Here is a 144,179-nt window from a genome sequence, read left to right as displayed (position 1 = left end):
AGCACTGAGAACAGTGACTAGCCCTGGTAAGAATTCTGTCAATGCCATTGTCCTATTAAGATAATTGTTACTGGTATTGTTATCTTAACTGTGATTTTGTGTTAAATGTGACTTCATCTTTTCTCACTGTCTCATTAATCCCAGTTACTCAAAGATTTGGATTCAGTTCATCTGAACAATCAATCAATAGGAGAAAACTCGTAAATTTGCAAAATAGTTCTCACCTAGGCTGTCTTTTTGGAGCCCCAATACCCTCTTGTTAACATATACAATCCTTTTGGCATTTAGCATTATTTACACTTATTAATACTGAATTAAGTGTCTGAACGGGAAAGACAGTTTAGTTTCTTTTTTTTTTTTATTTTTTTTTTTTTATTTTTTTTGTCCACATTTATTTATTTTTGGGACAGAGAGAGACAGAGCATGAACGGGGGAGGGGCAGAGAGAGAGGGAGTCACAGAATCGGAAACAGGCTCCAGGCTCTGAGCCATCAGCCCAGAGCCCGACGCGGGGCTCGAACTCACGGACCGCGAGATCGTGACCTGGCTGAAGTCGGATGCTTAACCGACTGCGCCACCCAGGCGCCCCGACAGTTTAGTTTCTATATGAGAAAGAGTATGTTATTAGCATAACAATGCTAGTAACCTCTCCGCGACCAAATAGCTACTATAAATGTGAAGTTTGAAATAACCCCCAAAATGGGGGTAAACATTTGAAATAACTGGAATTCAGATTCATAATCTACTTCCAGTTAAGAGTAGGTATACTTAATAGAAAGAGAGTAAATAAACAAGAATGGATCTACCAAATAATGAAATATTCTGAAATTCAAGGTTAACAAAATTACCCAAGAGAATGACAGATCAGTTGTTGACATAACATTATTGCTGATTGCTGTAAATGGAAATTGAATCTATGTCTTAACAACGTTTTTCAGCACAAACTTTGACATTTCGACAAAGGGCTACTGTTAATTTTTCCTATTTTTCTTATTAGTTATATAGTTTTTATTTACTGCTAAAAGCCCGAATCGGTTTCTGGTCTTTATACACAAACACTGCATAAGTGATATTTTCCTTTCCATTCTTGTTGTTTTTAGTTTTGCCAAAAATATGATTTCTCTCTCCTTTGACAATTCATTTTTCTATAGTCTGCTAGCCCTCAGTCACGGTCATGATAATTTAGTTTTAAGATGTTTTCAGTGCAGTATCTTGACCAAAACATTGACAAGGAACTCCCTCTGTAGTCCCCTTTGTCGCTCTGCTGAGATGACATTGTATTTGCTTCTTTCTCTGGGTTACCATGGAAATAATTTATTATTGTTGTCAAAGATGGACGGTCCACGTACATTTTAAATAAGGGTAATGTGGAAACTTTTTATATAAAAAGACTGGTTCTGTCATTGTCTCTGAGTACCTAGCTCGAAGAAGCAGCCCATGACAGTGCGGTTCAATTATGGACACTGTTAGCATAACATTTTCATAAATGTTTTCAAGAATATTTTAAAATATAATCCATCTTTTTGAAACTTTCTGGTTTTCTAGGACTTCTCTAAACAATCTAATATTGCAAAAAAAAAAAACCCAACTGGATTGCACTTATTTATATCTCATTTTCATTATACATTATAGATTAAACCATAACTAAACACACACACACACATATCCAAACACGTTTAAATTAGGTAAACAGTCAATTTCTCTTTTAAATAATATCTGCTTAGTAAATAGTAAAGTAGTATTAGACAGAAGACGACCATTTGTCTTCCAAATGGCAAACAAATAAGTGTATTAAATATTGTGTACTTTCCCCCCCGCATCCCCCCCCCCCCCCGAGTATGTATGAGTGATCACAAATGATCACAAGTTTTCTAAGTGCGTTTGGCAACTTAAAAATTTTTATACGCCCTTTTTGGGGTCAAAATGACTCGTCCTCATACTTAAAGGTGTCATTATAATTGTGTTTCAGGTAGACAGAATCTGAATAATTTGCCAAGTGTGGCAAACTTAAAACACATGGCAAGGATGAATTTCTTGGCATTACAGCTTTCTTGTTTAAACTGTGGAAACCAAATGCTGCACAGGACAATTTCATGCTCACTTAGAAAGTTGTTCTCATCTGTAGTAAAAAGTAGATAAATTCTTCCTTAATGATAGTCCAGTGCCTTCCCCTGCAACGTGGCTACCGTCATTAACAGAAATTGCATTTAAGGGGCATCTGGGTGGCTCAGCCGGTTAAGTGTCAGACTCTCAGTCTAGGCTCAGGTCATGATCTCATGGGTTCATGAGATCGAGCCCTGTGTTGGGCTATGCGCTGACAGTGAGGAGCTTCTTGGGATTCTCTTTCTCTCTCTCTCCCTCTCTCAAAATAAATAAATAAAACTAAAAAACTTGCATTTAAAAACATTACCTTCTTGGAAAGCTGATAACATTGGCAGGATGACCAAATGACCAACTCAACATGGTTTGCCAGGACTATCCTATTTTTAAAACAGGATGCCATATTCTAGGGACCCCTCAACCCTGGTAAATGAAGATGACTGATCACCCACCGCAGCAGAGTTGCAAGTTTTATTTTCTATCAGCCTGCCTGTCTATATATCTGTCTGTCATCTATCTATCTAATCTTTACTGTGTATAGGCATGATTGCCCTAAGACTTTTTTATTTTTATTTATTCATTTTTTTAATACTGGCACATATGACATTATTTATGCTGTGTTTCAATCAAGACTGCTTGTTGGCATAGAGACACCATTAAAAAGTGACTGTGAATTTAGTGTGCCTCTTTTCAGAGTTCCGGGCAGGCACTCTGAGTGCCCAGCCGAAAGACGAAATGCACAGTGGATGGTATATGCGGCTGGAAGCCAGCCTGCTGTCTTTCTGCCCTGGGAACCCTGTAGGTGGAGCCCTGTGCTAATTCCTAGGGTCTCTCCACACAGATTGACTTTCTTTGGGTTGATGATGATTGATTATGGTGGTTTCTTCATTACTTTAAACCTAATCAGTGCTTGGAGTAATTTGAGTAATGATTGCTCATTATTGGCAATTGTGAAGTTTGAGTCTTTCTTTGTTTTGCTTCACGAGGCAGCCAGTCGGGAAATACGGGGAGGCATCCTCGTTCACACACATTCTCACAGAGAGGGGGAACACATGATTCACCGAGCTCGGTGATAGACAGGAAGTCACGGAGGTTTTGCGGAAGTTATATTACATATTTTGTTGGCAGGCAACAGTGACAGTTCCCACTAGATCAAATGTGATCAGCAAAGAGACGGTTCTTACTGGATTTGAAAGCCATTCGGCCTTTTACTGAAATTCCCAGGTTCAATAAATCATGCTATTTCATATAATATTGTTATACCACTCTGTCTTATAAATGAAGATCTATGATTCTCCTACCAATTTGCTATTGTTAAAAAAAGATAATTAATGATACCAGCATATAAACTAATGCCATTTTACATTACAACTTATTAGAAGGTGCATTTGTAAGGTGCTTTTCCCACCCCCCTCAGTTAAATCAAGTTTAAAAGTAAGTTTGCTTATATTAGTTGATTGATTTACAGCCTTAAAATTGGCTACACAAGAGGGAGACGTTTCAGGCTATTCAGCAAATAAATAATTAGCAAAGTCATTAGATACCTGAGAATATTTCATATGGTGGGTATATTAAATTACATGTCAATACTGCTTAAAGGCCCAGGAATTCACAAAACAACAGGTTTTGTTTGTTTGTGTGTTTGTTTGTTTGTTTGGAGAGAGAGAGAGGGAGAGAGAGAGAATCTCAAGCAGTCTCCACACTGTCAGTATGGAGACCAGTGTGGGGCTCAAGCTCACAAACCATGAGACCATGACCCGAGCTGAAACCAAGAGCTAGACGCTCTACTGAGTGAACCACCCAGGTGCCCCAAAACAACACAATTTTAAGAAACTGCACTTACGATCTAAAAGTGCAGATAACATGGCCTGTTTAGTGTGTGTGTGTGCGTGCGTGCGTGTGTGTGTGTGTGTGTGTGTGTGAGAAGAGGCTAATCTTGTGACAGTTATAAAGGCATTTATGGTTTACATCACCATACATAAAGCTATTATCCATTAGAAACATGTCCAACATGATTATTGAATTTAAAGCATTTTTGTTTTTATGTCCAAGATCTACATTAGGGACAGTTTCAAACTTCCTTTAAAGATATAAAAGCATATCTATAATTTTATTTTGTTTGCAAGAACACTTAACATGAGACCTTCCCTCTTAACAAACTTTCAAGTGTCCGAGTACTTCATTGTTGACCATAGTTGCAATGTTGTAGAGCAGGTCTCTAGAGGTTGTTCATCTTGCTTAACTGAAATTTTAGATAAAATATTTAACTGCCTATTACATAGGATATTCATAAGGATGTCAGTTGTTTAATCTGACCTCGACTAAACATGTCAAAATTTGATTCTAATGATAGATTTGTTGTAAATTTTATGTTAAAGATAGACAAGCAGAAAAACAAAAAAAGAAAGAAAAGAAAAAAGAAAGAGAGGCATTCCTTCCCAGGCATCAAAATATGCTATAAACCTTTTGTAAATAGAACAGTATGGGCTTGCTGCCTCATAGACAACCAAAGAAAGAGAGTAGAAAATTAAAACAGAAATAATTGCATCTGGAAATTTATGCATAATAAAATGTGGCATCAAACCGAGGGGAAAAAGCAGATTTTTAATAAGATGTCTCGGAATATGTGGAGAAGCTTTTGAATTGTATTTTTTCCTCAGAATTATGCCAGGATAAATTCTCCATGCATAATGTACTAGAGGAAATCCTGGGTAAATTACTTTATAAGATGAAAGAGGGAGAATTTTTTATGACTGACTTTAAATCCTGAAGCAATGAGGAAAACATATTGATGAATTTAATTTTTAATATATGTATATGATTATATGTACATGCAAATATGTATATAATGTATATACAATATGTATTATATATCATGTATCATAACATATATATTATATACATAAACATCAATATTTATTTTATATATATATATGCACTATAAAACATGCCATAACCAAAGTAAAATGACAAAAACAGGAAAAATTATCAATTTTATCTCAAGTAGAATTCATCTTCCTATCAATAACTCATAAAAATGAAGAGAAAATGACCAATGATTCATAAAAATGTACTAGAAATATAAACAGAAAGTTTACAGAATAAGAAATTCAAGTCGTCCTTACCAAATGAGAAGAAACCAAAATTAAATGTAAATTAAATCTATATTGAGATATTATTTTTCACCCATAAGACAGGCAAAAATTCAGAAGTTTGACAGTATGTTCTGTTGGAGAGGCTCTCAGTAAATGGTCATTCTCATCCTTTGAGGGTGGGAATGTAAAGTATATTGCCCAGAGTGAAAATGCTAAACCAAAACGCTAAATTCAGTGTTTAAAAAAAAAAAACTTTCCTAATTCAGTAGGTGAGTGGGCATTTCAGGAAATGCTGAGGCCTCTACCTTAATTCTGATCAGTGTCATAATTTTAAATGTAAGTACAGTCTAGTTCATGTGTTATGTAGTTTTCCTGAATTTTCTTGAGCAGCATCTTTGGACTTTTTGAAACCAGAAAAGTAAGTGAAAAAGTTAAATTTACTTTTATTTTTCGTAATGAAGTTGAATATTTATCATACATTTATTTATTTGTAGTTCCTTCAATAAAAATGACTTCCAACGGGGGGAGAGTTATTCCGTTTAAAATTTATCTACAAGGGGCACCTGGGTGACTCAGTCAGTTAAGCAGTTGAGTGTCCGACTTCAGCTCAGGTCATGATCTCTCAGTTCGTGGGTTCAAGCCCCGCATCAGCCTCTGTGCTGACAGCTCGGAGCCTGGAGCCTGCTTCAGATTCTGTGTCTCCCTCTCTCTCTGCCCCTCTCCTGTTTGCACTCTGTCTGCTGTCTCTCTCTCTCTCTCTCAAAAATAAACATTAAAAAGTTTTTTTTTGAATAAAAAATAAAATGTCTACGATCAGGATTTAAATATATAAGACAGGCTGATGAAGTAGAGTGAGGAAAGCCTACTTTATAGGTAAAGGCAATGAGCTCCCCAGGGAGAAAAATCAGGGGTATCAAAAGACAGTGTTGCACAACATAACCCATCACAGCCTATCCTCTGCTCACAAGTGCAGACAAGTGAATGCAAACACACACACACACACACACACACACACACACACAAGTTACACTAAAAAACCAAACACTGTTACATCAATAGAGAAGATGAAGAACTCTTCCTGGGAGATAGTGGATAAAGCAGGGGAAAGAGAGAGAGAGAGAGAGAGAGAGAGAGAGAGAGAGAGAGAGAGGCATTTTTAGGGGCACCAGAGATCAAGGTCAGGTCAACATCACTGTGGGCAGCTTAAATAGAACAGCTTTGTTGGTGGGATTGAAGCATCAAGTGGCCTAAAGGAAGAATGCATGGAAAAGAAGACCAGAGAACAGCAGTGCCGCAAACACATACCTGGGAACATCAGAGGTGAAGGGAAGGCTCAGCACTTCCAAGGTGTGCATGTGCACTTCATGGCAGTGGAAGCAAAGGGCATCAGCTAGAGCAAAGAAAAGTGGAAGCAGAGAAGGTGATACATATATCCTCCTGCTCTTCGTTGGAGACTCCTAGAGACGCCAGTGGTCCTGCCACCTGGTGGATGAGAGCTATTGTTCCGCTGAAGACAGGACCCAGTGAGGCTTAGCGCACCTCTGCACCTTCCTATTTAAAATACGCATAAATTTATTCACCCACTTATTAGGTTTCATTTGTTTCATCAGTCAATATATATTGTACAGTGATTACCTACCAGGCAGTGTTCTAAGTCCCAGTAATGACATACTGATGGATCAATGGGACACAACAGAGATTAGAAACAAGGTCGCATATATGAGCAGTTGGTTTTTGAGAAAGATGCCAAGGTAATTTCATGGCGAAAGAATAATATTTTTTTTAATTTTTAAAATGTTTATTTATTTTTGAGAGACAGAGACAGAGTGTGAGTGGGGGAGGGAAAGAGAGAGAGGGAGACAGAATCTGAAGCAGGTTCCAGGCTTGAGCTGTCAGCACAGAGCTCGACACCGGGCTCGAACTCATGAGCCGTGGGCCTGAGCCGAAGTTGGACCCTTAACTGACTGATCCATCCAGGTACCTCAAGAATAGTCTTTTTTAGCAATGGTGCTAGAACAACCAGGTAGCCATCAGGAAAAACAATTCACCTTGACCGTTGCCTCACACCATATTAAAAAATGAACTCCAAATGGATCATGGACCTAAATTCAAATGCTAAAACGATCAAACTTCTAGAAGAAAACCTGACTACCTGACACATGGGCAGAAAAGACATAAACCATAAGAGAACAAATGATAATTACAGTTCTTTCAAACAAAACGATTTGTGGTTTGAAATACACTATTAAAGAAAGGAAGATGTAAGCCACACCGTGACTGGAAGAAAATAATCGCAAGTCATATAAGTGAGAATCACACGTGTCTAGAATATCTACTTCTGTAACTAAAAACCAAGGAAACAATCCAAAAAATGAAGAATATATTGAAGAGACACTTCAGAAGATGTAAGTTGCTAATAAAGACATGGAAAGATGCTCAGCATTGTTAGTCATCAGGTAGCGCACAGTAAGACCACAGTGAGTTACAACTATGTGGAGCTCAAATGACTCACATTAAAGAGACTGACAAGTGTCGAGTGGTGCTGAGGATGCGGAGAGGTCAGAACACCTATGGATGTCTCGGGGGTATGTAAAATGCTAAGACCACTTGAAGAAGAACAGGCTGGTTGGGGCGCCTGCGTGGCTCAGTTGGCTAAGCGTCTGACTTCAGCTCAGGTCATGATCCCGCGGTTGGTGGGTTCAAGCCCTGCGTCAGGCTCTGTGCTGACAGCTCAGAGCCTGGATTCTGCTTTGGATTCTGTGTCTCCCTCTCTCTATCTGCCCCTCCCTCACTCACACTCTGTCTCTGTCTCTCTCTCTCTCTCTCAAAAGTAAATAAACATTAAAAAAAAAAACCAGGTTGGCAACTTGTGAAGAAAGTGAAACGTGAACGTATCACAGGGCCCACCAATTCCACTCCTATCTATTCGAGAGAAGTGAAATGTGTGTGCACACGAAGACTTGCACGTCAACATTCACTGCAGCCTTTGTTTGTAATACCTCCAAAAATGGAAACAACCCCCAAGTCCATCAACACATGGAAAGGTACATATCCAGAAAATGGAATATTCAGTAATAAAAAGAAATGAGTGACTACTGCGTGGGAGAATCTCAATCGTGGGAGAATCTCAAGTACACATGCTGAGCAAAAGACATTCGCACAAAGGAATACATACTGCATGATTCCAATTATGTGATACTTTGTTAAAAAGAAAACCTAATCCGTAGAAGCAGATACCAGACCAGGGTTATCTAGGCCTTATGATTTTGAAGAAAAGGATGACAAAAGGACCCAAGAAAAACTTTTTAGATGAATGGAAATATTATATAACTTGATTAGGTGGTTATCATGTACGAGTATATCTTTATCAATACTCATTGAACAGTATATTTTAAATGGCTGCATTTTCCTACATGCAAATTATCTTCAAAAATGTTTACTAGCAAGAACACATTCTTACACTTTAGAAAATGCTGGTAATAATGCTCATTAAGTTAAGTTCTGTCTCCCAATGCCCGAAACTAAATAGTTACATTTTACGTACACAGCAAAAAATCATTTTGGCCAAAATGTAGTAAACAGGTTTTAGCATTTTGAAATTTTTAAGCCATTGGCCTCTCTTGCTAAACTGAAATGTGTGTATGTAGCCCATGGATTATAGATCAAAGAACTATGTTTTGCCATTGGTTGGAGATGCTATTATCCTAGGTTTTAAAAAATTAAGTTATAACTTTGGGGTTTAGAAAACATTCATAAATCAAATGTTCAAAATAGGAAAAAAATGTTATCTAAGTGTTGTTTTAAAGGAATTTTTGTAAGTCATTTATACTTATCTGCCAATAATTTAACCAGTTATAGTCAAGTAAGTCACACATTTTTACATGGTATCCTGTGATAATAAACTTACGATGAAAGTTTCTGTGTATTTTTATATTATTTTATGTTATATATTTATGTTTGTTATCTAATGTCCAACAATAAATGACTGGTTGCATAAATTCATTAATAAACTTATTTTTGGGACACCTAGGGGGCTCAGTCCGTTCAGCAAGCATCAGACTCTTGATTTCGGTTCAGGTCAAGATCTTGCAGTTGGTGAGTTCGAGCGTGGGGCCTGCTTGCAATTCTCTCTTTCCCTCTCTCTCTGTCCCTCCCTCGCCTGTTCTCTCTCTCTCTCTATCAAAATAGATACATAAATAACTTAAAAAAAACCTTGTTTTTACCTTTTACAAATAATAACGACCATGTCACCACAACAAATGTTTTATAGTATGACACTGAGTGAAGAAAAAGCAAAATACAAAATAATATGAGTCTAATAATGATTGTATGAATCGATATATATATTAATAAAGACTATATATATATTAGTGAAGACCTTTAAGAAATGGCCTTTAAGAAAGACCTTTAAGAAGTGATTAGGTCACCAGGGTGCTGCCTCCATGTATGGAATTAGTGCCCTTTTATAGAAAAGACTCCCAGAGAGCTCCTTTCTTCATTTCTCCATGTGAGGACACAGGGAGAAGACAGCCATCTATGCACTAGAACAGGTTCTCCCCAGGACAAGGCATGTGCCTGTGCCTTGATCTTCGACTTCTCAGCCTCCCAGATTGGGAGAGAAATTTCTGGTGTTCATAAACCACCCAGCCTCTGATAATTTTGTGACAGTAGCCTGAATGGGCTGAGACAGTGTTATGCCATTTTTATCCAGGAAATGACACTGAATGTAAAATTCCTGCTAGATAGTAGCACTCGAGGAATGTTGGTTTCTTTCAACTTCCAAAAGCTTGGAAACATGAAGTCAAGTTTGATAGTAATGAATCAGGGTTCGATTCATCTGGAGCAGATTAATGGCTCTACAGTCTTGGGTATGTTCTCTCAACCATCTGAACTTCAGTTTCCTAAGCCATGGATTGAGGCTAAAAATAGCATTGACTACAGAATGCCATTGTGAGGATTAGATGAAACAAGGTACTTAGTAAGGTGCATAGCACACAGCACTCAATAAATGCTATTTAAGAGCAATAATAATAATAATAATAATAGCAATGGTAATAATGACTGGGAAAGAGTTTTTCAATGCTATCTCACCATGTGCTTGAAATTAAATAGGGATGAGGGATATCATAATCATAATTTCCCTCAAAGGTTAACATTTCATTGGTGTTTAGGAAGAACCATCTGGTGGTTTCAGTTCAATACTTTATTAGATGTAGCATAATAAGAGGCCTACATGTTGAACCAAATTCAATAACATGTCCCCTTGTCTTTTGATTGGGAAGTTATTAGAAGCTATCTCTGATAAAATACTTCATGTAATATGTCATGTAATGGCATGATTATCATTTGCCTTATACACGATTCTGGGCAATCCTATAGGGATAATTTGCATTTTGGGGCAGACTACTTTGACATTTTTTGACATTTTTAGACCATAAGGATGTAAATTTCCAAATGTTAAGTAGCTGTGTTTTTAAAATTTATTTCTATGTTCCCAACTTAGAGCTCTTTGTTGAATTGAGGCCTCTTCTCGCAGCCAATGATCCATATGTTCCTATCTGCCTCTTTGTTCTTTGAAAGTTTTGTGTGATCTTGGGGCACTAGGGTGGCTCAGTCAGTTAAACATCCAACACCCGATTTTGGCTCAGGTCATGATCTCATTCATGGCTCTTGAGTTTGAGCCCACATTGGGCTCCATGCTGACAGCTTGGAACCTGCTTGGGATTCTCTTTCACACTCTCTCTCTGCCCCTCCCTTGCTCAGACTCTCTCTCTCTCTCTTATTTTATTTTATTTTATTTTATTTTATTTTATTTTATTTATTTTATTTATTTTGAGAGAGAATAAACTTTAAATAAATAAACTTAAAAAAAAAAACTTTAAAAGTGTTGTGTGATCTTGACCAAATTTGGTGATTGAGTAGAATAACAGAACCCTAGGGGCACCTGGGTGGCTCAATCCATTGAGCATCCGACTGTAGATTTAGGCTCAGGTCGTGATCCCAGGGTTGTGGGGTCCAGTCCTATGTTGGGCTCCATGCTGCGATTCTCTCTGTCCCTCTTCCCCTCTCCTGCTGGCCCCGCTCTCTAAAAAAAAAAATAATAATAAAGAACCCTAAAAGAAGAAATTATGTAAGAGATCCTATATTGTCACCATCCCAGTTTACAGATGAGGAAAATGAGCCTCCGAAATGTTTCATAATAGTTCCTGATCATACCAAAAGTTCTGGCTCATGATGGTGTACTACATATGGAAAGAAAGGCAACGTAAACTCACTGTGGTTGAGCTCTTGACCATGAACCCGGAAAGATAAGCAGCAGCCTAAGCTTCCCAGTGGGTTTATGTCTTGTGATTTGCAATGCATTTTAATGAAATTTTGCAGGAGTTAAGGACCAAAATGCATCATATTAAAAAGTGGCTACCTATTATGTTCAGACAAAAAAAAACTTATACATAAAATTAGTGGATGTGCTCTGGGTGTTAGTCAAAGTGATTTTATAAATTTTTATGGCACTTGAACAAATGCACTTGCATATTCACTACATCAGCATATTTCAATCTGCAGCATACCCCTGGCCAGGAGGCTTCATCATCCCCACTCGGGCTTCAAGAAACCAATGTTCATGATGTCTAATCTCAGAGTTCCAGAGCTCGCAATTTTCGGGAGGCTCAGAGTCCTCCTGTCTTTACAGACTAAAGAAAACTCATCAAAACCATAGGAATGATTCTTAGCTTTCATTGTCATCGTTATCAGTTTATTACGATCATCCCTGGAGGTGAAGAGGTAATGCTGCCTTAAACACAAGATTTCTCCCGCAATGAGCATTCTGATGGGACAACTAAAATTTAAAAAGCAATTTATTGCAACCACAACTGTGGCTCTTGGTCTCATTGAGCACTACCACCTAAGGAAGGTTCTGGAGAGAGAAGATATTTCTTACTATGCATAAGGCAGAATTTATATCCATTTTTCTCTCTTGGCTCTTAAAAAAAGAAAAACCTGAGAGAGAGAAAGAGAATCCCAAGCAGGCTCCATGCTGTTGGTGCAGAACATGACATGGGGCTCGAACTCACAAACCGTGAGTTCATTGCTTGACCTGATATCCAGTTGAAAGCTTAACCGATTGAGTCACCCAGGCATCCCAAACCTTTCACCGCTATAAAGTCATCCTAAAAGCAGAAAGTCCTTTGAATTTGGCAGCCATGTTGGTTTTCCCAGGGTGCATGTATATGTGTGGTGGGGGTGGGGGCATGCTGTGTGCGAATTCAGGCATTCCTGAAGAAGCAGAGGAGAGATTGAAGGGAAAATTGGGTCCTAGCCATGTGATCTGAGCCCCAAATCGAGGTTTATGTTCCTTCTTTCCCCATTTTCTTTCTCCTCAGGCAGGGGCAGGGAGCATGTAAGTCAGTATCAGTTAGTGATGGCTTTTCTGATATTTGAAAGAAACAAAGTCTAACAGAAATGTGCACAGGAGAAAGGTGCACACTGAAAGGTAATATACCAGCCTGATCCCCAAAGTTACTTACAGATGGTATTTTTATATTTTGCCTTAGCTATTCAATCTCGTACTTCAGGAATATTTTATGTCATTATAATTATTTCTTTTAATATTAGTAATAACCAATATAATCACTAGGGCATAATTACTCAACGTTATTATCGACTTCCTTTTGTGTCACAACCTCAAGAACTTTGTTTCTGATGCCCCTGTCCAGGGCCTCAGTATTACCCAGTGGACCCTTCCCCAGTTTTCGGGTCTGATCTGCCCAAGCAGGGATTGTATAGATAATGTCATTAGGAAAAAGGCAAACCTTGGATCTAAATTAAAGTTAGTTTACATTGATCTTCTTTTCCCTTTAAACTAGCATTTCCTCTCCCCTCTATAACTACACTCCTTTGTTTCTTTGCTTCCATGAAATACAGAAAATATTGAGCCACAATTAACAAATGGTTACTCATATATAACGACTTGGAAAATTAATTAATGCTAAATAAATACATGTGCTGAATACAACATGATATGGTCACAATATTTCCATTGCAGCCTACATATCCAGGCAATTTGAATATTTTCTTCTCCCCCTACCTTCTCATCCCAGCCCCACAAGTAAACAACCAAGTAAATAAATAACCTGCGCAGAACTTGCCAAGTTTTGATTCCTGCTTTAAACAAATTAAACCTTCAGACTGTTTGACATTTGTCTATCTCCCATCTTGATAAGGATAAGCCGTGGGAAACCAGCTTTTTTTTTACCGCAGGATTTGACGACAGTGATTCAAACCATTTGTAGAACTATCTTTATCAGCTTTAGCTGAAATTAACTATTACTGCTTGCTGTGAAGTCAAGGCAATCAGCCTCTGCGAATGACACAATATTACACAGTATGCCATAAAATTCTACACGAGAACTAGGGTGCGGTGATAGCAAATGGCAGCAAAACTCTGCCATGTTCAAAAATTGTTCAGATTAGTAAAACTGTTATCCAGTCTTCTTTTTGATTCCTGGTTGATTGACGTGGAGATCAGGTTTAAGCCTTGAAGCACTCAGAAACCACAAGGCAAGCAGACTGCCTCCCGAGAGAATTGAGGCATTTTTGCAAACTATTTCCAAATGGTGCACCTCAGTTAACCCTGCTTAAAATGCAACCTATTTTAGCAGGTGGAAGCGGTTTAGTCCCGCATACCTTCTCTGTCAAGTGTCCGCAAAATGATTTTGAATCACAAGTGCCACAAAGCACAGTAAACGTCACCAATTAGGGATTAAAATATCACATTTAGCAGATGTTTGAGTGTTTGCCCAACAAGGGCCCAGAATTTTACCTGAGATTAAACTTCAATTTAATCTCATCACTCCGGTGAAATGAAATCAGTGCCCGCCCCCCCTCCCCCCGGCCGATGAGTGATGTGGATTTCTACCTGTTGCAAAGGTATTGCTTATCCCAAATTTGCCAGATCATGAGATTTACCTGGAGCGTCTGTTAATAAAAATAATCTCTCTGGATTACCCATGTAAGAATCTCCAAGAGATGTGCCAGGGAATTAGTAGCTTTTCCAAGGGACCCAGGAGACATATTTAGGACAACCCACCCCAGAAAATCAAAACACGTGTCGTCTAAGGATTCCTCATTAAAAGACAGAGAATGACTAAATTCTTATCCAACCCCAGCACAAAGAAAGAGCTTTAAATTGCAGCATGCAAAATGAAGGTTCATGACTTCTTTTTAAATGGGTAAGATAATTATTCAGATGTGACCACTTTACATACGTTTCAGATCTTGAAGCTCTAAGCTCATCAAACACAACGATAGTTATCATAAAATAATTATTAATTTCAAACGGAATAGTTCAGCAAGTCGCAAACTTCCCATGCTGTCTGCAAAAACTGGCAGAAACCAGAATAAGGACTAAGCCAAACACTAAACATGGGTTAAAAAAATGTATATAGCATGTGTAGAAAAGAAGAAAATAATTCAACAAGCGGAAGAACTTACATTTAAGAGAATAGAGTTTCAGAAAAGCAGGTGAAATAGACTTTACAGGAGAAACTGTACCACTAAATAACAACATATGTACCACTAAAATAACAACAATAGATCTCAGAAATGAAAATGTGAACCTTGAAATAATCACAGCAACTAATCTCAGGATTAACTTGTACTTTCAATACAGAGCTGAGCTAATTTGCCGTATTTTTTTCTCCAAGTTTTTTATTTAAATTTCAGTTCTTTAACATACAGTGTAATATTAGTTTCAGGTATAGAATTTAGTGATTCATTGCTTATATACAACACCTGGTACTCATCACAGCACGTGCCGTCAATAACCATCACCCATTTACCCCATCCCTCTCCCCCACCCCCACCATCTTCCCTCTGGTAACCATCAGTTTGTTCTCAAGAGTTAAGAGTCTGTTTCTTGGTTTCCCTCTCTTTCCCACCCCTTTTTGCTCATTTTTTTGTGTCTTAAATTCCACATATGAGTGAAATCGTATGGTATTTGTCTTTCTCTGACTGATTTATTTTGCTTGGCATAATACTTTCTAGCTCTGTCCACATCATTGCAAAAGGCAAGATTTCATTCTTTTATGGTTGAATAATATTCCATTGTGTATATATACCACATCTTCTTTATCCATTCTTCCATTCGATGGACATTTGGGCTCTTTCCATAATTTGGCTATTGTTAATAATGCTGCTATAAATATTGGGGTGCATGTATCCCTTTGAATCTCTTTAAAAGCAGCCAATACAAAAGACAACATAAAAGTTATAGAGAATAGTTCTAGTATATCTGACATCCATCCAATAGGAATTGCAGTAAGAGAACTAGGGAGAATTAAAATAAGGAGATGGTAAAATAATGATAGAAAAATTGATCCAGAATAGAAGCACTACATGAATCTCCAGTTTGAAAAGGGGCATTGAGTGCCAAGCCAAATGAATAAGTAATTCTCTCCCAAACAAACAAAAATACATAACAAAAATATATAAAACCTAAATAAATTTGGGTGAAGTTTCAGAGTACTAATCAATCAAACAAACAAAAAACAAAGCTAAACATTTCACTAAGTCAAACACACAAATACAAAACAAAGGGTCTTAAAGTGAAATAGGAATTTGCTTGACATCATACTTTTGGCACTACTAAAAACTGTAATAGAATTGATAAGTATCTTCAAAGTCTTTAAGGATTATAGTTTGGAGCTTATTATTCTATGCTCTGCCAGATAATTTCTCAGATACGCCTGCAATGTAAAATGAGACAATACCAGGAATATGGGTGTCCAGGATAATATATCTGTAGTCTTTCTTTGAAAGGAATACTGGAAGGCATAATCAATAAGAACTTACATGGCACATGGTGAGAATAGAGAATATATAGAAAGCCATGGATATAAAAAAAAAATCTAAGTGCAAGTAAATATTGATTTTTTGAAGAGAAAGTGATTATAATCTGAAAGAACCTCAGGAGAGCAGAAATAGTAATTCAGCATAGAAAATTAGGCCGAGTCCTGATTGACTCAGGAAGAAGATTTTGCTAGACTAACTCTAAAGTTTGTGTAGAAATATATTTATTTCTTAAATTTCCGGGTAATAATTAAAAATAGAAAAAATCATTCTAAATCAGTCCTTATAAATTGAGAGAATGGGCTAAATTTGCCTATTTGGAAGCAGGGTTTAAGGTTTGGTGATGAAAAAAATCCAGCCCTACACCAAACAGCTATTTACAGTCACCTAAACAAAGCAATGGGGGAGAGAGGAGGGATATATACCTAGCAAATAAACAGCATAGGAGTAGCAATATTTACTTCATAAAAAAAATAGAATTCATGGTTTTGAAAGAGAAAAGAAGCAATATTTTGAGCTGATGGAAGGAACAATGTGCCAAGAAAAATAAGGTATTGATCAACCAAAAGGAGAAAGAAGGGAGTGTAAAACCCATTTATTAAAAGATATTCAATTTTTTAAATTTATTTTTAATGTTTTTATTTATTTTGGAGAGAGAAAGAGAGAGAGAGAAAGAGAGAGAGAGACAGAGAGAAAGAGAGAGAGGGACCAAATCCAAAGGAGTCTTCAGGCTCTGAGCTGTCAGTGAAGAGCCTGACAGCAGGGTGAACTGCAAGATCATGATCTGAGCCAAAGTCGGTTGCTTTATCTACTTAGCCACCCAGGTTCCCCACAGATATTTGATTCTAAGTGATAATTGGATTAATAATGATATATGAAACATAGTTTAGAACTGTGTTATAAAGAACGTGAACATTACCTGACATGAACCTTTGGAATGGGGCCAAAGTGGTACTCAGAGGAAAAGTCATAGTCTTAAAATTAGCTAAAACCATACAGCAATGAAAATGCGTGATTGGAAATTATGAACATGGATGAATCTCACAAACAAAATGTTGAGCAGAAAAAGTTGGACACATTACATGTGCTATGATTCCATTCTTGTAAAGAATAAACCCAACAAAACAATAACAATAACCTAAGCTATTAGAAGTCACAATACTGGATTTTCTTTGTGCTGTGCGTGTGGGAAGAAGGACCTGGGGGTGGGAATCTCTGGTAATATTCTATTTCTCCATCTGTGGGTTCGTTTCACAGGCATGTTCAATTTGTGGAGCAAAATAAAGCCATGCTCTTAAGACATCCATGCTCATTTTTATATACAAATATCACTAAAAAAGCAATTAAAAAGTAAATTTAACTAGCTTTCACCTCTTGAGTCTGGGAAAACTACAACAAAAGTATCACCGATGTCAATTTAGGGGAACAGAAGGCAAAAATTATGAAAATTAATGTAAAGGGTATCCATTAACATTTTCCTAGCCATCCTAATTCTTGATATCTAGTCTAAAATGCACTTGCACATCTGCATACAAAATAAAGTTTCTGGATAAGATACAGGGTGCTCATTAAATATGAATTTCAGATAAACAATGTTTTTTTTTTTCTTTTGGATACATATGTTCCTTTTTTTTTTTGAGTTGATAAATCTGGTAACCGTAAGGATAGTATCTATGGGCATTCATGGCAGCATTATTGGTAATAATGGAAAGAATTGATTACCAATCTAAATGTTTGTTGGTAGCCAGATAATTACATGGCATACATAGATGGTGTATCCATACCAAGAAATATTATGAAGCAATCAAGGTCATAGGCATGAAGAAATTGAAGTTGTGCTACAGGTACAGCCACAGACAAAATCACCAAAGATATTTTAAGTTCTATTTATTTAAGTGACTTCTACACCCAACATGGGGCTCGGAGCCACCACCCTGAGATCAAGAGTCACGTGCTCTTCTGACTGAGCCAGCCAGGTGTCCTCCAAAATATTTTTAAAGAAAAAACAAATGAAAGATAAAACCCAGCCACAAAACAGTATTACGTAGTTTGCGTGAATCCAGATGGGTTGTGTGCATGCACACGGAAAAAGACCTGAGGCCTACCCAAACTCCATTAATGTGAGTGTTTGTTTCTCTTGAGGAAAAAGTGGCGATTGGTGGCCTGGAGGAAAGTGGTCCTGGCGATTATGTAAAGGGCACTTGGGTGTTATTTGTAATTGTTTTGTTTGTTTATTTTTACAAAGAGACCATATTCACATATTATTTGTGGGGAGAAATAAATTACATATTATTCTTACCAGAAATACAAATAAACCCAAACAATGGGATTAATAAACCGCTTATTTTTTAACAGGAAGCCAGGTAGTATTATAAAAGCTTGTAATAACAAAATGGCACTTCAAATAAAGGACAGCTTTAAATAAACCAGCACTGACTCCTTGAGAATAAAACTATGACTGTCCATACACTATTCCTGGCCAGGGTGTTCTTATTTGCACTTCACCTTTTGGGGTGAGAAAACAAAGATACGGCTAATCAAAGAAATTAGCTACTTTGAATGTGACCCGGGAAGCTCATCAGAGAGAGTTCTGTCTAGTAAATTACCTTGTGTCTTTTTCCACGTATTTGGGAAGCTATAACTGTTAGATCAGAAGCCTGATGGGAATGAATTATCACCACTCCAAAGTAAAACATCAAATGGAAAGAAGATTTACGCAGCAGTTCAACTATAGGAAACAAGATAAATGCAAATTATTTATTGATAAACTATCTTGACTCAGTGCCAATGTTGTAAATAAGCAGGGAGAAGAAGTCTCAAGATTTGAAGGCACAAACTCGAAGGTTCAGAGAATCATCATTTCCATGTGGAGCTCAGAGCCTTTTACAGGATTCGGTTGTGAATTTTTTCTTTCAGGAACATTTTATTGACGGTTCACAGCTAAGTACTGAGAACTGTCTCTGTGTTGTGGATTTAGCAGTGAACAAATCAGGAATAAACATGTTCCTCATCTTCTTGAAATGACTAGTGATGATGTCTTTCAAGTAAATATTAATCATATTAATAATGATGTTTTTGAAAAGTCTCACCACCTGTCAGGCTGATCTGTTCCTACAAAGGGAATAACCACACCCCATATTGAAAATAGTATTCATGCTTGAGTTGCCAGAGTGAGAGAGGAGAGCCAGGATATCAGAAGGGTTAAGCAGAAAGATCTTTTTGATCCAAACCGCTGTTCATATGGGCATGGCTCAGTGCTATGCTATGCTAAGCAAGCAGTGGTCTTAAAGCCACAAGATTAGATGCCGTCTGAAATAAGTACCTGTCAATTTACCTCTCTTGCCTTATTACCCGGTAAAGTACTATCAGATTTGAAGGGTTTTTGTGAATCCTGACATTATATAATGCATATCAAATTACCTTGAAACATTCAAAAGAGTATACAAAGAGATTACGTTATTTTGAATCTATGGGCTTTCTTCCTAAGTCCTTTTCCTATTGAAATCTGCTACTTTAACAGAGCTATGGATTGTGCATATAAATGCACCCATTAGAAGAAAGATTTGTAAAAGGAAACAGTTCTTTAATTTTTTTTTTTAACTTACTGGCTATAGCAAGCAAGAACCTTCTTAAGATGGGGTATCTTTTTAACTCCAGCTGTGCGTTTATATTGAAAAGGAATCTGCCCTGAGGATCGTAGTTGCATACACACATAGCACGTTAATGTTTATTTATGGGGTCTTGGCGAATTCTCGTAGAACCATTTTAACGCCAAGTCAAAATTGTTGAACCAAACATTCTTTTACTTAGACAAATAGCATAATTCACTAGCATGAACAAGAAAATATCCTTTCCAAATTCAATCTCCTTAGGACGAAGTATATATTTTAAACCCCTAAAGCACTCAACCGGTTTTATACCCCTCACAAAACATTACCAAGCACATCACCCACCAATTTAGGGTCCTAAAATCCCATTTACAAGAATAAGTACCTAGACCAGAGCAATTACAAGGCGATGGAGGTATTCAATAGGCTACATTTTGCCACTTTTAGTCACTCTTTCTCCCTCTTCCTCTTGCCCGTGAATGCCTGCGAATTGGGAATTAAAGCAGGTAAGTGTTCCTTCTGGGGCACAGCGCAGGTGTTTCCCTGCCAGGCCACGGTGCCATGTGACCACTCAAGTTTTGTAATAGCTAGTCCAGAATTACAGCGTTTCTCGGGCAATACACTGGCACCCTTGAAAATGACTTTTCGACAGAAAGCTCAGGCTTTACACAGGCCGAACTGGAATGAAAGACTGGGGATATGTTTGAAAACTTGGTACCCTCACAATAAATGACATAATCAAATGTAAAAGGGGTTCTTCCTGAACCGCTCCAGCACCTGCTACATCAAGGGCAAGGTTATTTACGATGCAAACAAATGCACTTAGGGACTTGCTGGTTTATTTATGTGCTTGGGGTACCTACTAAGCACTACTGGGTAGGTCTTGAGGGACTGAAATGTAAACAGAAACGATAAAGTCTAGATCAGCGTTCCTAACCAAGAGTGTCATTAATAAAACTTGTGGCACTGCAATGGAACACCACCGAATCCAATTTAACTATGACGTGGAATGACCTTCAAGGTGTTGTTTGCTTCTAAGGCCATATATTCCTACCCAAGGAAATCTGCAAAGTATGATATTTATGTTCCAGAAAGACGTGGCAGACCTCGCACAAATCAACCTCCAACGACACACTTGGTGTCTTTCTAACACTGCACAGGAAATCCTAATTCGTTTGAAACTTCAACTAATATTTGTCTGGGTGAGTATTTGACGTACTATTACTTAAACTAATTCCCCTGCCAGGTCTTTGGGAGAATTCTACTCGGTGCCAGACAGTCTGCTAAAATCTTGCTTGACAAGCCTGTGCCTTCCAAACTGGAGAATGCAAGCCGCTGCTTCCCGTGACCGAGGAGAAAGAGCGCTGAGATTTTGTGTCGCCTGCCTGGACCCCCAAACCCTCTCATCAAACCTGCCTACTTGTCATTTTCACAAGCCCTACCGGATCTAGAACGTTACCAGTGTTCTAATCATGGCCAGGTAAATTATGTCCTCGGAGACCTCCAGCGGCCCAGCAAAAGTAAGTACAACAGACATTTTTATCTCCATTTAAGAGCTGAAAACACTGAGGTTCACGGGCATTGACAGTCTTGCCCATTAAAGCTGAGCTAAAACCCAAGCTATGATATTGGGATCCGAACCCTGAACCATTCTGTTACACCATACTGCCACTGACTTTAAAGTCAAATTAGTTGGTATATGATACCTTGAGATCTGGGATGGATTGGGATCACTGACATATCAGAAAAATGTCCAGATCTCATTTTATATGATAGCAAACTTTACATAATATATGTAGCAAACTTTACATTTATATATATGTGTGTATATATGTACACACATAAATATATGTATATATCAAATATATATATAAAATTATATGATAATTATGGTGTTAGTGGTGATGATAATTACTATGTTTCTGTTTTGTCTGTTTCCTCTTCTCCTCTTGTATGTGTCGGTGATTTTGAGAAAATGAAACAAAAAAAAAGCATCCTAATAAGCCCAGGAATGGAGAGACATCACCTTGAAATTATCACTCCTAAAATGGCCACCCTGCTATGGGTTAGGCCGCTCAAAATTAATTGAAATTTTGAGATCCTTTTTGATCTGGTTGCTGATTTGTTGCTCACGAATCACATTTTATCAGACTTTTACTATCTCCTATTGAAAATCACAGGCATGGGGCGCCTGGGTGGCGCAGTCGGTTAAGCGTCCGACTTCAGCCAGGTCACGATCTCGCGGTCCGTGAGTTCCAGCCCCGCGTCAGGCTCTGGGCTGATGGCTCGGAGCCTGGAGCCTGTTTCCGATTCTGTGTCTCCCTCTCTCTCTCTGCCCCTCCCCTGTTCATGCTCTCTCTCTGTCCCAAAAATAAAATAAAACGTTGAAAAAAAAAAAATTAAAAAAAAAAAAAAAAAGAAAATCACAGGCATACACATTTCAACAATTGAAATTAAACCGTTAGAAACCCCTTGTCCCAGGTCTGTATTGTGTGGCCTGTCCCTTGAGTTTCTTACCAGCAGAAGGGAAAAAAAAAATGGCGACTGCTAAGGTCTCTGTAAACTTTCCATGTCTGTAAGTTTTGTTTGACAGCATTGCTCTCTCGTAGAGTAACCATGGCTAACTATTTCATAGACTAGCACACTGAATATATATCAACTCACCCGATGCCAAGGGTTAGTCATTCAGGGAATCTTGTTTAAGGGAGGACATCTAACACCTATGTGATTTGAAAGAACATAATCAGCTCTATTTATGTCACCACAAATAAGTTTCCAATAAATTCTAACCTGCATATAGATATTTATACAGCCATTATCATCTACTGCAATTTAGATTCTGACAAGCTAAATAGCTGGGTGTTAACTAAGTAGCCTCTGACTATCAAAAATGTTATCGATTCAGGGTTAAAAATTGCGTTTCTGTTAAAACATTTATGATATATAGATTCAATGTATGTGAATCTATTCTATTATTTATATACTTTGGGCTGTCATGGATTTTTATAAATATATATTTTTTATTTTGCTCATGATCTCTGAAGACCTGGTCAGTGGACTGTCAGGCTTTCCAATCTTCCAAAGAAGGAGCCATATTTACTATGGTTATTTTTCTATATTATGCTACAAGTGAGTCCTGTCCAATGGGGGGGGGGGCATGCTCTTTATGCCATTATACAAAGAATAAATCTTAACTTGGAAAATAATACCATAACCAATGTTACATAGCATATGGTGTTATAATCTCAGCTCATCATCAACAAAAACATCCTAGCATAATGTACTGATTTGGGGCACAGCAAAATTCATGGGTAGTGAGGTAGATAGGTAGATAGATACATAGATAGCTAGTACAGGGTCATAACTTTTTTTTGTCCCTTTTGTTTTTTTCTTGGATAAAAGTATGTAACCTATGATACAAGGTAAGAGCATATTACCTGTAAAAATGATTTCCAATGTAGTATCTAGAAAGAGTTGTGGTTAAAATAGGAGAACGAAAAGAGACATTAAAAAAAATTGTAATGTTTATTTTTGATAGAGAGAGAGAGAGAGGCAGAGAAAGAGCTGGGAAGGGGCAGAGAGAGAGAGGGAGACCCAGGATCTGAAGCAGGCTCCAGGTTCTGAGCTGTCAGCACCGAACCTGATGCGGGGCTCAAACTCGTGAACCGTGAAATCATGACCTGAGCTGAAGTCAGATGATTAATCTACCGAGCCACCCAGGAGCCCCAGGAGACATTTTATTGTATGATTATCATAAGTATTAAATAATGAGGTTATATACGAAAGGAACTACTCGAAGTGGATTGCAGATAAAAAGATACATCAAGAAAATGCACTGCTTTTGAAATATAACTGTGCAAGTATTCCGAAAATGCATGCCAATATTAGATTTTCTATTCAAGGTTTACACTTCCGTGTAAGCGTGACTTGAAACGATTGGCCAACGCTACCAACCAGGACTTGAAATATGGAAGATGGCTTCACCACGAATTAGCCAAGAACGATTTCAGTAATTCATGTAACTCTTTGGGAGGTAGAATTGGAAGTGTCTGACGTGTATTTATACCACCAGGCTTCTCACTAATATTGTTAGAAATTCAGCATAGTGGTATTTTTTTTTCTTTTTTTCCCCTAATTCACCACATTTATAATGCGTAGTGCATTTTTGTGCCAGGTGTGAGGGAATTCCAACTCTTAAGATCCAAGTTGGATTTTTTTTTTTTTTTCTGGCCAGGCCAAGAAACTAAATAAACCTAATCATCCAGGAAGCCGATCTTTTGGATCCGTTTCCTTTAAGAGTGCAGTATATATGATAATGACTTCATTGTCACCAAATAGAATACAATTAATTTTATTTTTTAGTATGTTATCAGCAAGCAAACCACCGGTATTAGCTTGACACCATCTGGGACTGACAGTTTCCTTATTACAAAATATGTAAAAATATGGATTCCCTTAAGGAATCTGTTGCGTTGCATCTGTTCAGATTTTTGTTATATGCTAATGGTTTTAACCCAGCATATGAAGCATGCACACACACACAAAAAAATAACTGAAAATTTTCAGCTGAATTACTTGTTTCACATTTAAAGTATCTCCAAGATGGAGAAAGCTGTGGAGGCAATGCTAGCGACAGGGGACTGAGCAGAGACAAAGGAGGAAGGAGCAAGCATCTCTTCTTAACCTGATGTTTCGTCATCTCCAGATTTGTCTCCAGAGAGTGTCTGACTGCCCACGTAATTAAGGCCACTTGATATGTGAGGGAAGTGGACGGGGAAGAGGGAGCTGTGTGGTGCTAAATCCCAAATGAGCACTGGCTATAACAAAGAGATTGTGACTGATAAGACAATTATTATCCTTAAAGCTCTGTGTTCATGATATATTAAACAATCACAGTGATTAAAATGAGCTATTATAATTATGAGACCATTCTCTGGGATAGAGTTTCTTTTATTTCAATCCCTGGCCTTTCTGTATTTTCTCACCTTTACTTTACTTGGATGCAGAAAATTCATTTGAACGAATTCTGCCTATTGACTAAGAGAGGACTTGGGTTTGAGCCAAAAACATGTAGCAGATTTCAAATGCTGGCCTCGGAGCATCAACCGTTTAGGGGAAGGGCCCGTTTGTGATGGAGAGCATTGTAACACACGGGATTGGGCTTCCAGAGGGATGCGGGGTGCAAGTTTTATGTTGGGGTGCTGCTTCTGCTCTGTGATTGCGAAGAGCTCTTGCTCGAGGCTAGCCGAATATTCACACTTGGATAACGATTTGGTATGAATTGCGTTTCCATGTATATATGTCCTCAGGCTCCAGAATGTGGAACATACTAGGCATTACTTGTTCGCTACTTTTTATCCCAGGATGTATCTATGTATTAAGTTCTAAAATTATTATCAATGCTTTGTAATTTATATTTATTCATCGCAAGTAGGAATTTTCTTTTCTGTTAATAAGAATGGCCTCTTTGTAAGAAACATAATGGAGCCTCTATAGCCCATGGTAACTCTCCAATTTCCTGCTAATGTTAGCCGTGTTGGTTTCTTATATACAAAATATTCCCCCAAAAGGTGAAGTATTTGAAAACCAGGTGGATACCACTAAACAGGTTAATTATTCATTGAAGAAAGTATCATGGTTTGCATGAAATGCATCTTTTGAGATCCTTCTATGCCCCATGGAATGTCTTTTGGGGATGGCACTGGTGAAAAAGTCTGAAGCATATTGAGAACGTTAATATCTCCAGCCAGAAAACACTCCCGTAAGGTCTATTGATTCAGTTTCATACATTAAAAAACAAACAAAACAAAACAAAACAAAAAAAACACATACTAGCATAAAACAAAGCAAGTGCATTTTTTCTTTAGCTGCTGATCACAGAACTTTTTAAAATTTTTTAAAAATGTTTATTCATTATTGAGAGACAGAGAGAGGCAGAGCATGAGCAGGGGAAGGGCAGTGAGAGGGGGAGACACAGATTCCAAAGCAGGCTCCAGGCTCTGAGCCGTCAGCACAGAGCCCAATGTGGGGCTTGAACTCACGAACAGCGAGATCATGACCTGAGCCGAAGTTGAATGCTTAAGCAACTGAGCCACCCCAGGCACCCCTATTTTTTTTAATTCCTCATTGACCATAGTTCCTTATCCTCTTGCCTGGTGTTTTCAGTCTTGTTTATGTGGGTTACATATATTGACCCATTTTAATCAATACTTTTTTATGCACAGAGTGGTCACAATGAGAAATAATGCCTTACAGTATAATTCATAGCGTACTCACTGCCAATACTCTCCTCCCAATAAGAGGGGGGCTCTAGTTTTTGTACAGAGGAAAAATAGGGATGGCATTTAGTTGTGATTGAAATGAAAAGAATTTACAGACCTTCAGATAAAATAGCACATAATTGCCTTGGGGCATCTGGGCGGCGCAGTCGGTTGAGCCTTCGACTTCGGCTCCCGGTCATGATCTCGCGGTTTGCTAGTTCAAGCCCCACATCCAGCTCTGTGCAGACAGCTCAGGGCCTGGAACCTGCTTCGGATTCTGTGTCTCCCTCTCTCTCTGCTCTTTCCCTGCTCACGCTCTGTCTCTCTCTCAAAAATAAATAAAGATTAAAAAAATTAAAAAAAAAATAGGACTTAATTGCCCAGAAGTAGCTCGGGGAGGGGGTGGGGGGAGGGGATACTTAACAAAATAAGACAGACACCAAAAAGACATACACTGGCTGTGTCTGAGTTAGCAGACACCAAGGGGTGAGATTACCTTTCTCCTAAATAGGCAGCCATTAAACTACAAATTTCCTAAGGAAGAATGATCACCTGCAAACATTTCATGTGTAACTATCTTGTAACATTTGTTCACTCTTAAATCTCTTTTTTCTTTCATATCACTTTGGTTTCTTGAGCACTTGAGCGACGTGGGGCTGGGTGATGAATGCTTTCATTACAGTTTATCATTCAATTCTTGCGGTGAGCCTTTGGGATGGTATCATTTTAATCCCATTCTGCTGGGCAAAACTGAGATCTGGAGAGCTGAAAAAAAAGCTCCCCCGTTGAGCTGGAATTTGAAGCCAAGCATCTACCTGACCAGAGCTCAAGCTCGTAACCATGGCAGGGCCCAGGGGACTAATTGGTAGGTTTTGCTCACTATGTCTGCTGCAAAGAATTAAGTATATTAGACTGTTTGCTACAAAGTAGGGACGGACTCAAGATCTGTGGGGGAACATGAAAATTTTCATGGGGAGGAGTTTTCTTACAAATCTTCATTTTTTACTCAACCTGAAGGAGTTACCACTTAGATACTTAAATCTTTCCTTAAACTGACCTCATACCAAATAATCCTTTAATGTTTACATGCTCTTACTGGAACATTCTGGTCTAAAAGTCCCCTTGGATTTCCTTGAGTCATGTCTTGCACACTCATGTGAAGGATCTAGGGAGATTCAGCTTTAAACTGTGGCCTTACAGAAGTTAATATTCTGTTGATTTTAGATTTGAATGCTAATTGATGAGGGTCAGAAAGAAGGATCGCCATTCATCATCTTAAAAGCTAGGGATTTTTCATGTTACGGTTAGGCATCTGTGTGAAAATTGGGCCAACGGGAGTTTGTAATGGATCACGATGAAGTCAGAGTTGGAGTATTTTTCCAGTATATTCCTGATGAGGTATTCAGTAACAGATTTAAGTGGTACTTAATGTTTCCCCACTGCATGCTGTCGGTAGACTTTAAATAAAATCGACCTAGAGTGTAGCTTTGAACTTGGTGAGCCAGGAGAGCTCTGTAGAACTTTACTGATGAGTTTGCAAAAGATAGTTTAAGTTCGTGAAGATATAATTAAAAACATAGCAGCATGATGCTCGATAAAGTCCACCTGTTAAATAATTCAAGAGATGAAACGTTACTTTTTTGTCTCCCTCTTGATGGTATGTTCCTATAGATACTAAAACCATTTGTATTCACAATTTATTACTGTCCTTGGAAATAAAATGTATTTATATGCTAATATAATGTTAAAAAATGGTACTAGGAAGAATGAGCAGAATGAGTTACCAAGACAGTTAAAAAGTCCAAAAAATATTTTTTTTTTTTGGTTACTGCGTAGAGTGGACATTTGAGAGTTTGGAAAAGTAATGTCTTTGATGGTCAGTTAGTGGGAAAAGCACTTCCCATTTTGTTTGAAGAACTATCACAGCTCCTCAGTCTGGTGGTTCTGGGGGAAACAGGGACGCTGGTCTTATGCCTCATCTGCCCCGGCTCTTGGGGTTTGACTCCGGCCTGGCCACGTGATGATTAATGATGGGGGCACTGTCCATTGTTGGTCCAATGAAAATTATTCCTCACACTCCTGAGTAAACCATTGGTAAGGACCAAAGGACAGACTGTCTGCGAGGTTACAGACGGCACGGATGACCAGCGTGATGCTGTTGGCCTGACGCCATGGAAGGATCCCTTGATCTAGACTGAAGCCAGCTAGGGAGAGAGATGGAAGGAATCTTTAATGCCTCGATCACTTGAAAACAGCCACGCCTGAGATATTTCTTAGGATGTTTTAGTCACATGATTCAAAACAAAAAATCTCTTTTGGCCTGAGCCAGGTCGGTTTCTGTTGATTGCAACCAAATTCGTCTTCAGTACCAAAGGGGGCCATTCCCTTTCTATCCTTGTAGCTCCGAGTGCAGAGTAAGCCCCAACCCACCGCCCCAATTTGTGTCGTTCTGCCAAGCTCTTGCTCTGTCCTACCCAGAACATTCTCATGCAGCGTGGGCTCTTGCAGGTGACACAACCCACTTAACCGTTGGCGATGGGTATCTCCCTATCTGATAGTCCTTCCGTGGCAGATTCATCATTTGGGGACTCACGGGAAATTCTACCTCTTCTGGAGTGCCTTCTCTGTGACTCTAGTCAAAGTTTATTCCTTCCTTCCCTTCGCTAAAGTGTTTCATGCTCATCAGTTCACGTAACTACCACCTAAGCACCTACTGTCGTTCTTTAATCCAATGTTTGCGTTACTATCATTGCTGTTGTCCACATTTTATTGATAATGTTCACAAATTGGAGCTTTTATTATATTCGACTTATACTATATGTGGGTTTCAGCTCGCCTACTCACCAGACTGGCTCTGCTTATGTCAAGTTCGTGTACGAAGGTCATGCGTAAATAGCGCTTGAGTACAAATTTGAGAAGTTCTACGAGGAAGGGAAAAGCAGGTAATCCGTAGCTCTGATTGTGTGCTTTTTGTGCTCACAGTTCTGTATTCTGGCATCTTTATGACCTGAAGTCCTTAGCACAGCAGGAGACACATAGGAGCTACCTGACACTATTTTTTCTTTATTCTTCTCATTTCCCCACTATTAACATAATTTCAGAATATAAGTCAAAGTCTTCATTATGGCCCACAAGGCCCCCGTCTTCCTCACCCATTATTTTTTTGCTCTCTCCTCCTGCTGGGGAAAGTCATCGGAAGGATGCGTTAGCCAGTTAACCCATGAGCTGGAGCTGGGCGATCAGGGGCTCTGCACCCTTTCCCTGTCTTTGGAGTATGGGTTCTGCTTGATGTGTCCACTCCCAGAGGTTGTGCCAAGGACGTAGCCATGATAGAGGGGTATAGTGTTGAGAGCACCTGCACGGTATACACGACTGAATCCAGTTAAGGCCTCCATATAAACTTAAAATCTGGCAGAGTAGTGTGGGGATCCAATCTGTCCCGCTGCTGCCCAAGACAAGTATCTTATGTAAGTTCCCATTGCTTGTTTAAACTCTCACCTACCAATACGGAGGTCTTTCCCCATGCTGTCAGCATAGGGGTTGGTTTTGGATTACACTCGGGAAGCTCCTAGAGGGTTGCTCTGTCCTCCTGTTCTCTCCATATCCAGTCTACTGAGCTGTTCTGGCCTCTTTGCTGCAGTGGGAACATGCCAGCCGTGCTGTCACCTTAGGGCCTTTGCACATACTAGTCCTTCTGCTGGACATGCTTCCCATGTGTCTGTCCGTGTTTTCGAACCTGTGCTCCAAAGTCTCTTTCCACCCTACTCAAATAGCACACCACCTCCCTACCTAAAAGCTTCTTTCATGCCCCCTAAACTGTTCTGTTTTCCCTATGGCACCTGTCACCTTTTTTTTTTTATTTAAAAAAATTTTTTTAACGTTTTATTTATTTTTGAGACAGGGAGAGACAGATCATGAACAGGGGAGGGTCAGAGAGAGGGAGACACAGAATCTGAAACAGGCTCCTGGCTCTGAGCTGTCAGCACAGAGCCCGACGCGGGGCTCGAACTCACGGACCACGAGATCATGACCTGAGCCGAAGTCGGCCGCTCAACTGACTGAGCCACCCAGGCGCCCCAAGCACCTGTCACCTTTAACAGACCATATGATTTGCCATAGTTGTGCTGGCCCCAAACCTACAAAAGTGTGCCTGGCACATAGGCTGTACTCAGGAATTTCTATTAATTGACTAAAGGAATTGCTAATATCCCCAATCTAGGTTTTAAAGCGTGTATCCTTACTTCCACTTACCTTACAGTTAGCCTGGCTCTCTCCCGTTCTTTTACATCCTAAGTATTCTGCGTCCATGGTACCACTCATACAGTTCCTCTTACTCAGGACGTCCTGCTACTCGTCTTCACTGAACTGTATTAGATGTCACGATCCGTCACTTTCTGAAGGCCTTTTCCCTCCTCTGAGCTGCACCACCTGTTTAGAGGTCTATGTAGCCTTGTGATGCAGAGTAATTCTGTATGTTACCTTCTTTTGCCCTCAGTGTGTATGTTTCATTCCAGAGCGTCACAAAGGACCACCAGTCTTTTATTTCTTACAGTCTCCCTGTAATTACATTGCGGTCATTTAGGCATTCGCTGATTTATTCAGCAGATGATTGGTGAGGACCTGTTAGAAAGTAACCACTGTGCTTAGACCACGGGAATACACATCCTTGTCCTGGATGAGTTTATAGATTGGTAGGAAGGGGAGACAGAAAAGCAGACAATTATAAAATATTGAGGTAAGAACAGGGAAAAAGAAACAGAGAAAGGAAAGAAGAACTATATATATATATTCAATGTGTATATATGTATATACACACGTGCGTGTGTGTGTGTATATATATATATATATATATATCTACACACATTTAATACACACAAGCAATAACTGTTGCTGTTCCAAACATCACATTGACTTTTTTTTTAAAAGACGCCTTTTTTAAAAGTTTATTTATTGATTTTGAGAAAGAGAGAGACAGAGGCAGAGAGAGAAGGAGAGAGACAGAGAATCCCAAGCAGGCTCCTCGCTGTCAGCGCAGAGCCCCATGCCCTGCTCTGTCTCATAAACCGCGAGATCAGGACCTTAGCCGAAGTCAAGAGTGGAATGCAAACAGAGTGAGCCACCCAAGCACCCCTCTTTCCACGTTCTGAAATCCTATTGGCCAGTACGGTGTCACATGTCCATTCTAAACCGATTGCAGGCAAAGAGAAATAGGATTCTCTGTGCTTCCAGTTAGAGTTAGACAAAAGGTTAAAGTCTGATGAAAAGATAAATGACTACTAGTTAGGTAAAAAAAGTGTCTGCCACAAATATATTCTAGATTCTCTGAGGGATAACAGTTGGTCTTCTCCACTTGGGAGCAACTTAGTCTGCAAGAAGAATGAGCTCAAAAGATATCCATTTAACTTTTCCCTGGTGGCACCTTTTCAGAGAAGCCAATTTATGGCATCATCATCTCCTTAGTAAGACAGCAATGGGAATAGCAGACTAGTGATCACGGGGTGTTTGCAAACCCAGATTTAAAAGCACAGCCCACAGAACAAGTAATTCTAGGCTAGTTACTCATTCTCCTTGAAAATTATTTTTCGCACCACTAAAAGTGAGATGAGAATAACTTTCAGATTAATTTTTTTTTTTACAGTTTATTTATTTATTTTGACAGAGAGTGTGGGCAGGGGAGGGGCAGAGAGAGAAGAAGAGAGAAGATTCCAAACAGGCTCTGACTGGCCATCACAGAACCCGGCATGGGGCTCAGACTCATGAACCATGAGATCATGACCTGAGCTAAAATCACGAATCACTGCTTAACCCGGCTGAGCCACCCAGGTGCCGCCCAGATCAATTTCAAGAGTACCTGGCATAGGTGATCAATTTAGAACCTATTATTGTTATAAATATCATTATTTTATTATTATTATTTGTCAGAGGATTTGGGACTAACCCAAGTCCTAAGACTAAATAGAAATAATCGGTTACATAGACAGAATTCACTACATCAAAGACCTAGAAAGGGCAGGGTCGGTTTGTGCATTTACGTGCATGAAATTTGCAACTAGCACTGTCTGCTTCATCAGCAGGAAATTGAGAAACTACAGTCTCACTGCAGTGTTCCCATGCTTTCTTCTGTGGGGCCAAACATTGTTCATTTCCTTCAGGCTTGTTCTTTTGTTTTATTATGTGCTTATCTACCTTATTTTTTTTTTAACATTTGATTATCTTGTATCTACTTCGGCCAAAGCCCTGTGCATCTGTCACCTGCAACAACCTTCACACATCTTCGCTGCAATGCAAAACCTCTTCTGTGTTGAGCATGCTTTCACCTCCAGTTTCTGCAAGTAGTTAAAAATAGTGCAGTCCAGATTGGTTCTTTACCTGTATCTCAAAACCAGAGCGATTCTGTGTGCTCTTTTCACAGGGGTTGGTGCCGGCACTCTTACTCTAGCCATTATCTCCCTCAGCCACTGGGAATATCCACTGTGAGCCCTAGGGTATGCAAGGAGACTCTAAGTAGGGGAAAAAGGAGAAGGCAAACTGGAAAAAGAGGGTGACTTCTCTTAGATGTCAGTGTAACAAATTGCCCCAAGGAAAAGGAAAGGCATTTTTGCTTCAGGGAAGGTAACTTTGATAAGGGGTCAAAGCAGGTGAAGATATCTTAGTAGATCCAAGATACTCAGTAGAGAGGGTGAGGGAGTTTTGTGAATCCAGACTGATTCCTGCAAGCCTTAATTTGCTTAAAGTTCAAAATCAAGCCAGAAACAAGCTTTTCCTCACCTCCATCATAGACTTCTGGCTTTCATTAGCAGAAATGATTCTTGGTTTTCTTTTATGTAGGGTTGTTTATTTTGAAATAAAGAGAGACAGTGTGTGTAAGAGAGGCAGAGAGAGAAGGTGAGAGAAATTCTTAAGCAAGTTCTGAGCTGTCAGCACAGAGCCCAACATGGGACTCCATCCCACCAACTGTGAGATAATGACCTGAGCCAAAATTGAGAGTCAAGTCTGATGCTTGACTGAGCCATTCAGGCGCCCTCCCCTCGCTTAGCTCTTATTTTTATTTATCTATTTTACAGGTTTGGAAGTTCAATGGCCAAAAGTGCTTCCTGTTGACTCAAAGCTTTTGTAAGCACTCCTCATGATGGGAAGAAATCATGCAATGTTTGTTTTAGAAATGCGAACGTCTGTTAGTTACTTTTTTGTTGTTGTTGTTAATTACTTTTTAAAAGAAAAGGGGGAACAGTGCACATTTCAGATAGTTGTGAAAAACATGTAGGAGCATTAACATGCTGCAGAATTCAGGTTGCTAATATAACTGATGTGGCATATAAAATAAAGCATCTACCAAGTACCGTGGACCCCTCTTACCTTGGTTTAGCTTTCCATGGTTTCAGTTACCTGCGGTCGACTGTGGTCCAGAAGCAGATGCTAATCCACCTGATGTACTGTCTGGTCAATGCTACATTACGGTGCCTACATCATTCATCGCGCTTCGTCTCATCATGTGGGCATTTATCAGCTCACATCATCCCAAGAAGAAAGATGAGTGTAGTAACAATCACATATTTTGAGAGAGAAATAAAGACCACATGCACACAACTTTTATTACAGTGTATTGCTATAATTGTTCTCTCTTATTATTAGTTATTGTTAAGCTCTTATGGTGCCTGATTTATAAATTAAACTTTGTCATAGATATGTATGCATCGGAAAAAAACACAGGGCACATAAGGCTGGGTTTCAGGCATTCCCTGGGGGTCTTGGAATGAATCCCCTACAGGTAAGGGGCAACACTATAGCAGAATATTAACGTTTAAACAGTTAGTACAGCAAGCATTTGGTTTTGCATATGTAGGGTCTTCGTTAATTATTTTGTTTTAGAAAAGTTAAAATTGAATCTAAAAGATATTGTCTCCCTATTTCCCAGATTAACCAAAATTAACAAATTTAAACACAGTTTTGACCACAGAACTCTCTATAAATATTTATTGAAAACTTACCTTATTTTTTTTGTATTTCTGATACCAAGCACGTTATACAAAGTCAATAATTCAATCTGTTAAAGAAATCGGTTAATAAGGACCTTAATGAAGTCGTCATATCAGAGAAGCTGAGGCAAACAGCTTCTAGAAATGTAGAGGGGTGCAGAGCAGGGTAGAAGTAAATTTAGGAGACCAGACTCCACCTTTGCTGTCTACATGATCACAGACACGTCCGTTAGCATCTCTGTGGTTCAGGTAAACCCACCTTTTCACTATTACTATTCCATTCCTGGTCAGATCGGTTTTACTTTCAATTCATGATCAAAGGTCACTCAACACTGCATGGAAATTCTACGGTTTCCTGGGCTGCTTCAGGTTTTATGTCTTTATCCAGAGTTAAGGGAAGCCCTCGAAGAGGTTTTAGCAGGGCAAGGACCTGATCAGGTTGCATTTGGGGAAGGATTTTCGTACAGTTCCTCATTTTATCCTTGTAATAACGGTGCATGGGGGACGGGGGGTGCTATTATTCTTTTCAGCTCTAAAAAACCCTGAGGCACAGTGAGGTGAAGTAATGTGCAGAGACCCACAGCTGGCAAGTTGTGGATTGAGGATTGGAATCCAGGCAATTTGTTCTAGATTCTGTTGTTTTGAATGTGTCGAAAACATCTAAGTGTAGACATTGATGGCTCATAGATAATTGGGACTAGGGTTTAGCAAGAGGCCTAAACCATGTCTTAGATTTATTAGTCACCCATACATAGAGGCCTGGGTGGCTCAGTTGGTTAAACATCTGACTCTTGATCTCAGCAGCTCAGGTCTTGATTTCAGGGTCAAGTTCAAGCTCCAAATTGGGTTCCACGCTAGGCGTGGAGGCTACTTAAAAAATACAGCTGATGATAGATAGATAGATAGATAGATAGATATTGAAAATTATGTTCACATGTGACAATATCTAGATTGAGGGTACAAAGGGGTAGGACAGAGTTCTACGCCAAAGCCAGGAGGGATGCCACCATTTGGTGATTAGGAGGGTTATATATGCCATTCTTCTGGAGAAGAGTGGTCAGAGTTAGCCAGAAAAATGGGAGGGGATGGGGCCACAGAGTCTAAGATGATAAAGGGCACATCTTAACAATCTTGAGCGCTTCTGAGAGGTAAAATACCAGGGGGGCAAAAATGTCCATTGGATTTGATAATATGGACTTTCGCTGTGATCTTATAAGAGTCTTGAAAGAACGGAGGGGGGTTGAAGCTAGATTAAAATAAGTTTCCTCGTCATTCTAAAAATTCTGTGACTTTGAATTTTAAGGATCCCCACCTGAGGAAGATAATAGCCTTTGAACAAGGCTATTATGATACCCAGGTGCCAGTTTCAAGTCATGTTGCCAGAAGTGGCCTGTTTGGCGACATTTTGTCGTAGAGAATCTTTCCAAATTAGCAAAAATAAAATCACGTGCCTTCTTCTCTCAGCACTGCCCTTCATATGCTGCCTGCCCTCACCTAGAAGATGCAGATGACGGGCGGGTAAGAGGAGCTGGCATCGACGGAGAGAAAACTGGGTTCAGATGTCTCAGGCCTCTGAAAGAAGGAAGATTTCTGCAAGCTCTACATTCTCGCTTATCGAATCAACTCTTCAGAAGACAGCGTCCGGTGATTGGTGAAGACACGCATTATCAAGCGAGTCACTGTGACGTCATAGAGCGGAACTTCTTACCAAACCAGTATGATTTTGAAAGTTTACATTTAACCTAAACACTTTTGTTTTTTCACGAAGCAGCTTCAGGTTATTTTTAGTCACGTCTGAAATATGCGTCAAACACTCCTTGTCAGACTACTGAAAAAATAGGAAAAGTTGTATTTAAAAAAAATTTTTTTATGTTTATTTATTTTTTGAGAGACAGAGATAGAGCATGAGCAGGGGAGGGACAGAGAGCGAGGGAGACAGAATCCGAAGCAGGCTGCAAGGCTCTGAGCTGTCAGCACAGAGCCCGACATGGGGCTCGGAGTTATGGACCGCGAGATCATGACCTGAGCGAAATAGGACGCTTAACCGACTGAGCCACCCACGCACCCCTGAAAAGTTGTATTTTAATTGATTATGGTTTTTCTGCCATTTGGGAAAAAAATCCCATTTTAATAGCACTTTTAAAGTTATTTTGTACTTAATTGAGTTTTTCTTTTTTGACCAGATATCTGATCAAATCAAATCATTGTGTCTCTACAGGCTCTCCTTTAATCTCCTTTAACTGAATATGACAGGAGATAAGAATAAGGATCCTATTTACAAAAATGGCTTTCCTGCAAGGACTTCTTTACAAATGACATGTGTAATAATTTTCAAAATACATTGTATTTTTCTTTTTTAAAAAATATTTATTTATTTTTGAGAGAGAGAGAGACAGTGTGTGAACAGGGGAGGGGCAGAGAAAAAGAGAGACAAGGAATCCGAAGCAGGCTTCAGGCTCTGAGCTGTCAGCACAGAGCCCAACGGGGGGGCTTGAACTCACGAACTGTGAGATCACGACCTGAGCCAAAGTAGGACGCTTAATTGACTGAGCCACCCAGGTGTCCCAGTATATTGTATTTTTCACATTTGATGTTGGACCAGGTTTGATACAGGGACGGTTGTCTTCACAGGGGTGCGTGATATTTGTTGGTTGTGTTTTGGCTTTTGTTTGTTTTTTATTATTATTCGTTTCTTGCTTTGTGTTTGTTTTGTGCATTAAACTTACTCCTTCCTAAACTAATCTAGCAAGTGAAATTTGAGGTGACAAGATGATTTCAGAAAAAACGAAAGCACGCGTCACCATTCCTAGGCGTACTGCTTCAAAGATTTCACAAACCCTAAGGTTATTGGACTATGCTCCTAGTATCAAAAAGTAACTGTTTAGATTGTTTGACAACACGTTTATCTTAAGTTCTTTTGAAACTTTTTTTTTAAACTTGGAATATAATCTCCCCTAAGCACCTGCTCCATTATTCTTGGGGAAGAAAATACACTTCCTCCACATCAGGCTCCCACTTCGGCTGGTCTCCCACGGGAATCATCCCTGATGGACCTTCTTGGCATCGGTGATTGCAATGATACTCTCACTGTGGGGACTTTTAAGTAACAGGACAATCAGCACACGTTCCTTTTCATCTGTGCCTTCCATAATTTTCTTTGGCAGAGGTCTCATCAAAAATGCTTGATTTTTTCTTCCCCAATTAGAATTCTTCAAAGGAGAGAAAATGCGACTTGGAGTCCAGGTTTCGTAGCAAATGGTTTAAGACCACAGCTGCTCTGGCTTTTGAAGTCCCCTCTGCCCACCTCTTGATGCTGAAACCCTCTTAATAGCAGCATTAGCTATTTCAACTCCATTTTCTGACAGGATAGGTCGAGAGTGAAGGAAAACCTTTCATGTGGGACTTTTCTACTCTGCTACCTTGCTTGAAAGAGAAAAAATCATTTGTATATATCTGGTCCTAACACATACATGTAGTTTAATCTCCTTGCTTAGTAAGCAGTGATGGCTACTGCTAGGTTTTCCTTTATTCTGCCTTAATTAAAGGCAATTCAAGTTCCATACAATTAATTTCAAGGACAGTCACTCAAAGTTGCACTGATGCAATGCAATTGCAGGTGTAAGGCACAGATTAAGCCTCAAATATTCCCAAGAACAAGCTCTTTCCGTTTCTGGTCAGAAAGGGCTGAGGAAAGATATGAAAATGAGTTGAGATAATTTCTTGCCAGAGCTAGAGAGGGAAAACAAGATCGCTTGTATACTTACCTTAAAAATTAGAAGAAAACGCGTGCATCGAAAATCAGCCCTTTCCTTCAGCAAAGGGCGATGTTCACACCTGTAAATTCAGTTGTGTGAAGGCAGTCAAATGATACATGAAGTCGCTTTTCTCCAGCATTGGCAACTCCGCACCACTGGACGAACACTTCCTTCTTTGGAACAGAGCTGGAGGCAAGGTCTACTTGGTGAAGCTGAGGAGGGCGAACTAGGTGATGATATTTTTGATCGCCTCCATTGGCATGTGGATGTTGGGCGAAAACCATGTGTAAGCAGATTCTTTGGCATACGTGCAACAGCTGACGTATTCATTCCGTGAAGCCCTTAAATCTCTTACCTCTTCATAGGTATCTTCTGACTTTCACACTTGACTACAACTTTGATTTTTAATTTTATTTTCCGGAAGAAACTTGAACTTTTGAGCTTGGGTTGCGTGGTCAAGTTAATTGCACGCATCTTTCAACGGACCTAAGCTTATGCAGGTTTCTGGTGAAAATATGATTTGTAAGTAATGGTTTTCAGTCACACTTCACACCTGCTCTTTGAGAGTTCATTAATATGTGTATTTTGAGAGTTGGGTTATTGTTTGAACGGTTGTGGCTGGTGCTTCAGAACAAGGTGCCACAGCAGTAGAATCTGAGAAAAAGTAATGAGTTGGGACTGACGCAGGGCCACCCGGGTTTCTACTGATGACCGACTTGTGGCGTTATTTGACATTATACACACTAGGCAACCTACCACGGGCTATCCTCATCAAGATTCCACCTTGGTTTAGGCAGCGTGTTCTCTGAAAGTTGTGAGAAAACTCAGTGTTAATCTATCGGGACTTGATACGTAGATCTTAGATTTAACGAAAGAAGTTTCTCCTATATAATTGGAAGTTTGTTGCTGTGCCCTAAGGCACTGAGACTTTCCAAGCTTTCCTGGTGGTGGTGGGTAAGCTGGGGCTTGCCTCATATGACAGTCCAAATTGTTCTGGTATTGTTAGTAGAGTATTTGTAGGCTTTCTCTACCCTTTGAAGGTCTTGTCCTCCCTAGGGAGAAGTTTGGGGAACAGAGATCTCCATCATGGCTGCCTACCCTTCACCTACACACCAGATGGGTGATGACAATGGAAAAGTGTAGATAATTCTAGGGACTCTCACTGTTAGCTGCCGGGTGGCACAATAAAGAGCCAAAGGAGAGGAGTCCCAGGGAGGCTATCATTGACTGTCTTCTAGGAAGTTCTCGGAAATGGCTGGGAAATATTGGAGGAGGAGAATGATCATATGTGATCACTCTCAATATTGAGTGTGATCAATACTTAATAAATATGAATACTTCCAGGTAAAAATTGCAGAGCAAATCAGTTCCCCAAATTTCTCTGTTTGGATGCCACAAACATAATAGAACAACTAAGCAAAATGTTTGCCAGCAAGAACTAAGATGAGAAAGGTTATGGCTTCGGTCATAAACTTCTAAAAGTCATAGCCAAGGGGAATTAAAAAAAAAATCTTGGTCAAACCTTTAGTTACTTCTCCCTTCCTAAGAAATGGCAGCGGGAAAAAAAAATGAGTCAACAAAATTCTGAGAGTTCTTATGAATATCCTACAATTAGGAAACAATCTAATTAAGAACGAACATTTAACCCTAGATAAAGGCAGGGAATGATTCTAGTTATGGTGGACAACCTATCTATTCCCGCAACATGTTGGTGGAGGCTGAAGGGATTCATTTTGTTTCCAGATCTATGGGAAATTAGAGCACTTATCTGAATTTTGCAGGCATACCTCTAGGTAGCAGCCACAGAGTAGAGTGAACTCTCTTAGAAGACATTAAGCCATCTCTTAGATACAGGGATCAGCCAAACTTTGGCCTGTGGGCGTGCCCCCTGCTTTACAAATAAAGCTTTATTAGAACACAGCTCTGCCCATTTGTTTATTTATCGTCTATTGCTGCCTGCATGCCACAAGAGCAGAGTAAATGAGTTGCAACAGAGACCGTAGGTTCATAGAACTTAACATATTTCCTATCTGGCTCTTTGTAGAGAAAGTTTGCCCACTCTGCCTTAGACAAAAGGGGGGAGCTGAAGTTGCCCAACAAATTATAGAATATGCTAACGCCGAAATAGAGACAATTACATGACATACGAATAAGGCGAGGGAAAAATACATTGTTGTCTATGTAAACACCGAGAAGAAAAGAACCATAAAACACACTTTGGAAGAAAACATAACTGAAGAAAATAGAGAAAAAAGGGCCATACACCACAAAAATCACTAAGGAGAGGATGAACTAAAATTAAACATTTCGGAGGCACGAAGATCAGCTAACCTAAAATGATAAATGTGAACATTGCAGAGCTAACGAAATGACTGGAGATTATGAAACAAAACCCAACAGAGCAACCTCATCTTTGTTATTAGATAAGTTACAAAGAACCAGAGACAGCACACATACGGTGGAGAATCAAATTGTTGGCATAGACAAAAGGTTTGAGATCATCATGATAATTGCAGAGCAAATGGAAAGTGATTTTAAGAAATAGAGAAAAGCAAGTAGGTATTGGAAAACATACACAGATGTTTTGATGACATGAGCATTTACTATTCTTATACTAGAGAACAAAATATATAGAAATTTTCTTTTTATATAAAAAAAGAATAGTATTGTCAACTAGAACAGTATGCCATATTCCAGGAAAACTTGAAACAGAGCAAGAAGTATATTATTTAAAATCCTAAACTTCCATAAGAAAGAAGAAAATGGGAGCCATTTATAGTGTGGCAAAAAAACCTGAGCTAGTCTCAAAATTTTCCACAACTTTCAATGCCAGGCAATGTAATAATAACTGACCTCAATAATACTGATCCCTAACCAAGCTGTCCTTCAACTATGGGGGTGACAGGTAGCCTAATCCATTAAAGAACTGACAGAATACAAGACCCCCCGGGACTTCTGTGCCCCTAAACCCACTCGTACAAAACTTAAGGAAATGTAATCATTCAAAGGAAGAATGAACAAACCCTCATAAAAAGATGAGTGCAGCATTCAATGCCAGAGAACAGAATGTACCAGGGAAAAGGAAATGTGGGTGATGTACCTTTTATACATGAATTATCCCATTAGCAGAGAGGCACCACACATTCTCAAACATGCAAGAATTTAGAAACTATCTTGTCCGGGAAATAAGGTCAAAATAAATAAATACTTAAGTAATGAAAATAATAACAACAGCATTGAGCCAGTCAAGAACCCACACAGAGACAAAAAATTAACAAACTCAGAAATAGGTGAGCCATATTAAAAAAAAAACAACTAGCAACAGTAGTTATGGCGATTATTGAAACAAATAGAATAGAGTTGAAGATATAATATAAAAACATCGGCAAACTTGAGGTGAAAATAGATGTTGAAGCAAGGGGATTAGATGTGAGGAAGTGTGCTAACTTTCTAATTTTTCGTGGTTTGAGTTCAATGGGTATTGACTAAAATTGAAATATTTTGTTTCCGAAAAACAGAATGATTCCAGTGTGTTTAATTTTAATAGCTATTTATTTCTATAATCTTTAAAATCTTTAGGAACTAAGAGTTCTTGAGGTGACAGGACTTTCTCTAAGATCGAGTGATTTTATCTGTTACATCACAATTTCTATTCCCTCTGTGAACTTCAAAAAAGTTTAAATGCTCTCAAACTTAAAAATCATAAAAATGCAATTTATGACATTTTTTAATATTCACTTTGTCCACACACATTCATCCATTTTTCTACCCATTTAGTGTCTCTCTCTGTTGGTTTATATTCATGTTAATTTTTACATTTCGAATTCATATTTATATTTGGATGTACTCACATGAATTAAAATGTGTAGAGTAACATCCCTGATGTCAATGGTGGCTCTTTCTACGTAGGCAGATTTTTAAAAATTTTTCTTTTCTTTTCCTATTTTTGGTGATATGCTTGTTATTGCCTTTGTTAGAATAATGATGTCACTGAAGTCAAATAAAGTCATTGAAAAAAAAATGAATTAACTCATTATTCATAAGCCCTAAGAAGATTTTGGATGATATATGTGAAAACACAAAAATGCTGAAAGACCCGTAGTAACACTTAAAAAACAAAATTCTGAACTAAAGGAAGCAAAGTAATTTTAAAACAGATTGCAGTCGACTTATCTGGCTTAGGGAAAATTGTAAAGCTGACAAAATCCACCTCTCCTCTATGAATTCTTTCTCTTACATTAGGACTCTGAACTGGGGAATGGTGTAGATTTTTTTAAAAAATCTATGTTCTGTGGTTTCCCACACTTTCCCCAGGATAAAAATGTTTCTCTCTCGATCGGTCCGGTGCTGATTCGCTATGATATTTCTGCCAAGGCATTACTGTCTAGCCTATTGTCTTATTATGTTACACATTCTAGAAAACATTTCTGTTACGACCCCATCCAAAGGAGTGCAGAATGCTACAGAGCAAATGAGGAAAATATTTATGGACATAAATATGATCTGTTGCTCAACTCCTATATCCCTTTGCCAACAAAAAGGGAAGGAATCGGGTCATGAGTTGAAGACTCACTATTCTAATCTTACCATTTTTCTTTTTTTTTTTTAATTTTTTTTTTCAACGTTTATTTATTTTTGGGACAGAGAGAGACAGAGCATGAACGGGGGAGGGTCAGAGAGAGAGGGAGACACAGAATCGGAAACAGGCTCCAGGCTCTGAGCCATCAGCCCAGAGCCTGACGCGGGGCTCGAACTCACGGACCGCGAGATCGTGACCTGGCTGAAGTCGGACGCTTAACCGACTGCGCCACCCAGGTGCCCCTATAATCTTACCATTTTTCTAAGAGACCTAAAGAATCCTCGAATCACATTATTTATTTAGAAAGTCCAATGAGGAAAGGTCAGCCTGCAAGCGGCTTAAAAAAACATCCCGTGACTTAAGATGTCTAAAGAAACAAGATTATTAATAAAACCCATTGTTTTGGTCTTTGAAAAGTGTGATTGACTTTTCTGATTAACCACAGCCCTAGAAATTGGATTCATATCTATTCTCTCTTAAATGTTGCCGCATATCCTAACGATAGTCCAAACAGATAATCATACCTACCAGCAATGATAATGCGATCCTCAAGAGACAGAAGGCGAGGACAGTGAGTAGAACATTGTTTGCACCCCAGCTGTGTTTAGCTTTCAACAAACCATGTGTTTCTTGTTAGACCATCTTCTTACTCCTTTGCCTTCCTCCTGACTCTTCAGCGAAAAACAGGATTTCAGCTCAGAGGGCCCAGAGTGAGTTCTTTGAATTCCCTGTGTCGTAACCTGAGTCTTTCTTGCATACCATCAGCAAATCTGGACAACGGTGACAATAAGCTGAAAGCTTTTTTTTTTTTTTCCCTTCCTTTTTTTTGGTTTGTTTTTAACTGAACCATAAGCAGAGGCTTAAAACCACCCACAGCAGTTATGTGTAGGTAGAGGTAGAATATTGAAATACAGTCTGGGAAAAGACTCTCAACTCTATCTCATCAGAGATTTGGAAGTGATTACCAAGTAGTTTTTTGGTCTGGTGGTAAAGCGCTGGCTACATCCCCCGTCTGCACTGCGGCCAGGAGTCTCCAGGCTCCTGTGGCTGCAGGCCATCCAGAGCCACGAGACCTGAGACCCAGAAATGCAGGCCCTGGCTGCTGGAGAGAATGCTAATCCTTCCCGCCTCCTCCATTTTCCCTGCCCTCAGTGCAGTCTCCAACCCTCCCAAAGCCACAAGTGTGTAAATGCATTCATTTTCCAGGAGCTGTTTATTCTGTTTAATAGACACCTATTGCCCCCTCATCCTTTCTTTTTAGACTGTCTGGACAGGCACAAAGCAAATTAGTGCAAAATGCTTTCAGTCAAGTGTCAGGTGGAATCATAGTGATGAATGCTCTACTCTTGGGCTTTCGAACTCTCTGGGTGCAGGTACTGACAGCACTGTCTCCCTCAATTACAGCCTCCTGGATGTGTCTCTGAAGTCTGCGTAGAATGGCAAAGCCAATCCCCTAACTTTGGAAGGTTCTGTTGCAATAAAGACATTTTGAGCTCGCCGTGAGAGAAGAAACCAAAATTGACATCGGAAGTTTCCGAAAGTTTCAAATATATATTTCTTAATGGAGCATTTCCAGGATTTGTTGGTTCTTTTTTTTTAAGTTTATTTATTTTGAGAGAGAGAGAGAGAGAGTGAGCAGGGGGATGGCAGAGAGAGGGGGAGAGAAGAGAATCCCAAGCAGGGTCTGAGCTGTCCGCACAGAGCCTGCCTCGGGGCTCAAACTCAAAAACCGTAAGATCACGACCGGAGTGGAAATCAAGAGTCGTGTGCTTAGCTGACTGAGCCACCTAGGCATTGCTTTCTCCCTCCCCGCCCACCCCCCTCTCTCTTTCTTTTTTCCCTCTTTTTCTTTCTGCGAAAGGCAGATTATTTTTTCTCTACATCATCTGGGACTTAAATTATCAGTTTTTACCACTACAGTTATCATGATCAACCACCAATGTATTATAAAACTTGTGAGAAATAACCCCTTCATAACTCAAAATGTGGGAAATACAGCAGTAAGTTCTTGGTTATAAGAACAAGTTAGGATACTTGAAAAAAAAAAAAAAAACTATTACCTCTACTCCAAATACTAATGAAAAGATATCTAGTTGGTTGGCTTTACAACGTAATGTTTCTGATATTCCAAACTTCATTGACAAAGTGGGATTTTTTAAAAAAATGTTAATTTATTTATTTTGAGAGGGCAAAAGAGAGAGGGGGAGATGACAGAAGGAGAGAGAATCCCAAGCAGGCTCTGTGCGGCCAACACAGGACCCGAAGTGGGGTTCAATCCCATGGAGCTGATTAGCTGAAATCAAGAGTCAGATACTAAACTGACTGAGCCACCCAGGCACCTCCAAAGTGGGCTTTTAGATGCCATTTGCCATTGCAAGACCTTGACTCCTGGCTTATTGGTCCTGAGTTAAAACCTAGACACATAATTTAAGCCAATCAAATCCTCGATAGTCAGGGAACTGAGGGTCAGCCAAATGCTCGTGGGAGACAGAAGGAACATCCACGAAGAAGTATTCCTGAGGTTCCTGGATTTGCTCTGGCCCTTTGGTTTATCTAAAGGTTTGTTCAACTCTTCCTATGATGCTATGCAATACTCTTCTTACAAACCTGTTGATGACAAACCATCAATATGACTTGCAACAAAATAATTGCAACAAAATAATAATTTTAACTTCTGTGAAAAGATTCAGATAGCTAAATCTGAGCAACTTCAACTGAAGGATTGGGTTTAGATGTGTAACCATCTTCTACTCCCAGCAGACTCCCTAAGATTCAGTAATCTGCTGGGCATGTAAAATGATCCCTTTTCTGACTTAAAAATGAGCAATAATGGGGCGCCTGGGTGGCTTAGTCAATTAAGCATCCGACTCTTGGTTTTGGCTCAGGTCGTGATGCTGGAGTTCATGGATTCGAGTCCTGTGTTGGGCTCTGCACTGACAGAAGTGAGCCTGCTTAAGATTCTCTGTCTCCCTCTCTCTTGTCCTCTCCCCCACTTGTTCTCTCTCTCTCTTTCTCTTTCTCTCTCTCTCAAAATACATAAATAAATATAGATACTTTAAAAATTACCAGTGATAGTAGGAGGGTGGTTATTCCTTTAGTTTTGTCATCGATTTCTGCCTATTTCTTTTTATTCTTCCAATGACAATTAAAAAGAGATGAGAGAAAATGGAATGTTTTGGAAATATAGACAATTGATTCCTAATTCTTGTCGATTTCAACGATGAGAAAACACATTCAAATAAGAGAAGAAAAATCATTCGGACATCGGTTGACAACTCAAAATGGAATCCCAGAAAGGATGAAATGTGTTTCGATATATTGCTTTTCAGTTCCTCAGTGTTTAATTGGTTGTTCCATTTGATAAAAAGTCCATGTTTAGAATGAGGTTACCCTGCAGCTTTTCAAAAGTTTTAGAATCTGCAACTATATGATTAGTTTAGTTTCTATTAAAAATCTTGCTGCCCATCTCAATTCACAGACTGTAATGACTTCTATGCCATATGAATTCCTAAAATTTAGGTGATTCACTGATCTTTATACACTTGCCCCCACCTGAATGATGATTATATGGACACCTAAACCAAATCTTATATACAAACGATGCAATGTTATTTTATTTACTTATTTTTTTTTTAGTTTATTTATTTTTGAGAGAGAGAGAGCAAAAGAGAGAGAGCAGGAGAGGGCAGAGAGATGGAGAGAGATAGAATCCCAACCAGACTCTACACTGTTAGCGCAGAGCCCAACACAGGGCTCATGAACACAGGGCTCAGGGTTCAACTCATGAACCGCGAGATTATGACCTGAGATGAAATCAAGCTCAGGCGCCCCAAAAGGTGGTGCTATGAGCCAGGGTTATGTTCCTGAAAACCCATCTGATATTATAAAAGTAAGTAAATTAAAACACTAACATCCTTTAAACGTTTAATAAGTATGCAATCATCAGTTAATATAATAACCGTACCCTACAATTTATTTTGAGATGACATTTCCAGTGGGAGCTGAATTTGCTGAAGATGTACAAGGAAGAAGTTAATGTGAAGGTGCAATTCTTCTTTCCCAGAGAGGCTAGACTATAGCAAGAGGCTTGTCTTGCTTCGGAAGGTTCTAGTGGCATTCAAAATTAGGGTCATCAGTTGCCTATTTACACGGACCACACAATTCCATGTAGAATGTGTATCCTTTATTAATGATCTCTAGCTCTATTGACCCAATAAGCTCTCCATTGCTGAGCTCCGATGAGTGACAGTCTATCAATTCTATCATTTATCCAGAATATGATCTGAAACAGATCAGTGTACCTCAAGGTACCTGATGACAAGTAGGATATAGATGAACATACATTAACACTAACAGGATGCCTTTTCCCTGGCCATAAACAAGTGCAGTGTCACATGAATTTTTCCACCATGCAGGGTAACTGATTTTATTAAATTTGTTAAAGTTTATTTATTTTTGAGAGACGGTGAAAGACAGAGCACAAATGGGGGAGGGGCAGAGAGAGAGGGAGACACAGAATCTGAAGCAGTTTCCAGACTCTGAGCTCTCAGCACAGAGCCTGATGTGGGGCCCGAACTCACAACTGAGAGATCATGACCTGAGCCGAAGTCGGACGCTCAACCGACTGAGCCTCCCAGGTGCCCCGAAACAGATTTTATTAAAAGGGAAGACCTTTTAGGTCTGGTCTTCTTGAAAAGACCAGTTGTCTTTTTCTTTTCAATTAGTAGAACAAAATATTTTTAAAGATTTTATTTATTAGTATAAAGACAAAATTATATAAATAAATAGAATATAATAATTGTTAAAGATAGTAAAGGAGGCTAACAGTTTTGAGGGCATGTAACATGCTAAATCATATTCATACATAATTTATTTTACTTAATTTTTTTCCAACTTTACCTAATTTTTACAAATATCCCAGTGTGTTAAGATTTATAATACCCCCAAAGACTTATAATATCCACTTTTCAAAAGTCCAGAAACATTTTTTTTAAATGCCAAAATGCAAATATTTGGTAAGTAGAAAAGTCAGAATTCGAACTTTGTGAGTTCTGATCTGAAAGCCTTTGGCTGCTACTTTCATTATCCCATGTTATTATTAAAGTCACATAGTAAGAGGGGAAAATGAGATAGTTAAAATGTGTATTTTCGGGGCGCCTGGGTGGTGCAGTCGGTTAAGCGTCCGACTTCAGCTCAGGTCACGATCTCGCGTCGGGGAGTTCGAGCCCCGCGTCAGGCTCTGGGCTGACGGCTCAGAGCCTGGAGCCTGTTTCCGATTCTGTGTCTCCCTCTCTCTCTGCCCCTCCCCCATTCATGTTCTGTCTCTCTGTGTCCCAAAAATAAATAAACGTTGAAAAAAAAATTAAAAAAAAATAAAGTAAAAAAAAAAAGAAAAAAATGTGTATTTTCTTACACATAGCAAATACAGTCACCTAATTTATGGGATGTGTACTGAGCATTGATACTTAGTTTTCTCATTTGTGTAGTCCCTTTTGCCCGTGGCATAAAATGCATTATGCATAAAGAAAAATTATTAATATACAAAGTAGGCTAACTTCCTTATTCTCATTAGCTAACAAGTATATTTTGTTAAAGCACTAACCTTAGTCTGAAATGAGAAAACTCAGAGTAACAAGTGATTAAGGAGAGGAAAAACATATCCCCCGGTTCATCGCAAAGGATACGGTGTATTTTAACTATGTCACAAACTATAACAAAATTCAAGGAATGTTTACAAAGTGGACACATTGGCATTTATCACATCTTAAATACAATTTGGCACAAAACCTTACAGTTTCCCAGAATATAGGTGATATAAGCAGAAGAGTAGCTTCCAAAGATGAGCAGGTCCCAATTCACACAACTATGAATAATGTAGGCCTGTGTGGCAAAGGGAATTTACAGATGCGATTAGGTTAAGGACACTGAGATGGGGCGATGATCTTGGGGTGCCTGGGTGCACCCAATATCTATACAAAGGTCCATGAAAGAATCAGAAAAGAGGTGACCATGGAAGCAGTCAGAGTTTTCAACCAGCACCTGGCTTTGGCGGTGGAGGGAATGGCCACGAGCCAAGGAATATAAGAAGCTTCGAGGAGCCGGAAAAGACAAGCGAATTCTCCTTTTGAGCCTCAGAAGGAATGCAGTCTTGCCAACACCTTGATTTTGACCCAACAAAACCCATTTCAGACTTCTTACCTCCAGAATCATAAGATAAAAAAAAATGTGTGTTGCTTTAGATCACTATGTTTATGGTAATTCCTTACAACCGCAAGAGGAAGGTAAGACAATAGGTGAGTTGGTAAGCCTAGTTTTTTTGTTCGTAATTCTTTTAGTTAAAATGCAAGGCTCTCAGTATGAGTAAAGGCACGATAACTACAGTATGCTATTGCATTATCTTGCAGGGCACTTGGGCAGGTGCATCCCGTGAATACATGTATCAGTAACATGTTCAGGAATAACAGTTTACTTGGCAAAAACATGAGCAGGCATTTTTGTTAATGTTCTTGTTTGATAGCCCAAGTTTCTGCTGAATGCATTCAAAATGCCTTTTGCTTAAGATAATATCTGTCCTTTCTTTTAAAACCCATGTTTTCTGCTTTCCTCGGAGAGTCTCTTATTCCTGCTTTCTGTCTCCTAATTTCACATGTTGATGTTCTTTATGATGACATGAGCGTCCTTGCCAACATTTCTAATGTCAGTGTATCTAGCACAGTGCATGCAACACGGTAAGGGTGCGACAAATACTTTTTGAAAGCATGCAAATTAAAACAGGAAGTGTCATTTTTCTCCCATTGAATAAAGCATGGTAATGGTTTAGAAGGCAACAAGAGTCGGAACAATGCCATAAATCTGACACTTCTGTTCACTTTGCTTAAGCTTTCAGTTAAAAGTAACAGAAACTCCGAAAAACAGTTTGACAACACGTAGCAAGATCTTTAAAATTCTTATATCCTTTGTCCTGGCAAGTCCACTAAAGGGAATCTAATCTAAGAATAATTATTAGATATGTACTAGGATAATTGTATTAGTGATGATGATTTACTTGTTTATTTAGTTTTATTTTTTGAGAGAGAGATAGAGAGAAAGAGAGAGAGAGAGAGAATGCATGAATGGGTGCACAGGCATGTTTGTGTATGCACAAGCAGGGGAGGGGCAGAGGGAGAGGGAGAGAGAGAATCTTAAGCAGTCTCCACCCCCAGTGTGGAGCCCGTCACACGACTTAGTCTCAGATCTCATGACCATGAGATCATGACCTGAGCTAAAATCAGGAGTCAGGTGCTTAACCAACTGAGCCACACAAGTGCCCTGTGATGACTATTAATAATATGAATAGAGGTGGGGAATATTATGTTGAATAAAATAATTTTGAAAACATTTCAACATCCTAGGAAACTGGATACAGAATTTTGTGCAGGATTGTGATTTTCTTTAAACCTTGGTCAAAACTCTAAAGCTTACACAATGACTTATATCCTTATGAATAGAAAAGTTGGTATACAATTGACCGATCTTGCGTATGTCTAAAATTTTCAAAAATGAATTAAAATCCATTCATTTACTGAGAGGTGAAACGAAGTGTTCTGATGTCAGAATTGTACCAATTCTTGACCGGTATGAATCAGATCTTGTGTATAATTTCTATTTATTTGCCGTACTTACGTAACAACAGCCAGTGACATGAGGTCCCATCAAGGTGGCTTCACTACTCTGAGCATCTATATGTAAATAAGGTATGTTGTCACAGTACATCTGGGCCACTGGCTTGATTAGTTTTAACTGAATTGACTCATATTTAAGCCAAGCACAAAATTTACCATATTTGCTTACAAAATATATTGCAAACTATTTGATTCAAGTGGCTAAATCAACAGGTATCACCACGACTACTGCTTTTCCTCAGTAATCAAATTACAGACAGCAACATAGCTTAGAAAGGTGCTTAGAGCCCAGGTCTGCGACTGGCTCTATTTGTTAAACAAATAAATTTCAGGGATTTATTACTGTATATCAAATACTTATCATATGTTTACTATTTCAACTTTGAAACAAGCACCTCGAGTACCTTAAAATTTCTTAGTCTCTGCTGCTGTTATATCAGACGGCGTGATGAATTCATACCAATCTGTTATGACAGTAGTTACCCCTTCTCAATGGGGGGAACACCCTCGGGAGCCCCCAGTGGATGCCTGAACCTGCAGAAACATACCTAGGATAAAGTTTAATTTATCAACTGGCACAGGAAGAGTGTATCGATGACTGAGAATAAAACAAAACGATTGTAACAATGTACTGTAACAAAAGTTACGAGGGTGTGGTCCCTCTTTCTCTCTCAAAGTATCTCGAGAGATGCACTACTCATCTTTCGTCTTGTGATGACTGAGGTATTGAAATATGCACTTGAGGGCGCCTGGGTGGCGCAGTCGGTTAAGCGTCCGGCTTCAGCCAGGTCACGATCTCGCCGTCCGTGAGTTCGAGCCCCGCGTCGGGCTCTGGGCTGATGGCTCAGAGCCTGGAGCCTGTTTCCGATTCTGTGACTCCCTCTCTCTCTGCCCCTCCCCCGTTCATGCTCTGTCTCTCTCTGTCCCAAAAATAAATAAACGTTGAAAAAAAAATTAAAAAAAAAGAAATATGCACTTGATGAGATGTAGTGAGTCGAACGACAGGCACCAGGACGTACCATTAGGCTACTACTCACCTGCTGCCGTGGGTCATGTGCTTCTGGGTCGCTGTTGACCGGGGCTAACTAAAACCACAGAAAGCAAAACCAGAGATAAGGACAGATCACTGTGTAATGGAATATAAATGAATGAAACCCTAGGTTGAAACTTCGCATATGTTTGAGCCATAGTTATTCACAGGTTTGCATTTCCTTCACAGATTCAGCCTACCACAAACTTCAAGGTGAAAATCGGGAAAGAATACTTGCCCTCCTGACTCTCTTCAACACCATGCAACAGGGCTTATTAATTTTCAGTCAGCTCTTGGTACCTTGTGTTATGGATGCTGCACAGGGTCTTTCAGAGTAGATGGATATACTCAAGGTAGTTAAGTGCAGTGCTGTAAGCATTTGGAGAGGCATAGCCCCTGGGACATATGGGAATCCATGAAAGGGGATCGACTTTGCATAGTAAAACACCACTGACGGTGGTAGACTTTATGGTTTTGCCAGAACACAAACCATTCCCCTTCTTTTGGAAATAGCACCTTGATTCCCTGGGAGAACTATGTAATGCATGGGCTTTGGAGTCACGGGGCCTTTCTGAATCTTGACCCAGGTGCTTATTTGCTGTGTGACCCTGCACAAGTCACTTCCTATCTCTCTGCTTATCACTAATCGTCTGTAAAATGGGTATAATAATAGTTCACACATGATGGGTATATTATGAGGATTAATTGAGCAGTTACTCTAATTGCAAAGGCAATTCTCTGACACATAATAAACGCTATGCATTATTTGTTAAATTAATAGACAACATCTGTCTCTTGCATTCTGACTTCATATGGCTCTCACTCATTCCCTTGGCCAAGGGATGGCCCTGGATCTAAGCCAAGTCCAATCAGGTTCACTGTTAATAAGCATCAATGTCACAATTACCTTGGTACATAAATCCAACTATTATTCTTTAGGGCAGATTCCTGGAAATGAGATTGCTGGGTAACAGATATAAAACATTTCTAAGATCTTGGTACATATTGTCAAACTACTTTTCAGAGAGTTTTCAAAGCTTTACTGCAGTGCGTTGAAAAGGATTTATTCTGGGGAGACCTAGAGAAATTCTCCACTAGTTTCTGCACCTTGGATCCTCAGAATAGCTCAGGTTCTATATTTCATCCAACAGTAATTTGTATTTCATTACGGTAAAGTGGAGTTGTGTGTCTTTCTTTCTATTTATTTTGTATCAGTTGACCATTTTCTACTGGATTGTCAATATCTGTGGGTTTTGCTATAGTAGGATTGGCCTTTTTGTCAGTTATATAAATGGAAATACTCCCATACAGAAGATTTATTTAAGTTTATGACTTGGATTTTGAGTCATAGTTAAGAAAGCTGTTCTGCATCCCAGATATATAACACAATTTCCCGATATTTACTTAGAGTGTTTTTTATTTCTTACATTTAAATTGTGGATCCATTTATAATTCATTCTCAATTATGATGCCTGACCAGATGGAGATATTTGTGAAAGACTTCTCTTATATTTTCTTCTAGTGTTTTTTTTTATGTTTTTACATTTTCTTTCTAATCTTTGATCTATTTAGGACACATTTTGTTGCACATGACAATTCAGTAGACCCACCCCATTCATTCAATAATCCAGGAGACACAAACTCCAGGATCCAGAGCTCTGAATATCTTTACTGATACTTTAGTACCTTGATTGAAATATCACTTACGATAAACTTAACTCATTGTAAACGTACAATTCAGCAATTTTAAAGTTGTTCAACCATCGCTGTTTATTTTTAATTTTTCTCTTGTTCAGTGACACTGTTCTCTTTTTAATGATCATAGAGTAAAATGTATTAGTTTTTGGCATGCAGGTTCATCTATTTAAACATGAGCATAGGGTTGTGTCCCCATCATTACATCAGGAATCAGAATACTTCTATCACCCCAAAACATACAAGGGAAGTGTCAACAGACTTTGATTATGGTAGATTTTCTGTATTCCCCTTGAAGAGGTAAAATACTGATTCTGGATAGACTGAGAAGTTAACCATGTATATTGTCATACATACAGCAACCAGGTAATAATCACAATAGCTAACTTACCATTGCACGCTAAAAATTGTTCTAATGATCCTCCTTAAAAAGAAAAAAAAAGGTGGTTTTATGGTCTGAATGTTTGTGTCCCCTCAAATTCATAGTTGAGAAGCTAATGGGTAAGGTAATGATATTAGGAGACGGAGCCCATGAGAGGTGATTAAGCTATGAGGCAGGAGCCCTCACAACTGGGATTAGTACCCTTATAGAAGGGACCTCAGGGAGCTCTCTCATACTTTTTTCCAGGTGAGGGCAAAGGAAGAAGTCAGCAATCTGAAACTTGGAGGAGAGCCCTCATCAGAACCACACAGTGCTGGCATCCTGATCTTAGATTTTCAGCCTCCAGAACTGTGAGAAATAAATTTCTATTGTTTATAAACCACCCAGTCTGTGGTATGTTTTATTCCCTTGACTAAAGGGAAAGGGAAAGAGAAAACAAAGGCAGAGGAAATAAACAAAAAAAAATAAATGAGAAGATGTATATAATTCCACACACATCGGTAATTACATTCTAGGATCTAAATACACCACTTAGAACACAGAGATTATTAGAGTGGACACCATAACATGAACCAACTATATGTTGTCTCTAAGTAACTCACTTCCACTTTTATATAGGTTGATTAAAAGTAAAAGGATGGAAATATATGTACCTTTTCAACACTAATCCAAAGAAAGCTGGAGTAACTTTATTTAAATTTATTATCAGGAAAAGTAGACTTCACAGTAAAAAAAGAAAATTGCCAGAGATAAAAAGGGGTTGTTACCTATTGATAAAATGGACAGTTAATGACAAATATACAGCGACCCTGAATGCCTATGTACCTATCAGCTCCGCTTTAAAACCCATGAAGCAAAATCTAATAGGACTAAAAGGAGGAATAGACATATACAAAATCGTCGTTAGTGACTTTAACACACCTCTCTCAGTAGCAGAACTAGGAGACAGAAAACCAGCAGGACTATCGAAGACCTAAATGATAAATAACGTCATCAATGAACTGGAGTTGACACGAAGAGACATTCCACCAAAGAACAACGGAATGCAGATTCTTCTTAGCTACACATGGAACGCGCCCTGCATCATCAAACAAACGTTTACAAACGAAAATAACTAAATCATGTAAAGTAGGTTCTCTGGCAACCCATGTGTAAGGACTTTTCCATCACTCTCTAAAGCTGCAGGATCCCATTTGTTGTCACTCCCTCTTACGAAACTCAGGCTCAGGAAATCAATTATTTGCTCTTGTCTCCCTATGCTTGTCTTTTCTGAACAATTTATATAAATGGAACCATACAACATGTTACCATCTTTGTCCAGCCTCTGCACTTAGCATAACGCATTCGAAGCTCACCCATAATCCAGCAGGTCTCAGGAGTTTCTTCTCAATAGTAATTTCATTGTATAGATATACCATATTTTGTTCATGCATTTGTCAGTGGAAGTACTTTACATTTTTTTAAATGTTTATTTATTTTTTAGAGAGAAAGAGAAAGAGCGTGAGTGGGGAAGGGGCAGAGAGAGAGGGAGATACAGAATCCAAAGCAGGCTCCAGGTTCTGAACTGTCAGCACAGAGCCCGATGCGGGGCTCGAACTCACAAACTGTGAGATCATGACCCGAGCCAAAGTCTGAAAACTTAACGGACTGAGCCTGGCACCCAGGCAGCCCTATCAGTTGAAGTACTTTAGAATGGTCTCCACTGAATTTTCATTTGTTCCAGCACCATTTAGTGAAAAGACTGTCTTTTCACCAATGAACTGTCATGGAGCTTTTCTCTAAAAGTAATCAACTATAAATGTAAGTGTTGATTTCTGATCTCTCCATTGTTTTCCATGTGTATACATCACCATGGTTGATGGTTGATAACACAACCACACTTTGATTATTGTAGCTTCATGACAGGATTTAAAATCAGATAGTGTAAGCCCTTCTACATTTTCTTCCCTCTCAAAATTGTTTAGGCGACCTTGAGTCATTTCCATTTCCACATCAATGTTAGGATCAGCTTAACAAGTTCTGCCAAAAAAATTCTTGCTAGGATTTTTATAGAGATTGTATTGAAGTTGTAAAACAATTTGGAAAGAATTGCCATTTAAGCAGTATTTATTCTTCCATTCTATGAGCATGGGTCTTCTCTTCATTTGTTTTGATCCCATTTAGAATTGTTGCAAACAATATTGCGTAATTTTATTTGTTTTATTATGTATGTATGTATTATTATTTGATTTGTTCCTAAATATTTTATCTTTGGTGCTACTGTGATTGGATTATTTCTTAATTCCAATTTCAAACTGTTAGTATATAGAATTGTATATACCATTGATATTGTACATCAATATACTTTCGATCTGCTGACTTTGTTAAACTAGTTTATTACTTCTACTAATTTAATAGTATATTTCTTAAGAGCTTCTAAATATAGAAGCATGTCATCTTTAGGTAACAACAGTTTTACTTCCTCCTTACCAATCTAGATTTGTTTTTTTTTTTTTAATTTTTTTTTCAACGTTTATTTATTTTTGGGACAGAGAGAGACAGAGCATGAATGGGGGAGGGGCAGAGAGAGAGGGAGACACAGAATCGGAAACAGGCTCCAGACTCTGAGCCATCAGCCCAGAGCCTGACGCGGGGCTCGAACTCACGGACCGCGAGATCGTGACCTGGCTGAAGTCGGACGCTTAACCGACTGCGCCACCCAGGCGCCCCTAGATTTGCTTTTTTTACAAGCACTGTTACAACGTTAAGTAGAAATGTAAGAGTGGACACTCTTGCCTTATCCCCGATTTTAAGGGGAAAAGTATTCAGTCTTTCACGATTAAGCTTAATACAAACTGTAGGTTTTTTATCGGTTCTGTTTATCAGGTTGAGGAAGCTCCTTTCGACTTTTAGTGTCCTGAGACTTCTCATCATAAAGAGGCATTGCATTTTGTCAAATGCTTTTTCTAAGCCTACAAAAAGAACACATAATTTTCATCTCTGTTTTATTAATATGATATACATGCTGTGCATCAATGGCACACGATGGTGTAAGGTGTTGCTCAATTCAGTGTGTGAAAATTAATTAAGGATTTCGCATCTATACGCATCAGGGATATTGGTTTACGGTTTTATTTTCTTATGATGTCTTTCTCTGGCTTTGGTGGCAGAAAAAAAAAAAGCTAGATTTATTGGAAGAGTTGTGAAGTGTCCCTTCCTCTATTTTCTGAGTTTATGAAGATTTGTACTGCTGATCCTTAACGTATTTTATGGATTTCATCACCGAAGCCATATGGGTCTGGGTTTTTCTTCATGGGGAGATTTTTAATTACTAGTGTTATTTCTTTACTTGTTAGATTTATATGTAGGTTTTCTAGGGGTGCCTGGGTGACACAGTTGGTTAAGCATCTTATTCTTGATTTTCTCTCTGGCATGATCTCTCTGTTCATGAGATTGAGCCTGGTGTTGGGCTCTGGGCTGGTGGTGTGGAGCCTGCTTAGGATTCTCGATCTCTCTGCCCCTCCCCAGCTTGTGTGCTCACACATGCTTTCTCTCTCTCAACATAAATAAATATTTAATTTTTTAATGTTTATTTACTTTCGAGAGAGAGAGCACAAGTGGGGGAGGGGCAGAGAGAGAGGGAGACACAGAATCCAAAGCAGGCTCCAGGCTCTGAGCTGTCAGCACAGAGCCTGACGTGGGGCTCGAACTCTTGAACAGCAAGATCATGACCTGAGCCTCCACCAACTGAGCCACCCACGTGCCCCATTAAACATTTTAAAAATACATCATTTATAGATTTAGGTTTTCGATTTCTTTTAAATAGGTTTTGGTTATTTGTTTGGTTATTTGGTTATCTTGGTTAAGCTTCATTTAATATAAAATATCTAATGTTTTGGTATATAGTTTTGCATAATATGTTACAATACTTTTAATTTCCTGGTAGGAATGTTTCCTATTTTATTCCTGATTTTGGTAATTTGTGTCCTATTATTTGTCAGTTTAGTAAAAGTTTCTTTCATTTTATTATTTTTTTAAATTTTACTTTTATTAAAAAAAATTTTTTTAATGTTTATTTATTTTTGAGAGAGAGAGACAGAGTGAAAGCAGGGGCAGAGACAGAGAGAGAGACACAGAATCCAAAGCAGGCTCCAGGCTCCAAGCTGTCAGCATAGAGCCTGATGTGGGGCTTGAACTCACGAACTGTGAGATCATGACCCGAGGAGAAGTCGGACACTTAACTGACTGAGCCACCTAGGTGCCTCTGAAAAATTTTATTTTTAAGCAATCTCTACACCCAAAGTGGGACTCAAACCCACAAGCCCAAGATCAAGAGTTGCATGTTCCACTGACTGAGACAGACAGTCTCATTTTAAATTTTGATCTCCAAAAGCAACTTTTGATTTCTTTAATTTGATTTCTTTGATATATTTTTTGTTTTTATAATTTTTTTTCCCTTTTTTAGTTTTTAGTCTTTTGTTCATTCCAGGCATGCTGGGTTTAGGTTTTATATCTTTTTTTACTTCTCTAAGATTAAAGTTTAAGTCACTGTTTTTAGAACTTTCTGATTTTCTGGTATAGATATCGAATGCTATGGATTTTTCTCTAAGCACTGGTTTAAACATACTAAATAACTTTTGATATATTGTAATTTCATTCTCATTGATTTCAATATTTTTAAAAATTCCCTTTTGCTTTTCTCGTTAAACATCGGTTATTTAGAAAAGTAGTTTTCAATTTCTTTATATTGGGGGAGATGGCTCTCTAAGATTTTTATTTGTTGATAATTCTAATTTAATTCCATTATGATAAGGGAACATATATATAACATATTTGTATATTATATGTGTATTTAACATATGTAAATATATATTTTAATTTACTTAGATGCATTGTGGTCCGTCATATGCTCTGTCATGAAGAATGCTTCATGTATGCTTAAAAATACTGCCCATGTCCATTCTGTAGCAGTTGAGTGAAACACTGGTTGTCAGTAAAGTTAAATTGTCTGATGGTCTTGCTCAAGTTTTCTTCCTGAATTTCCACTTATTTGTCTTCTCAATAATTGACAATGAACAACTGATATTTCTGGCAATTATTGAATGCTTGATATCCTCCTTTAATTTGTTAGTGTCTTATTTTCTGTGTTTGGGTGTCTATTGCTAAACGTGTACCTATATTTATAGTTGTTTTTGAATTATTGATGTACTGTAATTTCCCTTTGTCTTTGGAAATTTTTAAAATTTCAACTATATTTTGAATGTGAAGCATGTATTTTATTGGAATTATAGAATTAGTTCTTTTCTTCTTTTTTTTAAAAATTCGAGCGTCCGACTTCGGCTCAGGTCACCATCTCACGGTCGTGAGTTCGAGCCCCACGTCGGGCTCTGGGCTGATGGCTCAGAGCCTGGAGCCTGCTTCTGATTCTGTGTCTCCCTCTCTCTCTGACCCTCCCCCGTTCATGCTCTGTCTCTCTCTGTCTCAAAAATAAAGGTTAAAAAAAATTTTTAAAAAATTCAACATGGTGATTTCTGCTTGTTGAGTAAAGATCTATTCACATTTATTATCACGTTTTATATGATTGAATTTTTCTATGCAAGTTTTCTTTGTTTTCCGTTTGAATAACATTGTTTTTATCCTTTAATTTATCCTTTAATGCCTTCTTATGGAGTAAATAAACACATTATTTTTACTTCTCTTGTGTTTTTGTCTTCAAATTAATAAACTTTATTTCACAGAGCAGTTTTAGATTTACAGAAGAAATGACTAGAATGTAAAGTTCTCAGGGGCACCTGGGTGGCTCAGTTGACTGAGCATCGGACTTTGGTTCAGGTCATGATCTCACAGTTTGTGAGTTCAAGCCCCTCGTCGGGTTCTGCTGACAACTCAGAGCCTGAAGCCTGCTTCGGGTTCTGTGTCTGCCTCTCTCTGCTCCTCCCCGGCTCATGCTCTGTATCTCTCTGTCTCTCAAAAATAAGTAAACATTAAAAAAAAATTTTTTTAAGTAGAGTTCCTATACACTCCCTCTTCTCCCTCACACATACACAATTCCCTCCATCGTTAACATCGTGCATTGTGTGGCACATCTGTTACAATTGGTCATACAATATTAATGCATGATTATTAATTATTAATTAAAGCCCATAGTTTTCCATAGTGTGTGTTGTATAGTTCTATGGGTTTTGACAAATAGCATGTTATGTATCCACTAGTATAGTATTATACAGAATAGTTATACCACCTTAAAAAATCCCGTGTTCTACCTTGTCACTGCTCTTTCCTTTCCCGTGTTATTTTTTATACATTATTTTGAATCACACTTTGTGGTTGTTCTCCAATTAATATACATCAAAGTCTACTTTGAAATAATACTAATTTACATATAGTAGAATATAGTACCTTTGCCCCACTGTGTCTCCTTTTTGTTCCTCTTCTTTTTTGTTGCTATTTATAACAACACCCAATAAAACAGTCTTTATAATGGCCATTTTATACCAACCTATGTAGTTTTGATTTCTATTTTTACTTTTTGAGGGAGCGAGAGCACAAGTGGGGGAGGGGCAGAGAGAGAAGGAGACATGGAATCTGGAGCAGGCTCCAGGCTCCAGGCTCCAAGTTATCAACACAGAGCCCAACGTGAGGCTCGAACTCACGAACTGTGAGATCATGACCTGAGCTGAAGTCAGATGCTTAACCAACTGAGCCACCCAGGTTCCTCCAACCTATGTAGTTTGTAAGAGTCATGAAAAGAAATAAGAAAAACTACATTTATGGAATCTTTTACATTCAATCACATATTCATCAATTCTGGAGTTCTCATTTTTTTTTTTTTTAATGTGGAGCTAAGTGGCCCTGGTATTTCCCTTCAAAACGTAGGCTTATCTTTTGTGTTTCTTTTTCAGCAAGTCAGCTAGTCAAGAATTATCTCAGGTTTTATTTATCTGCCAATGTATTTGTTTTGCTTTCACTTTCCAAAGATAGTTTTGCTAGAAATAGAATCTATGGTTGACTTTTTTTTTTCCTCTTAGCATTCAGACTATGGTTTTCCACTGCCTCTGGCTTTCATTGTGTCTGATGAGAAGTCAGTTTTTCACGGTATTGTTGAAAGGGTCATTCAAATTTCAGGCTATTTTCCATTGTGTGCTTGCTTTTAAGTGCAACCAGGTTCTTTCACATATCCTCTGTTTGGATGCTATTGGCCAAATATGTGTGGCTTGACTGGCTGTGCATGGATAAGCCCTCAGCTAGCCCAGGATATATGGATACCGTATCAAGAGCCATTTGACTGTCTTCCAAAACTACTTGCTACATCCTGAAGTCATGTCATCCTGAAATCTCAGGGAAATGGAGCCTCTGGCCTTTCTTATTTCCTTTCCACCAATATTACTGCTTTTACTGATAACACTCCAAGTCCAGTGGGCCTCCTTTATCAGTTGGGGGGGGGGGTGGAATTTACTGTTTTCCCAGCCTTCTCACCCTGTTTAAATGAGAGCACTGACAGTGTGGGAATTTGGGATGGAGGGTGGGAGCAGCCGCAGCCAAAACTGTCCCAGCTTCTCACTCTTCCTCCAAGAGGTTCAGTAATTTTCATGAGCACACAGTTCTCTGTTCATTCCATGCCTTTGATTTAATTCCAGATTGCTAAAAAGGTTGTCGTTGACAGGCTCGTCCAGGTTTATAATCGTCTTTCAGGACAGGTTTTGTTGACCTTCTCATTCTGTCACACTGGGACTTGGTCTCAGGAAGAGAAAATTTTTGTCAAAAGAGAAATTTTAAAATACAGCACAACATAAAAACCCCAAGACAAAATCTTCCCACTGCCTTCCGAATTAGGTCTATACTCCCAGTCCAAGTTTACGGCTCACCCCTTTGACACTTGCCTGCCTTTAAAGCCTTGTCTTTCATTTTGAGGCTGGCATGGGTGAAGACAACTCCACATTTCTCTCTTTTCTCTAGAAACCATCCTCTTCTAAAAAAGAAAGAAAGAAAGAAAGAAAGCAAGAAAGAAAGAAAGAAAGAAAGAAAGAAAAAGAAAGAAGAAAGAAAGAAACCATCCTCTTCTTAAACCTAGATAGCTTTCTATCCCACCACATGGAAATCCCTTAAGGATTCCTCTATTATTAATTACTTCTATGCAGAGGGGTTCCTCGGTGGCTTAGTCGGTTAATCATCCAACTCTTGATTTCAGCTCAGGTCATGATCTCACTGTTCGTGAGTTTGAGCCCCATGTCAGGCTTTGTACCGACAGTGGGGAGCCTGCTTGAGGTTCTCTCTCTCTTTCTCTCTCTGATCCTCCCCCTCCCCGTAAAAAATAATTAAATAAACACTTAAAAATAATTACTTTGATGCAGAGTATAATCCCCCCACATTATAACAGTATCCCCTTGAGGGCAAGGGCTATGCTTTGCACATCTTCTCCCAAAATGAGTCTAATTCAGATCCTGAAACAGGAAAAGCCTCACTAAGTGTTTATTTCAGGAAACAAGCCATGAAAATGATGTATTTTCCATGGAGAAGAAGTAATAGAGGGTTTGGGGGTCCATTAGAATAAAAGAAATGCTGGAAATACAGGCTTTATGAAGTTCAAGATCTTGGTCTTTACTTCTTTACCAAGGAGGCGACTTCATTAGTTGTTAACAAGCCTGGAAAAGGAGGGGTTGGAGCTTAAATGTGTTTGAAACAGCCCAGACTGAGGGAAAAACCAGATTTGGATGAGAGAATAATGAAAGATGACAGATGGCCTTCAGAGCAGAACAGCATGAACACCCAGTGCAGGAGTGCCATGGGCTCCCTTTATACTCTGGGAGGCACATAAAGTAATCTTGAATGGAAGGGGGCATTTATTTTTTTATTTTTTACCTTCTTTTTAAATTTCTTTAATTCTTCTCTTTTTTTTTTTTTTTTTGAGAGAGAGTGAGTGAGAGAGAGAGTGGGGGAGGAGCAGAGAGAGAGGGAGACAGAAGCCCAAGCAGGTTCTGTGCTGTCAGCACAGAGCCTGATGGGGAGCTTGAACTCACGAACCATGAAATGATGACCTGAGCCGACATCGAGAGTCAAGATGCTTAACCGACTGAGCCACCCAGGTGCCCCTCCTTTTTCTTTATTACATTCACATTTATAATGAGTTGCACAACTGACAGTGAGATTAAAATCCCATGATACTTGTTCATGTTATTCAGTTCCAATGAATTGTTTTAGAATCTTTCCTTCCTTCTCTGGTTGAATGATTATGTGCATTGGAGGCATACCTGGGTGACTCAGTCGGTTAAGCATCCGACTTTGGCTCAGGCCATGGTTCCAGGTTGGTGAGTTCGAGCCCTGCGTCGGGCTCTGTGCTGACAGCTAGGAGCCTGGAGCCTGCTTTGGATTCTGTGTCTCCCTCTCTTTCTGCCCCTCCCCCGCTGGCACTCTGTCTCTCTCTCTCTCTCTCTCAAAAATAAATAAACATTAAAGACTAGCAGCTTGTATCCACTTAAAAAAATGATGTGCATTGGAGAAAATTTCCTGGTTTATTACTAATCATACACTAACACTCAGTCCATTTTATGTTACCATGAACAAAGTTTACAACTTGTGAAAATGTGTCCTTTGACATACGTCATCCATTTTCACTGACCTATATATATCAGAATAAACTCAGATAATTACTTTGTTCAACTTTAAGGTAAAACTTATATCCTTCTAACGACTGAAACACTTAGTTCAATCTTATTTGTCCCTTGTGAGAAAAAATGTGGATTTTACTCCTCACTCCATCATTCACTTAGTTTATGGCTTGCATAATTTTTCTGCTTTCCTACTATATTTCATACTAGTCAATTTAAAGATCTCCTGACCTGACGGAGCCTATGTTTGCAGCTTGAAGTTAAAAACACTCAATAAACCACAAATGGGCATAGAAACCAGAGATATGCACTTTGAAAAATTAAACAACAACAAAATGTCTTGTCCTTTGCTACCATAATCCCTTTCTGTTATCCCTACTCCCCCTTATTTTTGTCCATAAACTTTATTTTGGCATCTGTTAATGTTTGAATAATTCCTAATTTTGATGAACACTCTTTAGCTCCAACCAAATAGTTGCCCAGGGTGCCATTTCCTGGACATGAAAAAAGGGAATTATGTTAAGAATCCAGTCTACAGCTTAAAAATAGAATTTTGAGAAGCACTTCAGTATCATCTTGGAAAAATGACACTGCATCTTGTAGTAGGGCCATAAGGGGACCAGGGAAGTGCTGGCAGAGAGCCAGAGTTTTGTGTTAACTTCAAGAGCAAGGGTGATTTTTAATGCTTCAACATCATTCGTGAAATATTACATATATAATTTGTACTCACAATAACAAGCAAGCTCTCCAAGGAAACATTAAAATAAATAGCTTCTTTAACTCTTTTGTACCTTGATCGTATCTTATTTTGATGAACCCATAAAAAGGGAAGGTAAGATTGATGTTGGACAGATCAGTAGGGCAATCATGTAGTTTATTACATATTTATGATGCTGAAAGATCAAAGGATGTTTTTATGCACATAACTTGGCAAACGTATTTTGCCACGTTCAGATACGTTCCAAGTGGCTTCAGTGGGGAAGTGAAAAGATCTGGCGCTTTGCCTGTAATGCTATTTGGCAAGACATTGAATGATGGTGGGATTTGAGAACGCAGTAACATACTGTATTACATGTATATGTGTACACATTCTATATATGTGTGCATACATTCACTGGTATATAGGAAATGTGCGACTGTATACACGCTCTATGTAAATATGCCAAACTACATAATCAGAGGGACTGGATAAGAGCGTGGTATTTGTATGCACCAATCAACTATACATTTGGACGGACCTTGCCCTATCCTTTCTCCTCAAAACCTGTACAAGAGAATTGTAAACAAAAATGTTACCGTTAATCCCCTGTAGATTTTTTAATGTATGGTTTTTTTTTTTAAGTTTTTTTATTTATTTTTGAGACAGAGAGAGGCAGAGCATGAACGGGGAAGGGGCAGAGAGAGAGGGAGACACAGAATCTGAAACAGGCTCCAGGCTCTGAGCCGTCAGCCCAGAGCCCGACACGGGGCTCGAACTCACGGACCGCGAGATCCTGACCTGAGCCGAAGTCGGACACTTAACCGACTGAGCCACCCAGGCGCCCCATTGTTATGTTTGTTAATCAAGTCCTGTGTTAACTGGACCATGTCAGCCAAAATGTTAACCGTCTAACATTTTGAAGCCTGTGCCAATTGACCCCTTTGCACTGTACGGGCAAGGATGTCGCAAGAGGTGTGGCTCCTGCCCCACAGACGGGGGGCCTCCCCGCCTTTCGGAACCTAGAGATCTTTCCTTACTCCCCGCCTTGTTCCATTTTGTTTCACGTGTGACATATGTGAGTGTGTCGTGGGTGATTCAGTCTGGATGTTCCTTAGCCATTACAAATTCAATTACTCCGATTTCCAAGAGGTCTAGCCTCTCCTTAACAAAAATACTTTTGGTTTAAAATTAGAATTTGAAGGGGTGCCTGCCGTGGCTCCGTCGGTAAAGCCTCTGACTTTCGATTTCTGCTCAGATCATGACCTCACGGTTTGTGAGGTCAAGGCCCACATCGGGCTCTGACCTGACAGGGTGTTGTCTGCTTGGGATTCTCTGTCTCCCTCTCTCTCTGCCCTCCTCCCACTTACTTTTTCTCCAAAATAAATAAACATTTAAAAAGTTATGGGGCGCCTGGGTGGCTCAGTCGGTTGAGCGACCTACTTCAGATCAGGTCACAATCTCGCGGTCTGTGAGTTCGAGCCCCACGTCGGGCTCTGGGCTGATGGCTCAGAGCCTGGAGCCTGCTTCCGATTCTGTGTCTCCCTCTCTCTCTGACCCTCCCCCGTTTCATGCTCTGTCTCTCTCTGTCTCAAAAATAAATAAATTAAAAAAAAAATAAACATTTAAAACAAAAGTTATAATTTGCAAAAAAACCATAAATTTTTATTAAATTTCCTATATTCAAATCATAGGTTTTCTCTTACTTCTTAAATATCAATATATTGTTAAAATTAGACCATCTCAGGAGTTTTTCAAAGCATGGTGCAAAGAACACATGAATCATTTGGATGACTTGGGGGGGGGGCACTTTAGAAAGAATGCCTTGGTGAAATACATTTGAGACATTTGGGTTAAACAGTGTTAAATGACTTTCTATAGTACAGACAGTAGGGTATTAGAAGTTTCTAATAAACTACTCCAGCATTTCCCCAAATGATCAGAGTCAGTAATACTTTGTGCATTGTGTCAAGGGCATTGCACAGAATGCACTCCAGTAAACATCTGATTATCTGATGGACTCACTTTTGAAATCATAATTTATAATATACTTACTTCTAGTAGTTGAGTATTTACACCCTCATAGTTATTTTACTATTTGCTTAAGTACTCTTATCAAATCCTTAAAACATTCTACAGATGAGGAAAGCCAAGCAGGGAATACATGGCTAGTGGCAGAGAAAGGATTTGACTGAGCCCTTTGTCCAACGTCAAGGGTGCTATTTTAAATCATATTGAAATAATGTTATTGTCTTGGAATATTTTTTAAAGTACTGGTCTTCACTAAATCAGACATTATGAAATAGTTTATTTATAAGGAAATAGTCTGGACTATTTATTCTGTTCCGTTGTTTTATACTCCTATTTTTATGTCAGTACTATGCTGTTTTGTTTATTATATCTTGGTAGTAAATTTTGAAATTGGATCCTATGATGCTTCAAACTTTGTTCTTTTTACTCAAGAGTACTTTGGCTATTATTCACAGTCTTTTGTGGTTTCATATGAATTTTAGGGCTATCTCTTCTATTTCTGTGAAACATGCCAATGTAATTTTAATAAAGATTGCATTGATCCTTTAAATTATTTTGGATAGTATGGACATTTAAAACTATTAATTCTCCTAGTTCATGAACATGGGATATCTTTCTGTTTGTTTGTGTCTTCTTCAATGTCTTTCATCAATGTTTTATAGCTTAGAGTGTACAGATATTTCACCTCTTCTGTTAAATATTTTTAATAAGTATTTTTTTTTCTTTTTGATGCTATTGTAAATGGGATTACTTTTTTTCTTTTTTTTTTTTTTGGATGTTTTGCTGTTAGTGTATATAAAATTCAATTGATACTTTTCTGTTGATTTTGTTTCCTGAAACTTTACTGAGTTAGCTTTTAAGATCTAACAGTTTTTTGGCAGAATCTTTAAAGTGTTCTATATAAAGTACGCTGCAAACAGAGACAATTTTACTTCTTCCTTTATGATTTGGATGCTTTTTATTTCTTTTTCTTGTCTAATTATCTGGCCAGGACTTCCAGTACCACCTTGAATTACAGTGGTGAGAGTGGGCTTCCCCGTGTTGTTCCTGATCTTTTCACCATTGAGAATGGTGCTCATTGTGGGCTTGTCCTATAGGGTCTTTATTATGTTGAGTTACATTCATTTTATTCCTAATTAGTTAAGAGTTTTTATCAAGACTGGATGTTGATTTTTGTCAAATGCTTTTTCTACATCTATTGAAACGACCACACATTTTTTGTTATCGGTTCTGTTAATGTGGTATATCACATTTATTGATTTGTGTATGTTGAATTATCCTTGAATTTAGGGATAAATCCCACTTGAACATGGTGTATGATCATTTTGATGTGCTGGTGAATTCCATTTGCTAGGATTTTGTTGAGGATTTTTTGCATTTGTGTTCATCAAGAATATTGTCCTTGAGTATCGGCCTTAATTATCTTTTCTTATTGTGTCCTTATCTAGCTTTGGAATAAGGGTAATGTTGGCCTCATAAAATGAGTTTGGAAATGTTACCTTCTCTGCAAAATTTTGGAAGAGTTTAAGAGAGACTGATATTAATCTGTTCTTAAATGTTTGGTAGAATGCACCAGTGAAGAATCAGACCTGTACTTTGATTAGTGAGTCAATCTCCTTATTCATTATTGGTTTGTTCAGATTTTCTATTTCTTCATGAATCAGTCTTCGTATATTATATTATATATTTCTAGGAATTTATCCTTCTCTTCTACATTATACAACTTGTTAGTTTACAGTTGATTGCAGGAGTCTGTTATGATCTCTATTTCTGTGGCATCAGTTATAATGTCTTCTCTTTCATTTATAATTTTATTTTTTTGAATTTTGCTCTTTTTCATAGTTCATCTAGCTAAAGTTTTGTCAAATTTGTTTGTCTTTTCAAGAAACCAACTCTTACTTTCATTGAAGTTTTGTTTTTCTAGTCTTTGTTTTAATAAAATAAGGCCCTTATCCCACTCCATACACACAAAATCAACTCAAAATGAATTAAAGTTTTAAATATGAGATCTGAAACCATAAAACTATAAGAAAAAAACACAGAGGGCAAACTTTTGATATTGCTCTGGAGAATTAATTTTGAATATAATCCCAAAGCACAATCAACAGAACCAAAACTAGAAAAATGGGATTGCCTGAAACAAAAATAACTCTGTACAGCAAAAGAAACAATCAAGAAAGTGAAGAGATAACCTGTGGAATGGGAGAAAATATTTGCAAATCCTGCATATGATAGAGGTTAATATCCCAAATATACAAGACACTCAAACAATTCGATAGCAAGAAAACAAATAACCCTACTAAAAACAATGGGCAAGGCACCTGCATAGATATTTCTCAAAAGAAAACATACAAATGGCCCACGTCATTCGTCATCAAGGAAATACAAATCGAGATCATAATGAGATATCACCTTCTGCCTTTTAGAATGACTATAATCAAAAAGACAAAAGAAAAGAAGCATTGGCAAGGATGTGGAGACAAGGGAATCCTTGTACACTGTTGGTGGGAATGTAAATTGGTGCAGTGATTGTGGAGTACAGTATGGAGTTTCCTCAAAAAATTAAAAATAGAACTAATATATGATCTGGCAATCCCAATTCTAGGTATATATCCAAAGGAAATGAAACCATTATCTCAAAGAGATACCTGCAGTCTCACATTTATTGCAGCATTATTCACCAGAGTCAAGATATGGAAACAATCCAAATGTCTATTGACAGATGAATGGATAAGGAAGAAGAATGGATAAAGAGGATCTCCCTCTCTCTTTATATATATATATATATATATATATATATATATACACACACACATATATATACATATATATTTAATATAATGAAATTATAATGTGATATATATATATATATATATATATCACATTATAATTTCATTATATTAAATATATATGTAAGTGGAACTGAATATTTTTCAGCCACGAGAAAAAAGGAGATCCTGTCTGTGAAAAGAAAATGGTTGAAACTTGAGGACATTATACTAAGTGAAAACAAAAATGGAGAAAGACAAATATTGTATGATATCACTTATATGTGGAATTAAAAAACAAAAGCCTCATAGAGGCAGAGAATAGAATGGTAGTTACCAGAGAGAGGCTGGGTGGTGGGGAGTGTAGAAACGGGGAGATGTTGGTCCAAGGGCACAGAGTTATAATTACATAAGATAAAATACATCTTGATATATAATGTACAGGCATGATGACTAATATTTAATAATACTGTATTGAACACTGGAAATATACTAAAAGAGGAGATTTCAGGTGCATTCATTGCACACCAAAAGTGGTAATTCCGTGAGGAGTTAATATGTCAATAAGCTTGGTTATAATAATCATCTCACTATTTGTATATCAAATCTTCGAGTTGTATACCTAAGATATATACAATTTATGTAAAAAATCCATAAATAAATGAGAAAAAAGGAGGGTAAAAGTTTGTATGAAATTTCATACTACACGTGTGTATAAACATTAAGACTCAGACATTTTTAGTTTGCCAAATTTGCTCTTGAAAATCATTTTGTCCCTAAAGAATAACCCCAAGTCCATGTTTGAAAGCAAAATCTGTTCTTAAAATATGCTAGGTAAGTGCCATTGCTTACGTTTGAGCTTTATGAGCTTGAAAAAAGAATAGTACTTTCTGATTAGGATTTAATACAACTTGATTGATTTGTAAAGCTGAAGAAGGAAAATGTCAAAATGTGCTAATATATACAGAACCTGCCAACACCATGGAGAGATGTATCAGTATTACCTGGAGCTAGAGAAATTCAGGGCTTATCACTGCATGAATGTTGCTATCATACGTAAGATATCTTTAATGCGTGTGTGTGTGTGGTTGGGGGGGTGGGGGTATGTGGCATCTACTTAAGATGTGCTTCATGCCCTGATTATTTGCAGAATTACAAAAAAAAAAAACCACAAAAAGACAACCTAGGAAAAACTTCTGCTATCCAATGATTGAATTTGTGTTATCTTGAAAAACTATTATTTACAGTTATAAGTTTGGGGCCAAGTGTAACCAAATATGTGTGGGAGTTGATATCCTATTTCTAAAATAATGTTATTATGAGTGATCTTTTCTCTGTCTCTCTCTCTCTCTCTCTCTCTGTTTTGTTTTTTGGCTCACTTGATCCCATTTTCACCAAATTCCAGTCAGATTTATACTCAAATGGGTACTCTAATGATTGCTTGATTAATTGATTGATTGATTTTTTAATATTTTATTTTTTTCTGAGAGAGAGAGACAGAAACAGAGACAGAACACAACCGGCGGAGGGGAAGAGAGAGAGGGAGACACAGAACCGAAGCAGGCTCCAAGCTCCAGGCTCTGAGCTGTCAGCACAGAACCTGATGCAGGGCTCGAACCCATGAACCATGAGATCATGACCTGAGCCAAAATCTTATCCTTAACTGACTGAGCCACCCAGGCACCCCCTCTAATGGATCTTTTAAAAGTAGATAGCAGCTGAAGCTTCACTGAAGGAACCCCTGGCTAAATCCTTTGAAATAACATATATCTACATGATTATTTAGCAATTGAGAGAGTATTAGCACTTACAAAAAGCCAGGTTTTAATTGTTTTCTCTTTTTTTTTTTCAGTAAAAATATCCTCTGATGAAAGGGTTTCTCTTAATGTGATTTAAGTCTTTCCTAAATAGATCAATTCAAGCAGGGTGTCCCTACCTTCAACAAGAACAGTGGAAATGCTACGGTCTTTAAGAACTTGGACTCTGGACCCAGATTGCTTGGGTTTGAAGACTGACCTCTTGTTAGTCTGTTGCTTGGATGACTTATTTCACATGGGTGGACATAGTCTGATAACTATGCTACATGAATTTTAAAACTAATAGAGTTCGCCAGAGAGTGACATTCCTGGACCACTTGCCCCATCATGGACCCATCAAACACTTGTCTGGTGCCTTCTAGAGGCTAGATTCCACAAGAGATGAACTAGACTTACCTGCCTACAGACTGGCAAGGACCCTACACTCAGGGATACTATTGTATTATGCTTGTCAGGAATCTTGAACTCTTAACTCTTAAAAGTCTCCCTTTCCCATTGTAAGAAAGAAAGAAAGAAAGAACAAAAGAAAGAAAGAAAGAAGGAAAGATAAATAAAGGAAAAGAAAGGAAGGAAGGAAGGAAGGAAGGAAGATAAAGAAAGAAAAAGAAAGGGAAAGAAAGAAGAAAGAAAGAAAGAAAGAAAGGAAGAAAGAAATGGAAAAGAGGGAGAGAGGAGAGAGGGATGGGGGGAGGGATGAAGAAAGAAGGAAAGAAAGAAAAAAGGCTAACTTGACAGTAGAAAAGCTGACAAATGCTACTTTAGCCAGGTGACCAAGGTTAATATCATCCATGATGAGTCCTGTTGACAACATGTTACTCTTCATAAGGTAGAATGAGAAAGGCACATTACATCTGTGTTCCTCTTCGCAAAAGCCCTCAGCTCTAGTTCAATCATGAGACAATCATCAGGCAAATCCCAACAAAGGGACTTTATGCAAATTAGCTCACCAGTATTTTTCAAAATGGGGGCACCTGGGTGGACCAGTGGCTTAAGCATTTGACTCTTGATTTCTTTTTTTTTTTCAAAATATGAAATTTATTGTCAAATTGGTTTCCATACAACACCCAGTGCTCATCCCAAAAGGTGCCCTCCTCAATAACCATCACCCACCCTCCCCTCCCTCCCACCCCCCATTAACCCTCAGTTTGTTCTCAGTTTTTAAGAGTCTCTTATGCTTTGGCTCTCTCCCACTCTAACCTCTTTTTTTTTTTTCCTTCCCCTCCTCCATGGATTTCTGTTAAGTTTCTCAGGATCCACATAAGAGTGAAAACATATGGTATCTGTCTTTCTCCGTATGGCTTATTTCACTTAGCATCACACTCTCCAGTTCCATCCACGTTGCTACAAAGGGCCATATTTCATTCTTTCTCATTGCCACGTAGTACTCCATTGTGTATATAAACCACAATTTCTTTATCCATTCATCAGTTGATAGACATTTAGTCTCTTTCCATAATTTGGCTATTGTTGAGAGTGCTGCTATAAACATTGGGGTACAAGTGCCCCTATGCATCAGTACTCCTGTATCCCTTGGATAAATTCCTAGCAGTGCTATTGCTGGGTCATAGGGTAGGTCTATTTTTAATTTTCTGAGGAACCTTCACACTGCTTTCCAGAGTGGCTGCACCAATTTGCATTCCACCAACAGTGCAAGAGGGTTCCCATTTCCCCACATCCTCGCCAGCATCTATAGTCTCCTGATTTGTTCATTTTGGCCACTCTGACTGGCGTGAGGTGATATCTGAGTGTGGTTTTGATTTGTATTTCCCTGATAAGGAGCGACGTTGAGCATCTTTTCATGTGCCTGTTGGCCATGCGGATTTGACTCTTGATTTCGGCTCAGGTCATGATCTCATGGGTTCATGAGATGGAGCCCAGTGTTGGGCCATTTACTGACAGTGTGGAGCCTGCTAAGGATTCTCTTTCTCTTTCCCTGTCTCTGCCCTTCCCATGCTTGTGCACATGCTCTCTCTCTCCCTCTCTCTCAAAATAAATAAACAAATATTAAAAAAAAATAATTGTAAAAGTCTTCAGAAATGAGAGAGATCTGAGGACTTTCTCACAGCCAAGAGGGACTTCGGGAGACATGACCCCTAAATGCAATGTGAAATCCTAAACACGATACTAAAAAAGAAAACGCAAACAAAACAACAAGAACAATAGATAAAAACTAAAGAAACCTGAATAAACTATAGTCTTTTAATTTTAATTTATTTATGTAGTTCCTAACAACGTGTCATATTAGGTTCATTAAGTTTTACACTGTGGCTAGACTAATTTAAGAGTTTTTAGTAACAGAGAAAACTGGATGTGGAGTATATGGGAACTCCCTATACTACCTTTGCAATTTTTTTTCTGTAGATCAGCAACTTTTACACTTTAAACGTGTATTATATTTTATTAAATTTTTTTTAATGTTTATTTATTTTTGAGACAATGAAAGAGACGGAGAGCAGGCAGCAGAGGGGCAGACAGAGGGAGACACAGAATCCGAAGCAAGCTCCAGGCTCTGAGCTGTCAGCCCAGAACCCAATGCGGGCTCGAACTCACGAACCGTGAGATCATGACCTGAGCCGAAGTCAGACACTTAACCAACTGAACCACTCAGGTGCCCCTTAAATGTTTATTTAAAGAAAAAAATGCCCCTTTCTGCCCCAAAGTCATGGCCATGAAATTATCTCAACCTCCAGGGACCCTTGAATGGCCAAACCTCCAATCAGGCCAATATCCTTTTTTTTGTTCAAAGACTTCTCAGATGCAACAGAATGGTCCAAACAAAAATCACATTTCCTAAGACAGTTTTGACATTCTCCACATTTTTTATGGAAACGTAAGTGAAAATAGATATTCAGGATTCCTGTTTTGGAAGAAGAAGGACTAGCATTCACGGAAGCCTTATTCTTTTTTTAAAAGATATTTTTTTGAAGTTTATTTATTTTTGACAGAGAGTGAGAGAGAGAGAGAGAGAGAGAGAGAGAGAGCATGAGCAGGGGAGGAGCAGAGAGAGAGGGAGACACAGAATCTGAAGCAGGCTCCAGGCTCTGAGCTGTCAGCACAGAGCCCCATGCGGGGCTGGAACTCACGGACCACGAGATCATGACCTGAGCTGAAGTGGGACGCTCAACAGACTGAGCCACCCAGGCGCCCCTACTGAGGCCTTATTCTATGGCAGCTCTGTGCTAACCTCTTTCCATGCATTAGCTTTTGGGAACTGTTCAAAAACCGATGCAACGAATATTCGTATTGCCCTTAGATGAGAAAACCATTTCCAGCTGCATCTGGGATGTGTCTGCCTCTGGGATGATCCAGCCTTAATTTAACTCCACGCATGTAAGGTTCTTCCTGCTTTCTTTGGACTGAATACCTCAGTTCAGAAGTACAAGGTTACTAACGAGTGCCTCTGCTAGGACTCTTGGCATAACCGATGTAACACTATAACACTGCACAGTGTCCCCGTGGGACATTGTACCCACAGTGGAGAATAGGCATTATCTTATTCCTAAAGGAAAGAGTTCTAATGTTCCCTCGCATTCTCCACCATACCAGTAAGAAGGTATTTCCCGCATGTCTTGGGATACACAAACAGCAAGGTGAGGTCCGCTTACTTAGTGGATTCTGAAATTTTCACTCTGCTAGCTGTTTTTATTAATCAGTCTCATAGGGACCCCTGGGTGGTTCAGTCAGTGAAGCGTCTAAATTCAGCTCAGGTCACGATCTCGCGGTTCAGGAGTTCAAGCCTGGCGTCGGGTTCTATGCTGACACCTTGGAGCCTAGATCTTACTTTGGATTCTGTGTCAATCTCTCTCTGCCCCTCCCCACTTGCACTCTCTCTCTCTCTCTCTCTCTCTCTCTCTCAAAAATAAACGTTAAAAACATTTAAAAAGAAATCAGTCACATAAAATAATCATAGATGGGCCTTCAGAAAACACTCAAGAACAATTGCTACATTTAATCACATCACAGATTCGTCCGAAGAAGGGTGGAGGTGCCCCAGGTTCATAAAAATCCCATGCTTGGCCTAATGTTCCATTGTTACCATCTTGAAATTATTCATATCTTTGGAACAAAGGGGCTCTGCCCTTTCATTCTGCGCCAGACTCCACAAAGATGTAGCCAGTCCTGTTCATGAGTTTGAAGTCTGTTTTTCTCCAATGAAATCTCAAGTGCTGCTTTTGACGTCAGTCCCTCGGTGTCGCCATGGAACATGAGGAAGACACAGTTTTCCTTGGGAAAGTAGGTTTATTCTGATGCCTGACGCAAAATGTTCCAAACCAAGTGGGCTAAGTAACAGACTCAGCTCCAATCTTTCTATCTCTCTATTGCCTGTTTGCAAACACTGAATTCAAGGCCCTGGACGAGTCGAAGCATTGGGTCTGTAGTGAGATTTTAATCATAGATACAGACGCTGTCAGACAAACCAGGGAAAGTTATCAATGCACCGCTCTTTTCCTATCTGGCCTACTCTAGAAATGGAATACCCAAGCATCTGGCCTATGATCACAGCGCATAATTCTGGAACTGAAAGCCTTCCGAGAGAAAGCATCTTATGAAATCATGTGACAGAAACATTTTAAGGCCATTTACCCGCAATTGACTCTACCCTCACCTGAGCCAGGCAATCTCTGATCTCCAAATTTGCAAACGGATGAAAAGAAATTCCCTTTATTTAAGAGACATTATGGACAAACATTAATGAGGGACTATTAAAGGGAACTACACACAGCTTTTACACACTCTGAGGGAGTCCAATGTTAGTAGTTTTGAATTCAGCCAGGCAAAATTCTCATCATCAGTGACAATGTGTGTATTTCCCCTTTTTTAGTCCCTGCTGAAAACCGAAAACCCTTAACTTTAAAGGGCTATTTGTACCCATCTGTTAGCAGCTTTCCATCATTAAGTCCTGAGAAAAGAGAAATCTACCAAGAATGCCAAGAGGTAGAAAGGTCTTCCTTAAACATGGGTGTTTTTTGAATATTGCTGGTAATTCATAGCATCTAAAGAACTCGTCATTTTGAAATTACCTGCTGAATGGGGGAGATTCGGCTTTGAAACCTACTTTGCAGTGGACCAGAGAATAAATATTTTCAGCTGTTGAATTCACCGGAGACTTTGATTCTCACTCTTTTCTTCAAATATCCCTACTGCCTTCTGGGATCTTCTCTCCACCTTTACTGTGTCCTTCTGAGGTCCCTGCCTCTCCGTGGAGAATCTGTGGTCCAGGACTGGGTTCAGTAGCTAACGGGCCCTAACGAGGGTGGCACTGACATGCCAACCTCCCGGAGATTGCCTGGGCCACATGGTCACCCCCGAGCATGCTCACAGGGGGTATCTTCTCACCTCTGTCAAACTCCTTTGTTGAGTTCAAAACCTTATTACAATTAGGGTGGAAAAGACTCAGTGGGCTCTTTAGATGTTATCTCTGCTAGCAGAGAAATTACCTATAATAGAGTCTGGAAAATTTCTTCTAAGCTAAAGTTAATTGGCAGAGAACCTGCTGGTGCTCTAGAGAAAATTAGGAGACACCGTCAAAAGATTTTCTTTGGGTTTATATATAAATATATATATATATATATATAAATTTATATATATATTTATATTATATATATTTATATATATTTTAATATATATATATTTTAATTTCTCACTCTTTTCTTTTCTCTCTCAACTTTCTCTAGTTACCTTGATCCACCTATATGAGAGTTTTCAAACACACGAAAACAGGACAGAGGTCAATTTATTTCATTTGTGAAAAATATCCAAGTGGCTGGAGTGGCTGGATGTCAATCTCAGCTTTCACTTCTGGTTTAAATTGTCACACTCTCCCTTGAACAGAGAATCTTCTTCTTCTTTTTTTCAGTTTATATTTTTATTTTGAGAGAGAGAGAGAGAGAGAGAGGAGACTGCACACACACAAGGGAGAGGCAGAGAGAGTGAGAGGGAGAGAGAGTATCCCAAGCAGGCTCCACTCTGTCAGCGCAGAGCCCAATCTGGGACTCGATCTCATGAGCCATGAGATTTATGACCTGAGCTGAAACCAAGCGACAGACGCTTAATGGACTGAACCACCCAGGCACCCCTGGACAGAGAACCTTTCTGACTGGTGTCTGCTGAAAAGGATGTTCGCTGATGGGCCTACCCAACTCCTGTGTGAGCTCATTAATAAGCTGGCAAAAGCTTATTTTTGGTCACGTAGAGCTCTTCCTGAAAGGTGAGGAGTGATGTCAATCAGATTTTCTTCTTTGGAAGTTTGAATTACAAGACGCAAGAGGAAGTAGACAGACTTGGGGGCAGCTGAGCAGTCCGTATGCAGATTGAGGCCTGGTAAGCTGTACATATGCAAGAGAGAAAACAGAATGGGCCGCTGTGGGAGAAATCCAGAGATGTGAATGGACCCTGAGAGGCCAGGTCTTGTCTTTCCAGCTATGTTGTGTGAAGGCCCATCCGCTCTTTATTATATGCCCTCCCATCCACTAAGATCTCTGAAGAAACAATGTAGAAGATGCTCTTATGATACTCTACCCCTCTCGTGTGAGTTTGCTCAACAGAACTTCCACTTTTAAGATGTTTGACTACTTCAGTGGGTAACTAAGAAACAAGATAGGAGTGGAAGCTCTCTTCACATTTCCTCCTGAGAGATAGAGAAAGAAAATAGAGACAACATAGTAATTCCCTCCAGGGAACATGATGCATGTCCCTATCGTCATCAGATTGAATTTTCACATAACTTCAGAAAAAGGTGCAAGTATACCCATACTAGAGATAGGAAAACTGAGATGAGGAGTGTCAAATTTGTCCAAAGTAATTGGCGAACACAAGATTTAAAGACAAAAATGTCCACTTCTAAATCTCAGTCTTTTCAGTACCCAATGTCGTTTCACTACAGTAACAAAGGCAAGAGAAAAAGGAAGAAAGGAAAGAAGGGAGAAAGGGAGGGAAGAAGAAGAGGAAGAGAAAATAGCACTCAGGGCGCCCTACTACCTGCCAGGTGCTTTTACATGTTACTTCATTCACTCCTCACGACAATGAAAAGCAGAACTGACATTTCTATTTTGTTTGCATATGAGAAAAACCTGAAGCTTCAAAAATTCATCGAAATCACATGCCAAGGATGTGTGCATGAAGGAGAGTAGGTATGCCACGATATAGATAGAATTGCAAATAAAATGTGAAGTTGGAGGGGCCATCAGAAGAAAAACAATTTTGACACAGTATGGAGCCTGAAAGCAAGAAGGGTTAATTCACAAAACAATGAGGGAGCCATGGATGATGCCCAGAGGGGACTGTCGCAGACAAGGATGCAATCTACCTAGCTGAACCCCTCAAGATGCTTCAATGCAGAGACGTTGGGCACATCAGAGACCAATGTCAACTTTGCTCAGCATTTCTACATGACAAAGCACATTTCCCAAGGTTTTCTGTAAAATAAACATCCTTGATAGTGTGTGTATAATCAAATGTTTCTTTGAAGATAGATCAGTTTCCGTTCACGAATAAAGGTTGTAATAACCCCAAATTGACGTGAGTTGAATGAATGACTTCTCTATATGCCCAACTCTGTAAACATTTATTTTAATCTACTCTCATTACAATCCAATAACTCGTTAGTATTATCCCTAGTTTTTAGAAATGGGAACTGAGGTTCACAGCGATTGGGGAACCCAAAGCACATATCTATTATGCAGAGTCAGGATTCTGACATGATCAGCTCTGGCTCTCAATCTGGTGCTTTGTCCATTATTCCTCAACTATTTTCAGTGCCTCTATGCACTAGCCAAATGATGGAATTGTCTGCTTTCTTTCTTTTTTTTATTTTTTTAAATGTTTATTTATTTTTGAGAGACAGAGAGAGAGAGAGAGAGAGTGAGTGGGAGAGGAGCAGAGAGAGAGGGAGACACAGAATCCGAGGCAGGCTCCAGGTTATGAGCTGTTAGCCCAGAGCCTGAAGTGGGGTTCGAGCTCATGAACCATGATGTCATGACCTAAGCCAAAGTCAGATGCTCATACTGACTGAGCCACAGGTGCCTCATGGAATTGTCTACTTTCCAATGTATGACATACCAGCCATGCAATGCAATAAGAAGTGAGTTTGGAAGCTTTGCATTTCCATATTTAGAATAGATTGCAAACCATTGCGGGGCACCTGCATGGCTCAGTTGGTCGGACATCTGACTCTTGACTTCAACTCATGTCATGATCCCAGGGTTGTGGGCTTGAGCCTCACGTCAGGCTCCTCGTTGAGCATAGAGCCTGCTTGGGATCCTCTCTTTCTCTCCTGTTCTCCCTCTCTCCCCTTAAAACAATAATTAAAAAAAAAGATCAAAAACCATTGTGCCATTCTACAGTAGGTAAGCAAATAACTCAATGAAACCGTGTGTGTATATGTGTGTGTGTGTGTGTGTGTGTGTGTGTGTGCACATGCATGCATATGTGTAAAACCGAAATAAATTCAGCCACTTGCACGGCACTTGGCACGTAGTAGGGACATCGCAATTCCTTGCTGAAATAAATGCAAGAACAATTCAGAGAACTCTTGATGGAATGTTTCCTTTCTTTTCTGTAACTTGCCTAGTCAGCATAATTGGGCAGATTTTGAGCCAATTATTAGCGATGGAAATGGGAATGCATTCAAGAGAACAATGCTTTTGAACACAAAAAACCGCGTCGCTTTGGGGTAAAGTGGCAGAGCCTTTTGTCCCCCCTTCAGCCAGTTTATTATTGAGCTTACTGATTAGCTAATCAGTAATTACTTCAATTATTAATGCTATTTACACATTTGGCTTATTGCGGCCATGAAGCAGCCCGGCTACTCTCCCCCTTCCTTTGCATTTTAAAATAAAATAAGACAGTTAAGAGGTGAGCAGATAAGTGGCAAACTCAGTTATGGGATGCGTAAGAAAACAAACCACAGGGCCTTGTAATGAGACATTTGGCACAAAGGAAGCAAAAAAGTACACGGAGGTGTGCAAAGGGTGGGCTACTTCTCTGCTGAGATCTAAACTCCGAGGTAGATGCTACGTATAACTGCACATCTGTACACAATTTATAACAAAACATGGGAGCTTGGAAACCCAATCGTATTTTCAGCGAACACAGCTGATGGTGAATGCTCCCATGTCCCCATAATTCCCGTGGTAGCTGATAGGGGAGAGCGATGGATGAATTTTTCACCTCTTTTTTTTCTCAGTTTTGTTTAACCTGAAATTAGACCAAAAACGCTGCCCTTCAACTAAAAATTAACATGCGGTCTCCAGAAAGAGCAACAACAAAAAAATGTATAAATTATGTCTGATTGAACAAACACAACTTCTCTGTTGAACAGCCAGTCAATGGGGAGGGTAGGGCGAGGCAATGGAGCAAGGTAATGTGTAATCTCACCAGTCAATGGACTGTGGGCAGGCCTGGCGGCCCATCGCTGGAGGTGTCAGGGAGATAAATAGCACAGTGTCCTCCTCAAAAATATGATTAATACCCTTCTCGGTCCACTGCTGAAGATGTAGTGGGTGCAGCTGGTCTGGACAGCAGTTGCAGAGAGGGGAAAATCCGGGACGATTGCAACGGAGCAGAGAGGGCAAAGAGGAGGACGAAGAGCCACCCGAGGGAGAGTGCTGAGGCCGACATGTGGGGAGGAGTCTGAGCTGGCCGGCGGTCTTCCTAAACGGCAGCTTAAGTAACGCTTAGAGCCTTCTGTGCTCCTGCACCTGAGCCCCAGCGGCCATGATCTTAAGCGGCAGAGACAAGCTAAAGTTGAGTCTTTGAAGGATATATAGATACGCCACTCCGGAAGCAGTGAGTGATCTTGAAGAATTGTGGTCTCTATGGCATGGCCGCTGTGTGATGAACACAGAACTTTATTTACTAGTCACAGATCAGCAGGAGGTAATGGGGGTTAATTTCCTCTCCTTCATATGGGGAGACTGAGGGCCAGGGAAGTTTCGTTAAGTTGCTCAAAGTTACGTAGCCGATGGCTGGCATGGGGGTCCAGGATTCGTGAACCTCCGTTCTTCTCACCAAACCACACTGGTCCCTCAGTGATCATAAAAGACAAAAACAAAGAAACAACTTTAGAAAAATGTTTATTTAATTTATTTTGAGAGGGAGAGCGGGGAAGGGTAGACAGAGAGGGAGAGAGAGAATCTCAAGCAGGGTCCGCACTGTCAGCACAGAGCCCAGCGCTGGGCTCAGACTCACGAACCATGAGACCACAAGCAGAGCTGAAATCAAGAGTTGGATGCTCAACCAACTGAGCCACCCAGGCACCGCCCCCCTGCAAAGAAATAACTTTAGATAAGAGTTTGCCCCTGACTATTTACTCTAGTTCCCATTCAACGTCTCTTTGTCCCTTCCTTCTAAAGATTTTGGCCAGATTTTTCTTGTTTGCTTTTTTTTTTTTCTGATTTTCTCTCCTCATACACTAGGATATCAACAAAGGATTTTCGAACACCCCTAGCTGTAATTCTGTTACACACACACACACACACACACACACACACACACACAATGGCGGCCCATAATGAAAAGCAAATTGTTATGTTCTAATGTCTCCTTCACTAGTGGCAGGACTTTCTGCCCTGAGACAAATACAATACTATCACATTTGCTTTATCAGATGGTTCCTTCCTCCACTACAATGTTCATAAGGCCAACAAAAATGTCTTCCTAGCATGCTATAGCCCCATAATGATGCTAAAAGGATTACCAAAGGAAGATCTATCCAAAACTATAGTTATTGGTTTATTGGGTATTGATTTTAAACATGGTGGATGGAAAGTCATTTTTATAAAACTTAACATTGAATTCTAGAACGGAAAAGAAACAGTGAAGAAATATATGTAAATTTTGAAAATATTATAAAGTGCAAATTAATCAGGATGGTTACCCATATTGTACCTTATGAGTATGTGATGAATCCCAAAGAATGGGATGCAACATCAGAAGGTAAGACGGAGCAGAAGAGTGCCGAGATATAATGCTGATAGTAGAATCCCATAGGTGGTGATAAGGGTGCCCTGTTCCTGAGCAAATGAAAGGATATTGGACAGACGACATGATCTAATAGTCTAAAGATCTTCAAGTTGATCTCAGTAATCCAAACCATTAAAACAATGTGTTTCTTGTGTATTATAGGCTATGCTTTTCCAGAGCCTTTAACATATGACTTCCGGAATATTTTCATTATTATCATCTCCAAAAGGGCTTCTCACACACTGATGTACACACAAATCACTTGGTATCTTGTTAAAATGCTGATTCTTGTTTAGTACATCTTGAGTCGGGTCTCAGCTCCTGTGTTTGTAACAAGCTCCCAGCTGATGTCAATGCCACTGATTCCTAGACCACATTTTGAGTACCAGTGTTCAATCATATATCTTAGGGGGTGAAATTGACCAAATACATGTGTGGTGGGTGGCAGGGCCAGAATGTGAACTCAGGGATGCTTGGCCACAAAACCCATACATCTGCTGTACATCATTGCCTGTCACCTGAGTATTGGGCACTCAATCTCCAAAGAGCTGTGATATTGATTACAGAAGTAAAAAAACTAAGTTTCGGAAGTGATGCTTCATCTCAGGGCAGACTGACCTCTTCCTAAGACCTTGGAGACCTCTGAGTTAGTAAAATGTTGTGCCTCTATAGACATTTTGGGCCATTGTAGGATGAAAGGGAGAAATTCTTGAGGTATCCATAGACATAATTTGTTTGAATGAAATACCCTGGTTATAGATAGAACCGGACATGTGGGACCAGCCATCTGTATATCAGAGTGGTTTCTCCTGGCCACAGAAACAGATGTTTAGAGTAGAAATGTTTACTGGCATAGTCGAGAAGATGGTGACAAGACCACCTAACCTGGCCACAGTATAGCTGTCCATACCCCCTATTTCTAACGGTTTCATAGTACCTCCTCCCACCATCTTCTGAAGCTTTGCCAAAACACGAAAAGAAGTCTGTGTTGACATGGCTTTGAAGCCACCACTCCACTAGGTCGCTAGAATATGCTCGCTAAAGGTAAAGCCAATGGCCAAGGTTGCACCTCATTTTCTTATCCTAGGCTCAGTCAGATATATTTGTATACAGTAGACAGTCAAAGGATGTAGCTGTATACAACGAATCGCTCAAGCAACCCTACATTACTTCTCCATTTTGTGTCACGGCCGCTCTTGTTGGATTTTACATCTATCATTGGGTCATTCATTTCTTCACACTTACAAAAGATCTTTTTTTAAAAATTTATTTTAATGTTTATTTATTTTTGAGACAGAGAGACACAGAGCATGAACAGGGGAGGGGCAGAGAGAGAGGGAGACACAGAATCTGAAACGGGCTCCAGGCTCTGAGCTGTCAGCACAGAGCCCGACGCGGGGCTTGAACTCGCGGACTGTGAGATCATGACCTGAGCCGAAGTCGGCCGCTTAACCAACTGAGCCACCCAGGTGCCCCAACAAAAGATATTTCAACAGTCTCTGTTCTAGTCATAATCTTTAAATAATACTGATCATTATCAATGACTATGCTATAGAGAGAAACAGATATAGAGTCATATATTTATATGCACGTTTATGCATATTTGTGTATAGGCACCTATTTCCCTTTAGTATTGGTCTGAAAAATAGAAATAAATAAATACATCCATACATTTTATTGCCAGATTAGTTTGGGAAGCATTATGAATCTTATTGCCTCCTCGAAAATTCACAAGCATCTGAAAGCTCCTGTCATAAAGAAATTGATTCAACGTTGTGTAGTTTGGCATTTCTAACAAGTATTTGGGTTTGTCTCTTTGCTTGTTCCTTTCAATTCATGTTTCCCAAAGTCCCGCAGACTAGTATTTGACAGACAATTATTTAAGAAATGGGTCTTATGTCATTGGCTAAATTCCCAAGTTGGGGTGAGTATAGGGCTGTGTAGTAGGCGCACTTGAATTTGGTTTTAATAATGCATCATCCCTTTTAAGTTATTGCAGTAACAAAACATTTTATTTGCAGAGATGAGAGAGAAAATGTGTCCCCTAGTATTTTCTTTTCTGACCCTCCCCTGAACAAAAATGTGTTTCTAATCAGTTGGTTCATTCCATAAAACATAGATAAAATGTTTAAGAGACACTCTAAATTAAAGGGTAAGGCAATTTAGTTTCTGAGAATTGAGGCTTTATCATACATCCATGCGCACATCACATAAATGGTATGTAATATTTGGTTAGCATGACGCCAGAATGAGTTATCATTTTGGAAAGGTAAGAAGAATTGATTTACTCTGATCCAAGATTTACTATAGAAAATTATGCCCAAATTATCAGAATTGTGCAGTGAATCTGTGTGATTAATCAAGTGATCATTTAGCCTAGGCTTTCAGTTCACAGGTGTGGATGTGACACGCTCAAAGGCACACAGCTAATGAGCAGAGCAACATTGACCTAAACCCTCATCTTGATGCCAAAAGGTGCCTCAACCTTGGCCACTCACCTTTAGGCACCACGAACATACCACTGCCCATACTGACTGGTTCCTGAAGTTGCTCAATGGCTTCTTACTAAGAACGCTTCTCCCTATGCTTTGACATGTTCTGATGATCGAAAACCCTGGTGGGAAAGCAAAATCTTGAGCCAATCCATAGCGTTGGGAATTCAGCGGGATGGACGTGATTCCTGACAACATACGGATTTGGCATTTTTCTACAACTTTTATCAAAGCAAAATAAAGGAAAAGGGCCTATTATCAAGCGATTGAGACAGAAACAGAAATAAATACTTTGAGTTCAGTAAACAAAAGAGTGATGTGTTATCTGACTTGCACAAATAATTGCCTTGATTCTCTACCTTAAAAAGCCACACGTATTGAAATGGCTTTCACTAGAGCATTACTATTGTATTTTTAGGACTCTTGAAGAGAGCTCAGTATTTGGAGGCATTGCCCCTACCTTCAGGAGATATTTCATTCTCCAGCGGGAATGAGGAAAACACGGAAAATCTGACATCATCCTTGCACGTTTCTTCTCCTGAATACATAATCTCTCTCTAAGTAAAACACTAAATAAATTCATGGACTCAAGACCCACGCTAAAACTAGATGCTTTCAAAGGCCCTGGTTAATGAGGAATCTTTTAAATGTCACATCTACAGTGCAAATTAACCAATATTGCATAGCAAAAATCCCTCAGAAGAAATCTGGTCAATGGTTTATGACAAAAAAATTAATGCTTTCTGTCAAGAATAAGGGTTAAGTTTAGTATTAATCATAAAATGACCTTTAATTGCCAAACAAAAGCACTTTGTTATTTCTCTACAATCCTGAACTCACCCTGAGTATTGGGAAAAAAAGTCGTAATTTGCTTAGTATAAATATATTAAAGTATTAAGCCCGCTCTGCTACTCAATTAGTAAACATGTCAAGGGGTGGGTGAGTTATTCATGGTTCAGAGGGCCAGCCCCTTTTCACAGGGAACTTTTTTTTACTCTAATGAAATGATGGATAATCTGGAAGTAGGTGCTTTAAGAAGATATTAATCATTCTCTGTGGTAATGTTAATCATGCGTTCCATCATCTCCAGATGCTGTGGATCACCTTCCTCTGAGACAAAGGGCACCTGAGCCAGGAGAGTCCTTTTGGTCACCTTTCTACAGAAACCCTCACATGCTGCTGACATTAAAGACAGTGTTAGATTTCAGGGCATCCATAAGCTAAAATGGCAAGTTCAACAACTCCTTCAACGGATTTCTCAGAAATGTGGGATAGGATCCTCTTCACTTTTCATTCTTTACATTTTTCATGTTGCTCCTATGAGGGTAGGAAAAGACTTAACCCATTGAAGGAGAAGATAGAAGTCCATCAAGAAAAAAGCTATAAATGTATGTCCTGGCAAACCGCTTTTATAGTCTAGGCTTCTAATCTTACAAAATGTTGGCGTTCGTCAGGTCAGATTTATCTCTTAAAATGTCTCTGATGTCTCCTTGAGTTAATGAAACACCGTGCCTCTAGAGAGACTTCCGGCCAATTAAACATTTTTATGGCCAGTGTTTTTTTAAAGGGAAAAAATGGGGAGGAAAACCTGAGGGCATATCTTACGGGGTTAAAATAGCTCCCATCACAGACTAATTTTGAATGCTTCATAGACCTCAGTGCCTCAAGAAACCTGGAAGGATTCCTAACGCTAAGAGGCTGTTCCGTATAAATTGCCTCAGAAAGATAAAACTGAGGGGAACAAGGAAGGCTCCTGGCATCATGCAAAAGTATTGAGGACTCTAGAGGTTAGATAATATCGTCATGGAAAAAGGCACCATTTTCTTAAATCCACCTGTGCATGCCCAGGGTCTAAAAATGGACATGAGGTTACTTAACGAGGTTATGTGATCTCTTTTGTAGGGAGGGTGGTTGGGGGGGATTCAATTCTACTTAGAGGCAAGTGCTCTCCAGATGATGGCTTATGCTGCTCAGACCCAACTGCTAATGTTTTTATCCACGTGTGTAGACACAAAGAGCTAGAAACTCACTTCCGGTCTGCTGGAGAAAGGTATTTTGGTTTTCCCTCGGGCTTAGCCCTCTTTTCACACTCTCTGCTGTCTTCTTTCAAATGGGTTGTATTCAGTAATCCACCAAATTAGCAAAAATGTCTATGCAATGCACTTATCATTGGTCTCTCTCTCTCTTTTTGAGTTGGGCTGGCTAACTCCACATACATCAGTCACCATTTGACTTCACACCCCCTCTGTTCCACTACCGAAGCCACACTGCAAAATTTGTCATCTCCTACAGCAGATTCATCTCAGACCTTTAAATTTCAATGGCCAATTGAATGACGAGGGATGGATGTCATTTTTCTTACAACCTCATTTCCACTAATTGTTCTTATTGGCCTCAGCATGTTTTGCCTCTATTTTTATTCTTCCTTGTGTGGTCCACATAGCTGCTGAGAATGCTCTATCTCTGTCTATCCCTTTCTTTATGTCCAATGCAACCAGCCAAACCTCCAATAAAAAAAAACGCTCTTAAAATATGCCTTTATGCACTTTACCTGGAATGCACTGGGTCATTAAAGCAAATCATGCACTTTGCAGCTTGGAACCAAATAAATGTATATGGCTTCTGACATTGGTTCGCCTCGCTAATAGTCCCATTTATTGGTCACCTCCTTCAAAGTCTACCATGAAGCTTGACGACTCTCACGCACTGTCCTTGACTTTATTCCCCTTTTTCTCAGCCTGATCGTTGAAAAGAGAGAGGCCCTCAAAAGAGTCCTCAACGCTGCACAGCATTCCTCCACCAACACATTTACCCTTTATTGTGTTCTTCCCTTCTGATTTCTCAAATGATGAGGTAGTCTTCCCTCCCTGCTAAAAATTCACTTATTTGAGACCTTGATTTTATTCTCTGCCAATTCTTCTGGGACTGTGCTTTTGTACATAGGCTCCCTGCCTCCAGACTCTCTGATTTATCTGTCTATAAATACGATGGTGCCCTCGTATCCACAGTTTTACTCTCTGTGGTTGCAGTTACCCGGGGTCAACCATGGTCTGGAAGCAGATGCTCCTTCTGACGTATATCCGGCAGGCCAGTGGGAGCCTAATGCTACGTCTCAATGCCATGGCATTCACTTCACTTCATCATTCACTTCATGAGATGAAGTGGACATTTTATTATGTCATTACAAGAAGGATGAGTACAGTATAATAAGATATTTTGAGGGGCGCCTGGGTGGCGCAGTCGGTTAAGCGTCCGACTTCAGCCAGGTCACGATCTCGTGGTCCGTGAGTTCGAGCCCCGCGTCGGGCTCTGGGCTGATGGCTCGGAGCCTGGAGCCTGTTTCCGATTCTGTGTCTCCCTCTCTCTCTGCCCCTCCCCCGTTCATGCTCTGTCTCTCTCTGTCCCAAAAATAAATAAATGTTGAAAAAAAATTAAAAAAAAAAAAGATATTTTGAGAGAGGGAGAGACCACATTCACATAAATTTTGTTACAGTGTATTGTTATAATCGTCCCCTTTTATTATTAGTTGATTGTTGCTAATTTCTTACTGCACCTACTTTATAAATTAAACTGTATCATAGGTGTGGATGTATAGGAAAAATATACGGGGTTTTGGTGCTATCGTTGGCTTCAGCCATCTGCTGGGGATCTTGGAACTTATCTTTCACAGGAAAGGGGGGACTACTGTAATTCCAAGTCCCCCCCTCCTTAAAATAGAAACATTTGCTTCATTTCATGTCCCCTCGATGTTCTTCTCTCTCTTCCAATTACCTTCTAAAATTCTTGGAAGAAGAGTCTATACTGCTAGGGTTGTGAATGCTTCACCATATATTTTCTTTCAGACTCATCGTGGCATTTGACCTCATTGTTGTATTGAAATTCTCACCCCTAAGGCTATAAGTGACTTCCTAACATCCTGAGAGGTGACTACCTGCCTGGCATTTTTCTAGTTACTAACTTGGGATACAACAATGAGAAAAAAAAAGTTCAGAAGACTAATATCTCAACTCTCTTGAACCTTACATTATAGTAAATTGCCAAATGTAATGAATATATTTTTTAAATTAACCTTCTGGACCGCTTGGATTTCTCCCTGTAGCGTTTGAAACGTTGACCAAACTTTCTCCATTCCTTCCTTATGTATCAGCTTGAAATGTTGGTATCCTCTATAATTGGTTTATTCAATTGCTCTTCTCAGTCCTGCATTTATTTAGCTAATTCCATCCACCCTCAAAGGTCTGGTTACCATAAAGATGCCGATTCCCCTCACACCTGTCACTGTAGTCTAAACTGTTCCCCTCATCAGCAGACCTATACATCTCCCTGATTCTAGATTTCTCCGTTTCGACAGACCACAGACACTCAACTTCGGCACGCCCAGTTTAACATCTCACATTCTCAAAATCAGCCCTTGCTTCTTTTCCTAACTTAATTATGGCGCCACCAAAATCTACTGCCATCCAAGTTGTACCACTAGAGATCATCATGGATTGTTCTTTCTCTTTCCTTCCATCTAATAAAACAACCGGTCTTCAAACATTTATGTTCTGAATGCTTTTAATCTGGATTGTAATTCCTAATTCTTCCATTCTACTGTACACCCCATTTCTCTTATGAATGGTTATAACTGCTTCTGTCCTACACACCAAGTTAACCATTCACTGAGCAAACACAAATTTACTATGTTGAGTCCTTGCTTAGAAGTTATTGATGGAAGAAATAAATAAAAGCCTGCGAGATGGTGGAACATATTCTTCACAATGTTGTTCCTTTCGACATTGCCAGCATTATATTTTATTACTCCATGACTCACTGCTTATATTGTAACACAATGAACAACTTATATTTTCCTGTGCATACGCACAATACTTTTTGATTACTTGTTTACGTCTTCCTGTTTTTTCTCTTTACTAGCTGCCCAGTTGTTCTTTTTTCCTTGTTTTATTCTAATACATGCTTACTCACCTTCTGGAGTACATTGCACATGTCATGTCCACCATGTTCTCCATGATATCTAATGGTGTATCACCTCTATCGTGTGCCAGGCTATCTCCCCATCCTCTATACTCTTCAATACCTTCTGAAATTACTACAGCATCTTCCGATTATCTCTTTGTATCTCAGGCCAATCCTACTAGATTGTGGTTGCTCTCAGACACCATTTTTAATTTTTTTTTAATCTTTACTTATTTTTGAGAGAGAGACAGAGTGTGAGCAGGGGAGGAGTAGAGAGAGAGGGAGACACAGAATCCGAAGCAGGCTCCAGGCTCTGAGGTGTCAGCATAGAGCCCGACATGGGGCTCGAACTTACGAACTGTGACATCGTAACCTGAGCCAAAGTTGTCTGCTCACTGAGCCGCCCAGGCGCCCCTCTAAGGCACCACTTTTAAGTCCCTTTTATACTCACTCTCTGACACAATGCCTGACACAGAATAACCATCCAATGAAGATTTGGAAAAAAAATTACTAGGAAGGAAGGAAAGAGGGAAGGAAGGAAGGAAGGAAGGAAGGAAAGGAGGGAGGTATGAAGGAAAAGAGGGAGGGTGGGAGGGAGGGAGGAAGGAAGGAAGGAAGGAAGGGAGTTTATCATTATCACCTTAAGACATCTAAGTGTGTGGCTACTTCAAAGCCCAATTTTCCTCGTGTTCTAATACAGTGAAGGTGACCTGTGTTAAGGGACATGTGCATTTATTTGTTCGTAAGCATTTACCAAATGGCAATGGCAACTACAAGCTTAGGCTCTAAGGATGGAAAATATTACCATATGGTTTATCTACTCATGATATCAGGTGAAATATGCATATAAGGAAATAACTATAGTTAGGAAAGCGATGGCATAGGTGCTGAGAGAGAGGAACAAAGGAGGGTGTTTCTTTTTCAGAAGGTCTGGGACAGCAGCATACAGTGGGTGATATTTGAGCAAAATCTTGATGGACCATTAAAAGCTGGTCAGGCAGAATTTAGGGACAGATATTCTGGAAATGGCTATATGTAAAGACACAGGAGAGAGAAATATCCTGAGAAATCCAGAAAATGAGAAACAGTTCAGCAAGGCTGATATGGATAGACAGAGTGTCTTTTACGGAACTTATGAGTCACAAATGGCAGATCTTTCTCTTTCTCTGATAAGCCAGTTAATGTTTAAAAAAAGAAAACATTGGTGTCAGAGGGTGTTAGTAGACACTATTTTCCAAGGTCAAAACTCTCCTAGCACTACTCAGGCATATTTGAGGGTTGGGTCACTCTAGTGAACTAAACAAAACCACATAGATACCCTCCCTTATTCTTTCCTTTGTCTGAAACATCTACTCTTGAACAACGTATCCCTCCAGGATCCCTAATACTGTTAATGAAGGTTCAATATTCATCTGAAGGTTGTCCTTATTGTATGGCAGGGGTGTTTTCAGGGTCAAAACTGAGTCCATTTGGACTCATGTGATTATTTAGAAGCAAGGGCCAGGATCCACCCCTGGCTACCTTTCTTTCTAGATGGTCCCTGCAGGTAGCACACACATTAGCCGTTCTCTCTCTACTTCCAAGGCAAAAATTTTGCTATATGCCCTTCCCCAGATTGAGTTTTTGCTGCAAAGACACTATATGAACCATACATTTTCCTAATGTTAATAATGTCCCATGGTGGTAGACCTCTAATGGCACCTCTTTCTAGGTCCTTCACCAGAAGAACCTAAGTATACACCTCATTATTCTTTCAAGTCACACTCAGTAACTGTTAGAAACACACAAAAACATACCTCTCACGAGAGTGAATGGTAATATTCAGATCTAGTTGAAATACATAAGGAGAAAAGCATTCCAGACTGTCTCAATTTGCAAAGCCACCTTGCTCACAATGGAGTCAGCACTTCTGTCCCTCACTTATCCCGCTGTATTTGCATGACATAAAAATGCCATTGATTATCAACGTACCACCAATGAAAAACAGCAATGAGACACCACCACCTCGAATGCCCAATTATCAATTAATTAAACGATGCTTGCATTTATTAGAAGTAAATATTATATCTAAAATACAAAAAAGAGGGGCACCTGAGTGGCTTAAGCATCCGACTCTTGATTTCGGCTCAGGTCATGATCTCATGGTTCCCTGGGCTCTGTGCTGACAGCATAGAGCCTGCTTGAGATTCTCTCTCTCTCTCTCTCTCTCTCTCTCTTTGCACCCCACTACTCACACGGTCTCTCTCAAAATAAATTAAAAACATTAAACAAATCTTTAAAATACAAAATTAAAAAAAAGCCTATGTTAGAATTTCATTTTTTTTCATACACTGGCTAAAAATTAAGTAAGAATTATATCCAACGTAGCAAAATTCCTGACTCTCAAGTTTCCTTATATTGACTTAGCCCAAAGACTCACCATGTTTTTCAGGCATTAGTTTTTTTTTTTCCTTAATTTTTTAAAGTTTATTTATTTGTTTTGAGAGAGAGAGAGAGAGAGAGGCAGAAAGAGAGGGAGACAGGGAATCTCATGTGGGGCTCAAACTCAAGAATCCTGAGACCATGGGGCACCTAAGTGGCTCAGTTGGTTAAGCGTCCTACTTCGGCTCAGTCATGATCTCCCGGTTTGTGAGTTTGAGCCCCGCATCATGCTCTGTGCTGACAGCTCAGAGCCTCGAGCCCACCTCAGGTTCTGTGTCTCCCTCTCTGTGTGTCCCTCACCTGCTCACACTCTGTCTCTGTCTCTTTCTCAAAAATAAATAAAGATTTTAAAAAGTTAAAAAAAAAAAAAAAAGAATCCTGAGACCATGACCAGCGCTGAAATCAAGAGTGGAGATACTTAACCGATGGGCCACCCTGGGCGCCCCAGGGCATAGTTCTCAAAGTGACAGTTAAAATGACCATAGAAATCATATGCTATTTTTTTTAAATTCTCTAAAATTTATTTTGAAATGGAATTTTGTATCCCTGGCAATAGTCAGCCGAATGTTGGAATTCCCAGACACAATACAGGATCATGTTATCTAATACAAAGTTTTCTCCTGCTATAATCAATTATGTTAATGCTCTGAGGCCAAAATGAATCCATGGAAATTATTGTGGCCGCAGATATTCACTAACATATAGGCTGCAACAATAGATATGTGCAATATTGAAAATATGGAAAATAGTGTTTTCTGAAATTGTAAGTAGAAGTTAAAAAAAGACAAATTTACTAGTTTGGTCTAGTAGATAAGAAAAATGCTTTCTGGCTGAGTAGCATGCATCGTAGCATGACTCATTACCCAAAGGTTTGGATTGGTCACAGATAAAAGGATATTTTCCAAAATGTCTTAAATATGTTCCATCGAAGGTTCCCGTAATTTGCTTATAACACTGGTGATGCCTTTGCTCTCTCATGCCAATGCCAACATGATTTTATATTATTAAAATTTTTCTTAGCATATTAAGAAATAAGTTTATATCACTTCTATCACTACTGAATAGGGAGACTGTCATCTCCTTATATGCTAACAGTAGCTTCTAAGGTCAAATTTACAAGAACAAAATGCACATGGCTGGTAGGATGTTGAAGGACCCCACAAAGTCTATTGTGAGTCACGCTGGCCTTGTCAAAAGACACCAATCACTACTTGAGACCATTGTAGCTCAAGGAAACTTGTCTGGGACAACAACTCGCACATTTTCTAGATACTTCTGGAAATGAAAATTAAACCACTTTAGTGCCTTAATTGGCAAGGGCCTCCCATTGCCCCATTTCCTCTTACAACTTTTCAATCTGTTGAAGCCCAGTGCTTTTCTGGACATTATCACATTCTGAAAACCATTAGTGTATTTCATATACCAAGACTGCTTATGTCCTAGGACTATTTACAATTCATGCTATAGTAAGAAGCTGAACTAGATTGAGAGGCTTTGATTATCCCTTTATATTTGTAGTTGAACAGTTCACTCTTAGATGTGCCCACATTCATTTCACAGAGGCCTGCCAAGGTACGGTGGCAGGCTAATGAAAGACATCATGGCATAATGAAAAGAGGTAGACCTTGAAGTGAGTCTGGCTTGGATTTTAATTTTTACTCCATCATTTGCTATGTGCATGAGTTTAGGCCAGTTATATGGCCTTCCTGGCACTCAATTTAAAGATAGTCATACTTGTAAGTGAGTGATTTGAGGCTTTTCCTAGGGTGTTGGCTCAATCATTCATAGCATGTGGGTTCTTATAGAAATACATATCACCGGGGGGCAGAGGACAGGGAGAATTACTTACCTTCTACTCTCTTTCATCAGGGCACAACTAGATATACATACATTTTCATTTCTAGGGTCCATTCTTTAAGAAAAAAGAAACCTGATGGGAAGCCTGGGTGGCTCAGTTGGTTAAGCGTCCAACTTCACGTCATGATCTCGCAGTCTGTGAGTTCAAGCCCCCACCAGGCTCTGCGCTGACAGCTCAGAGCCTGGAGCCTGCTTCTGATTCTGTGTTCCCCCTCTCTCTCTGTCCCTCCCCTGCTCATGCTCTGTCTCACTCTCTCAAAAATAAATGTAAAAAAAAAATTTAAAAAAAAAGAAAAAAGGAACTTGATGGAAGATAAAAAGGGATCACGTCCTGTGAGCACTGGCATGGAAGAGAGAATACATCCAAGGGACTGACGGTTTTGTAAAAATAATTGCAGATCCACGAAAGTTGAGAACTATTCATGTGATCTCAGAAAACCAGACTGAGGCCTGGTAGGGAAACTCTACCCAGGCAGATTTAGTTCAACATTCAGGAGAACTTGGCCATCATCAGACCATTGACTTAGGGCATATTATGAGGTACATCTGTTCTGACAAGAGCTGGCTGACTCTTTAGTCAGGACACCATAGAGATAGTGGTCTGAATTATAGTAGAGTGAATTGGATTATTTGATATTCTGAGGAGCTGTCTGATCCTAAGAGTCTGTTCAACAGCCACGGGCATCACCTATCCTAAAACAATGAGTGTGTGTCCACTTCCAAGAGAAAGTGCCCTGCCAGGGCCAATAAGGCAGGAGTCACAGGACATCAATAGTTCCTCATCCTCTAGTTTATCCTCGGGTTCATTTTTCACTTAGCCCTATCTCCTCCAGCCCCAAGACACTCTAAGCCCTTTGCGATCTGATCCCAACCTACCTTCCCAGTCTTCCATGATGCTTCCTGCTGGCTGGCATTCCTGGCTATAACCGCGCCAGGCTGCTCGTCCATATCTAAAGGGATCCTGTCTTCTCTACCCTCCACACCTCCGCCCGTGCACAACGTATGACTAGAAAATGTCCTCTCCTCCCTCGGTCCTCAGGATTTCTCTTCTTGTCAAACCCTAGCAGTGTATTTAAAAACGTCACTGTCTTTCCAGCAATATCGAGAGACCCTTGAGGCTAGGACTGTGTCTCCATGCTTGTCATCGTCTCAATATTGTTCTTGCACATGGGAAGTCTTTTAAGGATTATGAAGTGTTGATTTACTGCAACAATTTTTACTCAAAAAAAAAAACCCTCCAAAAGATTAAAACTTAAAAATCATGCTCCTTTAGAGGGATTTTTCAGCCATAGTCAGATTGGCTACTTTTCAACGAGGTGTTGTTAATCAAAGTTTAAAGACACAAAAGCAATAGAAGACTGGAACCCAAATTTTAACTAAAATGTAGATGATATGTAGACAAGGCAGGCAGCAGATTTACCGTAGATGCTGATTTTCCACGTTTCCCAGAAAATTGTGACCACAGGCCACTCTGATTGACAGGGTCAGGCTCTGACGGAGAATCCGATTGGTGCTTCTCCTGGCTTCGACAAGGACGCCTGCACTTTTCCAAATTAGACAGGGCCTCTGCTGTCTGTTGGGCACAACGCAAACCCACATTGCCTGTTTGAAGAAACAGTGACTTAAGATCCAGGAAAGAGACTTTGAGGATATATGCAAATCACTCCTTCCAACAACCGCTCCTCACATAGGGAAACAAACGTTCTGGGAGAATTGAATGTGTACTCACATCCAGCCCTTGGACTGTGACCATCTGTCCGCTGATGATACCATGAGTACCCAGCAGGCTTCGTCAGTTGTTTTGAGGCTATTCCATTGCTAAATTACCTTTTCCAAAGAGGTGAAGGCATACGTTCTTTGAGGGTCATTGTTGCAATTTAAAAATACTTCCCAAATGGTCATGTCAACTTCTGCCTTCCGCAGTTGATCTCAGTGTTATGTAGTAATTCAACCTACAGACTCAACCCTACCTTGACCTCCAGGGCCTCCAGAGATGATATAAGATCCCTGTTGCCACCTGGCGCTTACTGAGATATCATCTTCCCTTTCCCTCCCCGTACTGTTTCCATCGATTCTGCTGAGCCCCAGCCTTGCTTCCCCATTCAGTGTCCTGCTCTACATGGAAGCAAGAGCCCAATCCTATTTGGTTGCCACCCTGATTTTGGCAGCTCCTTTTTCTTGAGTTCCAATCCCAGGTACTCACTGAGCTTCTCTTGCGAATGGAGCCACCAACTGGCAATGCCCACCTGCTTCAGGGAGTTGCCACTCACCAGAGATCCCTTTAACAAAGTCTGGGCTCCTTCATCCCCAGGACTCTCCCACTCCAGGGATCCATCAAAGGACACCAATAATTTTAAAGCCTTGCCATCTTTCTCTTCACCCAATCATAAAAAAAAGAATTTTGGGATGACCATAGGGAAATGAGCCAAGATACCAATGATTAACTCATTAACGTATTAATGAAAACACTGGCTGCAAATCTACTGTATGACAGATACTGCATTAAACACTAGAAATACGGCAACAGAAAGTCAGTTCCTTAGAGAGCACAGAGAAAAAGATAAAGTGTGTTTTCCCTTGCATATATTTAAATGTTAATAAGTGCTAATATAAGCTTAGAAAATCAAAGCCCTAGGAAGCCACAAAGACTCCTGGGGAGCAAACCAGTCCTAGTCCCAATCCTGAGCTCCTCAGGGTACATCAGAGGCGGTGAACGAATGGCTTCTGATGTACTAAAAGTTATGTCTTTAAAAAGTCGCATTCCTATTTTTAACACACTCAACCAAAACTGAACTATGTTTTCATGTGCACTTCAAAGAAAGCAAAGTCTCTCTCTCTTTCTCTTTTAACAGATGTGCTAAAATAAGAAGAATGAACTCCTTTATTTATTTTAATTTTGAGTGCTATGCTAGATGGAATAGTGGCCCTCCACAGGTGTCTAAGTGCTAACCTGTGAACGTGGTACATGGCAAAAGAGATTTCGCAGATACGATTAAATTAAATCTTTCGGTGGGGGGTGGGGGTACTTGGGCGGTTGAGTTGGTTAAGTGCCTGACTCCTGATTTCGGCTCAGGTCATGATCTCACGGTTTGTGAGTTCAAGCCCTGCATAGGGCTCTCCTGTGTCCGCACAGGGCCTACTCGGATGTCTCTCTCCTTGTCTCTCTCTCCTTACCTCTCTCTGTCTCTTTCTATCTTTCTCAAAATAAATAAATAAACTTAAAACACAAAAAATTTAAAAAAAATTAGTTAATTAAATACTTTTGGATGATATTATCTTGAGTTATTAGTGTGGGCCCAATATCATCACAAGCATCATTATGCGTGGAGACAGGAGGGTCAGAGAGGAGAAGGTATGATGATGAAAGCAGAAGTGTGAGTGGTGTGGGGCACGAGTCAAGGAATGAGGGTCACCTCCAGAAGGTGGAAGAAGCAGGGAGTGGCTTCTCCCCCAGGACCTTCAGAAAGACAGAGCACTGCCAAATTGTTTTAGACTTCTGTTCATCAGAACTGTCGGATAATAAACTTGCTTCGTTTGAAGCCACTAAGTGTGGTATTTTCTGACAGCGGCAGTAGAAAACTCATACAGGTAGACAAGGAGTGCCATCAGCAAATATTTCATTTCTGCTAGACTTCCAGAGATGAATTATCAGCATGCACTGAATTGGAAGACATTGCTGATAGTTCATGCGAAGAAGAAAATCGACCGCCAATCTGATTGTGAAGTATCCAGGTTGTCCACGAATAACGTGAATAAAATAGACGGAAAACAGCACAAGGGTGACTTGACCATCTCAACCATGACTCTCGGCTCCAGACGAGAAAAATCAGGAAAAGGAGCAAAGGGATCTGGGGGACAGCCACACGTTAAGACAATGGCTACAGAGGATTTCGCAATTACCTTTTGTAAAAGTAGATGCCGCAACAAAACACGCGCGTCACCTGAAGCCCTTTATTTTTCAGTTCAGTTCCAAGGGAGCAGTGTATCATTTGTAAATTAATGACTTTCAACGGAGTAACATTTTACAGACGAACACAACCAGGATCATCCCCTAGCCTTAATATCAATAACTGTTAAGTATCGCTTGGTCCATAAGTAATTTCCTGAAATTGTTGGTTAGAATAATTTAAAGGAACCTAAATTTGAAAAGGAATAGGTCAGTGGTCAATATAAATACCAGAACATTAAACCAACTCGGTAGAGGCCAAGGGGGGAAAAAGAAAGAAAGAAAGAAAGAAAGAAAGAAAGAAAGGAAGAAAGAGAAAAAGGAAACATGGCCCACAATTAATTTAAGGACATTTCCGACTGTTCACGGAGGTGACTTCTTTTAATGCAAATTAGTAACAAACTGAAAAGCCAGGATCTTGTCTTAACATTTCTGAAACTTGTCACTTGCGGTGAGAATGTTGGAGCCATTACTTAAATTTTTACTTTTCTTTAGGAAAAAGGAAAAAAAAAAAGGCAGGAGGGCTGCTCATTGGCGTCATTATCTCCACCTCGCCTTGCATACCTGCTCCACTGCTCTGGTTCAAGACAATTAATCCTAATATCCAACCCCTCCTGTGGCAATTTCTCATCTTGGCAGGTCTCTTTCTGTAATGACTAAAGGGGAGTGGCCAAGTTCCCAAAGCTCCCGCTGGGCCAGATGTACCTTTCTTCACAGACATGAATAGCCTGTTCTGGTCATTCCCTTGCTTTCTTCTTTCTCCTTGTTCTTCTTTCCTTCTCCCTCTTCTTCCTGTCTTCCTTTCCTCCCTTGCCTTCCCTTGCCCTCCCTCCTTCCTTCCTTGCCTCTTTCCTTCCTTCCTTCCTTGCTTCCTTCCTTCCTTCCCACCTCCTTCCTCCCCTTCCTTCTTTCCTCCCTCCTCTCCTTCCTTCCTTCCCCTTTCATCCTCAGCTTCCGGAAAACCAGTTTCACATCAAAAACAAACAAACAACAAACAATATGAAACAAAGCAAGCTAGGCTCCTCACCCCAGGCTTTTAACACAATGGAGAACTTTAGCCGTAGTCCCCTCTACCAAGTATAATTAGGTGATTGACAAATGGCAGGTAGCAATGAAATGGAAATAACCTCTATTATCATGCCTTCCTTACTCAGAGAAAGAGCTCTAGTGTCCTAATGTTTCAACCCAATTCCAATTTCATATTTATGAAAAGCCAGTCCCATCCCTGCCACTCCCCAGCAATCTGCTTATTGAACGTACTTTTCTGCAAGCATAATTATATCCCCCACCCCTTGATATAGCATCCTTTTATTTCATTTTCCTCTCCATCTCCTGCTGTGCTGACTGCCTTCACAACACTTCATGTTCTGACCAAGAGAATAGGTCATTGATTTTTTTCCCCCAAAGCCAGTACCACTCTGTGAATTGGTCTCGATCCCCAGAGACAGGGAGTGTAAGAGAGAGAGAGAAATGGAGAGAGCATGATAACACAGCCATAGGACACTGGGTCAAAGGTTCCCATCCACTCCAGTGTGGTTACATTGTGTTTCCCCCCTCCCCTGACGCTATCTCTTCTAATGACAGATGCTACTGTGTGAGTGCTTATACTAGAAATTGGATGTCATTTTTGTGTGGGCATATGATTATCATATGTACACATGGGCTTTAGCCAAGATCTGCATTTGGAAAGCAGCGAGCAGCAAGGACAATATCCATTAGTCTATAATTTTGGATTATTTTTTTTTACCAGCTTAGGCAGGCTGCACATCATTTATTCACATTTGTGATAGCCAGGACAGATTGAATATTTACCAATGATTTTATAAGCCAATACTCTGCAACATTATATGATACTTCTAATTTGAAGCCTCAGGACAGGCTGCTGGGTATCCACTAGGCTGTTTCCATGATTCTGGGATTTGGCTTAGAGTTTCCCCCACCCTCCCGCCCCCAGGAATTGTAGTAGCAGAGAAGGAATCAATTAATTCCTTGTCGAGTAAGAGCTGATTTCATGCCAAGCACTTATCTAGGCACAAGGAAAACAGTGATGAGCAAAGCACAGAGCATTATTTTCCTGGTAAAGGGGAAATGGGTGCAAAAAATATCACTTTACTTCCTAATTTTGATCTAATTATATATGAACTTGATTTGGATGATATCTCCAGATAATCACTTTGACTGACTAGAATGTGAAGGAAAATACTTTGAGTATATTTTGGACTTGGTTTAATATTATTATCCTTCTGATTCTATTGGAGATATGCATCTATATGTTCTTTTCTTATTTCTATAAACATTGCTTATTTCTGTAAACACTGGGAATGTGTTATTCCTATCGTAGAAAATAGATTACCCGAAGAAAAACATTTCCAGCCATTTTGTGAGGGACCTACTACTGTTGTCTACAAATCATTGGATTCCAGTCTCCCCTGTTGTGCCTGTGTGATTGTTTTTGTTTTGTTTGTTTGCTTTGGCTTTTGATCTCCATGAGAAGCAGCAGCATCAGAAAAAAGTTTTTTCCCAAGAACAAATCATGTATTCCCTTATGCACCAGTTTGTTTTTAATTAATAAGATAACATCCTTGTCTCATTACCTAAAAGAGGTGCTGTTTGTAAGGCATCTAAGTCTCTAATATATTAAAGATACCATACACAAAGAAGACTTTTGTAATTATTCTGATATTATAAACATGAACTACTTTATGTATATTACTTCCTTTCCTTCTACCTCAAATTTCCTCATCTTTTCCCAAATTTGTCAAGCTACATCTCCTTTAATATCTAAGTATTCCTTGGAAAAGAGGTAAATGTTACCCTTGATTCTTATGCTCATTAGCAATTAATTTCATGACTAGAAAAAAAAATAAGTATTTTCGTTGTTACTTTTTATAGTATTATACCATGAGATTAAATACTTTTAACATAGATTTCTTTCATTACCAAAAGATAATTTTCCATGCACTTTTAACCTGTATATTTTTTTTTGAAAATTTAAGAACTACTTGGATGTTTTTATTTGGCCATCTAATTTTCTGCATATGTCAGTTCAATTCCTCATATCCTAGGCTGAAAAATCTTGAATGCTGAAAGCCATGTCGTTAATTCTGAAATATAATTCATAAACCGCCAAAATTTGGAAGCAACCAAGGTGCCCATCGGTCCATTGAATGGAATAAATAAACTATGATATATCCATATACTGGAATATTATTCAGCACTAAAAAGAAATAAGATCCAGCAACGAAAAGACGTGGAGAACCTTAAATGCGTATTTTAGTGAAAATGAAAGATATCTAAGGGATAGATAGCCTGAGTTGTTTCAACTACATGGCATTCTGGAAAAGGCAAAACTATGAAAACAGTACAAAGATGAGTGGTTACTGGGGTTAGGGAGTAGGTGGGGAAGAATTATTAGGTGGAGCACAGGGTATTTTTAGGGCTGTGAAACCATTCTGTATAATACCGTAATGGTGGATACATGTAATTATACATTTGTGAAAACCCAAAGAACTACATACAAGACCAAGAGTAAACCCCAATGTAAACTTTGGACATTAGTTAATAATAGTGTGTCAGTATTATTCCATCAATTGTAACAAATGTACTACCGTAATGCCTTACAGTAATAAGGGAAGGAGGGAGCATATAGGAACCCTGTATTTTCTGCTCAACTTTTCTGTATACCTACCAGTTTTCTAAAAAAAAAAAAAAAAAAAAAAAAAAACCAAAGTCTACCAATAAAATTTTAAAAAGCTGATCTTGATAGAGGAATACATCCAGGGTATCGTACTTACTACCTGTATAAACTCGGAAAATTATTTCACCTATCAAATCTGTAAAATAAGGATAACAGCCAACTCAGAAAGATGTTATGATAAATAAATGGCATTATCGATGTATAATCCTCAGCGTGAGCTAGGTCATGAACTAGAGTGAGACCTCAATAAATATTAGTTATTCCTGTGCTGGAAATTCATCAATGCTCAAATAGCCTCGCAATAGATTTCCCTAACAACAAAGTATTCCTAATAGGTATACAATGCCTTTTGCCCTTTTCACGATTCAGCATTGGATTGCGTCGTAAAACAGCCACAGCACATGCAATTCCCTCAAAAAAGAAAAAGATGAAAGACCCAATCTTGTCTTTGATTTCATTCCAGAAAATTCACTGTGTCAAAAGCTGGTTGGACATGGTCTTGTTGTTCTTTAGCACTGCTATTTTGAAACAACAACAACAACAACAACAAAGAATTGTCCACTGTTCTTTTATGCGTCATGGAACCTATTGACACCTGAAGATGATGTTATCCCAAGTCTTAGCCCAAGCACCTCCATTAATGCCAAGTTCTGCTGGGAAGCCCAGAAGCAGTAAGAATTGTAACCCACTATAATTCACTATCTTGTGTTTGCACATTCTACTTCAATACAGGAAGGAGAACCGGGTGCTTCAAAAGGCCACTAGAAAACTATTCTTTGTTGAATCTTTTTTTTTTTAAGATTATTTATTTATTTTGAGAGAGAGAGAGAGAGAGAGAGAGAGAGAGGCAGAGAGTGAGGGAGAGAGAGAATCCTAAGCAGTCTCTGCAGTTCTGTGCCCATCAGAGCTGAGCCCAAGGTGGGCCTCGAACTCACAAACCATGAGATCATGGCCTGAACTGAATCCAAGAGTCGGAAGCTTAACCACTGAGCCACCCAGGCACCCCTTTCATTGAAGGTCTTAATCTACATTTGAAAAGCAGTTTGAGTAAATGACTCCATTACACAGATAGTATGGCCCCCTAGACTTGAATCAACATTTTTAGGGGTTGTTTCTTCGTTTGTTTTCACCGGTAACGACAGAGGCTGCCCCAAGCCATTCCCTCCTGCCCACTTTGCGCTTGGCCCATCTTATTTCACTTGTTCCTTTCTTTCTCTCACCTCAGCCTCAACTCTTTGTTTCTAACAATTCCTTCTGGCTCCCTGTTTCAGACCCTTTGGAACTCTGAGGGGATTTAAAGCTTAGTGTTCAACTCAACTGGTGGCCCATGTTAACTTGTTCCGGCCAGCACTACTGGGTTTGTGTATGGCAAGCCAACCTAACGATGCCTTCACCCTCTCTGTTAAAACTTGCCCTGAAGGATGTCACACTTCTGGTCCCTTGCCTTGGAGAGGGAACTTTCTCCCCCTGCCCCCCTTTTTTCTTTTACAAGCTTTTCTTTATTTTTGTGTCACCCTTTTACTTGAAGTCAGTGATCTAAAGCACACGATGACAAAAGACAAAGAAAAAAACCTAAGATCACTCAAGCTTTCAATATTTATGCTCTCAACGCGTATTTAGCTCCTACTATGTCCCGTATGTCTACGTAAGCAATTGTTTTATGTGCAGCTTTGGCAAATTAGCACCGGCTTCCCTAAAGGAAGCTTGCAAAGTAACAAATTTTCCAAAATGGCTTCGTGTGTTCATCTGCCCAATGGATTATTCCAGAAAAGTTTTTGACAATCATTAATCATACCTGAGGAAGTTTCATAGTAATTTTCTCTTCTTACTCAATTTGACTGTTTGGAGCTCATAGTTACAACAGATTACCCGCCCCACCCCCCCACCCCCACCTTTTCCTGTATGTCTTTGCCTTAACCTAAGTATGGACATTTCGGGGCCCCCTCTTTCCCTTTTTCATTCAATTTCTTCTGGCCCAAGACTCACCCTAACTAATCCTTCAGGGATGATTCATGTCCGTTTTTGAAATTTTGACAGATTTTTTTTCTTTAGTCTCTGTTAACGACAGTTATATTTTTTTTCCCTTTTGCTGACAATTCCTGATACTGGGTAATATCAAGAATGAGCAATATACAAGTGAGGGGTGACCTGATCTTCTCCACGAAGATTAAAAGTGATCTCCATTCTTTGAACAAAGTGAGCCCTTGAGGGAACTTATCAACTATAGTCCACAGGTCTCAGAAGAAGGCAATGTCTTGTTGATTATAAACATTTCCGGTCTAGCGAGACAGTGAGAAGGGGTCCTATTACCAGTTCAGATAAAAACTTGGCCAAGCTTGAGTGTGCAGAGAAGAAAACCAATGATGACTCCCATAGAAGAAAATTAATTCTGTGGCATGCCACATATTGCCATATATGACATTTGGAATGAGTTACCGTGACCTCATTATGGCTCTCCCTGAAAACCCTTTAACTGTTATGGTTAAAACAGCTACGGAGGTTTAAGGGACTAAAAAGCCAGGACTTTTATATCTTCCTCCTGATTCTGCCCCAGGCTGGCCAGATTAAAAAAGTGCAGCCTGACTATTCTACTGCCAGTATTTATGGAAGACAGCCATGATATACAGGACTCCGAACGCTATTTCAGCAGGATTGCTATAGTCCTTTCAATGGAGCTAAGACATTATTCCTGTCCACATGTTACAAAAATAACACCTTACAGAGCCTTTCTTGTTACCCATATTGGGTCTCATAATATCAGCAGCGAAACAAAGACCTAAGAAATCCAACAAACAGTTGCAACAGTAGCAACATAATTAGTAGAATGATGCCATTCCATAAGAGAAATAAATAGGCCTTGGTAAAACTTAAAGTCAATGAAAATCATTGGTTCTATCACCTACTGCACGGTATAAAACTCCTTCCGAATAGCAGAGGGGAGTGACTGAATTATAATCAATACAAATGTATCTGCGTGAGGTATCTTGCTATGTATTCCTTTGTTACAGCTAGAATAGGTATTCTCTTCCCCACTCCCCCAACATTTATTTATGCATGTTTATTAAGTGTTAGCTCCATTCACTAAACATCAAATATCCAGTAGAGAAAAAAATAATTGACTAGCTTTTGTATATATATACACACACACATATATATGTATATATATACACACACACACACACACATTTTATAGATTCATGCTAATAATGACTTAAGTTAATAGCTTCAATTTTATTGAGCTTTAACTCATTTCTTTAAAGTTTATTTACTTTGAAAGAGAGAGAGAGCCCGAGTGGGGGATAGGGGCAGAGAGAGGGAGACAATCTCAAGCCGGCTCATCAGCATAGAGCCTGATGTGGGGCTCGATCTCACAAACCACGAGATCATGACCTGAGCCAAAATCAAGAGTCGGATGCTTAACCGACTGAGCCACCCAGGCGCCTCGAGAGTTTACTTATTTTAAAACACTCTACTTATTTTCTCTGACAAAATAACACACATATTATTGCTATCTCTGTCTTGTTTACAGATGAGGAAGGAGGTCCAAAGGGTCTAGGTGACTTGAAAAAGCCCGTTTCCCACTACCTGCCCTACCTCCGTCTGTACTAGCGGATCTTTCTTTGACGATTAGTACTTTATCCAAGAGACATGCCAGAGAAATAGATGGCCAATACTGTGGTGAAGGCGGACACCCCAGACAGACCCACCTAGATGGAACTGAACACACTGACCACCTTGGACACCGGGACCAAGTCCCCTCTGTCCTCACTCTCACACGGCATCCCACTTTGCCATGTCTGGGCCATCCATGCTGAGTCCACGGAATGGGGTCAAGGTGAGATTCCCTGGTGTGTCCTTCAAGGCACGTTCTGTATTCTGCTTCTATTGTTGTGAAATCCCTGAGCTGTACTTCCCCAAGTGTCAGCACGGGTAGGGCGCCTTCACTGGTAACTGTAGTGTAAAAATGCATGAGCCTTCAGTGATCACACGGACACAGAGACATTTAATGTCTACACAGAGACCCTGATTGATGCGTGGTAGGTAGTTGCTGGTTTTGTTTTCGTTTTTTAGAATCACATGCAGTCACAAACCTTGTATTCATTTAAAAATTTTAAGGTAAGTTCTTTACATTTCCATCACTTGAAACATTAAATAGATGTCAACTATTTCGAACTTAATAAAACACATAAATGTGTTTATAAGAATCGAGTGCATACCTGAGTTTGCTACAGGGACAGCTTTTTGGCAGAATCTGCTGATACCTTTAGAAACTAGTATTTAATAAAAACCACCTGCATGTTTCTGTCTTGTAGGTTTGAGCTATCTTCGTTGGGGAGGGTTGTATCTGACAAGGATGAGGTTTTTAATTATGTTTAAAAAGAAATGCACAAACAAATGGAAAATGTGTCTCAGAATGTTATTAAACACGCTCCAGATCTCTGAGGAAATTACGATTACGCCTGGTAAAAATGAGCGAGTGTCAGAACTCCGTCATTTAAGCAAAATAGGAATTTCATCCGTAAGGTGCTGGACCATTCAGTTGGAAGGTGAAAACATGCAGCATTAACACTTGACTTGCCCTTTCATTTAACCTGCCCCTGAGCAACTTTAATCTCAGAGCGTCTCTGCCTCTGCTGGGCGTGAGAAGTCTCCAGTTTTCTGTGTTCCTTCTCCCAGACTTGAATAACCCTGTTAGGAAAAGAAAAGAAAAGAAGAAGAAGAAGAAGAAGAACATCTATTGGAGAAGCCCAGCATATTTCAAAAAGTTATGAGGTCCGCATGAAATCACAGATACAGATTGCTTTTCAAACTGTAAGGTGTCACAAAGGTATCGATTATTTCCATTGCTAAATTATCCTAACTCTAACTAGGAAAAAGAACGATTAAGGGAACACAGTAAAGTAAGAATCACTGTACAAGGAATGATCCTGCAGTGTCTACTGAAGCCTAAAGCTCCAGACCAATACAGTTGTATTTATTGAAGGCAGAGAGTTTTATCTAGAACAAATAGAAGCTCAACTGGCATCGCGCTGATCCTCATTATGTTGATAATGTTGTCACTAAAGGTTTTGTTCTACAAGACTCCACCACCCTTAAGAGGCAATTATGTTGAGGCAGTATTGACATTTCTCAATATGGTATTGAAAAGCCCACATTGATCATACAAGGCAATTGATTAGCAACAACACCTTGTAAGCCCTTGCTGCTTGGCCCACTAGCGAAGTAGCAAGCTCTGTGCTATCAGTCCTTCCAGATAGGCTATCAATAAGCACAGTTGTCTTTGATTTCAGAAGCACACATCCCAATTTCTGTAGCTCCGAGAGATGGGCAAAGGAATATTTCACTCTCTTTAAGTCTCCTGATGCAGCTTAACTAGAAACATAACTCTCTTACACTAACTCTTAATATATGACACAGCTTCACCCAACTTTTCAAATAGTTCCTTTTTTTTTTCCATCATACAGTTTTATTAGGTTGCAATGGTGATGAGAGATATACTGCCTTAAGACAGTATATTTTCATTTTGGGTCATATAAAACCCTGGCTCTAGTCTAAATGCTAAACACATCTGTTAATAGACCAAAGATTGACCCCCTCTCTCATGCTCGCGCTCTCTCTTTTTTTTTTCAAGCCTGACAGTTAACAAATTTTCAAACAAAAATGTACTCAATAGCAAATGTATTATCATTTTGGGGTTTTCCTCTTATCTACACAGATAACAGGTCACACAAATTTGATACATGATGCTACTTTATAAGATATATACCTCTGTAGAAGGAGGGGAGGCATCCAGACTTGTTTATTGCAAAGAAGCCCGGTAGAGAAGCCAAAGGCTCTTCTGGTTAATGGGACTTTGCCATCGTGCTTTGGTCTATATGGCTACAGCTGGCGAACTGTCTTCTACTCTGGGTACTTCCTTTGTACCATTTTACCCCCAAGGAGCTTCCCTAACACATTTTAGTAGGATCGCCTCCATTCACTTTTAGTGGTGCCATTCCCACTCCGTCACAGACAGAGCAGCCTTATTAATCACACTCAGGACCACTGATACCAACAATCTGTCACCACGGCCAACTGAATGCATCATCCACGGTGACTAGAAACTTCGCTCTAAGACCTGATGATTGGTCCTGGCGCTGCATCCTATAGCATAAAGCAAGCAGTAACCATGATTATACCTGTACTTTCCCATCTTTTTCCCTGTGTGTGGGTGGATGAGAGAGAGAGAGAGAGAGAGAGAGAGTTCAAAGTTTATCTGGTGTAAAAGACATTTTCCCTTTCAAAAATGTTGACTTGATGTCATCTCCTTCCCGCTCTCAGTTGAGCTCACCTGGTGATGGGTCATCCCACATTCTCTTGGTGACAATGTCAGCAAGTTGATATAGTGAATTGGGGATTTTGGATTCTTGCTGAATGTTTTTGTTTGTTTGTTTGAGAGAGCCCATGAGTGGGGGAGAGGGGCAGAAGGGGAGAGAAAGGGAGAATCCCAAGCAGGTTCCGTGATCAGCATAAGAGCCCAACTCGAGGCTCGATTCTACCATCCTGGGATCACGACCTGAGCTGAAATCAAGAGTCAGACGCTCAACAGACTGAGCCAGCCAGGTGCCCTGGGTGAATTTTGACAATGTACTTTTGACTTTTCTTTACAACATATAACCAGAAAACATGGAGAACACCTTGTGTTTACCTACCAAGGTACTTTATTTTATTTTGTTGTAGTTTTTCTCCTTCTTCTTCTCCTTCTCTTTCTTCTTCTTCTTCTTCTTCTTCTTCTTCTTCTTCCTCTTTTTGTGGTGAGGCTGTACAAGAGAGGCAGATGTGAAATGGAATTAGCTTGATCTCATTAGGATATCTTATTAGAATACATGAACAACGGGTTGACCATGCAGATTATCCTGTGAGGTCAAAGCTAACAATGCGTTTGGTGCAATCATTTATTATCATAATGGCTTCTATGCCAAATAAACAATTCTTTTAATAATCACTTTTTGTTGAGCATCTACTGGTGCCCAATATTATGCTGAGAATTTTTATTTCGATGATGTCATTTTATGTTTTCTTGATTTATGCACCTTACCACACTGTCTGGTTGGCATGGGTTTCTTAATTTTGCAGATGGGGCAACTGAAGAACTTGTTCAAAAACATACAGCCCCAAATGACAGAGCCACACTGGCATCTGGGTCTTCATATTATTTGGGTAAGGGTCCAGTAGTGCGATTACTGGATTACAGAGCAGATGAATTTTTAATTTTTTGAGCAACTTCCATACTGTGTTCCCCAGGGGCTGCACCAGTTTGCATTCCCATCCAAAGTGTGCGGGGCTTCCTTTCTCCCCACATCCTTGCCAACACCTGTTATTTCTTGAGTTTTTGGTTTTAGTCATTCTGACAGGTGTGAGGTGATATCTCATTGGGGTTTTGATTTGCATTTCCCTGATGGTGAGTGAAATAAGTGTGTGTGGGGGGGTTAAGAGTACATTCATCTTGACGGACACTAGTAATATACGGAACTGTTGAATCACTATCCGAAACTAACATAACCCCGTTAACTCCCACGGAATTAAAATTGAAAAATAAATAAATAAAAGGTATCTGTCTCTCTCCAAATTCCCAAGTTGTATCCCTGTACTGCATCTAAAGCAGCAGGGCCTTGGACTCACCAAAGAGCCCCATATTTTGGCAATCACATTCAGGATCTGTGCAGGCTCTGGGGTCCCGGGAACAATGTGACTCCTGCCCTGTGGCATGTGGGCCTTTGTATTCCCTCTGGGGATAGAGGAATGAACTTGCAGAGTAGCCATGTCATTTGCTAATGGTCGTGGAAAGATCGGCAACAAGGACAAAACATGTCATTCCAGTTGCAGTGTTCGGACCATTAGACTAGACTGTCTGTTGGAGATGAGACTATTCGCAATGTCTTTAAAAATGGAAGTTGTGGGGCGCCTGGGTGGCTCAGGGGGTTAAGCGGTCTGACTCTTGTTTTCAGCTCAGGTCTTGATCCCACTGTTGTGAGATCAATGAGATCGAGCCTCATGTCCGGCTCTGCACTGAGCCTACAGCCTGCTTAAGATTCTCTCTCTTCCTCTCCATACACCCCTCCCTGGATCTCTCTCTCTTTCTCCAGAGAAAAAGGAAAGAAAGAAAGAAAGAAAGAAAGAAAGAAAGAAAGAAACTAAAGAAAGAAAGGAAGAAAGAAAATGAAAGAAATGAGAGGAAGGAAGGAAGGAAAGAAGGAAGGAAGGAGGGAGGAAGGGAGTTGTTGCAGAATGGAAATTTTTAGCTTATAAAACAGGCATTGGATTTTTTAAAAAAAAATCAATATGGCAACAATCTTGTGAAAAACGACTATATATATATTTTTCCTATATGAATAACTGAGGCACAAATATGTTAAATAAATTGCCGGAAGCCAACCAAGCAATTAAGTGATGAAGCCATGATTCCAACCCAGGCTCCTGGCAACCAAGTTTGGTCCCTTAACTTCTGCACTGTTCATCCGATGCAATAAATCGTCTTGCCACACTTGAAGTCATAAACCATGGCAAAAGAATTTTAAATCTGGTAACAGATTTACGAAGCACAGATACATCCATCAGTGAAAGCACAACAATATAAATATCAGATTTTAATATGTACCGTGTATGAAAAGACAAGCTAGACCCTGAGGACTTTTGAAGTTGGAAGCACCGTCAGAGTGTGTAGCATAAAATGACACTAAATTCCATGGAAGAGAATTCCAGCCTTGTCATTTACTGCTGTGGTGGATTTTTTAAACTGAATTTTAATTCTCTCATCTTTAAAAAATATGTTTTTAATGTGTATTTATTTTTGAGAGAGAGAGACAGAGTGTGAATGGGGAAGGAACAGAGAGAGGGAGACACAGAATCCGAAGCAGGCTCCAGGCTCTGAGCTGTCAGCACAGAGCCCCATACAGTGCTCGAACCCACAAACGGTGAGATCATGACCTGAGCCGAAGTCGAAGTCGGATGCTTAACCGACTGAGCCGACTGAGCCACCCAGGCGCCCCTAATTCTCTCATCTTTAAGATGAGCAAAGTATTGGGACGCCGGGGTGGCTTAGTTAAGCCTCTGACTTTGGCCCAGGACATGATTTCGCGGATCATGGGTTCAAGCCCCGTGTCCGGGCTCAGAGCTTGGAGCCTGCTTTGGATTCTGTGTCTCCCTCTCTCTCTGCCCCTCCCCCGCCCACACTCCGTTTCTCTCTCTCTCTCAAAAATAGATAAACTTCAAAACATATTTTAAAATAAATCAAATGAGCAAAATGCTCTAACTCGCCCCGCAGAGTTGTTTTATGGACACAAATTATAATAAGAAAAATCTGTGATGCTACAGATCCTCACTTATGTGTGGAATCTATGAAAGCCAACTCCAAGAAATGGAGTAGAATGATGCTTGCTAGGGGTGGGGTAGTTGGGGAGACATTGATCAAAGGGTACAATCAGGTACCTTCCTGCTATCAGGCGAATAAGTTCCAGAAATCTAACGCATATCTTGGGGGCTATAATTAACAGTATTGTATTACATACTTAAAAATTGTTAAGCAGGATCTCAAATGTTATCAACACACACACACATACACACACACATGCTAATTTGTAAGACGATGGATGTGTTCACTAACCTTATTTTGGACATCGTTTTGCAATATATACATGTATAAAATTGTCACACGGTACCCCACAAACTTGCATACGTTATGTATTAACATTTCAGTAAAACTAGGGGAAAAAAGGGAAAATTTTGTGACTGCTTTGTAAATTGCCAAGCATAGAATTTGTGTATAATTCTTACATTTTATATATTTATCAAAGGGAAGAACATCTTTAGAATAGAATCCTAAGCAGACGTTTAAAATCATCCTTATGTGGGGCGCCTGGGTGGCTCAGTCGGTTAAGCATCTGACTTCAGCTCAGGTCATGATCTCGCGGTCCATGAGTTGAAGCCCCGCATCAGGCTCTGTGCTGACTGCTCAGAGCCTGCAGCCTGTTTCAAATTCTGTGTCTCCCTCTCTCTCTGACCCTCCCCCGTTCATGCTGTCTCGCCCTGTCTCAAAAATAAGTAAATGTTAAAAAAAATTTTTTTAAATAAAATCATCCTTACAAAGGCTAATGAGAATTGTTTAAAAAATAAGGCTTACTTATAATCCTTATTATGTTAAGGAAAAAAAAAAGCTCTTGGACACCGTGCTATTTTTTTAATGCCCCAAAGGACATCAAGGTATAAGTCAAAGTTATAGTAACTTGTTGGAACACAGGAAAACACGCACGAGGTACTCCTCAGTAAGAGGGTGTTGAAATGGGCTTGTGTATAGGGTTTGGGCTCATTCTGGGTGGTCTCAGGGAAAGCTTAAGGAGGTAAAAGGTTGATTTTGATCTTGGGTGCTCTCCTGAAATGGGGGCATTTGAGGGTTGAGTATATTGATGTTTTTTTTTTAAAGGTTATTTATTTATTTTGAGAGGAGGGTGAAGGGCAGAGAGAGAGAGAGAGAGAGAGAGAGAGAGATTCCCAAGCAGGCTCTGTGCTGACAGCTCAGACCCAGACACACAGGGCTCCGTGTCGCCAAGCATGTGATCATGACCTGAGCTGAAATCAAGAGACAGATCTCAGCTGACTGAGTCACCCAGGTGACCCAACTGATGGTTTCTATTGGAAGATCTGAAAGAAATGAAGCAGGGAAAAAGCTGCCATTGATGTCCTAGTTACTAACTTTAGCCAACAGAAGAAGATGTTTGGTTATTTTTAAATATTTTTTTTAATGTTTATTTTTGAGATAGAGAGAGAGCATGAGCAGGGGAGGGGCAGAGAGAGAAGAAGCAGCGGAGAATCCATAGCAGGCTCTGTGCTGTCAGCACAAAGCCAGACACACGGGACTAGAGCCCAAGAACGACAAGATCATGACCTGTGCCCAAGTCGGACGCTCAACCGACTGAGCCACCCGGGCGCCGCTGGTTATTTTTGTGGCTGTGTGACGTCCTTGTCTTTCCCTTATATTCAGGCATGATTACTGAGTGGCCTTGCTTTTGTCAGATTGTATCACAGTCTCAGAGTGACCTTGTCTAATTATTATTTACTTTCCCCGGAATGTTTACCTTCAGCAGAACACTTTACAGCTTAGCTATTAGCTACTAGTTTCCAGGGTCATTTGGTTTGTATGTTTGTTTCTGAATATGTAGTGAAAAGATCAGGTGATTTACGAGTTTTCTTTATAAGTTTTATGGTTTTTCAAAACTTCTACTATAACAGGTATTATCTTAAATATTTACATACACAATTTTATATGTTACACATACAATTATTTGACACATATGATGTAATTATATACTGTAATATGTAATATAATAAATTTATAATGTTATATTATTATATATTTATATATCAATTATATTATATATAATATAATAAATGATATTAATTTACACATATAAATTAATATTAAAGGAGAGAGAGGAATTTCTCTTCTATTACCCACTGGAATACATGAATCTCCCCAATGGCAGGAAAGTACTAAAATCACTAACTCAGGTACTTAGCTTACCAACCTTTCATGACTTTGATGTCTTTAAGACTAAGGTTTGGGGCGCCTGGGTGGCTCAGTCGGTTAAGCATCTGAGTTCAGCTCAGGTCAGGATCTCATAGCTCATCTCATGGTCTCATGGTTCGTGAGTTTGAGCCCCGCATGAGACTCTCTGCTGTCAGTGCAGAGCCTGCTTGGGATCCTCTGCCCCCCACCCCCCACACTCTCTGCCCCTCCCCTGCTTACATGCATTCTCTCTCTTTCTCTCTTTCTCAAAAAAATAAACATTTTTTTAAAAAAGAAGTCTGTGGTTTTACTTACTCACATTTTTTTTTCTAATTTTAACCATATTGCTATTTGCCTTGAGAAGGCAGTGAGGCATTTTCTAAGAAATAGCCATACATTGGGGTGCCTGGGTGGCGCAGTCGTTTGAGCGTCCGACTTCAGCCAGGTGACGATCTCGCGGTCCATGAGTTCGAGCCCCGCGTCGGACTCTGGGCTGATGGCTCGGAGCCTGGAGCCTGTTTCCGATTCTGTGTCTCCCTCTCTCTCTGCCCCTCCCCTGTTCATGCTCTGTCTCTCTCTGTCCCAAAAATAAATAAACAAACAAACAAACAAACAAAAAGAAATAGCCATACATCCCTTCTTATCTCTGATGACACGAAGGTTTTTTTTTTTCCAAATTTTTCTAAACTTTTTAAATTTGGGTGATATGCTACTCATTGCTTTGGAACCAGAAAAATATCCGGCCTTAAGTGAGATTCCTCCCTAGAAACGAATTCTAAAATCCTGGAGGTCCGAGACATGTTTTACACATCATTATGCTTGGTCCAAATCACACATGCTCAATAAATAGCTGCTGCTGAGTAAATCATACACGCATGCATGCAGGTGCATACACACACACACACACACACACACACACTGGCTTTTGGTTGGTCTTTACATTTTCATTTACACTGGTTTTCTTTTTTTTTTTTTTTTCAACGTTTATTTATTTTTGGGACAGAGAGAGACAGAGCATGAACGGGGGAGGGGCAGAGAGAGAGGGAGACACAGAATCGGAAACAGGCTCCAGGCTCCGAGCCATCAGCCCAGAGCCTGACACGGGGCTCGAACTCACGGACCGCGAGATTGTGACCTGGCTGAAGTCGGACGCTTAACCGACTGCGCCACCCAGGCGCCCCTACACTGGTTTTCTTGACAACTTCTCAAAACTTCTCAACTTCCTGTACATGAAATAGTCACAATGAACTCAGCTTCAAGGATTACAAAAGAGGAGGGAAAAACAACAACAACAACAACAAAAAACTACTCTTTCTCCCCCACCCCTAGCTTCAAATACATGTTCCATGAAATATGGAATGATTTGTATTAATACAATGGTGAACAGGGCACCTGGGTGGCTCAGTCGGTTAAGCGTCTGACTCTTGGTTTCAGCTCAGGTCATGAGCTCACAGTTCGTGAGTGTGAGCCGCACATCGGGCTCTGTGCTGACGGCGTAGAGTCGGCTTGGGATTCTCTCTCTCCCTATGTGTCTGCCCCTCCCCTGCTCTCTCTTTCTCTTTCTCTCTCAGAATAAATAAATAAACATTAAAAACACAGATGATGAGGAAGGCATCCAGTGAAGTTTTCCATTTGGGTGTTAGAACAGTGCCCTCTGTCTGGCACAGCATTGGAAAGTGTCGCTGGAGGCCAGGGAGACTTGTGGCGTCAGAGGCACGGAATCCCACAGGTCCCTGGCACAGAGCTTTGCACCAGGTGAGGATCTGGGGAGATGAGGAAGTAAAGTGCAGCCAGCCTCACGGTTGAAGGACGAGACATTTGTCAGTTACTAGGGGACTGACGAAGTTACGCAATTTCTGAAAAACAGAGAAGAGACGTAAGTACCGTTGTGTTTTTGAAGGAACAACCGAGAAACTAGGGTTCTCTGGAGAGTGACTGGCCATACAAAAGTCTTGTGCATTTAATGAAATATGAGAAGACTCAAACCACGGAAAGATGGTCCATTAGCCAGCTAATCGGCCCCGCAAGATGAAGTGAAGGCACCGAGGTCCTTATTTTGAAACCCGGAGAAAAGACGCAAGTTTAAATGATGGACTCAGAGGTGTCCTGAAGGGAGTGCCTGGCCCGTTTCTGTTGCAAATGTCAAAGTGTTTCTGAATGTTAATGCCCCTGAACTTACCCTGGGCCCAATTTCATAATTTTAATTGACTCTTGTGTATAAAGAATTCCCACCGCTGTCAATTGAAATTGCGCAGTTAGGACTCCAGGATTGGGTTCACTGTCTGCCAGGACTACGTTATTTTGACACATTAAAAAAAAAAAAACTTTTATAAAACCATGTGGGTAACTCAAAGGGAGAATTTGGGTAGAGGCTGGGGAATCCAGCCTGGTCTCTTCAGGAAGCCATCCTCCGTATTTGGAAGTGACAGCCACTTTGAGTGTTGCTTCGTTCTCATGAAAAATAAGAGAAGGCTATCTGCATCCTAATGTACACATCAGTGGATGCAAGTTTGCAGAAGCGATGGGAACGGATTGAAACGAACATCTGCCGGGAAGGAGAAAGGAGACGGCTTAATCCCGATAGATGACTGCATCGTTGGCTGTGATCAAAACAGGAACAGATAAGTAAATTGAACCAGAAAAGGAAATGTAAGCCTCAAAACCTAGGAAGCAGATGATTCAAATCTGAGACGGTTTTCTAGCTCAGCTCCTTCCCAGGTTCCAATGAAGACTGTCTCCCCGTTCTAGAAAGACTGAAAACCATTTGCTGATATCACAGTGCTGGCGAGTGCGGTCATGACAGCCACATCACACTCCCTTACCCAGGGATTTTCCTTTCAGCGCCGAGTCCTGAAAGAATTGGACATACTGATTCCAGTAATTTGTTGGGAGGTAGCGACTCCTTTTTCCTCTCCTGTTAAAGGCGCTAATTATTGCATTTCAGAAAGCATAAAATATAGCAGCCGTGCTTACTGTCAGGTCGGCATGAGCTGTCGAGGTGTCTAAGTGTGCATATGTGGGAACATCTGACAGTGGGTGGTTTCGGTGTTTGCTTTATAAATACATCTGAGTAAATGGCTTTTGAGTTAAAGTGGTTGGAAGTTAACAGTTTAACTGAATTGACACATGAATTCATAGGAAGGGACTGGTCCTTGGAAAGACAGTTGGGTTTGGCTTGGGCTTTGTCGGAAGTGTTTACCACAAGTCAGGGTATCTGGTGAGGCTGGGAAGGAGGAGAGGTATAGGGCAGAAAGAGAAGAGAAAACAGGAGAGAGAAAGAAGTGGAAACAATGAATATTTATTCCCAACTCAACCTTGACATATTCGGGGGCCTACATAATATTTAAATACTCAACCAGGGAAATAGCTTTCTCTTTCTTTCTTTCTTTCTTTCTTTCTTTCTTTATCTATCAATCTATCTACCTACCTACCTATCTATAGATATAGAAATATAAATTTTTAATTGCAAGCAAAGAGGTTTTTTTTCTTTTCTTTCTTTCTTTCTTTATTTCTTTCTTTTTTTCTTTCTTTCTTTCTTTTTTAATGCTCTGAAGAAATACTAAATTCATTTACCTGTCACGTTTGAGTTAGCCCCAAATGGTTTTGGATAGAGACCAGGGTAGAGGGCTACAATCCTATTTGCTTTTAATCAGCATAAAGTTATAAGACATAGATGCCTTCTTACTGACCCAGGGACAATATAACCTCGGGGGGAAAAGTCACCCCAAAAAGGTCTGTCCCTTGCTTTACAGCTGGGTCAGCTCCTTAATCAGTCGCAGGGTGTTTTCTCTTGAAATGGCCATGAAAGCCTTTTTTCCGGGAATAGTTCACTGTTCTAGGGTTATGGTGAAGCAACATATGTAAAGTTTGATGCTCCTTGAGTTCAGGAGCGAGTCTTTTAACTTCCCCTTGTTAAGTTGGAAAGATGTCGTGGTGAATAGAAACATTCTTTTCAATTCAAAAGTTCTTCGCGAAGGGCGGTCTCTTTGCGGGGCTGGTTCTACACACGGAGGCTCCAGGCGACCTTTCCTAGGCTCCCAGGGTGGCTTTGTCTTGATCAAAATGGTTCTATTCACAGGAGGGAAGGTCTGTGACATCATCCTGCAGAAGAAAAATCCTCTAAAGAACAAGGTGGAAACAAAGATACCATTCTCTTTGGGGAAGGTGGGAGAAGAGGAAGAGAAAGAAGAGGGGCAAAGAAGGGAGGTGCCAGGGAGAAAGATGGACGAAGAGGAAGAAATAAGAGGCAAGACTTAGAGACTGGACAGAGCTGGGAAAGAACTCTGCCATCCTCGATTTCTTTCCGAATCACGGCCAGCAGGGGGCGCTGTCAATCCCATTTTGCAGGTGAGGATGCTGAGCGGCAGGGGGAGCTCTCCCGCTCGCGCTCACACAAGATTTAGTCTGAGGTTGCCCTCCTCTCCCCGAGAGAAGGAAAAACCTGTGTTTCATTTTGATTAATCCTCAATACCCTTTAAAGCCAATAGTTAAGGTGCCCTCCTCCTTGACCCAAAAGAGAGGCTAGGCTGTATTCTGGAGCCCTTGGATCTTCCAAAGAAACAGTATAAGCATTAGATCTCTGCTGACCGAACCCGTTCCTCTGGTTTCCCAATAACATCAAGGCTCTTTTCACTTCGAGGGAGCAGGGGGGAAAGGCAAGAGAGAATGATGGCGGAAATAAAACTCATGTAATTCAATGCTGCCTCTGGGATTTATTTATTGTTGATCGTGGCTGGGGAACTCTTTGTAGAGTACATATGTGCGGGGGTCGTGAAGGTCAGAGTGCATAAGCCCAAAGAGAGGTAGGACGGAGGGAAGCCTGATGAATAAGGAAAAGAATTGCAAGGAACAGAATCGATGGGGTGGAGACGGGATGGAGCATCATCAAACAAAGAAATTGAAAGCTCTCTGGGAGATTTATAGTTATATGATCTGCACCCAAGGGGGAAGTCTATAGAAGGCCACTCCTTGCCCATAAAAATGTATTAGATGGTAATGGTCCCTAATGGTGCTGTGTTCCCTGACCAAGCATGACCCATCATATTTTGAGGGAAGCAGGAGAGACAAGGGGGGGGTGGGTTCTCCACAGCCAGTGCTCCTGTCTGGTGGTGCAGGGAGTTCACTGCATTAGGACACCCTTGGCAGGTGGGGGCTGGGATCCCACCTGAGTTCTGCTCACCAAGCTGTCCACCCTGAAGAGGGCTGAGCTTTCCCGGAAGAAGGAATTCCTTAGCTATGAGCTTGTTTTCTGCCCAGCAGGATGCATCTTCCTTTTCTAATTGGCATTAAAGCATTGTGTGCACTAGGGTCTGCCCTGTGTGAAGCCAAGGAACCCTGAAGTGTTAGGGAATGCCAAGTCTGAAGATACCGTTTCTCTTCTCTGTGATCACTCACTGTGTTAGACCATTCTTCCACTTATTCTGGGCTCCCAGAAATTCACCAAGGGTCAGACTCTGACCCTTGTGAGACTTTGGAGGTACTAACGTTCTTTAAAATGTGTGTCATAAAAGAAAAAAAAAAAACGTTCCTTAATAGTGGCTCAAGCAGGATGTTTGTGTGTGCTTGGCTATATACAGCTTAATCACATAAATTACATTGTTTTATACAGACCATTCCATTTGTAAAATTAGCGCTGGTCATTGCCACTGATCTGTTTTTAAGATTTGTTCGTAAGACCTTTCTGCTTCAGAAGCTCTCACGTGCAATGACCGACTAGATATGGACACTGGGGCGAATTATATTTCTTGACATAATCTCAATCCCTTTGCAGTGTCAGCTTCTTTCTATGACTTCCTTATTCCCAAACAGTTCTACGGTATTTTGACCAAAGTGCACAGATGAATGTCTGCTACAGAAGGCAGGAGGTGAGGGGCGCCCGGGTGGCTCAGTGGGTTAAGCATCTGACTTTTGATTTCAGCTCAGGTCATGATCTTGTGGTCTCGTGAGTTCGAGCCCCGAATCTGCTTGGGATTCTCCCTCTCTCCCTCTCTCTCTGCCCCTCCCCCACTCACGCACGTGCACGCGCATGCCCCCGCACTCTCCCTCAAAACAAATAAATAAATTAACTTAAAAGAAAAAGATGGAACAATTGAACATTGGCTACTTCCAGAATCAACTGAAATTCGTAATCTCTGGCTGATGGCTTTCAGAATCTCTTTTCCTGACAGATGGAGAGATTCGAAATTAATCTAAAACACATAAGCTTACTTACCACAATCAATCTGAACATATTTATTGGTTTGTTTTAGCTTAAAGAAAAAAGAAGTCAAACCTAAAGACTTTTTACACGAGTCAATTACTATAACATTTCCATTGTAAGCTTCAGGCTGAGGATGAAAACTTGTTTCAGAGCTAAGGGGACACAGAACTTGAACCTGAACAGAGAAAAGTTTTATACGTAGATCATTTAGAGAGCACATGTTTTTTTTTTTTGTTTTTTTTTTTTTTCTGCAGCTGGGGCAAGAAGATACTTTTCTTCCAACAGGAACAAGAGACATCTGAGAAGTGAATGAAATGTTTTAGTGTGTTTTACACATAGTCTGCACCCTTAAAAAAATAAAAAGACTCCCTCACTACCCGTTAGACATGCCAAGGGCATCTCGTTAGAAGTCCTGACTTTAGAAACAGATTTGCAAGCCAGAATGTTCCAGCCCTGCAGTTGGATTGTGGGTTTTTAACCTTCACAAGTTTGGCCTTTGAGCAGAACTTGAGAAAGGAAGAAAGAAAAGAGGTAAAGAATGAAGAAGAAAAGCAAAATAAATCAAAAGCAGCTTTCTTGGTAACACCGACATCTCCAAGACCACGTGCAAAAGGACCGGGGCTCTAATGATATCAATTAGGCCCGACCCACTGGGACACTGGAAATCTTTCGTACCCACGGAGTCTGCTCAAGTCCAGATGGAAAAGGTCATTAGCTGGGTACAGAATATTGCAAATTACCGGCCGAGGGTGATTCCCTGCCCCCAATACCTTCCACGTCCTGAAATAAATTATAACCAGCAATGCTTTCACATTGACAAGCTAATTCCACTTAGATTTTCCTTCCTAAATCAAGGAAGCTAATATTTTTTTAAATATCATGGTGTGTTAGATGTTGATTTCTCCCTTACTCCCTCTCTCCCTCTGTCTCTCTCTCCCTCTCTCATGTACACACCTACTGCCTGTTTTTTTCCAGCTTGGTTTCCCAGTTGGGATAGTGGTAGCAACCTAGGTGACTTCTCCACTGGAATGAGGATTCCCCAAAACATTTTCTCTGCAACTCTTTTAAGACATGGTGGGCATCTTCGCAGCAGTGGGTTGTGTTTGCTAAAACAGAAGCTGTAAACTGCTTAAGAGAGGCTCCAGCTTCCATATTTGTGTGGGAATATTTTGGCAGCCCTTCCAGGAGACGTCAGCTCTCCCAGGGCTGTGTTTGGGACGCGGTGTCCACCCGAAGGCATGCTCACAGGCTGCCAACCAGCAGCCCCCCGGCTCCCTATCCTCCCTCTGACAGCAGGCCTCCTGCCGAAACTGCAGAGATTGCCGGGTCCTCGCACAGGAGCTTTGCCAACTCATGCAAGCAAAACAGAATCCTGTTGCGCGAAGCGACTTGAGTCGTGGCCCCACTGAGTCTTTGGTGTTCGGCAAAATGCCGAATTACCCAAGAAGACTTCCTATGACAAGGTCGCATCTCACTACTGCCACTCGGGAAACTGGACTCCGAAAGCTGGTGTGGTCCTCCTTCCTGGGACTCGGTTTGTGGGCTAGTCAAAGAAGCCTTCTCAGCATTTTTAGGTGACGCCTTGAGTTGGCTCTTGGTTCTTGTCGTTGTTGTTCAGAATACACTCTGGGATAATACAACTTTGGCCAGTGCGTCTGAAGGGATTAATGAATGTATTGACTATCATCAGAAATGAATGATTAATGAAGGGTGTATTGACCATCATCAGAAAAACAAGAGATAACAAGTGTTGGCGAGGATGTGGAAAAAAGGGAGCCCTTACGCACTGCTTGGTGCGGCCCCTATGGGAAGCAGTATGGAGGATCCTCAAAAAATTAAAAAAATAGAGGGGCACGTGGATGGCTCAGCCGGTTAAGTGTCCGACTTTGGCTCAGGTCATGAGCTCGCAGTTCGTGAGTTCGAGCCCCGTGTCAGGCTCTGTGCTGTTGGCTCATAGCCTGGAGCCTGTTTCAGATTCTGTGTCTCCCTCGCTCTCTGCCTCTCCCCCGCTCACACTGTCTCTCTCTCAAAAATAAACGTTTAAAATTTTTTTTAAAAAATTAGAAGTAGAAGAAGCATGTGATCCAGCATTTCTACCTCCGGGCCTATATCTGAAGGAAGTAACATCATTATATGGAATCCCATGGAATCCCATTATGGTGAATCCCATGTTCGCTGCAGCAGTAGCTACAATAGTCAAGGGATGAGAACAACTTGAGTCCATCAATGCACGAACAGGTAAAGAAACTATGATATATGTAGACACATAAACTGTACCTAGATATGAATACTCTTCAACCATAAAAGAAGGAAACGGTGCCATTTGTGACAACATAGATGGGCCTCTTGAAGGTATGATGCTAAGTGAGATAACTCAGAGAATGACAATGGCCATATGATCTCACTTACATGTGGAATCTTTAAAAAAACAAGAAGACCAAGCTTATAGAAATAGAGATCCGAGTTGTGGTTATCAGAGATGGGGGGAGGGGTGGAATTGGATGGAGGTGACCAAAAGGCACAAATTTCTAGTTGTAAGATAAAGAAGTTCCGGAGAGGCAATATACAGCATGGTGAGCACAGTTCACACTACTGTATGGTGTCTTTTAAAGCTGTTACGAGAGATCTTAAAAGTTCTCATCACAGGGAAAGACAACTGTAACTAGGCGAGGTGATGGCTATTAACTAACCTCACTGTGGGATTCATTTTACAATATACACATATGTCAAATTGCTATGCTGTATACCTGAAATTTACACCATGTTATATATCAACTGTATCTCAATAAAACTGGGAAAAATGTGTGTTTAAAAAATGAGCTTTCTGCAAATAGATGCATAAGAGGGAGGTAAACTTGATCATACCATTTATTCACCTTTCTAAGGAACTATTCAGACCTTTCATTCGCTGTTTGACTGCAGAATTATTCCCTCTCCAGATATGCCTTTCCGCATTCACGAGGCAAGTGCTTTCATCTGTTGGCCCTTGCCTTACTTTCTCTCTCTCTCTCTCTCTCTCTCTCTCTCTCTCATATTAGTCTTTCTCTCCTTTCCCAGGACATTCCTCATTTTAAAACTAAAAGTCCCCATGTTCTGGGAACTCTATTAGTCCTGGGCAACCAGGAAGGTCGGTCATACCACACCCAGTCTACACTTTCCAGCTCCAGGCCATTAGAAGAGAAGCTTTATTCCAGAATCTTCTGAGGGACATTGCCATAATAACATACTTTCATTAAAAATTAAACTTTTCGGGGCACCTGGGAGGCTCAGTCAGTTGAGCGTCTGACTCTTGGTTTTGGCTCGGGTCACGATCTCATGGTTCGTGGGCTCAAGCCCCATGCAGAGCTCTGCACTGGCAGCACAGAGAGCCTGCTTGGGATTCTTTCTCCCTCTCTCTCTGCCCCCTCCCCGCTCGCACTTTCTATTTACCTCGACATAAACTTTAAAAAGTTAAACTCTCCATGTGATTCAAAACCTGTACTTAGGAGGGCCTGCACAGATGCCTCTTACCTTCTTGTCTGTATATTTCAGAATGGAGGGTCCCTCTGGGTGGGGGAGTCTAGTGCCCAGGTAATGCTCAATGATACCATTAATCTAAAATAAAAGCACCACCGACCATTGTGAACGTGAACAGCACTACTAACTGTTCACTCATCTAAATTTTACCCCCAGAGAGAGCTGAGGTCTCTCCTAGAGTGACAGCATCCACTTGGAGGACCCATCAAGAAAGGAGGCAGTGGCATCTATGGTAGGAAAACAGGAAAAGCAAGTGGCTCTCTCATTCTCAAATCAAATCTCTAGTCTGAACATTCTTTACAGTATTTGAATTTATTATCAGGTCTTTAGCTAAACTTGAAGTTCATTTCCCCTGCTCCGTCTGCTCTGGTGTTCTGACCCAGACTTTCTGGTTAGCTAGAAAAATGTTACAATCATGGCTTCAGAGGACTTGGCTTGAGCTGGCTCAAGTGTGCCCTCAGTCTGGTCCTTTGTTTTTGCCGTTGTTGTTGTTGTTGTTCTTTGTTGATTGTTGTTGCTTTTTAATTTTTATTTTAGACAAAGAAAGTGTGAGCAGGGGACAGGACAGAAGGAGAGAGAGAATCCCAAGCAGGAGTCATGCTCAGCATGGAGCTTGATACAGGGATTGATCCCACAACCCTAGGAGCATGACCTGCGCCAAACTCAAGAGTCAAACACTCAACCGACTAAGCCACCCAGATTCCCCTCAGTCTGGCCTTTTGGACAAGACTCTGGAGCTATGACTTCTAAAGCTTCATCACTAACTGGGTCTATAATATTGATTCCATGGGGCTGCAGTGTTTGCTAACTGGCTCACGGACCACAGCACCTGAGAAATGGTAAGTACTCAAAATATATTCACTGAGACAAATCCCCCATGAGGTTTCTTCCTGCCTCTCTACTTACTTCCCTGACAACTCCTTTTCCTGACCCTTTATTGGCTTCTCCCCTTAGTTAACCAAAATTCTAGTAAGGGAACATCACATTGAGGATTTCTGAAATGTTGAAGATAACAGAGATTTCTGCCAGTGTATGTGATTAAAATTTGATGGTTCCAGACTCTCATGTCATGGTAGGAACAGCCGAACAGAGCTCCCATCTTTGCCATAGAGGCCATACAAAGAGGTGAAGAAATTGAGCTCTGGTGACAGGCATCTGCATTTGAGTCCTTGCCTGTGACTTCTCAGCCACGTATGAAGCTTTGGGCTTCATACTTCATGCTTCAATGTCCTCATCTGCAAGAGGGTGGAAACAACCATGGGTAACTTTTGGAGTTGTTGATATGATACGTCCATATATGTAAATGCATTAATGTATAAAATCTTGCCACACAGTAAGTGCTCAGAGAGCTCAGTGGGTTCAGGTAGGATGACACCCTGAGCCTTTCTTTCCAGGACCTCAAATCATGACTGGTTTTCTCTGTACCTCCCTGCAAGCTAGCCCTGCCCTCTGCGTGCAGATACCATTGGTAGTGCCCTATAGCAGGTTCTTCTAGAAGCATCTCTGCTCTCCGCTCTCACAGAGAGTCAAAGTGACTTATTTAATTATAATTGGAACTCATTAAAATATAATATGCTTGGGTTTTGTTGATTATGTGCTTAACCTGGGCTCTGGATTTTTACTGTGTTTCACTGAAAAACCTGGAGAATAGAATAATTAAAGCACTGGCGATTTGTGTACTTAACTCCAGTGATTTATTTTAGCATTTAATGGTTTTTTTTCTCAATCAATAGTGTAATTATGTTGACTATTCTAAAATGTAAATTCTTCTGGTTTGCGAGATGTGCATTTGCTACTCTACCTGCAATATTTTTTATTGCTATTGCAGTTAATTGGTTAACTCCTAGCTTACTTAGTATAGGTGGACTATTTAGAGGTAGGGACACAAAAGAGGGATACTATTTTAGGATTTGGGGGTAAATCCAGGGACATGCATAGAATACTATAGTTAGGGGGCATCTAAACTTTCTTTGCCATATGTATAGGTACTTTTAAATCTCAGTCCTTAAGGTAGAAATTTTAGCCTGCCCAATATGTGATGTTTTTTTTCAGCCTTCAAGTATGTGTCAGGCTTGCGAGCCATTCCTTATTGTAAATCTCTTTATATCCTGTTTCTATGGAATGACTAATACAACCACCCTATGTTGCCCTCTGTTCCTTCCTACCCTGCACTAATTTAATTCCAATATTCTTGTTTATGCTGTACATCCATTTAACTGCGCTGGGAGTGCCATTTAGCAATTGTGGCATGGGCTCAAATTTAGCACAAGCACAAGTGATTTCTTCACGTGCTGCCTCCCCAGCCCCTCCTCCCTCTGTCTGTGGTCTCCCAGGTTGAATGGCTTTTGGTCTTCAATCTTGACCACCCCCCCTCTTTGATTCTTCTTCCTTGGTTCACTAGTCTCTTACCAACTTCTGACCTTTCTTCCTCCAACATGTCCCCAAATGTCTCAGAAGACTTGGACAAAATGTTATTATGGAAATGAAAAAGCATATGCTAAGGAGTAAGAAGCAGAAAAGATATGCCACCAGCAAAGCCATAGACATGGATGGCAGGCCCGAGAAACAAACAAAAAATTAGAAACAAAGAGATAAAATTGATTATCCGAGAAGAGATGATCTGGTGTAGTGATAATCAGTGCACTTCCTAAAGGAGGAACACAAATGTTTAGACAAATTTACCAAACAACAACAACAAAAATTAGTTTAATCGATGGATAAAGATGCATAAGCAATGAAATAGCAAGAACAAGGGAAAAAATTCAGATAAAATGAGAGACTCAAAGCTAATCTTATCTTTTCAACGAGTACGTGGTTGTTACTCTTTGGATTTTAGCAGAGCATGCAATTTATGGTGCTTATTTGTTAATTTATGGTACCGTTGGACATACACTATCATCAAAGACTGACCTCTTATGATACATACTCCGTAGTGAAGGAAAGGTCAAGGTTTCCTTATTCCTAAAATTTAGTGCTTCTCCCGTCATGGGAGTCTTTGTTGTCATTCATACTGATGGAGTAAAAATCTAAAAACAAAAACATAAACAAAACTCTCTGGTGCTCCATGCAAAACCTTCTATGATGTGTCCAATACTAATCTTCCCAGCTTTAGTATTTACTACACACATGTAAGAAACTTCCCTTGAGTCTAAACATTACCCCTCTATTCTATCCTGCACATATTCTTCAGACAACAAGTCCCACACTCCACGTCTCTACACCAGGAGTTCCCAATTGATGGTTGGGGTGGGGGACATTTTACAACCTCTGGAGACATTTTTGGTCATCACAACTGGAACATGTAGGGGATGGTTGCTACTGGCATCTAGTGCGTAGAGGCCAAGGATGTTGCTCAGCATCCTGTAACATACTGGGAAACCCCCAAGAAAGATTTATCCAACTCAAAATATCAATAGTGCCAAGGTTGGGAGACACTGCTCTGCACCCTGAGCGCTGAGTGTAATGATTTTCTGTGCAATTTATTTTTAATTGATTGGCAGAGGCTGAATCAGAATACCTCTCTTCCCTCTCTCTCCCCCTCCCTGCCCCTGTCTCTGAGAATTAATACTGTTATTCATTTACTGACTACAAGCTTAGTTTTTCAAAAACGCTTTCACAACCCTTGCTTCATTTGACCGTCAAACTTGATGGTACCAAGAGGAGAAGCTAAGAATATTACCAGAAATAACCCTGGATTTAGGGTGTGGTTTGAATCTGACTTCTGACTTACTAGCTGTATAAGCATGGGAAAAACCAAAAAGCACCCAGGGTCTTAGTAATTTTCCATTGTTAAAATGGCGGCATAAAATTGTGTATATACTTTATATATACTTGATTTCTAAGACAAGGACCTGGGCTCAACCATTATGGTAGCATCCCTATGTTATTGGAAACTGAGATTCAAATGTTAATTCAACCTCTCACTGTGATATGCTCTATAAAATCTGCAGAAGATGACTCCATCCTCTCAACTGCACTCAATAAGCTGAAACTTCAATTTATTGAAAGTGTTTTTTTTTGCCTTGTTATTGTTGTCATTAATTTGTATGGGCATCTCAATGTGACTATGAATATCAGGCACAGATAACTTATACTCAAATGGATCCCTCATTTCTCCCCCTTTTTAAATCGACAAATGACCTTACCCAGGTGTGGAGGTGAGCCCATAGGCCCAGCATGACCCTAATCTGAAATATAGTTCTTTCATTTTCTTGGCTGCAAAATATGATTTTTCCTACCTTACACCTTCACTTTCTGAACTGCTTCAGAAACACATCTGTTTTCTATCCGTTGAGGGAGAAAAACATGAAGGCTTTATTATGCCCTATATAATCGACTACATTACATTGCTTATGGGCTGTGTATTTGGTGTAAAAAATGCTCTAAAGTCTCTAGAGGTACACAGACCTAGGCAGATCTAGAAAAGAAAGCTTCCATGGACAAGGAGATGCCAGGGGGCATCCCTCAGATCTTTGAGCGGTCAGACTCAGGGGTCCAATCTACTCCTTTCAAGACTGACAAGTGATCGCTTAATCCTCTAATAAATTTTATTTATAGAGGAGCACTTAAGATTGCAGGCCACCTGCACACATCTGTTTAGAAGAGCCAGTAGGATCTGGACAGTGCTCTCATTCTATAGTAAGTGAGATAAATCCGAGTAAGTAAAGGTGGGAGGGACTCAGGTCCTTTGCAGTGTATTCCCTGGACATATCCAAGGCACTCTCCATTACTATATTACATTCCTCTCCAGACCAGAAGGCCACCATGATCAAGGCAACCAACCCTTCCAGTACAATTCTGCCAAGAAACACTTCTCAATGCCTGACTTGTAACCTAATGAGACTCCAAGTACTATTATGGTCCACCGATAACGCTTAGCTTAGTCTTTTTTGTTTTTAACTTTTCGGAGAACAAAAACGTATCTAGTGGCCAAGTCCAAGTTCACATATATTCTTTTTTTATTCATGAAAGAGACATCTTTTCAACTGTTTTCTTTTGGTAGACTCTTCGGGAAAAATAGCCTTCTAAGGAAGAGAGCAAAAATACTGCATAAAATTGAACAGAGGATTTGAACAAGTAATTTACAGAGGAGGAAACCTGAATGGGCAATAAATATATCAAATATTCTCAATTATATTACTAAAACAAAATAATAATAATAGTGATAATAATAATAATAATTATTATTATTATTATTTATAGAGGGAAAGAAGAGGAGAGGCAGAGGGAGATGGAGAGAGAGAATCTTAAGCAGGTTCAGTGTCCAGTGCGGAGCCCAAAGCCACCATGAGATCATGACCTGAGTCGAAATCAAGAGTGGGATGCTTCCCTGACTGAACCACCAGGCGCCGCAAAATAAAATTTTAATGAGATACATTTTTACTCCCATCAGATTGGGGAATGTCATATGTTTGACAATTCCAAGTGTTGGCAAGGATATGAACAAAAGAACTCTTACCGATTGCTAGTGATACGGCTGACTGAAACTAGTTGGAAAAAGATTTAACAATATCCGGTTAAGTCAAAGATGTCTGTATTTTATCACCTAGCAATTTTCATGTCTCACTATATATCATGGAGAAACTCTTTTACATATATACTGGAGGACATGAAAAAGAATATTCTGAGAAGCATTGCTTATAAAATCACAAACTTAAAAATAGTATCACAGCCATCAGCAGAAGAATGGGAAAGTGTTGTAATATGTTCACAGAATAGAATACTTTCATCCATGGAAGTGAGCTAGAGTCACAGGTGGTAATATGATTGCATCTCAGATAGAAAATGCTGAAAAAGAGGAAAAAATGCAAATTTCCCAAGAGTGTATATAATATCATTTATAAACCCTTTTACCCCATATAAAAAAAACCTCTCCCTATTATTAATTAATCTGTTAATTTTTCATAAAAGTTCAGAAGGATGCAGAGGAATGATAACAAATTAAGAACAGGGTTAATTCTCGTGGGGAAAGAGGACTATAAGAAACATACTCTTTGATTATTTGATTTACTATGCTGCATGGCTAGTATACAGGCAATCATAATTTCCTTTTCACTTATTGCTGCATGGTTTATATAACTTAAAACTTTTAAATACTATTGAGTATTGTTTCACACTAGTTTTGTGAATGTCACATTTCCCTTTTTTTCTTTTTTCCTTTTTTTATAGCAAAATCTGTTTGAGCCTCCACTTGCCAATGTAGGTAATAAACCAATCTTAGTTTTTCTGGGGTCTGAGACTTTTTAAGAAGGTACCTATGAGAGAGATCAAGACCACAGTGACCCTACGTATTTTCCTGAGCAAATGCTCTACAAATTACAATAGGGAAGCCAGAGAGAGTACAAATATTTTTTTTAAAAAATCAAGTATTTGGTTACATTAAGTTTCAGATGTCTAGCTGGCACCCAAGCTGAGGTACTAAGTCAAATATTTGGCCTGAATCTAGAACCCAGAGATGCGGTTGAAGATTAAACTATGGGGATCATCTCCTGATCACTGTTGTGTAGAACCATGGTAAGTATCAAAGGATAAAGAGCCGATCGCACCAACATTTCCAGAAAAGATTCCTGAGGAGGCAGGAGAGGACAGGAAGGGGAGCCCACGTGGGGAGAGTGGCCCGCGGTTGGAGGAGACACCCCTCCCCACCACGGTAGGAAGACAGAGGAAAGAAGGGCACAGGAAGACTTCGGAGTTTTGAGGAAGGTTCTCCTCCAGTGGGCGTCTTCTTTTTCATCTATAAATCATAGAATGAGTTGAGGAGGCAACAAGTCGAGGGCTTGACAAGAATGGGAAACAGTTGATATGGCCTAGTCCTGTTTAAAAGCAGGAGAGTCTGTTTACTAGAAACACAATGTCATACAACTGTGAGGCAGTGCTGTGGGCACAGAACAGATGGGTTTGTAAACTGGTGGACCGAGACTCACACGCAGCTCTGATTCTAAAGCTGAAGCTGCCTATACACCTTCTTCCCTTCCTCCCCTGATTGGTACTATTATGGCCTCTACATGGGCACTTGATAGCTGCTGCTGCTGCTGTTTGCTTCCGGTTCCCTTTCTTCTTCCCATTCACTGCTCTTCACTCACCACTCTGTCCCATCCACAGCCCAGCACGCAATCCAGCCTCCTGGATAAATGGCTTGGAACCTCCCTGAGCCAAGCCACAGTTGTGGAAGTCGGCACAGGGGATTTGAGTTGTGCAGAACCATACCTTCAAGCGTGATGGGCGTCTAGCATTATGTTTTTATTATTTATAAAAACACATGTGTTGTATTTCAAACTGTGGATTTTCATCAGAAGAAATGGAATGCACTGTGGAAAGGAGGTAAGACCGTATATTTTTGTGCACGGACTCAATACGCTTTTTCTACATTTTATAGGGAGTTGATGTATATGTATATGGAAGTATACATGCGCATGTTACATGTATGTGCATATGCTCTATAGAATGCACACACATGTGTATATATCTACACACATATCTACACAAATATCTACACATATGTATACACACATACATATATATACATGTATGTACATATATACATATATACAACCATGTGTATGTAATATATACATGTATATACACATACACATATACATATATACATACATATATACATGCATGTGTATATATATACATACATGTGTGTGTGTGTGTATATATATATATATATATATATACCTACATATGTATACATGCCTCCCTACAAAATGGAGAAGAAACATATTGTTGATATGCAAAAACCTATGGTCTTACCTCCCTTCTGCAGCGTTTGTCTCTCCCTCTAAAGAATATCGGTGCTCCCAAATAAAACACCTTCATAAGAAGGAGAGAGACAGACTATTGTGATCATATTTAACAACTGACATGGTATGGCCAATGACAGAATAGATGATAGCTCAACCATTATTTTGGCCAAACTGAAGCACGTTGCTGAATGTCGGCCCTGCCTGTGTGCTCCCAGGACCGCGCAATGTACAATGACGGATCCAAAATAAGATACAGACTTTCCATCAAGAAACTCCGCATCTTGATAGCACACATGACAGGGGTCACCATTTCTGCATTAAAAGGAAAACCTCTGAGGGTCGTAAGCCTAGGGTTTTTCAGGACAGTTCTGATTCCTATTACTCAGCTCTGTTAGTCACCGTATTATTCTGAAATTCTGGCATTTCACTCTGTAACCTACACCTCACATACATCCCCTTACACTCAGCAGTGGTGCGGAAACCTTTGTCAGCATTTTGATTTGTGGTTCAAGAGATAGATTCCCATAGGATGGATAACAGTGATCTAGCTTTTATCTGAACATGCACATATGTGTTTCTTTTTTTTTTTTTTAAAGAGAAAAGCACTAATGCATATGCAGTAAATTCTAAGTAAAGGCTTATGGTTTCAAGTATCAAAAACTTTTCTCCGGACCTCTTTTGGACCTCAACCAGCCTATTTGACATGAATAGCTCCCATTGCGCCACTAACTGCTCAGGCCACTCTCGGCTGGCAGATGGGAGGAAAGATAAATTGATGAATGCAAACAGGCAAAATAAAGAGAATGTGTTCCTATGACCTTCAGATTCTCTTGATTTACTCCTGGGTTGAAAGAACATAAAAGTTACTGCAAAAGCATTTCAAAAATTATCATGACATCGGGAACCAAACAACTTAATTAACAGTGAAACATGTTTGTGTTTGGAATTCTGATGATTCTATCCTTGATAGATACACCGATGATACAGATTAGTATGAAAAGTATGCAGGAAACCGATTTCCAATGCATAAAAACATCGAAAGACTTTGAAGGTTATTATCAAATCTACTTTTCATTTTCCAATTAAAAAAAAAAACTTGTGGCCTTTAACATAATTCTTTCCTTCATTCACAACAAACCTACATGTTCAATATTGTGATGATTTACAAATCGAGTGCCAAAGAAGTTAATATCATTAATTCATTTACTAAGCACTTCCATACACCAACAGTGGACTGAACACCACAACCCGAAGAAAGTGAATTGAATTACTGACAGTATTTCCTTAATTCACTCAAGAAGAGAAAAAATGAAATAATTAGAGCTAATATAGGGTCTGATGAAACAGAATTGGGGGATGGATAGTATTTGCTACGTAAAAGGGAAAAAGAGAATAGTTGAGGGAATTAAAATACAGAGGAAGTATCCAAGCGTCGGCAAAGACTCCAAGCAGTAACGACCAAGCACATTTGCAAGACCTCTATGCTATCCGCTTCAAGATGGCCAGAGCAATATTGGGTTTGTCCCCATCTGTCTGATACATGGAAAGAGCTCAAAGCCTCTTGCTTAACGAATAGATGAGATGCAATGTGTAATGGGGAAGGGGTGGGGGGGTGGGCGATCTACCTGAAGGTGAAGTGGATGACAAAGGTTAAAGCCGAAGCATGGCCAGATCATGGAGTCTTCAATGCAAGATGAAGCAATGCAGCCATTATCTTATATGCAAGCAACGGGGTTGGGTAGGTGGGAACTGCTTCTAGTAACAGAAAATAGATCCTGTTGGACCAAACTTCTAAGAGAGAACAACCATAAACTCTGGGCAAAACATAAAAAGAAACTTCCTAAAGGTACCGGGAGGTGAATAAAAGAGATAATGGGCAAGAGCTGACACTTGGAAAAAGGGAATAGTTCCTGGGATGCTTCATTGTACGTGTCGTCACCGCTGCACTGCAGAGGGCCCAGGGCAAAGATTATTTCTGGTTGTATTTTGTGCAGGTGTTTCCAGATAAGATCAGCATTTGAGTTGGTGGTCAGTAAGCTAGATTGCCCTCTCCAGGGTCAGGAGTGTGGATGCCCATCATCAGTTGAGGGCCTGAACAGAAAAAAAAAGGAAGAGGAAAGAGAAATTCACCCTTTTTTCCTGTCTGCTTGCACGCGCTAGGACATCAGTCTTCTCTTGTCCTTGACTGGACTGTAGACATCATTGGCTCCTCTGATTTTCAGGCCTTTAGACTGGAGCTGGAATTAACCCATCTTCGCTGAATCTCCAGTTTCAGATGGCAGATTGTGGGACTTCTTAGCCTCCATAATAATTACGTGAGCCAATTTGTCAATCTGCCCCCTCCAGTATATATTCTATATATGTACTATACATTCCATATATATATACTATATATATTCAAATATAAATATATGTGTGTGTGTATTTGTTTCCCCTTTGAGTTCTTCACTGACACTTTTGTTGTTTCGTAACATGTTCAGTCTCCACATTTGTGTTTTTTCCAGTTTCCTTCTCATAATTGACTTCCAGCTTCATATTGTTGTGGTCAGAAAAGATACTTGATATGATTTCTGTCTTCTTAAATTTATTGAGACTTGTTGTGTGGCCTGACATGTAATATATCTTGAGGGATGTTCCAGGTACACTTGAGAAGAATGTGCTTTCTGCTTTTTGGATGAAATGTTCTGTATATATCTATTAAGTCCATTTGGATTAAGGTGTTGCTCAAGGTCATTGTTTTCCTATTAATTCCCTATCTGGACGAACTATCCATTGATGTAAGCGAGGTGTTAAAACCCCCTACTATTGTATTACTATCAATTTCTCCCTTTGTGCCTGTTAATATTTGCTTTATATATTTAGGTGCTTCTGTGTTGGGTACTAGTGTTTTATCAACTTGCTGGATTGTCCCTTTATCATCATGTAATGTCCTTCTTTGTCCTTTGTTATAGGCTTTATTTTTTTTTTTATTTTTGGGACAGAGAGAGACAGAGCATGAACGGGGGAGGGGCAGAGAGAGAGGGAGACACAGAATCGGAAACAGGCTCCAGGCTCCGAGCCATCAGCCCAGAGCCCGACGCGGGGCTCGAACTCACGGACCGCGAGATCATGACCTGGCTGATGTCGGACGCTTAACCGACTGCGCCACCCAGGCGCACCTGTTATAGGCTTTATTTTAAAGCCATTTGCCTGATATAAATACTGCTACTCCCACTTTCTTTTCATTTCCATTTGCATGGGATATCTTTTTCCATCCCTTCATTTTCAGCCTGCGGATGCCTTTAGATCTAAAGTGAGTCCCTTGAAGGCAGCATATAAATGGGTCTTTTTTGTTGTTGTTAATTCATTCAGCCACTCTATGATTTGTGATTGGAGCATTTAGTCCATTTATATTTAAAGTAATTTTTAAAATAATTTTTAATGTGTATCCATTTTTAAGAGACAAAGACAGAGTGCAAGTGGGGGAGGGGCAGAGAAAGAGGGAGACACAGAATCAGAAGCAGGCTCCAGGCTATGAGCTATGAGCTCTGAGCCCGACAGGGAGCTCGAACTCACGAACCGCGAGATCATGACCTGAGCCAAAGTTGGACGCTTAACCGACTGAGTCATCCGAGTGCCTCTAAAGTAATTATTGATAGCTACGTATTTATTGCCAGTTTGTTCATTGTTTCCTGGTGAGTTTTGTTGTTCTTCTGTGTTCCTTTCTTCTCCTCCTGCTCTCTTTCCTTGTGATTTGATGGCCCTCTTTAGTGCCACATTAGATTCCTTTCTCTTAATTTTTGGTGCATCTATTATCATCTTTTGTAGGGTTTTGGTTTTTGGTTACTGGGAAGTTCATATATAACATCCTATGTATATAGCAGTCTGTTTTAAGTTGTTGGTTAAGTGTGAACACGTTCTAAAAGCACTACACATTCACCTCTACCATATTTTATCCTTTTGATGACATCTTTTACACATTTTTCTTTTGTATATCCCTTAACTAATTATAGTAGATATAGTTCACTTTACTACTTTTGTGTTTTAACTCTTGTGGTTCATAAGTAGTTGATTTGCTCTGTTTGCCTTTACCAGTGAGTATTTTTATTTATTATATTTTCTTATTTCTGGTTTTATCCTTTCCTTTCTACTTAAATAAGTCCCTTTAACACTTCTTGTAAACTCATTTTGTGGTGATGAGCACCTTTGCTTTTGCTTGTCTCAGACACTCTTTATCTTCCCTTCGATTCTAGTGATCACCTTGCTGGATAGAATATTCTTGGTTGTAAGTTTTTTCCTTTCAACATTTTGCATATATCACACCAGGTTTTGTATTTTCTTAATGGTTTGGTGTTTGGAGGCAAAATATATATTACAGCTTGGGATACTAATGTCAAATATTTTAGTCATAACCTTCAAGGAAGACCATGAGATTTTTTGAGACTGTGCTCCAAAGAAACTAGTTAGACAAAACTCGGAATGATTTTGTGTTTTGGATGTTCCTTGTTACTTCTAGGAAAATCTTAGAAGAGAGAAAACTTGAGCAAGAATGAGCCCATGCACAGGCAAAATGGAATGAAATTGAGCTCTGGGGATTAAAGAATGCCTTAAATTTAAACCAAATGGAAATTCAAAATTTGGGAGCCTTTGGGATGGAAGACCTTCGCTGCTTCTATAGACAAAACAGCAAGTAATGAGGTTCTAGACTTTTCTCAAGTATATGTCATTAAGATTTGTCAGCCAGAATATATAACTTAAAGGTTTGTCCAAATAAAGACCAAATGATGGGTCTTTTCATTCAAGCTTGCTGCTTCAGAGGACCTGAAAGAATCATGATTAAAATAAAGGAGAGAGAAATAATCCAAACACAGAAGCAAGAAACCAAAATTGAACAAAGAGTCTTCAGACTTATGTCTAGAAGAAAGTTGCAAGTGTTTTCTTGCACATAGAACTGGCTAGAAGCATGTAGACTAAATGTCTACTAAGTCTGGGGTAATCGTATTGCCAAAGAGACTATAAACCAACTTTACAAATGCCTGTGACTTTTCAATCCCTGAAACAATGTTCCTCTTATACCTTTAACAGTTACAAAACTCTCCAGGAATTGAAAATTTTTTCTCATCTTCTTCCATTGTGGTCCCAAAAGGTAGAGGAAAAGAAGAAACTCTCTAATGGTGAAGCCAGGACTCCTGGAACATAATGGACCAGAGAGCTCCTCACAGATCATGAATCAGGAACTTTGCTGCCAAGTCAGGATTGTTTACAACACCTGCCTAGCTGGATATGGAAACTACTGTGAATCGCTGATTTCTTTGTGTTTTCCACTTTCCCCTTTTCCCGATGGGAATTTTGGTTGAGGTTATCATATTCTTTCACCGCGATATACTGGATTGGAGTGAAGGAGAGATAACTTATCTATTAGTTTATAGATTGCTGAACTGCAAGAAACCATAGCTAGCCTTGATGAAGGGAAATCCACATCATCCATGGGCCTGGGGCTTTGAACTGGTTACAGTTAGTGAATGAGATGCTGAGGTTTTCTCCTTGAGTGGAGGTAAATATCCGTCAAGAAGGGGGTACATGGTTTGATTGACTATGAAAGGCAGACCAGGGTAAAAGCCTGGTTTTCATTCAAATTTCAGTTCCTGAGCTTTATCTCTAATTTTTCCACTTTGTCCTTAGGGTGGCCATGGCCAGTCAGCTAGAGGTTATATACCCCTCGTCCCTTGAGGCTCGATATGGCCATGAGTCCAATTCTCATCAGTGACACATAAGCAGAGGCGATGGGACCAAATTGCATATAGCTTATTTAGAAATAAATTGATATTTTTTCCACTTTTTTTGATCCTGCATTGATCATAGACAGGAACCATGAGAGGGAAAGAACCCGGGAGCCTGAGTAATCTCTTGTAGTGGAGTAACTAGGCTATACTGTCTTGCCCGCCCCTTCACCTGGACTGTTGCTTGAGAGTATCGTTATTTCACAGTTTCTTTTTTTTTTTTTATAACATCTTAGTCTGTACTCTAAACCATATAAAGGCTCCTTTTGAGGACACATAGTTTGCACCTCAGATGCTTAATTTAGGAACTAACCCATAGACAAAGTGCAATGTCAATGTATTGTGAGCCTTAAGCAAGAGTTTGCTGCCTCAGTGATCCTTACAGTTCAACCCCTTCGACTTCTCTTACCTCCCTCCTAGGTTACAACTACTGAGGATTAGTCAAGTTTGAGAATCCTGGCCCATGGTACTAATGAGCCAGTACAGGGAAAACTGAGGATTCTGGGTATTTAATTTCTACCTTTCTACCAGATCTTCCTTTCACAAAATTAAATAGGCGAGAGAATTGTAATGGGACAAATTCTGCTTTGGCACTTCCCTCTGCTCTCTCCCAGCAGACTGGAGGGGGGCCCGTCACCCCTAAGAGCTAGCACAGGCAAATAATTATTTCGAAGTTCATTTGATTTCCATTCTACCCCTTCCCCTCCCACTTATCGAAACAGGTTTGGTTGGTCAGCTTTCTCTCTCTTCTCTTTCTGGGTATTAGATCCAATTCTGTATCATTTTTTCTCCCTCTTCTGCTTTGTACTGTCAAATATAAATAAATTTCCTATCTATAATTTTCAAAATAATATTTGTACATCGTTGTACATATGTATTTAATCTCCGGATAACTTCCTGTTATATATGACCATAGGTACACGCTATGTACATTTTATCTCCTGGATTAGTTTCTTCTGGTAGCTGGCCATTTTCTCCAGAGTTTTCTTTACAAAGTAGGTAGGTAAATTTCGAGGCCTTAGGCATCCCCAGTCAGTCCTGTACCACTCCTGGGTTTTGTCTTGTGCAAGAGAAGATGCTGCAATTGATTTGGCTCGTGCTTTGCAGATTACAACATAGAACATAAATCTCTTTCCACATTGTCGTACGTCTCTATTAGGATGGTTTCTCCATGCTCCACACGTATTGCAGACAGCCCAGTATTTTCATCCCTGAATACTGAATACCATGTGGCTTTTGAAGACATTTACTGTCTATCATGTCTTTTCTTTCTCACCATCTGCCCAAATTCAGACCACTCTTTTTTTTTCCTTGTTTTTAATTTTTGAGACTTTAATTTTTATTTTTATCAACAATGAATCATACCATATATATTTATCTACATCTCCCTTTTTCTTACTCAACACTTTATCATTCTTTTAAGTAACTGCAGAATGTTATATAGTACTGATGTGCCATAATTTAAGCTCCTCCTTCCTGATCCAACTTAAAGATTATCTCCTTCACAGACTTTCTTTCAAACCCTTTAGCTCACATGGACTTTCACATCTGACACCTTTTACACACATGGTCTGGAACACTGTTCTATTTATGTATTTATTTATTTATTTACTTATATTTATTTTAATTTTTTTAACGTTTATTTATTTTTGAGACAGAGAGAGACAGAGCATGAACGGGGGAAGGTCAGAGAGAGAGGGAGACACAGAATCGGACGCAGGCTCCAGGCTCTGAGCCATCAGCCCAGAGCCCGACACGGGGCTCGAACTCACGGACCGTGAGATCGTGACCTGAGCCGAAGTCGGACGCTCAACCGAATGAGCCACCCAGGCGCCCCTGGAACACTGTTCTGTACTGGGCTATACTTTGTGCATTTGTATGAAATTGTAATCCCTTGAAAGTAGTGACTTAATTTTCCTTTTATTCTTGTGGTATCTAGGACACAAGATGAGGCAGTAGATACCATAATCCCATCAGTTGCAGGAACTATTTTAAACATCTTTATCTATCCCAGTATAGAATACAGTGCCTGATATTAGAAAGTGCCCAAAAAATATTTAGTCACATGAATAAACGTAAGCGTGAATGACTCCTTAAACTTGATACACTTATTTTGGGAATATCTTAATCTTCCCTAACTCCAATATTTGAATTAAAATGTAACATCCTGTGTGGAGAAATGGGAACCCTCTTGCACTGTTGGTGGGAATGCAAATTGGTGCAGCCACTCTGGAAAACAGTGTGGAGGTTCCTCAGAAAATTAAAAATAGACCTACCCTATGACCCAGCAATAGCACTGCTAGGAATTTACCCAAGAGATACAGGAGTACTGATGCATAGGGGCACTTGTACCCCAATGTTTATAGCAGCACTCTCAATAATAGCCAAATTATGGAAAGAGCCTAAATGTCCATCAACTGATGAATGGATAAAGAAATTGTGGTTTATATACACAATGGAATACTACGTGGCACTGAGAAAGAACGAAATATGGCCCTTTGTAGCAACGTGGATGGAACTGGAGAGTGTGATGCTAAGTGAAATAAGCCATACAGAGAAAGACAGACACCATATGTGTTCACTCTTATGTGGATTCTGAGAAACTTAACAGAAATCCATGGAGGAGGGGAAGGAAAAAAATAAAGAGGTTAGAGAGGGAGAGAGCCAAAGCATAAGAGACTCTTAAAAACTGAGAATAAACTGAGGGTTGATGGGGGGTGGGAAGGAGGGGAGGGTGGGTGATGGGTATTGAGGAGGGCACCTTTTGGGATGAGCACTGGGTGTTGTATGGAAACCCATTTGACAATAAATTTCATATATTGAAAAAAATAAATTAAATAAAATGTAACATCCTATAATCACCTTTCCCTTGGCTCTCTCTGCTAGGGCTGTTCTTACACAAGAGAAGATTGCATGTGTGTGACGTTCTAACAATAGTTTCTATTTATAGCACATCCAGAAAAAAAAAAGAAAGAAAGCAAAGTGAAAAATCTTATAAGTGATTTTTTTTGGGGGGGGGGTTGGGAAACTACTTTCAAGCTAAACACAATCTTGTAAATTAATTCTCAGGTGAAGGCAAAAAGGAAGACATTCAGAGTTCAAAACTAGCCCAGAAACAGGAGGGAGGCAGTAGCAGAGGCCACACTTTAAGAATACTAGAAAAGATTTTCTAACAAATTAGGCCCCAGATGAAACCGCTCCTGATGTTATAGACCATCATTATGCACAGCTATGGAACACTGGTATGCATTAATAATAAAGATCAGTGTCGCCTTCTAGGGAAAAATAGAGTCTTCTTTTAATTAACTTAAATTTTTTTATCAAATTGATTGAAAAGCTCTTATCCTTTTTAATTTGTTTCTTCTTCTTCTTCTTCTTCTTCTTCTTCTTCTCCTCTTCTTTCCCCCAGTATTTGGTGCCTGGGCTCAGAGCACATTTATCCTTGCCAGTTGATGTTTTTTAAATGATATACTTGCTTTATGGCTCGTAGGTACCAGAGCAACAAGCCAGAAGCAAGCCAGGAAATGGAATGAGCAAACCTGTGTAATTCATTGCAAGACCAAAAAGCAATGTATTTTCCTATAAGCAAAGCATGGACATAGATTTCCCTTATACTAAGGCACTGAAACGCAGTTGTGTGTTAAAATTGGACTTTGCTGGTGGAAACAGTGCAATACATTTCACATCCATACATTACGCATCATGCCCAAGACCATGCTGGAAATTTTAGGGAAGACAATTTCTGCCAATTCTTTATGCATGCATGCCTGCACATCTACAGTTATTTGTTTTCTAATTGTGGTTCCATGTGAAGAGGCTTCCTCTGTGAACACCGGCTTCCATTCTTGGAATCTCACCTCTCAGGGGCCATCAGTAGAGCGTCCTCATGACCCTGACCTGGAGGTAGATGTTGGAGTCGCTTGCGTTGAGCTGCAGTTGAAGCCAGGGAGGTGAATTAAGCCATCTAAGGGGAACAGCAAGACAAGAAGCATTCTATCTGTATTTTATCTCTACTTCTCTGCAAATCTAGGATGAACTTGATTTCTTATGTTTTACTTCATATAAGGTGTTAATACTTTCATTTTGCTGATGGGTTTAAGTTATTTTCATGTGTTTGGTTACAAATGAGAGTCGTACTCATTTTAGTCATATTGGTGGTTGGAATGTTTAAAATCATTTATAACTGAAGCAATGGGAAGGAATAATTTTGGGAGGGCATAGTTTTAGGATAAAAACGGTGACTCCTAAAATAGACATGCCACTCATCTACCTGCTGGAGGTAGTTAAATATGGATTCAGGTAGAGCTATAGCTTTAGAACTTTTGAATTATGAGCCCTTCTGGAAATCTAATAAATAATATGGAACTCCTCCTCCAGAAAAACCATATATGCATTTACATGTAGCATTTTGCATATTATTCAGAGGGTTCATAGAACTCTTGTATTCCAGGGGTACCGGGATGGCTCAATCGGGTTAAGGGGCCAACTCTTGGTTTCAGCTCAGGTCAGGATATCATGGTTCATGGGATCGTTGGGCTCAGTGCTGACAGCACAGAGCCTGCTTGGGATTTTCTCTCTCCTTCTCTCTCTGCTCCTTCCCTGCTCTCTTTCTCTGTCAAATAAATAAATAAACATTGTTAAAAAAAAAAAAAGAAAAAGAACTCCTATATTTCACTTGTGGATCTCAAGTCAAGTCGGTTAAACATCCGATTCTTGATTTCTGCTCAGACCATCATCTCCCACTTGTGAGAATTATCCTCGCATCAGACTCCACGCTGGGTGTGAAGCCTGCTTGGGATTCTCTCTCCTCCCTCCCTCTGCCCCTCCCCTGTTCACATGCACTCGAAATAATCTTCAACTGGTCCCAGAAGATAATTTTCCAACCTTGCTAATCTGTGTCCTGAGTCCTCAAAACAAGTAAAATCCACAAAAACGGAGCAGAAGTAACCCAAACCAGCTAATCTGGCCTTCCACTTGGGTGTAAGAGTCCATTGTCAGGGGCAGTTAAGGAGAGTTAGGAAAACAAGGGGATCTTCCATTGCAGGTTGCAGGTGCAATAGCAGCTTATGCTAATGAGACCTCAGGGTTCTGAATATTGAGATCAAGGACAAGTAATATACAACAATATAAATAAAAATGATGGAAAAGCCTTCAATCTTTCTAGTGTCAGGCAGTTATCTTTTGTTGAATGCTGTTTTGACCCAGCCCTTTCATTCCCTTTGCAACAGTTCTCAAAACTCAATCCCCTCTCAAGGCACAAAGTGCAGAGAATATAAACACAGAAAGATAAATGGATTTGTGCAAAATAAAACATGGGCAAAATAGCAAAAGTGGTAAGTTTCATCCCCAGGCGAATCACAGTAACAACGGGGCTCCAAGAACCGTGCCCGCATTCTGTCACCATGACACCCGGTCAAGGAATCTAAAGGTGAATGATACGAGATGGCCATGCTGGACGCCATCAGATGCCTCATTTAATAAACGGTTCAGACTCAAAGTTTGTATCGGTTGAGGTTTGGTCAGGGAAGCTGGAATTATATAAATGAAACTGCTTTTAAAAAATGGTTTCTTATGATTATTTGACCATACACAATTATGCAGGAAGCTCAGAAAATACAGATCCATAAGGCATCCATCGGAGAGTCAGAAAGAATATCACTAAGCAGGAAAGTTAAGAAGAGTTAAGACTTAAGAAGCTTGTGAAAAAGGCTGGGGAAACATTGGAGTCTGATGGTGAGACTGACCTCTCCAGAGGTCAGCAAACTGTGCAGGCAGGAAGGAAGGATTGAGGCACAAAGAGGAAGGACAAATACAAACCAGAGGCTACAACTGTTCCTCCCTGACTTAAACTCCAACACCTGGTGACGTTCAGAAGGGGCAGTTTCCCATTTACACAGTGATTCATTCATGGCCCAGGATTCAAAGAAGCATAAGGAGAAGACCCATGACTCTGGGTCCATTGGCTTCCTCACCCCAATGGAGTGAGTGAGTGGATTGTTCTGGTCAAACCACAGCAGCATCTGGGCCCTCTACTGAACCCCAAAGCATAGTGGCTGCTGCTTGACTCTACCCCCCCCCAACACTTATGCTAATTTCGCTTGTGTTCCACCAAACCCAGAACGATACATGGAAGAGAATTCTGGGATATACTGTTTCAGCTTAGCCAAATTTACACAGTACAGAACAACACCATTCACCTTATGTCAATTTGGCACTTGTATGCTCTTCTGACTATATTTAACTTCCAAAAAAGACAATAGCAAAATCATGCTTCCACCTAAGATCATGCACTCACCCCTTTTACAACTGAAAATATACTGACCTTTTCCCAGGAAAGGATGCAAAGCCCAAATTTCAGTTCATCCATCTTTGGGTGATATTTATTCCTATTGAAGCTGAGCCACACTCCCCGTTCGATAACATATAAAGTCAGTTTTGAACAGGGAAAAGGAATTAGTTAATACATATTCAAATATCATTACACTAGGGTAAGGCAGAGATACTCTCTGTAACGGTCCAATGGATGTGGTTGATATTTAGAGTATCCTTCTTTTACTATCTCTTGCATATTCCCTTTGCTTTCAGCAAGAAACTTGGGAGAATATGGTTTCTTGTCTGGTGGAATGACCTCGACCTTTATTCCTGACTGGTCCATTAGTGGGCCTACATGTATCCAATTGTTTAATTTTCCAGTAACTTTTATCGGAAGACATAAGAATACTAAGAGGTACCTTAGGGACCTCCTGCATCCCAGGTGTACTTCACCGTGTGCCCTCTATAGTAACCCAACCCAGATCCTCCCTGACAGTCGGTTGAATCATGGCAGTTTATGCAATAACCTCAACCATCCCCTCCCCATTCATTAGTATCAGGAGCACAAAGTGGCCAAGGAGGTCTCTCACTTTTCTTTTCAATGAAATCTATCCCATAAACTCTGTTGAAATATTCCTCCCTTGGAAACTAAGATCTCTAAATCACTGGTTTAAAGTTACAGGAGAAAGAAACAAACAAAAAAAAATCACTAATGGTTCATTGGCAGTAAGAGTTAGAAGAGAAGCTCTCAGACCCATGCCTTGACTCCCAACCCAAGAGTCCTCACTATGGAAGAAATAGCATCATAATTTCACCACGGACATACAGCATAGAACACTTTATGGAGAACATAATCCCAACCCTGCAGGATGAGGCCAGCTGGCATTACATGGTGATTTCACCATTCTGTTGGGCTAGCTGCTTCAGCATGATAAGAAACTCGGTAAGGCCAGTGAGTTTTATGAGCATAAGTCCATTGTTAACTTTATTTGCTATAAAATGAATGTCGACACTTTGGGGTATACTGTGAAGTTTCATAGGCCATTCTGTACATATATAGATGTTATTTGGACAGAGGCATTGTGGGCAGGAAAGGCAATTCCACATCTAAAATATGTGTGTACTCCCGTGAGAACAAAACCCTTCCTCTCTCATGATGGAAGAGGTTCAACATGATCCACCCGTTAGCAGGCTATTGGTTGATCCCTCTGGGGAATGGTTCTACATGAGGAGCTTAGGGTTGGTCTCTGCTGCTAGCAGGTTGGACAGTAGGTAGTTGCTGTAGCAACTCATCTTTGGGGAGTGGAAATCCTTGTTGTTGAGCCCATGCATAAACTTCTATTCCGGCCACCTTGGTTAATTTGTTCATTAACCCATTAAGCAAAGGAAAGAATGACTGCATAAAGAGACTGAGGGACAACTATAGAAATGATTATCTTGTCCATCTGTTTATGAAGATACTCTTCCTCTGAGCTTTCCGTTTGGTGGACAGTCACATGCTGAGCTTTCCATTTGGTGGACAGTCACATGAAACAAGAGCTTCACTTTGCACCCAGTTAAACAAAAGTCTGTCTGCAAACTTTCCCCAGACGTCCTTAAAACTAATTCTCCAGATTTGTTGTTTCTAGGACCCTACTACCAACTCTTAGTCATTGGCCACCACGATGTCTCATTCTAGACTCAATAAATAATATGGTGAATTCTTTGAAGCTCTACTCACTAGGAACATTTTGCTTTACCACTATCTTTCAGGGCCCCCCTAGGCTGGAACTGGAGACATTGTACAGGCTATCAGTCTTCAGGCGAGGCTGGCATATTGTAAAAGAACCAGTTATAAATGAAGCCCTTTTCTTTTTTTTTCTTTTTTAGTCAACTGCACATAGGTGCCTTCCTGTAAGATCACTTGTATGGGTTGACGGAGAGCAGGCAATGTAGTAGGAATAGGAGTTTGTTCTCATATAAAGTGAGTGTCTGCTCTCATACATGCTACTTCTGGCTGATAGAATGCTGCTTTATAAGCTAAACTTTATAACTTGTGAGTCACACAACCTCCAGCTCATGATGGGCAGTTCCTGTTACATGATGGCTTGGCAGCCTATAGTGAGGCATTTAGTCTTCTGTAAGCCAGAAGCTATTCCTCAGATGAAGAGGATTTATTTGCGGAGTTATATAGCTGAACTCCAAAATCTAAAAGGTGTGCATTGGCATTCACATATAGATACCTGCCATATAGTATCCCTGACTGCCAGAGTATCCCATTAATTTCCGGCAGATTTTCTTGGTCATTTGATCTTAGTACGGAGACGTTTGAATCTGTTGCGGACCGTCTCTTCTTCTAGGCCCAACCCAGAACCTTTGGGTCACTTGGTAAGTAGGTTTGAATAGCACACCCAAGTGAGATGTATGTTGCTTCCAAAATTCAGAAAGGTCTACGAGGTATTGTGTCTCTTGTAGTAGGAGACAGATGCAAACGCTTGTCCTTTACCTCGAAAGGGATAGTTCAGCAAGTCTCAAATAAGTAGAACCCTAGGAGCTTCACTGATCTAGTAGTCCCTTGAATTCTTGTAGCACTTATGCCCCCTCTTTTGGCATTCATATGCCTTAGCAAATTGTTTAGAGAGTTGTGACTTCCCACTCATCAGCTCTAAGCAGCACGGTATCAGTGTAATAGGACAAGATAATGCCCTAGGGAATGAAGAAGTGGTCAAGATCCCTAATTAGATATAGGAAAAAGAACTGAAAGCTTGACAAGGCCCTGAAGTGGGACACTGAAGAGTAGTGTCTTCTGCACCAACTGAATAGGTGAGTTGAAGAGGGTGAGGTAAGCATCACAATCTTGCATATCTCTGATCCTTGATCATATCAGTAATCTCTGCCTTCTCTCCAG

The sequence above is a fragment of the Prionailurus viverrinus genome, chromosome B3, assembly GCF_022837055.1.
Source record: "Prionailurus viverrinus isolate Anna chromosome B3, UM_Priviv_1.0, whole genome shotgun sequence".
Taxonomy (NCBI): domain Eukaryota; kingdom Metazoa; phylum Chordata; class Mammalia; order Carnivora; family Felidae; genus Prionailurus; species Prionailurus viverrinus.
This window is presented reverse-complemented; position numbering follows the sequence as displayed.